The sequence below is a fragment of the Perca flavescens genome, chromosome 16, assembly GCF_004354835.1.
Source record: "Perca flavescens isolate YP-PL-M2 chromosome 16, PFLA_1.0, whole genome shotgun sequence".
Classification (NCBI taxonomy): Eukaryota; Metazoa; Chordata; class Actinopteri; order Perciformes; family Percidae; genus Perca; species Perca flavescens.
Window position 1 is genome coordinate 2,909,547 of NC_041346.1, and position 120,741 is coordinate 3,030,287.

The 120,741-nt window shown below is 40.7% G+C and overlaps 1 protein-coding gene, 1 long non-coding RNA gene and 2 pseudogenes across 2 annotated transcripts; 3 read left to right on the plus strand and 1 right to left on the minus strand.

The window, feature by feature from the left end:
• Positions 1-3,291: 3,291 nt before the first annotated feature.
• LOC114571091 (tyrosine-protein kinase SYK) lies at positions 3,292-47,584 on the minus strand. The gene is made up of 15 exons (XM_028601884.1): positions 47,505-47,584; positions 47,324-47,410; positions 39,818-40,291; positions 37,760-37,920; positions 34,090-34,228; positions 32,616-32,694; positions 32,412-32,467; positions 31,781-31,831; positions 31,093-31,153; positions 30,332-30,491; positions 26,867-27,076; positions 25,612-25,801; positions 17,731-17,871; positions 4,082-4,194; positions 3,292-3,529 (listed from the first exon to the last, which is right to left on the minus strand). Exons 3-15 carry the CDS (start codon positions 40,217-40,219, stop codon positions 3,457-3,459), a joined length of 1,836 nt encoding a protein of 611 aa, XP_028457685.1. The 5' UTR covers positions 40,220-40,291; positions 47,324-47,410; positions 47,505-47,584; the 3' UTR covers positions 3,292-3,456.
• LOC114571092 (uncharacterized) lies at positions 22,310-24,542 on the plus strand. Its single transcript, XR_003694614.1, has 5 exons — positions 22,310-22,578; positions 23,511-23,575; positions 23,683-23,861; positions 23,945-24,132; positions 24,239-24,542. It is a non-coding gene; the product is annotated as an uncharacterized LOC114571092 (long non-coding RNA).
• Positions 47,585-53,679: 6,095 nt separating the features above from the next.
• Positions 53,680-60,903, plus strand: LOC114571269 (lysozyme C-like; annotated as a pseudogene).
• Positions 60,904-99,427: 38,524 nt separating this feature from the next.
• On the plus strand, positions 99,428-108,848 carry LOC114570969 (lysozyme C-like; annotated as a pseudogene).
• The last annotated feature ends 11,893 nt before the right edge of the window (positions 108,849-120,741 follow it).

Consider the following 120,741-nt stretch of genomic DNA (forward strand, 5'->3'; position numbering starts at 1 on the left):
AGATTTCCACTGGTCTAATGTCCATTCCTTGTGTTTCTTGGCCCAAATAAATCTCTTCTGCTTGTTGCCTCTCCTTAGCAGTGGTTTCCTAGCAGCTACTTGACCATGAAGGCCTGATTCGCACAGTCTCCTCTTAACAGTTGTTCTAGAGATGTGTCTGCTGCTAGAACTCTGTGTGGCATTCATCTGCTCTCTAATCTGAGCTGCTGTTAACTTGCGATTTCTGAGGCTGGTGACTCGGATGAACTTATCCTCAGCAGCAGAGGTGACTCTTGGTCTTCCTTTGCTGGGGCGGTCCTCATGTGAGCCAGTTTCGTTGTAGCGCTTGATGGTTTTTGCGACTGCACTTGGGGACACATTCAAAGTTTTTGCAATTTTCCTGACTGACTGACCTTCATTTGTTAAAGTAATGATGGCCACTCGTTTCTCTTTACTTAGCTGATTGGTTCTTGCCATAATATGAATTGTCCAATAAGGCTGTCGGCTGTGTATCAACCTGACTTCTGTACAACACAACTGATGGTCCCAACCCCATTAATAAGGGAAAAAATTCCACTAATTAACCCTGACAAGGCACACCTGTGAAGTGAAAACCATTTCAGGTGACTACCTCATGAAGCTCATTGAGAGAACACCAAGGGTTTGCAGCGCTATCAAAAAAGCAAAGGGTGGCTACTTTGAGGAATCTAAAATATAAGACATGTTTTCAGTTATTTCACACTTTTTTGTTAAGTACATAATTCCATATGTGTTCATTCATAGTTTTGATGCCTTCAGTGAGAATCTACAATGTAAATAGTCATGAAAATAAAAAAAATGCATTGAATGAGAAGGTGTGTCCAAACTTTTGACCTGTACTGTGTATATATATATATATATATATATATATATATATATATAAAAAATATCATGTCATGTATACTTTTTCGCACATATATTTATGCCATAAATTTGAAAAGCCTGTCGTTCCAACAAAATGTATTGTAGGTTAGAAATTTCAATATGTTTTTTCACCTTCAAAGCAAGCCATTGGTTTCCATTCATTTTAATACATTAAGGAAATCAATTAGCAGACTCTTGCTTAAATTGTTAATTCGATCAGAGTAAATTCATTTTGTATATTTTAATTTAGAATTTCCTTTGATTGCGTTATGCTTTATCACATTAATTATGTTGTGTCATGTTTTCTGTACTGATTAAACCAACATGATACGTGTTACAGCTTATGCTAAGCTAAATTAGCCAGATGCTGCCAGAGCTTCATATTAAGCATACAGACATGCGAGTGGTGTCAATCTTTTGATCCAACTCTCACCCATCACTATGCAACAATAATGTGAAGAAAATTTAGTTGATGAGGTCATGAACCAGTTCAAATTCACAACAAAAGAAGGGAACCCACACATAGTTTAGGATTAAATTGAAACCAATTTAAATATTACTATAAAATAGGATAAAACGTGTATTTCAGTTGTGTAGTGAGTGCAGGGGTCTCATTTATAAACATGGCGTACGCACAAAACGGGGCTGAAAATGTGCGTACGCCACTTCCCACGCAAAGGTTGTGATTTATAAAAAAAATTGACGGGAGAATGTGCAGTCCTCCACGTAAACTCTGACCCATGAATACGCACATCTTGGAGACAAAATAGGAATTGGTGACGCAGATGGTGAACTGAAGTCAGACTGCAGAAAGTAAATGGGAATAAGATTACTTAGAATATTTTCTAGTATTGTGGCCTCACGCACATTCTTTCACTCCATATAATCCACGTTACCACAAAGATGAAATCCAGCAGTGTTATGTGCACTTGTACTGAGTGATAACTGTTCCATAAACACCTCCAACTCAACTCTTAAATAAAAATTTGTTCTTAATATTTAATCGGCGCTGTCTCACTGTCACATTGTCCGCTACGGAGTGCAGGAGGAGGAGATGGCCCGACTGCATGGCATACAGGATAGCATCAAATACCCTAGAATTAGATAACTGCAGAACACAGTGTAAAAAACTGTGCATATATCATCAAATATCAAAGTCTGAAAATACAGCCGTTAAGCTCTCTCGCAATCGTTACCCTTAATGTCCTCGTTATCAGTCCAAACTTTAATACTGTTTGTGACAAAACCTGCATGAAGAAAAGTGTGTTTGCCTATTACACTTTATTTCGTCTTCAAATTGTATCTCGGGTTGGGGGATACCACTAGTTGATGCTGTGTTGGCAAGTTGTTAACAATCACAAATTGTTGTAAACATAAATACTGCGGTGACCCCTGTGCATAATGCTGCATGATGGCACTGCTGGCCCTGCAGGAGGACTACGCTAATGGAAGAATCAGGAGAGAAAGAGACTTCAGGGACCATGACGATGACATCATGGATATGTGAAAAGGACACTCATTCACCCAAATTGTAATTTCACGATACTGAATTTGGTACTATTGTCTAATCGTAATGTCCAAACAAGAGGTAGATTTACTGGTTCTAACGTGAAATCCAAACAAGCCTTGACTGTGTATGAAAACGGCCACCTTTTGTTTCCTGACTAGACCTCTAATTAAATGTACATGTATATTTATACTTTATGGTATACAGTATAAGGTAGTTCATTTAATTATTTGAAGTTATTTTGTATTTCGTTGTGCTTGTATGTTTGTCAAATTGCTCTGGAACAAATTTGGGTCTCACTTTACAGAAAGCTGAGTTTGTTCTGAACATCTTGATATGAGGGATATCATGGGGAGCAGGTTAGATACAAAACCCCTTAAGACGAGAATTCTAGAAGATTTCTAAAAATGCCCTTAGACCTCTGAGGGTCAACTGTGACTGTTTTACATGGTGTAGTCATACGTCTTTGTTTTGGCATCAATGTCATTTTGAATGCAATTCTCATTTCATGAATGGGTTTAAACATTTTTCATTCTTATTTGTATGAAATCATGTTATAATTTTTTTCAAAGTATGCCTGCATACTGCTGTCTACTTGTCTTGATATTAAAATCTTTTCTTATTTTCATTTAATCGTATTTTTGTGTGATAGTTCACCTTGTACTCAGGCCTCACTTGCTAAGGAGATCTTGATCTCGATGGGATTTCCTGATTAAATAAAGTATACAGTATATATATATATATATATATATATATATATATATATATATATATATATATGTTTATGAAACAAGATGCAACGTGTGTTCATAAAATAAGATAGACTTGGATATGTTTATTACAACTTCCACATTGTGTACATTCAGGAATGAACAAGTAATAAAATAAATGTCATTTGCATAATTATGGTATATGTTTAAAAGTTAGAATTATTCCTCCAGTTGAAGTCAATGTTCTACAACAGCATTTATATTTCATAACACAAAACAAATCATTTGTACGCGATTAAATGGAGTTTTTCTCATCAACCAACAGTTTGGGTTCTCTCATAACATCCATGTGAAGAATCACTGGGAAATGTCGTAATAATACTTTCGTAGTCTGGGCTCAACAACGGAGAATCCAGGCCTGTCATCTAACCTGTAAGACATGAAAACAGCAGAATGAGACACTGAATGAAACGTGCGCTGTGATGACTTAGAGCATGTGTCAAACTCAAGGCCCGCGGGCAAAACCCGGTCCCTCGCACATTTTGAAATATTGGCCCGCATATCAATACATTTTTGTCCACCTAGTTGTGCGCCAAACCAAAAAGACAGGAAACTGTTTTCAAAATGCAATTACGCGACACTCAAAGCAGACTTTGGCAGATTGGTCGACTTTGACGCTCAGAAATTCCCCCAGAACCAGAGAGTTTACATATTCAGGCAGCAAAACACAAATTGCTGTCAAAAAACTTTGTTTTGAATCTTTGTTTTGCTTGATTTGCTGCTTTATGTCAGCCAAACTGTAAGAAAGCCATATGAGACCAATAATGCAATAATACATTCAAAGATGTTTGACTTTCGATTAAATGAAAGCATGTCTATAAACTCTACATGTCTGGCCCCTGATGTGATTCTCTTTTTCCACTGTGGCCCTTAGTGACGTTGAGTTTGACAGCCCTGACTAAAAGACTAACTTGTCACTTACTTGTATGTCCAGCAGGTTTTCATGAGGTCATACATCTCTGGTGGACAGTTGAGTGGGGCATCCATTCGACTTCCACTTTCAATCATCTGCATGACATCCTTTCCTTTCATTCCCTGTGAACAGCAGAGCATTCAGATTAAAGGTGACACCATCAGGCACACATGTAACACCAATTACCACAGGAATGGGCGGGTGCATAATTCTGCAAAAATGTTCGCAGATTTAAAACAAATTAAAAAAAATAAAATAAAACTCAGAATGTTAACACATCTCCACCCAATGCAGAAAAATTAAAGTCTGCAGATTTTTATTCTAGATCGCCGGTGAAAACAGTAAAAAAAAGACCCCGTTTGGGTCTGCTTGTTACAGTATCATTAAAGTTTTTCAAAGTTTTTCAAAGTAGTGATTTCTTTCTTTGCATTACTCCTTAAGCAAAGTAATCATTAAACTGCTTATTATCTAACCTTAAAGTTACACCCAAAGACGACTGTGACACAGGTCAATAATAACTTTTACAGAGCACATTACAGTAGTAGTAGTAGTAGTAGTAGTAGTAGTAGTAGTAGTAGTACTACGGAGTAGTGTGGTGGCAAATTTTATTTTAACCATTTGTTTAATGATATTAACCATTGGTTTAATGATTGTTTTATAACGCCACAAGATTTAGCTTCTTCATGTGTAGATTCAAAAGGCTCCAAGTGAAATAGTTGGCAACCGTGAACTATAGCCTAGAGAGTTATTTAGTTCTACTAGTTTGAACCTTCTCACATTGTTGACTTTTTGCTTAGATAGAAGTGGAGAAGGCCGATGACTGTTTACTGTTGTTTAGGCTAATGAAAAGAACAGGAGCAGAGGGGAAGGTGAGACAATGGTGTGACTGTTAATGATGTCCTCTCTTCAACTATGGCCATACTAATATTCGTTTTCATTTGATCATTGATATTTCTAAACGCTGCTGCTTCATAGGAAAACTTCTACCACAATTTGGCGTTGTCTAGCAGGACGGTTGAGTTAACAGAGAAAAAGAGCTCCGTTGGGTCGCTGATCACCTGCCTCATACCTCTAAACCTTAAAAAGGTTTTTCAGAGAGAAGAGGGTTAGGACCGCGGAGCGCTCTTGACAGGGAGAGATTTCAAGCAGCACGGTAAGATAAAATTGATTAATTACAATTGGATTGTGAATTCAAGGTTTGTTCAAAACATTCTAAACAAGCCACCGCTGCTAAACGAATTAAGTAATGAATAATTGGCAAAATCATTCTCTTAACTAAAGAGAATAAATAAAAACTAATTCTGACTTTTGGGAAGTGAGTAACTGGGTATTTTTTGGGTCATTAGATAGGACAAAGATATAACTGAGGTTATGAATGACATCTTTTGGCAGACACAGACAACGTCCGACATATTTATGATTGAATTCTCATATGGTGATAAGACAATTGATTGACGGACAAGACCAGTAAGAGAACTGGCAGAACAGTAGGCAAGGCCTAAAGAATTAATCTACGAAACTGATAGCACGTTTCTTGATTAAAAAGGCGGACTGCAGAGTAAAACAAAACCAAAAATAGTTAACTATTTAAGAGATTTTTGACTGCAGCATATCACCGGGTTTTTCATACAAGTTTCCCGAACAAAAACAAATAGTCTATACTCTTTAGAAGAGCCTCTTGATTATTTAGAGACAGACTGCAACAAGGCAAAACATACTAAATAGGTCGAGTTATTTGACTATTAAGTTGATTTTGTCCGCAGGGCTGTTCACGGGTTTTCACGCAAGTTTCCCGAACAAATAACCTCGCGGTGTGGTGACGATCACATCGACCAAGACATAGTATACTATAAAGTCCAAGAATCAATTATGGGAAACGAAATTTCCCGTTCCAGTGATGCCACTGGACCCATAGTGGGTGAAATGACTCATAAATATGGACCGGAATGTTTGCGATGTGTTAAGAAATCTCTAAAAGACGTGTTCGTTCTGATTTCTGGAGGAGGAAGGAGAGGCTGTGGGAATTGAAAGTTAAGCAAAAGGTTTAATGAAACTGCATGAAAACGACAAGACAAAACACAATCAAACATAAAACATAAAACACTGCAGCTGACAGCGGACTGATCTCATGCTTCTCCTTGCGGAGTTACAGAAGAACAGTCATGTGACATGACAAACAATACGCTGTAAACAGCGGACTTCAACGTGCTGCCCCTGTCGGGGTCACAGATTGAAGTGCCGAAATCACCTCAGTTTCCGAATTATATTTCTGTGGAATTGTGGGTCTCTGATTAAAGACACACCTCTGATTTTAGGTTTACCCCAGGTCACAGACAAAGGTCGTTTCACATGGTAGTGCCGATTCTGTTCAAGTTTACAGAGTTTGCATTTCCTTTGTTCTAATCATGTCTGGCCCTGCAGGGAGTGGCTCCCCAAAACCAGAAACAATAGTTACCTTTCCTGTGGGGACAATGATTCTTCTTCATATGCTAAATGTCAGACATGACCTGATTAATTCTTTAGAAGCTAGGTTTTGGGTGAAGCAGTCAAATGCTGATTAGTGTAGTTACTTGATTAACTTTAGCTGCAGGCCCCATTAAACATTGTTTTCAAAACATAAGCCGGGTTTTAACTTTTTAACTTCAACAGATGTCTGTCATAACTGGTCATAAAGCTTGGCTTTCCGAGAAACGGATCTTTGTGTACAAAGACACTGAGAATGTTAAAGCAAGATTTTAGAAGAAGTAGAAAGAAAATTAATGGGAAAATCAATAATTAAGACACAGGATTTAAAGCTACTGAGTAGCCTACAGGAAAAACAAAGAATGTTTTAAGAAAACAGTGATCTAGGGAAAGAATGCAAACACACATGCACCAATAACCTCATCAGTTCTAACCAAAGCCTATTTCTGAGCTTTCTCTAAAAATCAGGAAGACAAGCTGGAGAAACGGAGGGACGAAGAGGACACGGACTCAACAATCGGACAGGACCAACAGCATCAGTCACACCTGCATCTGGTGGAAAGACCAACGAGTACGTGAGAAAACCATGTTTGAAGCGTTTGTCTGCATGTTACAACAGGCTGGTGGGCAACATATGGAGCGCGGACCCGAAGAAAAAAAAGGCTGCTCCCACAAAGGATGTGGTCGAGCCAGAGAGAGGCCGAGGCGGGTACCGTGGGCAAAAAAAAACGACTCCAGTGTTTGTACTGCAAGGACTTTGGACATTGGGTATGTAAATGCCCGAAGAAAAAGCAAAAAACACCTCCGACAAAGAACAACACTTGTCCCTCTGTTTGACTGAGTCCAAAAGCTGAGGAAGGTAGTGCTAACACACACACTCGCTTCATGCAATGAAGAAAGGCTTTGCACTGATACACTGTTTTTGTTTTTGCTATTAGGGACAATTGATAGGTTAGAAAGTTCTGAAAAATAATCTATTCAGTTAAACCATTAACCCTTACTTATCTTCTGATACCTAGAAGAAGATGCCTACCACTGAGTGTAAAGTTAAAGGGGTTCCACTCACATAATTTGATTATTAGAGCTATAGATTTGACACTGAATATTATTTGGTCATTCTATTTGGTCAATTGGGGTTACAGATCAAACAGTAAGAGAACAATTCTCTGTTCCTCTCTCCTGTACATGGGAAAAACAATTCTTGGTGTATGAAGGTTCCACTTATTTGGTTTAGGTAGTGATTTAATGTGCACTTTTAACATTGGTTTAACCTCAACACCTGACGGATTGAGAATTTCTCCTAATGTTCAACTGACGTAACCACGTTAATTACAGTGTGGCTAAAATGACGTCACTGAGGCGGCGTCTGTAATCAGCCCTGCCTCTGACTGCATGAAACCTGACAACCAATACATCACTCAAGGCTGCATCTGCTTTTTATCCCTCAGGAAAAGGTTTTTGGTGCAGTGCTGTTTTCATGTAAAATGAACAGAATAGCAGCTTGTTCAGTTTAGTGTTAACAATTAGATTTTTACTTGAGCCGGTCACCTAGAATGTCTGTACACGTTCCTGATGTCACTGTAAGACTTTTGCTGCCAAAGCTATTGAAGCGTTCGTGAATATGAAACTGTCTCTGCAGTCTCCCCCGATGCTGGGACTGCCAGATCCCTAAAAACAGTTCATACAGACATACACGTACATACACATGCTTGCAATGAAGACATGCTTTTTGCATGCTACAAACACTCTCCACACGATAGACAGATCAAATTAGATGCAAAAACAGCACGACAAACAGAAATAACTTTTGGAAAATATGTCCAAGTATTCAATGTGTTTGTCTGGTGTGTATACAAATTGCCTACCATGGTGTTAATTATACAAGGGAAGAAAATTGGATTTTTAGTTGATTTGGGAGCAACAATTTGGGTTTAGTGAAGTTTTGTTCTTCAAATCAGAAGCTCTCTGGTAAACTAGTTTTTTTTTTTTTCCCTTAGAGAAATGGTTAGAAGACTGGTTATCTCAAAGAAGTTCACCATTCTTATGATTTGAGTATATTCAGATCCTTAGGATCCTGAACTAGATATGAAAGGAAAATGTTCATTGTTTCTTTCTCCCTTCCATCTGAGTGTCCTGTAAATTTGTTATGCAGATTGCATTTGAAAATGTCTATTTGAAATTGAAGACATTCTTTCACCCACGGGTCTTAGGAATGTTTATTCTTTTGCCCACTGGCTTTAAAGTTGTGCGGTTTGATAAAAATCACTCTTTGGCTGACATATTTTTGTTGCGGCCTAAAAGTACGTATGTGTTTACAAATTTTAATGTAACACGTACCATGTCAGTCTGTTAATCTCCTGATTACGGTAACAAATTGGGACACCTGTAGTTAAGTTTAAGGAATCACAAATATTACATGCATTCCTTTTGTCACCTTTTGACCCTGATGAAGACTACGTTGAAAAGTTTTTTTTTAACAAATCAAAGGACGAGTATGAGTTTTCTTTTGTCTACTGGCATATACGCATGTCCAGTGGCTGTCACCTTGACTGATAAACTACAGAAGTTTTTCAGAAATTCTAACTCAAAAGCTCACATTCATGTTTCTTTGTCTCCAACAGAAGAGGAAACAGACCTAGGACACCTTGTGAGTATTTGTAAAAATTGACTGACTGGACTGACATTACTGATAATGTTTTTATTTGTCTTCTCCGTGAACCATCACCTTATCGTGGTGGAGAGGTTTGTGTGTCTCTGTGAACCTGAGGGCTGTGTTGTCTGGAGCTTTGTGCTCCTGTTAGGGTCTCCCAAGGCAAAGTGGTCTCAGGTGAGGGGCCAGACAAAGAATGGTTCAAAAACCCTATGAGTGATCGAGGTAGAGATGGAGTGACCCTGCCCGGAGGAAGCCCGGGGCCCCCGTCTGGAGCCAGGCCCAGACGGTGGGCTCGTCGGCGAGCGCCTGGTGGCCGGGTTTGCCACGGAGCCCGGCCGGGCACAGCCCGAACAAGCTACGTGGCTCCCATCTCTCCAGCCCATGGGCCCACCACCTGTGGGAGGAACCGCTGGGGTCGGGTGCGCTGCCACATGGGTGGCAGTGAAGGTCAGGGACCTCGACGGACCAGACCCGGGCGGCAGACGCTGGCTCTGGGGACGTGGAACGTCACCTCTCTGTGGGGAAAGGAGCCGGAACTAGTGCGGGAGGTGGAGCGCTACCGGTTAGATCTGGTGGGCCTTACCACTACGCACAGTCTCGGTTCTGGAACCGTACTCCTGGATAGGGGTTGGACTCTTTTCTTCTCCGGAGTTGCCCAGGGTGTGAGGCGCAAAGTTTCCATTGCTGAAACTGCGGTGAGGAGCTGTGGTCTTAGGGTCTTAGGTGCCTCAAGGGGCGGTAACCCACAAACACCGTGGTGGACACCGGTGGTCAGGGAAGCCGTCCGACTGAAGAAGGAGTCTTTCCAGGATATGTTATCTCGGAGGACTCCGGAGGCAGTTGCAGGGTACCGAAGGGCCCGAAGGGCTGCAGCCTCTGCCGTGAAAGAGGCAAAGCAGCGGGTGTGGGAGAAGTTTGGAGAAGACATGGAGAAGGACTTTCGGTCGGCACCAAAGTGCTTCTGGAAAACTGTTCGCCACCTCAGGAGGGGGAAGCGGGGAACCAGCCAAGCTGTGTACAGTAAGGATGGGACACTGTTGACCTCAACTGAGGAGGTAATAGGGCGGTGGAAGGAGCACTTTGAGGAACTCCTGAATCCGACTAATACGCCCTCTATGTTAGAGGCAGAGCTGGAGGATAACGGGGGATTGTCGTCGATTTCCCAAGCGGAAGTCACTGATGTAGTCAAACAACTCCACAGTGGCAAAGCCCCGGGGATTGATGAGATCCGTCCAGAAATGCTCAAGGCTCTGGGTGTGGAGGGGCTGTCCTGGTTGACACGACTCTTCAACATTGCGTGGAAGTCTGGAACAGTGCCAAAGGAGTGGCAGACTGGGGTGGTGGTTCCCCTTTTTAAAAAGGGGGACCAGAGGGTGTGTGCCAATTACAGGGGTATCACACTTCTCAGCCTCCCTGGTAAAGTCTACTCCAAGGTACTGGAAAGGAGGGTTCGGCCGATAGTCGAACCTCGGGTTGAGGAGGAGCAATGCGGATTCCGTCATGGTCGTGGAACAACGGACCAGCTCTTCACTCTCGCAAGGATCCTGGAGGGAGCCTGGGAGTATGCCCAACCGGTCTACATGTGTTTTGTGGATTTGGAGAAGGCGTATGACCGGGTCCCCCGGGAGATACTGTGGGAGGTGCTGCGGGAGTATGGGGTGAGGGGGTCTCTACTCAGGGCCATCCAATCTCTGTACGACCAAAGCGAGAGCTGTGTACGGGTTCTCGGCAGTAAGTCGGACTCGTTTCAGGTGAGGGTTGGCCTCCGCCAGGGCTGCGCTTTGTCACCAATCCTGTTTGTAATATTATGGACAGGATATCGAGGCGTAGTCAGGGTGGGGAGGGGTTGCAGTTCGGTGGGCTGGGGATCTCATCGCTGCTCTTTGCAGATGATGTGGTCCTGATGGCATCATCGGCCTGTGACCTTCAGCACTCACTGGGTCGGTTCGCAGCCGAATGTGAAGCGGTTGGGATGAGGATCAGCACCTCTAAATCGGAGGCCATGGTTCTCAGCAGGAAACCAATGGAATGCCTTCTCCAGGTAGGGAATGAATCCTTACCCCAAGTGAAGGAGTTCAAGTACCTTGGGGTTTTGTTCGCGAGTGAGGGGACAATGGAGCGGGAGATTGGTCGGAGAATCGGCGCAGCGGGTGCGGTATTACATTCAATCTATCGCACCGTTGTGATGAAAAGAGAGCTGAGCCAGAAGGCAAAGCTCTCGATCTACCGGTCAGTTTTCGTTCCTACCCTCACCTATGGTCATGAAGGCTGGGTCATGACCGAAAGAACGAGATCCAGGGTACAAGCGGCTGAAATGGGTTTCCTCAGGAGGGTGGCTGGCGTCTCCCTTAGAGATAGGGTGAGAAGCTCAGTCATCCGTGAGGAGCTCGGAGTAGAGCCGCTGCTCCTTCGCGTCGAAAGGAGCCAGTTGAGGTGGTTCGGGCATCTGGTAAGGATGCCCCCTGGGTGCCTCCCTAGGGAGGTGTTCCAGGCACGTCCAGCTGTGAGGAGGCCTCGGGGAAGACCCAGGACTAGGTGGAAGGATTATATCTCCAACCTGGCCTGGGAACGCCTCGGGATCCCCCAGTCGGAGCTGGTTAATGTTGCTCGGGAAAGGGAAGTTTGGGGTCCCCTGCTGGAGCTGCTCCCCCCGCGACCCGACACCAGATAAGCGGACAAAGATGGATGGATGGATGGATGGTTTTTATTTGTCTCCATCGACAGGAGACTATAGAAAACCTATACGACAGCGTAGGCCTTGTATTCACAGTGTTTTACATATTCAGTGAACATGTGACTACAATAGATGCATATTCACACGGTAAAAACAACATTTTATCTACTGATGTTTCACCACCTTTTGTCTCAGGTACAGCGTTATCTCTGGGCAAAACACACAAATGTGACGTGGATTGATAGACAAATTGTCAACCTGTAGTCATCAAGCTGCGTTCGGACTACAGGCCCCAGAAACATCAGTACACGCTAAAACAGGAAGTAATCGACAGAAGTTTTTAACTCTTTATTGACGGATGGGGTTTATAGTTCCGTGTTTAGATTCTCCAAAACATACACTTATTCTCTCAAGTAAGATAAATAAGAAAAATCATTTTTATTACAAATGTTAAAGTTTGTTTCATTCAGGACCTTCAAGCAGTAAATGCAGTGGGTCTATGCTCGAGCACCTAATGTCTCCCACAGCTAAACATAACATTCTGCAGGGAATGTTAAAGGTTTTGATTCTCTGTTGTTTCGTTTAACGTTTTTCTTTTCTCAGAGTTCCAGTAGAAAAGACAGTAAATATCGTTTTATAGTTCTGGGTGATGGTAAGCTGTACACCTTGACACACCTTTCAGGAATACATTGAGTTGTTAATTAATGATGCCATAAATTACAGAAAGAATAACAGTGTTTATATGTACCCTGGAGAGATCCTTCTTTCTTTGACAGAGGACAGCCAGAGGAGGACACACACACACACACACACACACACACACACACACACACACACACACACACACACAGATAAGGCACAAGCTAAAACCAAACATGAATAGTACAGTAGTACAAGTGAAATTTTGGTTTAAAGAAAAAAATATGTGATATGTTTCCCGTAACAGGTAACGATTTGGATAAATAGATGTTCAAAGTACACGTGATTAGATGTGCTTTAGAAGGCTAAAAACTTTAATTTGTAATGATTCTTGGAACTAGCAGATAGTAATTAGTGTTACTTTGGTTTGTAAACTGGAGATAAAAAATGACATAAACAATGTATTTTGGGTAATTCGTCTTAGTTTAATGGTGATATTGAATAAATGAAGGTTTAAATGAGATTTAATCCTAAAAGCAGTACGTTTCATGTCGTACTCTAATGAGTTTTTGAGTTGCTATATCACAAATTGTTTTAACTAAATTAGTTGATGTTGACGTTGAAAACTTTACTGAGGTGAACATTCCCCTAAAGAAATTATTCATTGAACTTTGGTTACTGATAAACAGGATTTGCTGTAAAACCTAGAACAATGTTAAGGATTAGAATATTAAACAGATTATTTATATTGCTTTTGAGTCATGAGCTTTGTCATGTCTCAAAAAGGAGGGATATAGTATAGCAATGATAAATAAGGGGTTTAATAAAGTAGCAAGGGAAATAAATAGTGTTAAATAATTTTTTTAAAGACGTTTGAAACACTTGTTGTGACATCACTGTAGCTCCAGTTTAAAAGACCTTGAATAACCAAAGTGCTAGAATAGTTAACAATTGTACATTTAAAGAAAAAATCTGCTTAGGTGAGAACAAAATTGCCAAAATTGATAAACTATAAAAAAGGATCATCTACCCCCTGATTGTACAGTAGTGTAAGGGGATGCAATAGTAATTGTTTTATTGGTTCCGATTTGCTCAAAAGAATTTTGCTCTAAAGATTTTTTTTCTTTATTTATACATAGGTAGGGAGAGGCCCATAATAAAAACACCTATTTCTTCCACGGCAGTATAAGGGAAATGATAGGTTAGGGTAGGTTATTGCGTGAGAATTTTCTTCTGCTCTTTTGGCCATGAGAATCCAGGTGTCAAGCCTGGGGATTCCGTGGTGATAACAACTTCAGGAGGAAAGATTGGCAGATAGACGGTGAAAGAGACCATCGCGATCCTTCCAGTGACACAGGGCAGTGAAGGTTCCAGGGAGAGTCACCTGGATACACGCATCACTACAAAAGGTTCCGGAGGAGAAGAGGAGGACAGGTTTTTTCTACAACCTGCAACAAGTGACGAGCAGATCTTCTGCTGAGTCACCTACGAGGGAAATCGATTCAGAGATCAGCCTGACAGACGGCGTTTCTGTGCTATCTCTGAAATCAATTGCGGAAAACTGGAGTTTTTCTCACTGTTTGCAACACATTGAGAGAGGAGGAAAACGAGAAGTTTTTCCAAGGAGGAAAAACCAGAAGCTACATATTGGTATTGTAGCCTGCTGTTTAAAATCATTTCAGAAGACAGCAGTGATGCTGATCTCTTCTCTGACAACCACAGCACATTCTCTGACAGTGACAGCAGAATATACTTCACAATTGTAGAGAACACACCACCTCTCTCTCTCTGAACACACACACACTCACTGCACATTCTTTTGAGGAATTGTTGACATTCCTCTGAGATAAACACACACACTTTCAGAGCAGAGTGCTCTGAACACACATGGAGCAGATGGACAGAAAGGACTGGAACAGGTACCCTTCAAGAAGAACATGGGGGGGTTTTCCACATTTGTAGTGTGATTATTATGATTTTCTATTGCATTTATGGTTTTTGCATTTTATTATTGATGAAAGAAAGTAAATTATTCCTAAACAGCAATATTGTGAATATTGAACAAAGTTAAGTATAAAGACCTAGGCCATTTTGTTGTGTGCTTTAGAACTTCTTCCTTGTGGATCTTTTATTACATTGAAGTAATTTCACCTTCCACATTTTGATGACACATAGACACCACGTTTGACTAAGACTCTTGAAAGATTATCTAATAGATACATTTTCTACTAAGGAATGACGTGGGTTTAGTTAGGAAATGTATGCGTGATGTAGGTTATAATGATTTTTGTTCACTATTTCTTCGCTCACAGATATAAGCTATTTCCAGTGAAACTACACACATAGAATAACTGAATTTTATTTGTGCTGTGACAGCACTTAATGATGTTAGAGACAAGGAGGGGTCAGTCTTATTCTGATTCTTCTCAACTTTCACTCTGTGAGAGCTTTGATAATTGCACTGAGCGTGTTTCAATTGATTTATATTAAAATAACCAAAAGGGGGGGAAGCATTTGATGGCATTGGATAATTTAATTATCAGCTTTATGGAAAATTTGACTTCGCCGTATGGGTAGATATGAAATTAGTAAATGTTCACACTTCACACCAGGTTATTTTAATGTTTAAATACATAACACATTCTTTACACAAATTATAAGGCAGTAGTCTGATGAGACATTAACCAGTGACATTTATGTCCAGGGCTTTTAGCAGATTATGTTTGGTCTTCAGATTTGTTTTGTTTGCTATATTATTACCCTAATCAAGAAAAAGAGTTCTTCATTCTTATGGTAAATATGATTGAGCCTTCTGACGTATTCCGTCTTTCTGAATATGATAATAATGTTTGGACACCGTCTTTGATACTGTGGGAGATTGATTCATTTTGTTTTATTCTTTGACGTGGATGCTTGCTACTATTTAAAAGAGGTTTTTTTGTACCTTTCCATTTAACAGGTAAGAAATAGAAATGAATATCTATAGGGTTGAATCTTTAAAAGTAAAATTTATTTTTGTGATTATTTTGTAATCAAAAGGGTGAACTGTGGTGGCAAATTTTATTTTAACCATTTGTTTAATGATATTAACCATTGGTTTAATGATTGTTTCATAACGCCACAAGATTTAGCTTCTTCATGTGTAGATTCAAAAGGCTCCAAGTGAAATAGTGAAACCGTGAACTATAGCCTAGAGAGTTATTTAGTTCTACTAGTTTGAACCTTCTCACATTGTTGACTTTTTGCTTAGATAGAAGTGGAGAAGGCCGATGACTGTTTACTGTTGTTTAGGCTAATGAAAAGAACAGGAGCAGAGGGGAAGGTGAGACAATGGTGGGCGTAGTTGTGCTTTTATGTATCAAAAACAGCAGCTGTAAAAAAGAATAAAATAAAAGACCACATGCGCTTTTACTTGGACATGTGCAGGTCTAACTACTGCTGCTGTTAGTCCCCAGTAAGAGTGTGTGTGAGCTCTATAATCCAGCTACATTTACTCCAGTACTGTCCTGATGTTGAGGTACTTGTACTTCACTTGAGTCTTTTCTCTTCATGTCACTTTCTACTTCTACTCCGCTACATTTCAGAGAGAAATATTGTACTTTTTACTCCACTACATTCATCTGTTCCAGCTTTAGTTACTAGTTACTTTAGTTACTCCACTACATTCATCTGTTCCAGCTTTAGTTACTAGTTACTTTAGTTACTCCACTACATTCATCTGGTACAGCTTTAGTTACTAGTTACTTTAGTTACTCTGCTACATTCATCTGGTACAGCTTTAGTTACTAGTTACTTTAGTTACTCCACTACATTCATCTGTTACAGCTTTAGTTACTAGTTACTTTACACATTCAGATTTCTGCACACAGAACACATGTAGTTTATAAATCTGATGTTTGATTCTAAAGTAAACTAGCCGACAATATAACGGCTACAAGTCAGCTGAGATGATGAGACCATTAAACACACAGCTGGTTGGATCCTTTACTCTTTCTAACATGGGAGAATACATTAACTACATTTACCTGATGTTACCTACACACTTTTACATTTTCAATGCAGGACTTTTACTGTAACAGAGTATTTTTATGGTGTGGTATTAGTACTTTTTAGGGCTGGGCGATAAAACGATAACGATATGTATCGCGATAGACACGTAATCAATATCAATAGAAAATGCGGTCGATAAAATGTTCGATAACTTGTTTTTCTTCATCAGAAGAAACCAGAGATTGTGAAGCAAGTTTGGTTGCATGAACAAAGGCACTCGCTCTCTGGTAACCTAGCAACGTAGGGAGTGACACTCTAACAGCCAATCATGTAACAGTATCAAGTTTGGTTGCGCCACATCACTGTCTCGTGTTCTTCAATAACAGAACCGGCGTGGAGTGATAAGTGGAAAGTGAGTGCCGCAGCGAGTGAGGAAATTGTTGATAAAACAAAGTCAGTATGGCAGGTTTTGGGGATTTTATAAGTCTGACCGTAGACAGACCAATGTCGTCAGACCGTCGTCCCCACCAACACTGGTACTACCACAAACTAGTTTTACCACCTTAGCCGCGCTCACACTTTGGAGCACAGCCGTATTCGCCATCAACGTCCAACAACATCTGCAGCTGCTACACCGCACAAACAGCAGACCGCCATGGAGCGGTACTCTGCATCAGCACCTTACTAAACACTACAAAGAAATAACGGAGGCAGACATGTCTGTTCAGAAGCCAGGTTACCAACCTAGCACTAAACCTGCAGAAAATAGTTTCTCAGGTTTCTTATATTTAACATTTTGCACTATTTTATTACACTTTATGAAGCATTTCTTACTTATTCTTTAAGTTTGCACCTTAATGTTAAGAGATAATTGTTAAGTGTTCATTTTGATTTTAGACCTATGTTTACATTTTAATTATTTGAGTGTTTTCCATGGTTGTGTTGACATTCCTGCTTTATAACTGAGGGGATTATAATCAGAGGAAGGTTAAGTTTAAAATAAAAATGTTTAAATTTAATATATATTTTTCTCCTGGTCCTTATTTTAAATAGGTCATAAAAAATATCAATAATTATCGATATCGACCAATATGAAACACTTATATCGCGATACAGTTTTCAGCTATATCGCCCAGCCCTAGTACTTTTATTTAAGTACAGGATCTGAATACTACTCCCCCCACTGTGTGAGTGATTTAATGTGTGAACAAGGCGTCGTCTGGTGTTAGATGTTTCTACCTTGTAGGGTTTCTGGCCGTAGGAGAAGGCCTCCCACATGAGCACCCCGAAGCTCCACACATCACTTTTGGAAGAGAATTTGAAGTAGTTTATACACTCAGGAGCGTACCATTTCAATGGCCACTTCCCATGACCCTTGGCCTGGAGGAGGAGACACACAAAACATTAGTGGCTAGGACTTCAACTTATATTGACCAGCCTCAGAATGCAGTGTGCCGTATTGTGGGATTCTGGCAGTTATTCTAAGGCTCATTCTCATGTTCTTTTGTCTGATGAGCAAGCACGGATCTCCTGTTTAGACTGACTGTGACCAACTATGGGCAGCGATGTTTTCTATATGCTCATAGCAAGTTGAGACACACGAGGAAGCAGATAGGTGCATGTTAGTCTATATCGACAACGTTTCATTTACGGCAGGGGTCTTCAACGTTTTTTAAACCAAGGACCCCTAACTGAGAAAGAGGCGGAGCAAGGAGCCCCTACTACATTTATTGTATAAAATGAAGGTGCATATTAGGGCTGGGCGATATGGACCAAAAGTCAAATCCCGATATATTTAGGCTGAATATCGATATACGATATATATCCCGATATTCTTTCCGCAAAGTGAGAGCAAATGTTCAGTCAAAGTCAAAGGCAGATATGACATGTCACAAGTAGTTTTATTGAAACCGGCTATTTCAGTGAACAGTTGCAAAATCAAATGAATAAATAATAAACAGGTTTCTTCACCTGGTTCATTATTAAATGCTCAGCTGTTCAAATAACAATAAAATGTAAACAAACACTGTATAACGACAGGAGTCGTTTTTTTTAAATCAAAGCTCCATAAGGTGCACATTTAAATAAAAAAAAATATCTTAAATAAAAATAGCCTATAAAATAAAATAGGCCCATCTTTTTCTGAAATAAATTTGAGAAAAATACAATATCAAAATGTTTACTATAATAAATTACAGATTTCCTTCTCTTTTCTTACAAATCCACAGATGGAAATAACGAACATTACAAAAGAATATGACAAACCCTAGTGAGGGCAGCATTTATATATAAAGACAGAACAAAATAAAGTGCTCAGTTTAAGATTTTTTTTTTTTTAAACATCAGCTTGAGAATAATCTTTTCCTTTTTGTTAACTCAATTTCTTATCTGAACAGTCTCAACCAGTTGGACCAGAAACAGACTATCAACTCAATAAACATTTCCCCCCTCTTTTTTTACTTTGATAAACAGTAATGCTGTCTTGAGGTAGACATTAGAAGACAGACAAGCGTGTCCTCCTTTGTTTAAAGATTTTGTGCGAGAAACACCAGCCTGTCGACGGCATCCGGCTTCAGAGATGCTCTGTGGCAGGTCACGATATTGCCACTGCAGCTGAAAACCCTTTCGGAGGGTGAACTGGTAGCTGGTACCAAGAGATACTTTTTTGCCAGGTGGCTCAGAGCTGGAAAGACAACTTCATGATCCTTCCACCACTTGAGGGGATCAGTGTCACTCTCCACACTTGCTGACTGCAAGTAACTTGACAGTTCATTTTCAATAGCCCCTCTCTTGGTTGGTGCAGTGGTGGTGGCTGTGCGCTGCTTGAAGAAGCTTGCCAGTGTCTTAGCTTTTGGTGCTACTGCTGCTTCTCCATCTGCAGGCTCAGGCACAGTGGGCACATGTAGGTAAGGCGGTTGACAGCTGCTCTGATCAGCCAGTAGCGTCTCCACTTCCAAGACAACTCTGTGCTTCAATGCATTGACTTTTTCACTTGGGATGTAGGTGGCCCTGAACCGTGGATCCACAAATGAAGCCATCTCTAATAGATCAGTAGCGGCTGGGTCAGAATACTTGCTGTTGAGGTACTCAACAATGCTGGTCTTGATCGATTTGCAAAGCTCGCTATCACCCTCTTCACATGCCAGGAGACTTTCGTTAAAAAGGTGCAGCACAGGTTTCACATATGATAGAGTGACGTACTCCTCACCTGACAAAGCATCGGTAAAGTCCTGGAGAGGTTTCAGGACCTTTTGGACTGCTTCTAGGACCTCTAAGTCCTGCCAGGTAGGGACAAGGTGCCTGGTCTTTTTGTCATTAGACAGGACTTTGGCCAGTGCTCCTTCCTGCTCCAGGACTCTCTCTATCATCTGCTGCCTTGATCCCCAGCGTGTGGCAGACTCGGTTATGAGTTGGTGACTTGGCAGACCCAGCTGAATCTGGACTTCAGCAAGATGTCTCCTTTTCTTCCAGCTGTACGAAAAACAGCTTACAATTCTCTTGCACAGAGAAATGGCCCGGGTGACGCGCTTGTCATTCATGCCATGTCCTGTCCGGATCATAAAAAAAAATATTAAAACAATGTGCTAATGTGAGAAATTTGACTCTGGTTTCAATTTAACACACTCATACAACTAAGTGCTTTCCAAAATCAAGCTTTAGAAATATTCTACATTGATATTATTTTCTCATTTATTTTTTTAATCAACATAATTTACTCATGTTTCGTTCTTGTTGTTGTTCTTAGTATTTATGCTATTTTTTAATGCTACTTCATATTTCTACTCCACAATGTTTAGGCCTACGTGTCAACATTAGTTTCTAGTTACTATGCAGTTTGCTCTTTCAATCCAGAGAAAACACTATAGTCTAGTTAATAGCTAAATATGTTACCTTGATCATATCAACAGGCTAACCAACATTTTAAAGTCATAATTACCTCACCTTTACCAGCTGTAACATTAAAGTGGTAAACACATCAATACATCACTAATTCTGATCCAATAACCTAATAAATATGGTTCTGAAATATACCATTCTGTATTGTAAGTGATTTTACTTTAAGTACTTTAAGTTTTGTGTTTTATTAATCTATTTAACCTCTATTTAACAATACATTTTTCAACGGAGACCTGGTCAAGACAGCAGCATAAAACACAAAATTGCAGACTGACACAAAGGCAAATAAGGAAAAACTAACATTTTCATGTTTTTGTTTCAAGTAAAATATCTGAATACGCCTTACAACGCTGCACTCACCGATAGCCAAGTGTAGTCTGTGACCGAAGCACTGCATCCTCAGCCACTTGTTCAGCTCAACCGCTTTGACGATGTTGCTCCCGTTGTCGGTTGTTATAGCAACCAGATGCTTTTCTTGGAGTTTCCAGCTTGCAATTGCGTCCTGCAGGGCCTCGGCTATATGCTCACCGGTGTGATCCTGGGGGAAATAACTTGTTTGGAGACACGCTGTTTTCATCTCCCAGTCTTGAATGAAGTGAACTGTCACGCTCATGTAAGGCTCACACGTCCTGCTCGACCACATATCGCTGGTCAACGCAAAATGGGTCACGTTAGCGAGCCGGTCAGCAAGGTCCTGCCTGACTTCAGTGTACATTTGTGGCAGTGCTTCTCGTGCAAAGTAGTTGCGACTGGGAAGCTCATATCTCGGGTCCATAGTTTTCAATAGCTTTTTGAACCCGACTTGTTCCACAGTTGCAACAGGGACCATATCTTTAGCAATGTGATAGGACACCGCTTTAGTTATAGTACACCACTTGTCACTTTTCTTTTCATAAGGCACACTGTGGGAAAATGAAGTTTGCAGTGAGCTTTGTTTCGGGGCTGGAGCTTTTTCGGGTTGTCGATGGCTTGCGACTGGGGCTTCTGCAGCGCGAAGTTTTACACACTCTTCGTATTGCAGTTTGTGCCGCTGTTTGAGGTGGTGAAAAAGATTTGTAGTGCTTCCACCCATGGCTGTAACTTGTTTATGGCACTGCTTACATATAACGTGATTTTGTTGCTCATCTGATACTTTGAATCCGAACCACCTCCAAATTACTGAGCCACTGCTTTTTCTTTTACTAACCAATTCCTCCTCCGCACGCTCCGCAGACGTTGTTGCTTCCTCCATGTTTGTTGAAGAGTGAGTGTCTGTCCCTGCCCCTCCCCCCTCTGTGCAAGAAAGAGGAGGGGCGGAGGAGCAGTGTAGAGAGCACCGGGTCAGCAGCTTGCTTGGAGCAAGGATCACAGCGCAAATTTGAACTATATCGATATATGCGATATGGTCTAATTCCATATCACATTTAAAATTATATCGATATATTTTTTTATATCGATATATCGCCCAGCCCTAGTGCATATTAAAGCTATAGTAGTGCATAGTTTCTGTCACACCCATGAGGAATTCAAAGTATTAACAACAAAACGGCGTGTCCACATGATACAAGCCTTCTGTGATCCCGCACCACCCCATATATTTGCTGAAATATATATGTTGGATTCGTGTTAAGATATTCTCATTTTTGGAGGCCCCACCCCTGCATTGACTCTGATGACCCTAGGGGTCCCGGACCCTCTGTTGAAGATCTCTGATTTCCGGGATTGTTCTTGTGCTGCTGGTAATTCCGCCTGATGTCCCTCTTTTCAGCCGCATGTCCGTCCCCTTCCTCTGTCTCTGTGTTGGGGTTCTAACCTCCGGTGGATTTGTGAGGACTATGGTTAACTGCTCCTCAGATCTCTGCAGGGTAAATCCAGACAGCTAGCTAGACTATCTGTCCAATCAGAGTTTTCTGTTGCACGACTAAAACTACACCCTAAAAAATGCTGGGTTATTTCATCTACCCAACCGCTGGGTTATGAAATGTTTTACCCATTATGGGTTATTTATATGGAAGTTGGGTTATTTTGTGCAACTCATGTGTTGAGTCAAAATCCATCAACCCAACATACATCGGTTGACCCAGCACTTGGGTTGTTTGTGCTTCGAACGTCATTGGGTTGCATCAGATCATCACCAGAGTCCACACACCGAGCGCTTGTCACAGCAGAGAACCAGTCTGGTCATCCAACGAGGCAAATACATAATAAAAGGTTTGTGTACACTAGCTACATGTCTAATTCACATTGTCTGTGTTGCGTTACCTATTAAAGTACTATCTTTATATTGTGAGGCTAGTTGGTTAGTTTGGCTAACAACGTAGCTAGCTAACGTTAGCCATTTAGCCGTTATCATGGAAGCATGTATAGCCTACAGCTTATCCGTTTGGTCTGAATTATATTAATGAATTAATGAAACAAGTTCATAATGCCCATGGGCATATGGTCATGTTTATTGAGTTCACCAGGCTAATTTGCCAGCTAGTTTCAAGCTAGCCAGGTAATTCGGCAGTTAACAAACTATCTAGCTAGCTAGCTAGCTAGATAGTTTACTAGCCAACTGGCTGTCAGTTAGTTGCTTTGCTAGCTATATTATTTTAACTGGCTGTAAATGAACGTGCTTGTTTTTCCCTTGAAGCTTTTAATGTGAAATGTGAAGGCATAACAGTGTATGACTGATTAAAGTATGTAAAAACAGTGAGATAACCTGATATGTCTGACTAAATGCATGTATGTGCATTTATTTAAGTAATGTGGTGACCCACAATAGATAAGAACAAATGCTTATTTAAAATGGCGGCCTGGCAAACGACAAGGGCCACTTGAGTTAAGGGTTAAGAAATATATAATAAAAAAGTTTGGGAACCACTGCTGTACTGTTGTACTGACACTTGTGCCCTGAAGGCTATGCTTTGAGCAGCCACAAATATTCTTGTAAAAAGGTAAAAACAATTTACATGCATGCAATTTGTCATATGAATTGTATAGGTAGAGAGGGAGGATTGTGATGCTAAATAAAATGGCTGTTATCTTCACATTGGATTACATTCTGCTGTTAGTCTGCATTGCTTTTACATGGTGATATCTGAATAGTTAATACAATAGCAATTGTATCTTTGCTTTAGCTCTTTTTGTGTTTGTTTCAGATCAATGGATAGCTTTGTCATTAACACTATGACAGAGTGCCAGACCTTGTCGAAAGATTTAAAAGGTAAGAAATATGTTTTCCCATCCACAGCATATCAAGTCTGCATTGCTACTAAAGCCCTTTTCAGACATGAATTCTTATGAAATATAATTTCCTCTTTTTTTCAATAGCTTCCACGTAATATGTCAAAGTGACTCCAATAGATGAATAGAGCTGGCCACTGGATTCCTGGAGGAAAGGCTGCGGAACGTCAGGAAGCGGCTGAGATCAACCAGCAGGTCGCAGAGCACGGCACAGACACCACCACAAACGCCAGATGATGGCGCTCTAGCAAGGGCTCTCATACCAGGTAATTATTAAACTGAAAAATTATTTGATGAAGCAAAACATCCATATTTCAGTGAATGACAACTTTCTTGTTCTTTTTTACAGACTGTACCATATCAGACGAACGTGGGTCACAGCTTAAAGAATGGTTGAGAAATAATTCTCAGCCCCTCAGCCAGATAGAGAACTACATGCAGAACACAGCAGTCTACAGGGCCAAGTGGATTAGGGACAACAATTGGACCATCGATCAGATCCTCGAAGAGTTCCCTCACCTAATGACCAAAGGCATGGTAGGTATAGGGAAATATGATCTTACATATAAGGATGCATTGTTTATAATGTTTTATTAGTGTGCCACATTGAATTGGTTTTAAAAATGTGTTTTCCATTTTATAGATTGCACAGGCTTGTCCTGCATGGGGATGCTGCATCAAAGTTGTTTGAAACTTGGTCACGTGAAATGCCAGGAGGGGAGTCTAAAATGGTAAAGTTTATTCAAAGTAGAATACTTGCTTGCAAGTAGAGCTAATGGCTCTTAATAGCAGCTTTTTAATAGGAATTTGAATTTGTTCAGTATATACCTGTTGAATGTTCAGCCAGTTCATTCGTAATTGTTGTTTTGCTCTGAATGTTTTCCTACCTGAGTGATATGAACTGCACCAGTTCCACTATATTGTTGATATAATACATTTTTTTCAAAGATTCCATTATGTTGTTTTGTTTTTGTATTGTTTAAGTGTTTATTAAATAATATATGCATACATCTAGCATGTATTCTGTTCTAGGTTTGTAGTTTAACAGTTTTATTGCAATTTATTTTCTTAAATTGTACTGTAATGTGTTAGAATTAATCTGGCATATAGGTTAATTTTGCCCAGCATTCGGGTACACTATATAACAAATATGTAGTTGAATCAACCCAGAATTGTAATTAATTTGACCCAGCATTTGGGTACACTATATAACAAATATGTAGTTGAATCAACCCAGAATTGTAATTAATTTGACCCAGCATTTGGGTACACTATATAACAAATATGTAGTTGAATCAACCCAAAATTGTAATTAATTTGACCCAGCATTTGGGTACACTATATAACAAATATGTAGTTGAATCAACCCAGAATTATAATTAATTTGACCCAGCATTTGGGTACACTATATAACAAATGTATGTAGTTGAATCAACCCAGAATTATAATTAATTTGACCCAGCATTTGGGTAGAATATTTAACTCATCTGTTGGGTTAAAAATCACCAACCCATCTTGCTGGGTCAAATTAACTACTGTTGGTCCGGTGCAATAGTGATCCAGCGGTTGGGTTATAAAACAACCCAAGTTGGGTTATTTTTAACCCATCATTTTTAAGTGTGTACTTTTGAACGTACACAGGTTCCACCAAAACAAGTTCCTTCCAGAGACTATTTAGCAGAGGCACCGTGGCTCCGTCTGGCTAGTCCATACAACATCAACATAGACTAGAACTAGCCAGACCGTAGATCTACGGAGGAAGGTCTGGCAATGCAAGACTAGGCGCTTGTTAATATTGCAGTAATTTTAATGCTTGCATGTATGGGCTTACTTTAACGCACATATAAAAGGGACCAATGCAGAGGACCATCAAGACTTTTGGTGCAAATACATCTTCTGCTTCATTTCATCACATGAAATAAAGGTTTGATGTGATAACAGTGACAGATCATGTAAGAAAAAGACATATGTATTTATTTGTGCTTCCTGCTTGGCCCACAGCCTCCCAGCGGTTACCTTGTAGTAGTTCTGCTCCTCAGCGACAGCTTTGGAGAGGCCAAAGTCGCTGATCTTGGCGTAGTGCTGCGTGACCAGCAGCACGTTCCTGGCAGCCAGGTCTCTGTGGACAAAGTTATGCTCCTCCAGGTACTTCATCCCCATAGACACCTGGTGGATCAGCTCCGTGATGTTCTTCACCGTTGTTTGGCTAAAGGTGATCAATTGTTTATCTTTTGTTAATTGTTTAATTATAAAAGTATCTGTTATTCTAATTATTTTAACTGTAAACCTCAAAATATAAAGATGACAGGCTGATCACTAACAATCTTTTTATCTTTAAAACTGGTTTATCAATATAAAAGTGTGAATGGCTTTAAGTTTTTTGTTATCTAATTTTATGGCCTTTATTTCCACAGGACAGCTGAAGACATGAAAGGGTAGAAAGAGGGGAAATGACACGCAGCAAAGGGCTGCAGGTCTGAGCCGAGCCCGCGTCCGCTGCGTTGAGGAGTAAACCTCTATATATGGGCACGCACTCTACCATGTGAGCTGCCCAGGCGATCGTGAATGGCTTTTAATTATAGTAGAAACGTTTGCTTCACAGCCATCTGAACTGAACTAAAACTTTAGTTCTAAATGCTACATTTTTCATTTTGGCATTGACAAGTCCTCAATCATTTCTAATTCCCAATTCACTTGAAGTGCATGGACTGTGGGAGGAGTCCAACTGAACCGCTGCACTTCCAGCTGCATTGCTCAATCAGAAACATTGGAGGCCATTTGCAATTCCTTTCAATTTCAAACCACCTGCGCTATCATGACAAATTAACAACGTGTATGGTCTTTTTAATATTTTGGAATAACATGTATTTAATATAATAACAATATCTATGTGGGTTGGGCCCAGGCTCAGCAAAAAAAAAACAAACAAATAAAATGAAATTAAGCTTTTCATGATAATTGAAGCATAACTAAAAATGGAAATGCTATGTAAATATATTTGCACGTTTAGGTTCCTTAGGTCCCATAGAGTCCCTATACTTAACTACAGATAATACATTTAAATTTGCAACTTTAATACAAAGTGCACTGTCCTGCCTTATCTTTGATGTTCAATTCAGAGTAAAATGGAATTTTAAAAAGCGAGGGGACAGCCACAGAGGAATCACGTCCTTAGCCTCTAGGAACGAACATACACTGCCATAGGCCGGTATCCTTAACAATCCCATTTCAAACCAAACAGGTGTGTATCACTATGCATCCGAGTACATACTTGTGTTTCCACAGGAACTTGTGGAGCGGTCCCAGCTCGGCCAGCTCCATGACCAGCATGAGGCTCTCTGCCTCACATATACCGATCATCCGGACGATATAAGGGTTGTCCAGCTGTTGCATGACATTGGCTTCTCGCAGCATTTCATCGGTTACTGATTGGAGGTTATCATCATTCTTCAGGATTTTGACTGCAACTGGTTTCTCTGTCCTAGTACATGGGAAGGGTTAGCATTAGGATGGATGCGCCACACGCACCACAGATGCATCTTACAGAAATGTTGGCTCTAGCCCAGTAAGCCACATGTTTTAGACAACACGGAAAAGGGTCATCCGCATATAATCAGTAATACAACAAAGGGTGGAATAAGGGGTAGAAAAGTACACAAACTGAGTCAAAAGCTCAATACTATAACCAGGGACTTTTTTCAAAATGGAAAACCTAAAAAGGCGAGTAGAGTCGAGCAGGTAAAACGGCATTAGTGTCAACTGCCAAAGGCAGTAAACAATGTCATCTTGGCTGCCAATGTTGTTAAATTTGCCCCAATTCCGGGTCACATTACTGCTGAAACATGTCCAATTGGGTAGTGGTTTGGTTCAGAAGCTTTTATGTTGTCTAAAGTCCTTCTCCTGACCTTTTAGCTCTGAGTGGTGATGACTTCATGAGCTTCTTTAATGATAAAATTACAACAATTAGAGATAAAATTTCATCACCTTTTGCCCCTCAACTTCTAATGGTACACAGGACTAATAGAAAGAACGATTAGACCTGACATATACTTAGACCGTTTTTATCCTGTAGACCTTCAACAACTAATGGTAAAGGTATCTTCAGCAAAGCCATCTACCTGTCTCTTAGACCCCATCCCAACGAGATTACTCAAAGAAGCATTACCCGTGGTTAACACCTCTTTACTAGATATGATCAATATGACTCTATTAACAGGTTATGTACAGCAGTCATTTAAAGTAGCTGTGATAAGACCTCTTCTGAAAAAAACCACCCTCGATCCTGAGGTCTTAGCAAACTATAGACCTATATCTAACCTTCCCTTTCTCTCCAAGATCCTTGAGAAAGTAGTTGCTAATCAGTTATGTGATTTTCTCCATAGCAACAGCTTATTTGAAGACTTTCAATCAGGATTTAGAAAGCATCATAGCACAGAGACGGCACTGGTGAAAATTACTAACAACGTTCTAACTGCTGCAGACAAAGGACTTGTCTCCATACTTGTTTGATTAGATCTTAGTGCTGCTTTTAACACTATTGACCATACAATCCTGTTACAGAGATTGGAACACTTAGTTGGAATTAAAGGAATTGCACTAAGCTGGTTTAAGTCTTATTTTTCTGATTGATCTCAATTTGTTAATGTTAATGATAAATCCTCTAAGTACGCGAGGGTTATGTATGGCGTTCCACAGGGCTCGGTGCTTGGACCAGTTTTGTTCTCCTTGTATATGCTTCCTCTTGGTAATATCATTAGGAAACACTCAATTAACTATCACTGCTATGTGGACGACACCCAATTATACTTGTCAATCAAACCAGACGAAACAAGTCAGTTAGCTAAACTTCAAGCATGTATTAAAGATATAAAATCCTGGATGACCTATAATTTTCTGATGTTAAACTGTAACAAAACTGAAGTTATTGTGCTGGGCCCTAAACACCTCCGAACTTCATTATCTGCAGATACAGCTACTCTGGATGGTGTTGTCCTGGCCTCCAGCACTACTGTCAGAAATCTAGGAGTTATTTTTGATCAGGATATATCCTTTAACGCCCATCTAAAACAATCATCGAGAACAGCCTTTTTTCATCTTTGTAACCAAAATTAGGAATATCCTGTCTCAAAACGATGCGGAAAAACTGGTCCATGCATTCGTTACTTCCAGGCTGGACTATTGTAACTCTCTACTGTCAGGTTGCTCAAATAAGTCCCTTAAGACTCTCCAGCTGATCCAGAATGCTGCAGCACGTGTTCTGACGAGAACTAAGAAAAGAGATCATATTTCTCCTGTTTTAGCTTCTCTGCATTGGCTTCCTGTAAAATACAGGATTGACTTTAAAGTCCTTCTCCTGACCTACAAAGCCCTAAATGGTCAAGCACCATCCTATCTAGAACAGTTCATAGTTCCTTATTGTCCCACTAGAGCACTCCGCTCCCAGAATGCAGAGTTACTTGTGGTTCCTAGAGTCTCCCAAAGTAGACTGGGAGCCAGAGCCTTCAGCTACCAGGCTCCTTTCCTGTGGAACCAGCTAACCTCATGGTGGAGTGAGGAGTTGCAGCGTCCGCCTAACCGGGCCCACCTGCTTCTCTTCGTAGTCATCAGATTTATTGATCATATAATCAATAATATAGTGTGAGTAGAGGGAGGCAGGTCAGTACAGCCTCTCATCAATGTTTTCATTTGTTTCCTTTTGTATGCATCCTGTCCCAGAACTGCTTGTTACTAACCTAGCTCTGGGGAGTTTACTCCCCGGAGTCCTTATGTTTCTTCTTCGCAGAGCTATGCTCTGCGATTCCCTTCAACGCCCGGCCGCGTCCTGCTGCGTCTGCTGCACCCACCCATGCTCTGCAGCGCCACGTTTCATCCCGCAACGTCCTGCTGTGACATGAACTACAACGACTACCTTCAAAGTCACTGTTCCACTATTTTCAATGCGACTATTATCGCCATCACACCCCCAACCGGCCCCGTCAGACACCGCCTACCAAGAGTCTGGGTCTGCCGAGGTTTCTTCCCAAGAGGGAGTTTTTCCTCGCCACTGTCGCAATAGCCATTTATAATGCTTGCTCTTGAGGGAATTACTGTAATTGTTGGGGCTTTGTAAATTGTAAATTATAGAGTGTGGTCTAGACCTACTCTATCTGTAAAGTATCTCAAGATAACTCTGTTATGATTTGATACTATAAATAAAATTGAATTGAATTGAATTTATCTGTGATTTTTTTTGACAGTAGGAAATTCTGCTTCGTTCCACTACAAACTTACGTTAGCATACTGCTAACTATTAAGTAGCTACATGCTAACGCGGCATAGCTGTAATCTCGTCCAATGCTGGTAATTTCTCCCCAAATTCCGGTCACTTTACTGCTGAGACATGTCCAGTTGTGTAATATTTGGTTTAGAAGCCTTTATTGGTGATTTTTCACGGTACAAAGTCCTGCTATTTACTCTGTTGCAGTAGCTCCAGCTTTAACTAGTGAAACACGGAGCGGAGGCTCCGGAGATTCCAGAAAGCACGCTGACCAATCACAGCAGACTAGGCATTATCGGGAGGAGATATTAAAGAGACAGGCGCTCCTACAGAGCATCTCATTCAGAGGGTGAATACAGGTGCAGCAGCCATGGGCAGTATGAGAAAAAAACATTAAAGCATGTTATGTCATGCAAGTATAATCCTGAAAATGTTATACAATTGTTGCCCTTTAATGTGATGCTATGTGATTTAACATACTTTCTCATCTTGTAGATGCCCTTCATGACTGTACCAAAGTTCCCAGAGCCCAGTTCTCCATCCTCCAAGAAGAGCTGGCTGCGATCCACTGTGGAACTCCTTAGTTCATCTGGGTCTGCGTATGGACTCTCATACACCTCCGTGTCCATCGGCATGGCCTCTGATGGAGAAATGACCATGACACATTTGAGTGATTGACACATCAGTCTGTCTTGCACAGTATGCAAACTTGTATGTGAAGTGAAGTTAGATATCATTAAACAACCTGTTCTCTCAACTCGTCAAATACTGACACTTGGGTGGCTCTTAGGGTTAGAAACCGACACACAAGGCACCCTTTAGTCTATATGGGACGCACTGGGCATAGCAGCAGCTCGACCTAGATACTATTAGATGATGTAGTATGACGAGCGGCAACGGTAGGGGGTAGTAAAAAAGACCAAAAATCTGTCTAAGGACGCAGGTTGGGGTGGTGGATGGGTCAAATAACACAGGACTCCCACCCAGGAGATCGGGGTTCATGTGCCGTTATGTCCTGCGTGTCACTAAAACATACATGTTTTGACCCCACCCACTGCTTTTACCATGCATGTAGTCTGGATCGACAACAGCTTATTTACCGGATTGCCGGATCTTCCGCCTTCTACCGAAGGAACAGCAGAAGCTCATTAGAGTGCAGGGAAGCTACAGTAGGACTAACGTACCAGCAAGTTAGGAATCTTTTGAATACAAGTGTGCTTAAACGTCCTTACCTTTTCCGCCTGCTTGATTATTGCTTTCATAAGGATTTGAATTACCTGTGGTGTTGTGTCGAGATACCCTCTGTTTAAGAGGAAAAACAGCGTGAAAACACATAAAACACATACATGATGCACTGCTAAAAAGTCATCTGCATTGAGTGAATTAAGCAGGGTGCCACCGTTAGTTTATAACCTGTGTTCTAGTGCTAGACTTGCCCTCTGAATGTTTAGGTTCATTTTCAATAAAACATTAGAATTTGATGTGTAGTTCTCCTCATATTCAGAACTCATTCACCCTTGACTTAAAAGGAACACGCCAACGTTTTGAGACTTTGTCCTATTCAGCGTGTCCCCCAGAGTATATATATAGAGTATATTATATATATATATATATATATATATATATATATATATATATATATATAAATATTTTTTTCCTGGCTCAGAATGGGCCTTTGTGGGAATATCAAAATGTGGGGTCTGGGTGGTGTGGGTTCTGGGTGTCCTCCCCCAGGGTCATTCTGATACACTTTTATGCACCAATGTATGGTGGGAACACCTGTATTTAGCCTAGGAGAAGGAAAACTGTGCTGTGTTAGTGACAAGCAATCCATTCCAAACTGAAGCAAAATCACACAGGGGGAAGGGTTCAGGGGGGGAGGGGTTCACAAGACATTGATCAACAGGTTTATGAGGAGTGTTAGTGCACCTTCTTTAGGCCGGGTATGAGTTTGAAGATAATCCAAACTGCTGCATTCTGCTAAAAAAACAAAACGTCAGAGAGGTTATCAGAGGACGACGTGCTAATGTAACGGTCATGCATGTGATCAGTACAGTAGAGGCAGATTCAGGGCAAAAGTTAGCTCCAAACAGGACATGTCCACATCATGTCTCATATTACTGACTCATTCAACTGTAAACTACAAGAGAGACACTGTTCATACAGTATACAACATCTCCATGTTCATTTTACTGTACAGACAAGTACTGGACTGTACAAAAAGAGTGTTGGTTCACCCTAAATCATAAAAAGACGTATTTGCTAACCCCCCCTCTTATTATTTATAAATATGTCAGAAAACATAGAGTAACAACCAGATGGAGCATTAAATCCCATTTCAGACACAAAGTTGTGATTGAAAATATATCTAAAGATGAATATTAATACATGATCAATGTTGGCAGGTATGGGACAAACTTACATCCTGTTTTTGGTGCATAGTGTCGGCACAGGACCATGAGAATATGCAAATGCATAATTGACACCACACACACACACACACACACACACACACACACACACACACACACACACACACACACACACACACACAATTTACCAAGGCAGAAATTAATCCATGATGGTCCTGTGGGAGTACTGGCCGTCTAATCAGCACTATAAACACAGCATATGACAAATGTGGATCAGACTTGAATATATTCCTAAACGTTTAGTTGTTAGATACTAATCCATGCGCAGCACATGTGTGTTTGAGTGTGAGTCTTGCTGTAGACATGTTTGGATTAGCTGTGAGTGTTTTTACCGTCCCCGTCAGGTCGAGGACACGGCTCTGTTAGCACCCGCAGCAGGCCGTCCGGTTTGTAGGAGTAGTGCTCCACCAGCTGTGGCCCAGAAAGAAAGTCACATATCACACACTCGGGACTATATATATGCATCAGTAACACACAAGACTAAAAGTGTAAAGTCTGTAACATCCTTCGGAAGCCAAAATGATATGACAGCATTGCAGCGGTGGAATGTAACTAAGTACATTTACTCCAGTACTGTACTTGAGTCCAAATGTTGAAGTACTTGTACTTCACTTGAGTCTTTTCTCTTCATGTCACTTTCTACTTCTACTCCGCTACATTTCAGAGAGAAATATTGTACTTTTTACTCCACTACATTCATCTGTTCCAGCTTTAGTTACTAGTTACTTTAGTTACTCCACTACATTCATCTGTTACAGCTTTAGTTACTAGTTACTTTAGTTACTCCACTACATTCATCTGTTCCAGCTTTAGTTACTAGTTACTTTAGTTACTCCACTACATTCATCTGGTACAGCTTTAGTTACTAGTTACTTTAGTTACTCCGCTACATTCATCTGTTCCAGCTTTAGTTACTAGTTACTTTAGTTACTCCGCTACATTCATCTGTTACAGCTTTAGTTATTAGTTACTTTAGTTACTCCATTACATTCATCTGGTACAGCTTTAGTTACTAGTTACTTTAGTTACTCCACTACATTCATCTGTTACAGCTTTAGTTACTAGTTACTTTAGTTACTCCACTACATTCATCTGTTACAGCTTTAGTTACTAGTTACTTTACACATTCAGATTTCTGCACACATGTAGTTTATAAATCTGATGTTTGATTCTAAAGTAAACTAGCCGACAATATAACGGCTACAAGTCCAGCTGAGATGATGAGACCATTAAACACACAGCTGGTTGGATCCTTTACTCTTTCTAACATGGGAGAATACATTAACTACATTTACCTGATGATACTAACACACTTTTTAACACAGTATTTTTACCAGTGTGGTATTACAACTTTTACTTAAGTAAAGGATCTGAACACTTCTTTCATTGCTGCAGCATTGTTATTCTTAGAGATGTGCTAGTAGCGCGGCTAAACCTGAAAACATTTGTCCTAAAAAGGTCCTCTTATGCTCAGCTAAGCTTAGCTTAGCTTTCTAAGAGTGAACTGTAAACATGGATATCAATCTCATGTCTCTGTATTAAGTAGAGATGTTCCAATACCATTTTTACCTGGCCTTCGTAGTATGCATGTGCTCAGCACATTTCAAGACAGTGTCCATAATGGATACATATGTAACTGTAACAACCATGAAATAACATCATATTATTCCTGAAAGAATCAAATGAGTAGCAGTCACTGAGCAACACTTCAGACAGCTGCTGGGAAAGCCTAAACTTAATCCTGAGAGTCATAGTTAAAGATCAACATGAAAATACAGATAAATAAATATAAAAATGATTGCTCACCTGCCACAGGGTGTCAAACTGCTTGCCATCTGGGATGGAGAGCTTGCCATTCCTATCCCTGTCAATGCGATAATGCATGACTTGTCCTTCATGCAGCAAACACAGAGCATAGGATCCATTCAAATCTCTCTGTCGGATCCTGCACTCACAAGAAGAAGAACATGAGTTAAAGTACTGGGGGTGTGAATGTAGTATCATTTAAACTCTTTCTTCATAGATGTGAATGATGGTTTGTAAAAAGCCCAGTTCTAGCTAGCTGTCTGGATTTACCCTGCAGAGATCTGAGGAGCAGTTAACCATAGTCCTCACAAATCCACCGGAGGTTAGAACCCCAACACAGAGACAGAGGAAGGGGACGGACATCCAGCCGAAAAGAGCGTGATCCAGCAGAATTTCTAGCAGCACCGGAGCTATCCCGGAAGTGGAACTTCGTGGATATAGACTAGAATCCCACAGTCTCTATATTCTCTCTGCTGATTCCTCACGTCTGTTTTCACTTCTGTCTTCATAAAGTTTTTCAGGTCGGCAGCTTATAAAAACTTCAGTTCGGGGTTCTTTACCCTATTGGTAGTGAATATCACCACACAGCAGCCTTTAGTCATGGTTCTGTTGTTTGCTAGCAGACGGAATTGATGTGTAGGAAACCTTCACGCAATAAAAGTCAATTGAGAGCAGAGAGCTGTGGTAATTGTTGACTTTGTTAGATATTACAAATTGTAACTATATAAGTGATTATTGGTCAGACTATATATTTGTATTATTATAACAATTGTTAGTTTTTGGCACTTGACCCCATACATAGCAACACAAACAACAGTTAGAAAATATGTTTTATGATAATAAAGAGGCATGGTTTACTTCATAGGCTGTGTATTTGTGTTATTATATTATCTGGGTCACATGACAGTGATATAGAACCAAAATAGGTATCCTGGGATTTGTTCAAAACTTTAATTTGTTTAAAAAAAGTAATACATAAATACATATTTGTAAATTAGACTAAATTTATATTGTTGATCCAAATTATTTCTGAGACAATTCACTGTAGAGCAACATGTGGAGCTGTTGTGCTTCATCACTCGTTGCTTTTCTTTGTTTGTGAAGGTAGTCAGGAAGCCTGATGGCTAGTATCGTTACTTGGACTATTGTATTGTATTGTGTTACTGCCATACTACTTAGACATCACATTGCACAAACTACTGTTTATTGATTGATCATATTTTTGGCAGACTCTTTACTTTATTTTGGATGTTTATGTTTTGCGTATTTAATGTGTAACTTCATGTTGTCTCGCACGTTTATGCTTGGTCTTGGCCAGGTTGTCGTTGCAAATGGGAATTTGTTTTCAATCGGCCTACCTGGTTAAATAAAGGTTAAATTGAAATTTTTTTTGCAGATGATGTGGTCCTGATGGCATCATCGGCCTGCGACCTTCAGCACTCACTGGATCGGTTCGCAACCGAGTGTGAAGCGGTTGGGATGAGGATCAGCACCTCTAAATCTGAGGCCATGGTTCTCAGCGGGAAACCGATGGAATGCCTTCTCCAGGTAGGGAATGAGTCCTTACCCCAAGTGAAGGAGTTCAAGTACCTTGGGGTTTTGTTCGCGAGTGAGGGGACAATGGAGCGGGAGATTGGTCGGAGAATCGGCGCAGCGGGTGCGGTATTGCATTCAATCTATCGCACCGTTGTGACGAAAAGAGAGCTGAGCCAGAAGGCAAAGCTCTCGATCTACCGGTCAGTTTTCATTCCTACCCTCACCTATGGTCATGAAGGCTGGGTCAAGACCGAAAGAACGAGATCCAGGGTACAAGCGGCCGAAATGGGTTTCCTCAGGAGGGTGACTGGCGTCTCCCTTAGAGATAGGGTGAGAAGCTCAGTCATCCGTGAGGAGCTCGGAGTAGAGCCGCTGCTCCTTTGCGTCGAAAGGAGCCAGTTGAGGTGGTTCGGGCATCTGGTAAGGATGCCCCCTGGGCGCCTCCCTAGGGAGGTGTTCCAGGCACGTCCAGCTGGGAGGAGGCCTCGGGGAAGACCCAGGACTAGGTGGAGGGATTATATCTCCAACCTGGCCTGGGAACGCCTCGGGATCCCCCAGTCGGAGCTGGTTAATGTTGCTCGGGAAAGGGAAGTTTGGGGTCCCCTGCTGGAGCTGCTCCCCCCGCGACCCGACACCGGATAAGCGGACAAAGATGGATGGATGGATGGATGGATACTGGATTGTGTCAACAGTTAACTTCACGTAATATTGTATGAGGTGTTTTCTTTTGCGGGGTGCAAATATTCCACCAGAACAAGTTCCTTCCTGAGACTATTTAGCAGAGCCACCGTCTCTGTGTCTGGAGCTTAGCGCTGCCCAAGACGATTGTGATTGGTTTAAAGAGATGAAAACAACCCAGAGCGTTTTTTTTCCTGCTATCCCAGAATGTATGTTTGGAGGAGCTTGACCTTACTGTGGAGACAGAGCTGGCAATGCGAGACAGAGTAACAACCTACTCTATTTTCTACTTGTAGTTATTTTTAATAATACAAAGCTACAAAGCTAATTAAGACTATCAGCTCCACACAACTCTCTCTGGATTTCTCAGTAGGACTATGTTTAGAAGATTGGGGGCGTCCGGTGACTTTCCCGCGCAGAAACTCAAGTGAAGATAATGACCTCTTCTGAAGAGTCCCTCATGTTTTCTTAATCCTCTGTGTCCTCATTGGCTACTAGCAACTTTGTGGAGGAGTGGGGGGGGCAAGGCTTGCATCATGTGGACGCGCCAACAGTGTTGCTGTCATTACTTAGAATTCCTTCCTTTCTACTTAGAAATGTTGGGGGAACTACTCAGCCTGGGAGGAAACCCTGCCTGAGAAGATTGCTTTAAAGTTTCCTCTTTCTCTGTTCCTCTGACAATGCTTTCCTAGCTTTCTGCTTCTTTTTTGCCGGCTCAGCCATGACGATAGTGTGAAAAACTTGTTAGCCGGTCTGATAACCATTCTAGGGCTGCCACCTCTTAGTCGATTAGTCAACTAATCGGTCGTTTTGGTCTTAGTCGACTAAGATTTCTTTAGTCGAATAGTGATTTTTTATGCTTATTCATGCTTAATTATTTATTTCAGGAAACTTCTGAGCACATTTATGGTAAACACAAGATTTAAAGTGGTGCTTTTGCAGGATTAATTGTGGAGAAACTCAGTTCTACAGATGGTTAATTAACTACATTTATATTGTGCTTTTCTTGTCTTAACCACCTCTCAAAGCGCACAGCTCTGTCAATTAAATCAACTAATCGATTAGTCGACAAAATCCTATAAGTGTTAGTCGACTAAGAATTTCTTTAGTCCAGGACAGCCCTAAACCATTCCAATGACTCCGAAGATGTTCAGTTAAGGTCAATTAAGCCCAAAAAAAAAACTTGATTTGCAATCAAGTAGGTTTTTTTTTTTGAGCCAGAGGTTTTGATTTTTTGTGACATGGATCTGAATTTGATTATTTAATGTGGAGAATGGCTAGTGTTTATGAGCATATGCTTTGAGCGTGTTATGGATATTGTGAGCTCTGGAGAAATTTCTCACAGAAGTGTAATAATCAGTCAAATTTGGATGGATTTGATAAAATTCATATCCCACAATTTAGTATAAACAGCTATAAGCCAAAAGCTATACAAAGACACTTAGAAAATACTTACAGGAATTTTCCATTTGTACGGGAGCCGTTTTGGAGCCTGGGCTCACAGCCTTCCCGTGTTATGGATCCATGGAACCAGGGCATTTTTTCGTGTGCAGTGGTGGAAATGAGCTTCTCCAGCTGAGGTCTCTGGCTGATGATGGCCTGCTCCAGAGCTGCCCCCTGCACGCACACACACGCGCACACACACACACACACACACACATGAGCTGTCAGCAAACGCTTATAATACACACACTCCCATCGCATCAAAAAACAACGCTTAGTCAGCTGGCGTTTGTTTTTGATGCAAAGGGTTTCCTTTACGTCATATTTAGACATGATTGGTAGGGACTCTTGGCGTCACTTTTTTAAGCTCTGGGTCAGGACGTACGTTTAATTGACATGCGGCACAAGAACGGGGCATGAAACCCGGTCTCACGGAGGAAAGTCCTGTGGTGTTTGACCCATCCACCACCCCAACCTGCTAGACCTTCTTGATTTTGGACCGAAAGTCCGAACCATCCAAAAAACGCTTTCACACTAGAAACGAACCGGACCATGGTTCAGCTTGATCCGGACAGAGACTACCTCTTTTGCTCGGAACAAATCGTCCGGATCGTGGTCTGGGGGAGGTTTCACATCTGTAATTTTGGTTCTGATCAAACTGAAAAGTCCAAAGGTCCGGACCAAACGAGGTAGGTATGAAAGCCCACTTAGACACGCTTGGTCGGGACTCTTGGTGTAACTTTTTGGCGCTCTGTGTCGGGACGTACGTGGAACTGACATGCAGCACAGGAACAGGACAGTTAGGTTTAGGAAAAGATGGTGGGGGGGGTTACAAACCAAACCCCGGTCTCCTGGGTGAAAGTCCACGGATTTTCCCTCAGTGTGCAGCCAATCACAGCACCCGGGGACCAACTCCAGATCCAACTGGAGAACCTAGTACATGTTTTTGATGGTGGGGAAAATGGAGGACCCAGAGGAAACCCACACAAACATGGGGAGAACACACAAACTCCACACAGAAAGGCCCGGAACGAGCTGGATTCAAACCCAGAACCTTCTTGCTGTGAGGCCACAGTGCTACCCATTGGGCCACCATGCTGCTCTTAACACTTTGTCATCTTACCCAGATTTTCCACTGGGCGTGTCTGTGCTGCGTTACGCACCACACCACACCTGGAGCGTCTCAGAAGTGGAGCGACTCGCAGATTTTATTGTCTCTACAAGAACTTTACAGAACAGTCACATGTTGATTATGCTACTATCTACGTTTCACTCCAAGCACTCCTGCAATTAAACTCCATGTCTTCGTCACCTCCAAATGAATCTTTCGTCGTCCATGTTGTTGTAGAGGAGACATATACGATATGGGGGGTGGTTGGTGTTTTGTCTGGATGCTCTCGCTGTTTAACTTGTCCAAACGCCCTGCGGCTCGTGGCTTCACGCACACTTCTGGGACGCGGCGCCTCCGGAGCGCAGGCGCGCCCGGTGGAAAATAGCGTTGTAACAGTGCGGCGGTCGAGCTGCTGCTCTGCCCGGTGCGTTCCATCCATACATCCCCCACCAATATTTAGCATATTTATCTTTCTCCGTGAAATGAAGCTGCCTTCAAGTGTGATTGGAGGTGTTGAGATCTATAACTGACCTGACGGAAAGCAGTAACAGTTTCTACTTGTGATACATTGGGGGATTGAAGAATTCAACAGGGCCGTGAAAAATAAAGATATTTACTTTTATATAGATTTAAACTTAGGAGCTTATGGCTTTAACAAGGTCTCCTTCTTAATAGATCTGTTGTTCAGATGCACAGCGTTCCTTAAAAAATCCCCAAAAATGTGTGATGTTATGAATATGCAGAAAGTTTTGAACAATACATACAATAATTAAAAATAATAATTAACGACATTTGCACTATACATTTTTGCAGAAACGGCACAAATTGTTCCATGAAAATTCACCAAAATGCAGGAAATGAAATGTTTGAAGCTCACAATTTCTGGTGCAGGACCCCCAGATCCCCCACTTTTAGAAGACCCCTGTCTCCTTCTACTCACAGGAGAGAGTTGAAACATACCTGCAGGTTCCATGTCTGCTTCACATACTCCCGGATCAGTTTTTCCTTCAGGTCCTCAAACGGCCCCACTTTTGGCTGCATGTTCCTGGGCCTGTTGCAGGGCTTCTTCAGCAGACACACGAGACCATCCATCTCCCTGGCGTGGTAGTCGATCACATCGACAGGGCTCCTGTGGCTCTTACCGCCAACGATAGCGTATGTTTCATTGGATTGTCTTTCAATGGTATAGTGGTAGCAGCGGCTGGAATACAACACAGACAGTGCAAAGCCTCCCAGATAGTTTCTGCTTTGCCGAAGCAAGTACAAGCCGTTGATCGTGCCCGCCTGCCGCAGGTTGTCCTCCGCCTCTTCCCTGGTGATGTTGCCATAGAAGAATGGCAATGCATTCACTGCGTCAGCCATGTTGGCTTCTGTGGGGGTGGCTCCCTTAAGGAAGTCCCAGAACAAAGTTCAGCCACCAGGATGCAATCAACCCTAAAACAAACAAAAGGAGAACCATGTAACAATCAAGATTAATTTAGTCTGAAAAAATACTGTGAACTACAGATTTTTACATCAGTAACATGCAGCCAAAGAATGAAAAATGAAGACATAAGTATTGGGTTCCAACAGGATGACTGATAAACAGGGCCACACAGAATCTGCGGACGTTTTGGTTTAAAAAGGAATATCTTCTGCTTCGTTTCCCCCTCTCATTCCCCCTGCTCTGGTGTTTCCCCCTCTCATTCCCCCTGCTCTGGTGTTTCCCCCTCTCATTCCCCCTGCTCTGGCATTTCCCCCTCTCATTCCCCCTGCTCTGGTGTTTCCGAGCCCCTAAAGCGGAGACATTAGGAAACCCTTCTGACCCGTTTTGGTTTAGAATCTGCGGGGTTGTGTTGCAGTCTCAATGGCCTCAAACGGAGACCTTTGGCAACACCGACACCGATGTCAACGTTTCTCCTCCTGATTGGTTCTTATCGGTCACGACGTCTCGTTCTCTGAGACTAAAGCTACTAATGTTACCATGGTAACTACCAGCAGTGGGCGGCATCTCCACACTGCCTCCTGTTTATGTCCAGTATACCAGAATGTTGATGAGATATGAGGTTTGGGCGTGTTAAAGATTAACACACAGAGATTTGTTCTTCTACTGGAGATAAAAACACTTGTGTGCACCGAGATCGCTTTTGGCTCCAAATCCACTCAAAAACCAAAGCGTAGTAATGTAAATGTAGCCTAAGAAAAATGTAAATAAGACTCAGAATGATAACACATCACCCCAGGCAGGAAAACAGTTTGCTAAATTTCGCAGATTTTCATTCTGGATCACCGCTGAAAACTGTAAAAATCTGCAGATTTTGTTTGGGTCTGCTGATAAATCATCCGACCCTTCGCTCCATTGATGCAGTTGCAGGGAATGCATCACGGTGTACAGTACATTCACACAGTGAGAAGAGTGCAGTACTTCTGTATCAGCGATATTTCAGGGTTTTCCCTACCATTATAAGGCTAAGCTGCAGCACCCAAGCTGTTTTGGGCACTATCTAAGCCAAATGAATGTAAAATCAATATGAGCATCAAAACTAATTTTAAAGACTTTCCTCAGATCTAATGATCTAATGATTGTAGTTGGACTTCTATAGCAAGTTTTTTATTAGTCAAATTTTCTAGCTTTTCAATGTTTTAGACACATATGGCTAATAATGGTTCAAAATGATGTGACATTGTTTCTTTATTAAAAAAAAACATAACACCCCTAACCCGGGGGGGACCAAATAACTGCATCTAAATCTTTCACAAACCTAGAGAAAACACAATTTAACTTGTATTCTTGCCAGTGTACAAGTTAAATACAGTGTAGTGTAAAAATAAAGCTTAGGTTCCGACAGGAAAATAATGTCATTCACACCACCCAGATCAGCTGATCATCAGTTAATCACCCTAAAATAAACCACACACATAAACACATATTACATTGCAGAGCAGTCTAACAGCACAATACTGTTTGCTGCTGCTGTTAGTTGCGATTGCTACCGCTAAGTGCTGTGCAATTTTTACAGAACTGAGTTGGTCAGAAATTCTTCCCTAAGAGCAGGTAAATTTATTTATTTATTTATTTTATTAGTTTATTTGTCAGGGACAATGTACAAAATACATTAATCTTACGAAAAGATGTTTTGTACCAGAGTAAGCTAATGCTAGTTTCCATCTGCAGTCCGCGGGCAGGTGCACACAATATTAAAACATATTACAAATAACTGTCAATAATAATAAGAAATACATGCAAGATTACACTAATCAAATGTTTAAATAAAAAACTAATCAAAAAACCATCACAGTCTAGAATATATATACAACATAGTCAAAAACATTTTGAAAAAGATTTATTTGCATCAAATCAAAATATGTGCTTGTATTATGCTTATATTGTTTGTGTTCTGTGGTGTTTGGCTCTGATAATGACCAGGTGTTAGTAGCTAGTAGGCTTCATCCTCACATGAACATCTGTACAACATTTTATGGAAATCCATCCAATAGTTGTTGAGATGTTTCAGCCTGGAGCAAAGTGGCGGGCCAAAAGACTGACATTTCCATTTATATAGTCCACGTGGAAATGTGGCCAGTAGTTGGCCAGATAATGGTTTGTATCCAACTGTTGGATTGTGACGGGTTGCATCAACTGACTGACCAACATCTGACCAGGTATACTATACAAGCAGGGCAAAACTGATAAGAGCAGAAAGGCCTTCAGCCATGAAGTTTGTCTATACATCTACACTGACATTAGTGGTGAGATAGTCTATATCGATGACGTTTCATTTCCGGGATTGTTCAGGTGCCGTCGGAAATTCCGCCAGATGTCCATCCCCTTCCTCTTTCTTTGTGTTGGCGTTCTAAATTAAGATTTGTGATGACTATGGTTAAATGCTCCTCAGATCTCTGCAGGGTAAATCCAGACAGCTAGCTAGACTATCTGTCCAATCTGAGTTTTCTGTTGCAAGACCAAAACTACTTTTGAACGTACACATGTTCCACCAGAACAAGTTCCTTCCTGAGACTATTTAGCAGAGGCACCGTTGCTCTGTCTGGCGCATAGCGCCGCCAAAGATGATTGTGATTGGTTTAAAGAAATGCCAATAAACCAGAGCACGTTTTTCTCCCATCCAGGAATGCTGTATGGACTAGCCAGACCCTCGTCTGCAGCGCTGTGGAGGAAGAGCTGGACATGCGAGATTAGCGGTGAGATGCCTGTCACAGTCACCACAGTAACCACAATACAACAACAGCAAGACAACTGTGCAAACTCCTCTGCACTGCACAAATAGCAAAAAAATTGCCGGTGCAACACGGATGTCTTCTACTTGATGATTTTATTTCTTAAGGTGCATAACAGTGACTAACGTTTCGATGTATAGTTACATCTTCATCAGAGTCCTTGGAGAGAATGGGCAATGGAGCCCTTAATAAGGATCATCAACAGGTGTGATTGTGCTCAAGAGGGGCGGTGACAATCTAAAGTTACACCCATCTCAACCAAGGTGTTACACTCAGTAATCAGTCGTTAAAGGGCAAATGCCTATAGCCAAGCCAAAAAAGAATATATACAAACAAAAATATACAAATGTAAAAAATGTATACAAATGTAAAAAAATTTAAAAGTTTTTTACAAAAATTTTCACAGGGCAATGGGGACTAAAAGTATATTTATCTAAATACTATACTGTACACACTTTGACATTAGAGAAAGCAAGTCAGATTAAATTCTTCATTTAAGCCTAGAGGTTCTAAAGAGCCAAGTGTATGTATCCAAAAGGCTTCCCTGCATAGGAGTTTATTGATAATATCACCACCCCTGGGTGGGGGTGTGATTTTCTCAATTCCCCAGAACCTCAGTGATGCAGGGGAGCCATGATTAGCCTGCTTGTAATGCCTCGCCATGGCATAAGTTATGTTCTGGGTCCGAATAGCTGTCTTGTGTTCAGATATCCTTAATTTGAGCTGACGTTTAGTTTGACCTATATAGGCCAGTCCACAAGGGCATTTTAGAAGGTACACTACATGTGTACTGTTACAATTAATAAATGAAGAGATAGAATATTTCTTGCCAGTAGGGGGTTGTGAAAATTCCTTCGTATTGGTCGAATTCAAGCATTGCGCACAATTACCACATTTATAAAAAACCAAGGGGTGGGTTGGAAAGCCAAGTAGTCTGAGGTGGGTTAGACATGTCTGAGTGGACCAGTCGGTCACGAATATTACCGGCACGCCTAAATATGAACCTGGGCAGATTGGCGCATATGCCTTTCAGTGTTGGGTCACTCTTAAGGACATGCCAGTGCTTGCAAATAACATTTTTTATCACTGCAGTCATGCATGTCTGCAGTCTCACAGCTGCCAGACAGTGTTTCAGGCCTGACCACTCAATCAATCAAAAATTTGTATAGCACTTTTTTATACAAAAGGTCATGCTACACAAAGTGCTTCACGTTATAAAACCACTGTGGCAAGCTAGTTTAAGTTTTTGAAGCAAACCCTAGGACCCTAGACCCGTTTGGATCCACGATTTATACGGTCAATCAGGTCTTGGTTGGGTCCTGTTCTATTATCACAGGTCCCGGGTCTTTTAAACATTATGTGTAATGAACAAGAAGACTCAGCTGTAATCAATGCACACTGCAACAGTGATGGCTTCAAAGCTTTCAAACAAGGTGCTGGGCTGCTCATCGGGAGCGACTTGGGGTCCAACATTAACTGTCACACAGGGCTCTGCAGTTATACTATTCGACAGTTACAAACATGTTGGGAAAGTTGACAGCAAACAGTCCTAACAGTCCTTTGTTCTAATGATGCATTTCTTTGTAAGAAAGTCCACCCACCTGGTTTCTTGGCAAGATCCGCCCTACGAAGCTGCCCAATTGGTTGAGATTAGGCATTGATCTTGAGTTGTTAAGGTTAGGATAGCCGATTGGACCTGAGAAAATCGGGTTCTGTTACCTTGCGCAGTCGTAGCGCGCAAATGCTATTGAAGGCGAGTGTTCCCCTAGAACTGCAGTGGGTTCCATAATAACGCGGTATGGAAACCTCAGCCTGTCCAGTAAAAACAATAGTCTTGTCAAAGTGGCAAAGTGGAATTAGTATATAAGTCAGGTCCAGTTTTTTGACTTTTTAAGATTATTTTTTGGACTTTTATGTCCATTAGTTGGTAGGATAGAGTGAAGATGATAAAAGGGGAGAGAGAGGGGGGACGACATGCAGCAAAGGGTTGGATTTGAACCCGGGCCACTGCTTAGGACTCAGTAGGGCACCCACTCACATACTGGGTGAGCTAGAGGTCGCCCCAGTTACTTTTACATTTAAAGTGAGTTCTAAAGAAGGCTGAGGTTGTTGGTTCAGGGAGTTTGACTCCCTGCCATGCCTTCAGGGCTCCAGATAAATCCTGGGTTTGTGCTGCCGTAGGCCTTTACCCTTGTATGTCCAAAACTGTTGTTTTTGATTGATTTACCTTGGACAAAGTCAGATGAAATCGCCTTGTCACAGTTTAAATGTTTGTAAAATCCACAGACAGACGCAAAGGGCAACTAATAGCATTGATTTATGACAATAAATTTAAATGACGAAATATGGAGATACAAGGTTTCTGTCCGACAGTGACATGCATTAATGCATTATACATTATATTTCTATCATGTTGCTATATTAATACAGACCACACTGAGTATCATTACTGAATCACATTAAATATTATTCTCCTGGGGCGCCTGGGTAGCTCACCTGGTTGAGCGTGGGCTCCATGTGCAGAGGCTCAGTCCTTGTTTCGGAAGCCGCGGGTTCGGTTCTGACCTGCAGCCCTTTGTTGCATGTCATCCCCCTCTCTCTCAAACTTTCCTGACTTTATCTGTCCTATCAATAAAGGCAATACATATATATATATATATATATATATATATATATATATATATATATATATATATATATATATATATATATAGTAGTACAGCTAATATGTATTTACAATACATGCTGCTCCTGTGATACATAAGATACTTTGTTATACATCACATTAAAATACTGGCGGTGGATAGTTTTATCTACTTTATATACAGTTGGGTATTAATTCAGTGTTTCCCAACCTCGAGGTTGGGGCCCCCCCTCTAAAGGGTCACAACAGAAATCTAGGCAGTTTTGAGGTAATTCATGTGGTTACAAAGAAGCAAAGACAAACTTGTGCTGCACATACCAACATGCAACTTTTTGGTTTTGGGACCCTTTGGTCTTGCTGGAGCTGCTCCCCCCGCGACCCGACACCGGATAAGCAGACGAAGATGGATGGATGGATGGATGGACCCTTTGGTCTCACACAGTTATTAAAACGAACCCATCATAACATAACAACATAAGAGAGGAACTGCTAAGTGACATCTCAAATGTAACGAGCGTAGAGTGGATTTTTTTATATTTTTTTATATAACCTCTCTGGTTAGAAGCTTCTTGTGGGTTTTTAATGTTGTGTGTATTTTTAATCTGCAAAGTAATGACAGCTGTCCAATTTTTTTTGAGGAGTAACAAGTACAATATTTCTCTCGGGCTCTACAGTGAAGCCATATTAGGTATAGCCAAAATACTAAAGTAACGTTCCTAAAATTAGACTTACATACAGTACTCCATTACTTTCTACCACTGATAAAGACCCAGGTCTAAACTGTATTTTTACTTGTGAAAATAAAAGTGCCTTCTGGTCCACACCCAACATATTACATGTCTGTTTCCATTGCATATGTAAAAAAAACTCTATCAGTGGGGTAAGTTCATAAAAGAGCAACGTTAGGGCATTTGATTTGTCTCCAAAACACATGAAATGATGCTGTTATATGCTTTATTCATTTCAAGACAATAATTAATTTCCTGAAATAAGGGCAACTGGGGACAAGAGGAATGATCTAACCCCCTTTGGAAGATTTCTTTTTTGTTTAATCAAAAATAAATGAGCAAAGTGAGAGATGAAATGACTTGGTAAGACATAAAAAACCCAACAAGAAAAGGAACTGTAATCTTTGGAAAAAAAAAACATTGAACATTTTGAAACAAGGAAGCAAAAATTCTACCTAAACCAACAAAAAAGATGAGAAGATACATATTGATTTTAGAGCTGTAACAATTCCAAATTTTGCTGTACAATTAATTGTCTCAGAAATAATTGCGATTAACAATGTAATTGTCTCTTTCAGTCAAATTTAAAAATATTTATTTATTATTATTATTATATATTTGTTGCAATGAACGTGTATAGGCTCAAGTGCCAACAACTAACAATTGTAATAATAATAAAAATATATAGCCCGACCAATAATCACTTACATAATTAAAATTTTTCATATCTAAACAAAATCAACATGACCAGTCATGCACCTTAAGACCTTAGCTCATGTTAGCATTATTGGGGTTAAACAAAGAAACCATGATTATGGAATTAAAAAAATGACAATTAGACAATGATGTGATAATTGTTACAGGTCTAACTGAGCTTACTGTATACGATGTGGTGAAGTAGTCCCGAGTGCGGATCCTCCTCTGGCTCGGTTCTCTCAGTCCTTCAGCGTACCGACTGCCAGCAGTCTGAACAACATGTCCAACACATCATGTTAACTTCAGCCAGCTCCTTAAAGAACAAGAAATGTGCCGTCAAAACCACATGAAAAGCATCACTCACTCGCACCGTGCTCCCCAGCCGGACTACGGCCTGTCCTGGGTCCTGATCACAAATGTAGTGAGGCGGCGGAGCACTGAAGCTTCCTCATTTCAACGACTTCCTTGACAATTTAAATCTTTTACTTCCTTTTTTTTTTTTCCTTTTTTTTATCCGAACACTTACCAACACTGCCTGCTGCATGCAGGAAATGATGTGACAACTGCAATGCGTGACAACTGCAATGCGCAATACATATACACATATAATGAAATACCTTAAAAATCACTTAGATGTGTTTTATTATTTGATTTTTTTTAAATGTATTATTATTAAGAGAGAAACTTTATTGCTGATCTTGGAAACACTACTGTTGTTGGACAAACATACATATATTGAAAAGAAATAAAGAAAAGAGAAAGAAAAAGCTTGTAATTGGACCTTGATATTATTTTTGTGCCTTAAAGCCCCTGCCTGTGATATACAACATATAGGGGGGGTTGTTCCATAGAACTTGTATTATTAACTACAGTTGATTATAATTAACTGTTTTTCATCGTTCATTCGTTTGTTAGGTTTTGTAGTGTAGTATAAATGTAAGTATTATTCAATGTGTTGAGTAATGTTTCATGTGTTTTTAAATGTGTTGAGTCATGTTTCATGTATGTTTTTAAATGTGTTGTCATGGTTCATGTATGTTTTTAAATGTGTTGAGTCATGTTTCATGTGTTTTTAAATGTGTTGAGTCATGTTTCATGTATGTTTTTAAATGTGGACCCCAGGAGGAGTAGCTGTGCTTATGGGCAAAGCTAATCCTGGTGACAATTGACAATTGGCCTATTAATCTAATGGGGATCCTATAATAAACTCAATCAACTATACTACACACCCACACACACACACACACACACACACACACACACACACACACACACACACACACACACATCACATACCAGCAGTCAGAAGGTAACAAAAAAACTAGCAAAGCACAATACATGAACATTTAAGAATAGGCAACAAAAACATTAAAAGAATGTTATGTAAAAGATGTATATATGTATGTATAAATAAATAAATGAATAAATAAATAAATAGATCAGCTATTCATGAGTTTATGAGTCTGATGGATGTAGGCACCAAACTCTACATGGCTCTCTTAGTCCTGAATGTGGACATGGAAGTATGGTGTCTTTTCTCTAGCCATTACCCAAGAGACGGCTGCAATAACGCAGCGTTAATATACTCTATTACCAGTCAAAGTCATGCATTTCAAATCTTGTAAAAAACATCTTATCATGCAGAATGGCCCCATTCAGTATGTTCATATTCATAGCGTTATTTTGCATACATTATTTGATTATTGATTCTTATTCTTACTGATGCATTCATAAGCAGCATCTTTACGGTCAGAGTGGGGCTAATTTTAACTACTTTATATATTGTTTGGTGATTTACTGTAAGCTGCACACATCCTATGGAATGTGTGTGTGTGTGTGTGTGTGTGTGTGTGTGTGTGTGTTAGCACTGAGCGGTGTAAGTGGCGACAGTATGTCAGTTGTGTGTCACAAGCAGAACCATTGAACAAATTTGCATCATAAGTGAGAACCAACACATCCTGTCTTGCATACTTTTTCTTCTTTTTCTTGCGTGCCTTTTTTTACTCGCCTGTAACTCAAAAACCATTAATGCTATATTTACCTCTCCTATGTAACTTTGTGCAGTCTCCTGCAAAAAAGAAAATTCTAAAGTTGCATTTATTTGCCCATTTAATGACTTTTTAAAGCCACACATCTACCAACAATATTGATAAGTCAGATTCTAAAAAGAATTCTGTAGATTCAAAATATTTAAACTTAAAAAATATATATAAATTATTTGCACATTCTGCACTCAAGCAATTCTCTTATGCCACAGTTACTTTGTGTATATTTGTTTTCTGTATTTCATTTGAATGTTTAATATCTTTGTTTGTTTATGTTTGCACCATTCACCAAGCCAAAATCCATGTAGGTGTACTTATTGTGGCAATAAACCTTTTTCTGATTCTGATTCTACACCAGGGGTCTTCAACGTTTTTTTAAGCCAAGGACCCCTTAACTGAAAGAGAGATGGATCAGGGACCCCCTACTACATTTATTGTATAAAATTAAGTTGCATATTAATCTGGTCCTACAATAACTTTTAGGGCAGCCTGAAGCATTTCTAGATACCTTTTTTGCATAGAATACTAAGCTATTCAAATAGCCTAATAATTGTTGGCATAATTTTATAAATCATGTTTTAATGTTAACCCTTAAATGTGAAACAAATGTGAAAGAGTCAGTCCTTTGGGATGAACTGGATCTGTTGATGGCTACCTTAGTGACTACATTACCTATAGGCCAGTAAGCCTACTATTAGTGGATTTATATTTGCTAATAATATGTTGGAATCATGTTAGACTTTTTAATTTTTGAAAAAACTTTCAAAAATTAACCATAATTTGGAGGCAACCCTGGAGTGACTCTGAGGACCCCCTCAGAGTCACTGGAGGCCCCCCTTTTGAAGATCCCTGTTCTAAACAATCAAATAGAACTATATGAAAGTAGCACTAATGGATGTAATAAAGAGGACAACTACATTATATTTACAAAGAATATATATACATACACACAATATATATGTGTGTAATGTCACTGTAATATGAATGTCTTAAAGGTCCAATGTGTGGGAATTTCTCCCATCTAGCGTTGAGATCATATATCGCAATCATCTCTCTCGCGTCACGCAGTTCAAAGTAGGTATTACAGCTACGGTAGCCTTCATGCTTTTATGATGACACCGGTCTCTTGCTCTTTTCAATCTCCTTTTTCTTTTTCTGGGTTAAGAAAAAGAAGACTCCTGTTCCTGAAATTGTGATTTTGAATACGTGTGGTCCTCCATGTTTCCTTCTTCAAACTTGCCACCGGGGCCGGGAAGCTACGATACCCATTAGCAGCATTAGCAGCAGCTGTGAGTTTATCATGTGACAGAGAAAACGTGAAAGGCGGAGCAGTATGTCCTGTATGTCCCTCACCAGCTAACGTATTTCAAGATGGAGCATGAATATGGAGCGTCTACCCCAGTTCATGCGAATGCAAATGTCAAATTTCAAGCCAAAAGGAATACTTGGAATTGATGGTGGTGGTAAATATTCATGAAAAAGGACAAGTTGGTGAACGGGCAACATAGATTTTGAGAATGAACAACTACAATATGGCATCATGACTTTGCGTAAACATACACGCCACTTTCCTAAAGCCAAATGGCATGTTATCTGTTCGCAATTTGAGCTATCCACGTGTATGACATGACATGACATGTATGTCTAGCTGTATACAACAGATGTAAACATACACACCACGTCGCGTGTTATCACGAGAACGTGACCTACTATACTACTAAAAAAACGGCTGAAAATTGCCACATGCGGGAAGAAATCCCAGCTCTCCATAAAAAACATTTTCTCCATAAAATGCTTCTCTGATTATTTTTTTTTACCTGACAGTAAAACACATGAATATGTGAAAAACTACTATTAATCTCTCATCATCTCTAAAATTGTATTTTAAGCAAATAATAGTTTTTGCTGCAGCGCCAGTGATGTGCATTACAGTGTCATTGTCAACAGCAGAGCTAACGCAGCGTGGAGGAGATTTTGCAACACGGTGACATTTCAGGCTCAACAGGCTGCGTACACACTGAGTTCATCTTGGAGGTGAGGGGCCTCAGGTTCGTTTGGAGTCGATGCACTGAGGAATGGAAAGTGTCGCCATTTGATGTCTACGTTACACTTTGTGGTCTTTGCATTGCTCACGTCTCTTCCCACACGAGGAAGTGACCTGCCTTCACTTCCTCAGCTATTCTTACCTTAGATGAAATGTGGCCATGTCTCAATTTATAAAAAAAAAAAATCATATTAAAGAGCCCCTATTATACTCCTTTTCAAGCATCATAATTGTACTCTTGGGGTCTCCTAGAATAAGTTTACATGTGTTTGTATGTTTCTCATGTTGCCCATTGCTGCAGCCTCTCTGCCTCAATCACTGTAGCGGTGCTGGAAACTGATCCCTGACCCGCTAGTCCCTATATAGTGTTGATTAAATAGGGAACTATATAGGGAACGACCAAATGAGATTTCTCACTGAAAGTATCGTTGCGTCAGTAGATGTGCCGGTTATTTGTGTGACGGAAGTATCATGTAAACAAACCAAACCGAAATACTTCTGATAAGTCCCTGAAACAAAGCGAGCTCTCAGGAGGAGAGTAAAAGGTTGTATATATATATATATATATATATATATATATATATATATATATATATATATATATATATATATATATGTGTGTATGTATGTATGTGTGTGTTGCATGTTACATTTCCACTGTTTAGAAATCAAAGCCCGCTGTCAGTACCCGATCCGTTCCACCGGCACGATCCGTTCTGCGCATGTGCAAGATGACACGTATGCCATGACGTAGGCGCAGATGATAATGCTGCGTTCATGCCACCACCATCTCGGAATAACCATCTCGGAATAACGGCACCGCTTCCACCTGCACGATCCGTTCTGCGCATGCGCAGCATGTTCCCACGCTAGCCTCCAGCTAAAGTTAGTTAGCTAATAGCTAATTCGGCGGACCACTAGGTGATTATAGCGGTCTGCTGTTAGCCTCCACCGGGAAGCTAATGTTAGTTTAGCTAACGGTTAATTTGGCTAACCGCTAGCTGATTGTAGCGGTCTGCCGTTAGCCTCCACAGTTAAGCTAACGTTAGTTTAGCTAACAGCTAATTCAGCTAACCGCTAGCTGAGACAGCATGTAAACTTTAAAAGACCCTCAAAATAAAACTTGAAAATAAACGTTGACATATATAACAGCTGTTACGTCAGTTCTAATTTACTTGTGTTCATTTAAAATACAATCACTCAATATTTGTCTTTATTGTTATTACTGTAAAGTCTTAATTTAGCTGTAGCCTGCTTTTCAACGTAACCGGGGGGCGGTGCCTGTTATTCCGAGGTGGCATGAACGCAGCATTATCATCTGCGCCTACGTCATGGCATACGTGTCATCTTGCACATGCTCAGAACGGATCGTGCCGGTGGAACGGATCGGGTACTGACACCCGCTCCATTTTTCCTTTGCGATGACTTTGATGATCACATGCAGAGCTCACTAAATCCACCTGGACTAGTTTTACTTTTAGCAAAAACATTGAAGGGATGGTTTTTTTAAGATGCAATTTTGATCACACTTCCCATCAGAATTTCATAACCAAAAATCATACTACTGGAAGAGGACTCATAACCTTAACTTTACATATGGCTCCACCTGGTGGAACAACAACAGCACTTTCCCAAACAATAGGAAAACTTCCTTAAATCAATCCACCTGGAGTGAGGAACACGTTATTGGTGTTTTGATGGATAATCCCCCCCTCTGCATTTCTGTTCCTTTTTGGCAGAACCATGTTGGCACTTCCACCCCTTCTTTTCCTGCTAGGAGTCAAAATGCCTGCTGTGAAAAATAATATGAAATATAGACCCACTCATTGCCCATTCATCATGAAATGTTTGAAATGGATTCAATAAATGTAAGCATGTGTTGAGGTCTTCAAACGATGTCTGTGTGTGTTCAAGTACATGTCTTTCAAGTTGCAGTTCTCCTTTTGCTTCTGTTGGGTTCCTGTTTTTCCTGCACGGCCGTGTGCCTTAAAGACATTTCCTTGTTTTTCCAGATAGACATTTTTACGCTGCATACTTCAATTGTTGTTCCACATTTAATGTTTCTGAAAATACAGAAAACTTACAAGAAAACTTGTCAACTCAATTTCAAAGCCATTGTGTTAATCTAACTTGTTACTGTAACTTGGTTTGAAAAAGAAAAATTATGTGTGTGTTACCAGTTAATTACTTTAAGTCAATTGGCAATTCCCAATTTAGTCCTTTCGACTTTAAAGGGTAACTTCCATTTTTTTTCAACCTTTTTGTGTCTAAGTGAGTGATGGGAACAACAATCTTTGACATTGGTCCAGTATTAAGAGAGATCGCTGCAGTCAGCAGCAGAGAAACAAGCTATGTAAGTTAATATTTCAATTATCCAGCTTGTACTTTCACAGAGTGCTGGTTTTGCCGCTGACAGACTCAGATTAATATTCTAAGTGTTTGACAACATTATGGAAAGGATTTCTGAGGTGGTCGACCTTTCTGGTAATCAGTAAGATCCTTTTTTTAAACATTTAAACATCGCAAAATTGGGTTCGCTAAACCCACCAGACTCCATGTAAATAATCAGTAATTTTAGAATCGTAAAATACACTTCATTCAAAGTCGACAGAAACTAAATAAATCTATGAAAAGCCGTTTTGGGTCGTCTTTCCCCTTTTCCAACCATCACAACTCTAGTTTATAGATTTACATGTGAGAATATGTTGGCTCTATACCATGGTTGAAAAAAAAACAGTAGTTACCCTTAACACTTTGATTCTCAAACAAAGAGTAATGGATGTCGGTGTTTAACCCTCCTCTTGTCCTGTTTTTAAAGTTTCTATATCAGACATTTGGGTTTCTTTCAACCTAACTGCCCAACAATAACATGGATGGTTCCATACAGCGCTCCTCCTCACAAGTTAAACCAAGGATCAGTTCACTACTTTCATTGCATTTTGGGTGGGAGTTCTCCCCCACCCCCCCCCCCCCCCCCCCAAAACGGTTTAAATGGAAGACAACACGCCCCCCCCCCAAAGCCATTTCCAACACAACTCATTTCCTTTGTAAACATAAAAAATGAACAAAGCACAGAACATACAAGTTATAAAGGTGACAATAAGACTGTCATGCCTGTCAGGGCTTATTAAACATTTCATGAAAAAGAGACTGAAACAAAGGAGGGAATCAGTGTAACAAACTTAAAATGGACAAATGACAAAAAATATCAGCTTTACTGTTCATAGTTTATTGCACTCACACTTTGCATTTACAGACATGGACAATAACTTATTACACTGATGTATGTCGTCAGGCATGTACAAACTGATCAATAAATACAGGAACTGTCAACAGCATGGTTGATATTAATTACCGTGCATTGCACTGAATGGTCAATTCCAAAATGCTTAATGTGTTTCTCTGATTAAAGGCACCATTAACACCTCAAGCTCTTATATGTCGACACATCAATTTATATTCTGCGTGATTTATGTGAAAAAAAACCTAAATGGCAAAAAGTAGAAAAAACAAAAAGGGAGTAAAATAAATAAAAGTGTAAAATGATAAAGTCAAATGAATTGAATAGAACAAACCAGGAAAATGTCGTCCAATGCACATGTGAGTACACACACACACACACACACACACACACACACACACAATCTAAATACAAGGAATACATTTACATTAAGAAATCTTTTTTTTAAATTGAGTTTCTCAATTTAATTTAATTGAAAGTAAATTCCAGAACATAACAACCAATCAGCAGCAGGCTTGGGCAGTGTGTGTGTGTGTGTGTGTGTGTGTGTGTGTGTGTGTGTGTGTGCGTGTTTAACTGACAGCATGTTGCGTTGTTTGCTTGTTTAGTATGGGACTGTGTACTGTACACCGATTTAAAGTTGTCGCACACATTTTCTCTTCTCTGTTACATTTCTAACCATAATAACGCCAGTGATCTCCACTGATATTGCCCGAAATACATCTCTCAAACCAAATACATTTTAGACTTAACAATCACAAATTGTTGTAAACATATAATGCGGTGACCCCTGTGCGTAATGCTGCATGATGGCACTGCTGGCCCTGCAGGAGGACTACGCTAATGGAAGAATCAGGAGAGAAAGAGACTTCAGGGACCATGACGATGACTGGCTAATTTGCCGATTTAGATTCCCTTAAGCTGAGCTCTTGGATCTATGTACTGAATTGGGTCCAGTAGAGAGGGAAATGTGCCGGAACCGTGCTATCCCGGTCTAAATACAGGTCCTCGCCACTCTGGGGGATACCGGCTGTTTCAAGAGGGAATTTTTTAAAATAAATATTATATATAATCTTCAACTTTATCACTATGGCTTGTTTGGATATAATATATAGTTCTGTTAAATCTTATCATATACGTCTGATATATCGAAGCTGTCCCCGAGTGCCGTAATGCCTGCCATTTTGGACGTATTATTAATACAGATACACTGTGCAAAAACAGACCAAAATTATAATTCAATTTGCAGCAATTCCTGAACGTCTGAGAAGTTTTTAGCTTTTTCTCCGCCAGTCATCATGATTCGGTGTAACAACTGCCAGTGTCATTAATACTGATCAGCATTCACGAGGTGCTTTGCATTGACTATTTATAGTTAAAAATGGGCGTGTACAGGGTGGGATAAGAGGCTGATCCACGTACACACGGTTTTATAAATCTGACTTTTTTTCGGCATACACCATTTTGGGCTTTTGGGCGTACGTACACTTATAGTAAAGATCCTCCGCACAGTTTTATAAATGAGCCCCCAAAAGGTCTGTACTATGAATCAAGATCAACATGCCCTGGATTTATTTCCGTTTCCGGCTTCACCTACCGCGGTCCCGCATAAGCTGTGTCACAACGTTGGTTAACAACTAGTTCAGTCAACTCAGGGTTTCCCAATCCAGCGGTGTGCACGTTCACATCAAAGAGGCGGGGTTTGCACAGTATGACCAATCACAAACATCTACCAGAGCCGCATGTTTTATATAAGAAGAGCAAATTATAATTCTACATAAATATGAAGAACACAGACTCGGTTTTACAGGGAAAACGCAATACAGTCGCTGCTTCCTTAAAAAGGAAGGAAAGCTGGCAAAAAAAAAATAGCTGACGCTGTAGATGTGTAAATCACAACTCTTATCAATATCACTTCCCCATTGGTCAGGACCAAGATCTGACCATATTTACACTTGTGCTTTCCATAAACTGTCGTTGCTTTAGCCTTTTATTTCAGTTGCAACCCTGGCAGTGGGAAGCGATCGTGAGAGCAAAAAAAAATATAAAAACATAACTCAAACTGATGTGCGCATTGGCGACACACGGCTCAAGAAGCCGATATGTAATTCCCTCCTGTTAAAATATATATATTTCATAAAAATACCCATCGGGGAATGTTAACGCGGTTGTCGGTTGACTTTTATGAGCGCACCTCTCTCACGGCGATTGAACCCGATAACAACTTATCCACCTACATACAGAAAATCCTGGGTTGAACCTGAAGTTAGCTCGTTAACGCCAAATCTTGCTTCGTAGTACAGGCCTCAGGTCAGGCCCGTATTAAGACAATGTGGTGCCCCTGGGCACTATACCTCAAAGGGCCCCGCCCCCCGTCCACTACCCCCTTTACTCCTGCTGTCCTCCTGGCAAAAATATTAATTTCTCAAATGTAATTTAACAATTTGTCCAACTAAATACATGTAGGCATATGAGCAGTGAGCACTATATTCAAATGTCTCAATTCAAAATGTCAAATTCAAAAAGCATAGCACAAAATCTATATACATCAGTACATCAGCACAGCAGACAAAAACAAAGCATTTTCATTATGCAAAGAGAAACCAACACTTGCTTTCCCCCTGCCAAAAATATCAGACATAATCAAGGGGATTTCTCAAATATTAATTAACTTATCCAACTACATACATGTAGGTAAATGAGCAGTGAGCACTATATTCAAATGTCTCAATTCAAAATGTCTATCAGTTCAAAAAGCCAAAATCAATACTGTATATTGCAGCATTGTGGGTCGGTCAAATATGTATTTTTCCGACTTTATTTCATGGGCCCTGAAAGCAACTCCTCTGATTCAAAAACTTTCAAAAGCATCATGGGAACGACAAAAAAATGACCTAAAATGAATAAGACATGGAAAAAAAGACTATCGATATTAGATCGAAGAATATGGATTCATTGAACAAAGTCCTCTGAAAGAAATACAAGTTCTAGGAAAAGAAGCGCAGACTGTGGACCGGTCTTTAACACTTCTCTGCATACTGAATAAACTCACGAAGCACACTGGCAGTGCTGGCCGTGCTATGTGCTTGAAAAATATGCAATATACAGTCTATGAAAACATGTTGAAGGGTTGGGCGCAACCAAGTCTCACCCAGAGGTGGGGGGGTTTGTGTGATTTTTTTTTTTTTTTTTGCCAATTACATTGAATCAAGAAAGCCAACCACTTATCATTTTTTATAACAGTTAATATTTTACATTCATCATTATGATAACATTTTTGGGGGGGTTAAACTGGCCACTTTTGATTATTGTTAAACCCCACCCCCCATCCCCCAAATTATACATTTGCACGTACCTGTGGACCAACTCAACTTTGACAGATTGGGGAGGGGGAGTCATAGTGGTCATGTAATATTGATTTATTTATAGTTTATTATTATTATTATTATTATTGTGAAATTAGTGTTCATAAATGAGTAATGTATGGTCTTTCAACAATTTCAAGTGAATAATATAGCTATTTACGGAAAATATTGTTAAAGCTTGTGTCTTGTGGTGCCCCCCACTGGTTGTGAATGGTTGGTGCCCCTGGGCACTGGCCCAAGTGCCGCCGGGCCTGCCTCAGGTGAGTGTGTGGAAACCAAAACAGAACCCAGAACCCAAAAGTCAAAAGCCAAACCCAAGCCAACCATAAATAAACCCTGCTGGCTGCGTGGACACAGAGATCTCAACTGCTCAGCTCCAGCCATCTTAAATAGGAAACAGGAGACAATCAGGCAGAGTGAATTCAGGTGTGGCTGATCCTCATTCCACAGCTTGCCACTCGGACTGCCTCCTAATCACCTACAGGGAAGGGGTCATCACAATGTCATGGTGACTGATTACACATCTCTAGCTAGTTTTTAATTTGAAAAATAATCTGCTAATTGAGCGTAAAGGTTTATTTTTGATCTTGGAAAAAGATGAAAGTAGGTAGATAATAATCTTAAAGATTCAACCACATCTCAATCTTTAGTAGCGGACGAGTTGTGATGGAGTTGGCTTGTTTTGATGCCCAACATTGAGTATGTTTACATGCACACCGACATTCCACTATTATTCTGAATATGACAATATTCCGAAATTTGATACAACTCACGTAAACATCATATTCCAGTTGGCTATTCCGAATAAGGCCTTTTTCCGATAGCTGATTAAGACATGTGGGATATTCTGGTATTAAAAAAGGTTTTAGAGGCATTCTTTGGACATACATACACAGTGCATTCGGAATATGCGTCTCAATCTGGGTTTTTACTGCAGTTTGTGACAGTTTACGGCCTCTTGCCTGTATATGGCTTATAGTCAGCTCTGTGCATTGCTATGGTTGCTGTACACAAACCAACCAGCCAACAGTTTACAAGGCTGCAGACCCGATAAGAAGGGAAAACCCAGCTACTTTTAAACATTGTCAAAGACTTGGATATCAACAAGTTTTTGGATCATCGCTAAGCCGACCTTTTGAAGAAGCTCGTTGAAGGAATGAAAGAGGGACGCTCGAATTTTGCACAGCTACGTGTAAACGGGAATATTAGTGGAATATTCACTTTCATTAGCCATGTAAACCGCTTAGTCGGAATATCGTCTTTTTCAGAATAAGGGCAAAAAACGGAATATTATGTGCATGTAAACGTAGTCATTGACCTTCAGACAGGGGATGTCCAATGTTGATCTTTTAAGGGGTCTTTGTGTGTGGGTCTGTTCTGTTACCTCTGCAGGGGTTTGTCTGAGCAAGTGGGAGTCGAGTTACAGCACCACAGCCATCAACCACAACACAGACGGATCCACTGACTATGGCATCTTCCAGATCAACAGCCGCTGGTGGTGTAACGATGGCCTCACGCCCACAAAGAACGCATGCAACATTAATTGCAGAAGTCAGTGATGAACCACCAAAACCTCAACTACCCTATTTTGCCATGTTTATGACACTAGTCCTGTTGTTTCCTGATCAAGCAGCGACTTTCATGCCTGAAAAGTAAAGCCATGGCTTTAACCTGCATTCTATCTAATTTTCAGCAGGAAGCGAAGTTTATTTCTATAGAAGTCTATGGGGAAATGAGCCTACTTCTCACTTGGATCTATTACCTTAGTAATTTTCCCAACGAGTTTATGGTCTCAAATGCTAGTTTCAAGTCTTCCTTAAAACAGCATGATGTCCCTTTCGGAAATTATAGTCCCATTAGTCTCGCTTTGCCAGACCGTCTGTCTGGCTAGTCAACATATTATTTCAGGATGGAAGAAAAATGTTCTCTGGTTTATTGGCAGTTCTTTAAGCCAATCACAATCATCTTGGGCGGCGCTAAGCGCCTGACAGGAACGGAGCAGAGACACGCTCAGTGGAAAATGCCTTAGTCGTGCAAAACTCAGATTGGACAGATAGTCTAGCTAACACTGTCTGGATTTACCCTGCAGAGATCTGAGGAGCAGTTAACCATAGTCCTCATAAATCCACCAGAGTTTAAAATTCCAACACAAAGAAAGCGGAAGTTAACGGACATCCGGGCGAAAAGAGCACGATTCAGCGGAATTTCCGGCAGCACCGTAGCAATCCCGGAAGTAGAACGTCGTGGATAAAGACTATAGTCCCATTGACGATAAAGTAGGGGATGCTTTAGGAGCATGACTACACACTGACCTGTCAATTATGATAGAGGCTTAGCAAAAGAGGACTTGTGTGGACAGGTGAATGAGAGGCTTTTGAGAAAAGCACTATGCAATTACAGTCCATTTTCTAAGTGAAGCTAATATTACTGAACTTTTGAGAGACCTGATTGTTCACTCATTATGAAGCACGTACTGTACTGTCACATTAATGTCCACTTTTAAAATTACTGTTCATATCCAGATTGTATTTTAATTTTTCACAGAGCTTCTGACCGACAATGTCGGAGTGGCGATAAATTGTGCCAAGCGTCGTTAGGGATCCCGCTGGCATCAGCGCCTGGTAAGATCTGATGATGATGTGACTGTTATGTGTTCACGAACCTGTGGAGAGATGGGTAATGTCCCTCTGTCTGGTTTCAGGGTGGGCTGGCGCAACCACTGCCAGAACCGCGACCTGAGCTCCTATTTGGCAGGATGTGGTCTTTAAAGAACAGGTGGAACCAGGACACTGTCATCGGCATAATACAATTCTACAATATTTAGCTGCAGTGGATTGAATCGTTTTGGTTGGTAGCTTGATATGTTTGATCTACCAGGAGTAAAACACAGTTAGTGAAGCTACAGATTAGTTCTTATTAAACCAGGCAATTCTATTGTTTACTTTCACTGTATTTAGTTTATAGTTGACATAATGTAACAGATCAAATCAGTGAAGAGAAATGTGGTGATTTCAGCCAGTATCTGTTGTTGTCTGTTGCTCATTTTAAAACCAAATTAAAATGTTGATTTCCACTAATGACAGTTGTTTATTCATTCATTCATTAAAATTAATGTTAAAACAATCGAGAGGCACTTGAGGTTATTTCTTATTCTGCTATATTTAAAACAAAGTTTTAAACTGATCTGCTGCTTTTAAACAGCTGGGCATGAAGCAGTTAAATAGAAGACAAACTCAAATAGTGGGCGTCATGCAGAAAACATTTGTACAAACAGATTTGTTTTAAGTGACATGAATGACATGAATGACTAATTTTCTCTTAGGTACAAATGACTAAATTCTTGATTGGATCAGGCCTGGTCATACCAGTCTTGTCCAACAATGCTAACTTTGCATTAAAAGTGTCATATTTACTGAATGACAGTCATGAACATTCAAAAAGACTCAATGTTCATGATAGGTGTGATGTCATAGTTATGGTGTTGTTATGTCAGTCTCATGCACACCCCTTCGAATAAAGTGTTTCCAGACAGGGCTGTTGAGTTGGGCCATCTAGCTTAATTATATTGGAGAGAAGGCAATAACTACTTGTGTTGTAATAACTACAACACTGGCCAACTCACACCAAAACAATCCAGATTGATGAATAGCAGTACAGGTAAAAGGAAAAATATGTATTTTTGTTTTGGGGGTGAACTGTCCCTTTAACCATTAATGATAAATAAATAAACCTGTGTTGTTTTTTAAGGCTATGACTTAAGATTATTGTCATTTTTACTATTGATGGTTTCTCACATTTAGATTCTCAGTCTATTGAAAAGGACCATGAACTGTGAAGATGACCAACCTGTCTCTACTTCATACCACTGTACAAAAGTGAAACCAAAATATTGCGGATACGGGCGCCCCCCACCTTGTAATTTTGGATCCAGAGTCCGTCAATCATGACATTTCACTCAGTTTTTAAAGCATCAAATAAATTAAAACCATCAAATAAATGAAAACCAAACTTATCAAAAAAAATTACACTTGGAAAAACAGCAGCTGTGATCCTAAATGACAGAAACCATCTTTGGGAAAAAATGGACGTTTCTCAATCTGCGTTCTTGTATGGACTTGTGTTCTTGTGTCCCTGTGAAACGTCATCTTCTGTACTGTCCCAATACACAAGTTCGCATTTCACAACAATTATACGGAAATGCTCTTGACACACGCACGCACGCACGCACGCACGCACGCATATTGCCACAGAGTTATTTGCACTCTTGTGATTGAGAAACAGCGGCGCAAACTTTTATTTTTTTTATTTTGACAGGGTAGTGCGAGTGAACTTGGAACGTCTGGCTCTGGCGGAGCTTTTCTGGCACGGCTGTGGAGGTTGGGGGGCATTGAACCCTACTGGGCAAGGTTCAAAGCTTCCATTGCTAAAGCTGAGGTGGGGAGCTGTGGTCTCTGGGTCTTAGGTGCCTCAAGGGGGGCGGTAACCCTCGAACACTGTGGTGGACACCGGTGGTCAGGGATGCCGTGCCACTAAAAAAGGAGTTATGAGTGCATTTAGAGTAAAAATCCATTTCAATATTACGAGACAAAAACGGTGAGTATTCATGTAAAACTAGAAGTAGCGAAAACATAAAAATATGCATGAAACCAAAGAGGATCTTATGAGCAGGAGCTAAACATGAAACTGTACACTCCCTGCTCAACGGCAAACAGCAGACAGACACTTAAAGACTAGCTGGTGAACATGGTGGAGCATTTAACAGATATTTCCCTCAGGAGTTGGTGGAGACCAAAACAGAGCTAAGAGAGAGAGGATAATGGACTTACATTCATCAAGTGTTGCTCTTTGTCTGTTGGATGTATTGAATAGGTAACGTATTGCTAACAAGCCATAGCAATTTAATCAATTAATGTGTAATACAAAAATAAATAAATACATTACAGTAGCTAGATAGAGGTAGAGGTGGTGGATGGGTCAAACAACACAGGAGACTGGGGTTTGTGTCCCGTTCTTGTTCGGCGTGTCACTTAATTGTACATTTTTTGACCCCACTTATGATCTTACCTAACCCTAACTAAGTGGTTTTGCTCTGCACATTAATTAAAAATGACAGCAAGGGGTCCCAACCCAGAGCGTTAAAACGCGACACCAAGGGGTCCTGATCAAGCGTCAGTATTTGACAAGTTGGAAGAAAGAATGTATTGTGAGGGTAGAAACCAGGGGCTGATGCATAGACTCTAAGTGAAGCCAAAGCATCTTGATCTCTCCCTGGTGGCTGACTGCAGTATAGGTCATAAATCCACCCCCTCTATGTTAGTGAATGGGACATGGACCAACCAAAAGTACACCTCAAATTATTTTTCCTGAAGAGGATTTTTGTCATTTTAGGTAGTTCTTATCACCATGTTCAAGTGTTTCATTCTCTGATAAGTTTGGTTTTTATTAGTTATTTTATGCTATAAAAAACGAGGTGATTGACAGCTGTGATTGACCCGCTATTGGTTGGACAAGTGTATGTGCGGGACTCCACTGCCCCATAACATGACTGGCTCCAAAATTACAACATGGCAGCGCCTGTATCCAGGATATCTTGGCTTCACTTTTGTAGAGTGGGAGGGAAAGTGAGAAACATACAGAATGCACTGGGGTTTAGGTTCCCCAGTAAAGTAGATCCTGGCAGCCTTGACTCTACCCCTGTAGTCCATGGTCATTAAGTCACAACCACTTTTGGGCGATCAAATCAAATCCATGAAGAATCTAATCAATCCAATCCAAACATAATTACAGTATGCCATGCTCATTCATTCAGATATGTGTCATTACAGATGTCACTCTTGACAGCCATTTCACTGGGACTTTGATTAAACCTAATTCTAACCTTAACCCCAATGCCACCTACACATGATCAGCTGCCAAACCGCGAGGTAGGGCACAGAGCAGAGAGGCAAAGCACAGCGTAGGAAAGTTCTGGAAGTGGCTGCGCCTTGAAAGGTCAGCGACAACTAGGTCAAAGTTGAAATCATTAGAACTTTGAGCAGCAATTCCAAGCGGTATGTTGGGCGGCACCTCTCTCCCCATAGAAAAACAATGGGTTTTGGATTTTACCGCGGATCATGTGTAGGCTTAATCCTTGTGTTGTCTTCCCATCAACCATGCACTTGTTGACCCGGTCTGTTTTGCTTTTTTATAAAGCATAAAGTATAAATGATGAACCAATTCTATTTCGCACCTTCTAGCCAACTTTATTCCAACTCATTACTACTAGTTTTACACCTATTTTTGGAATTTATGGTCAATAAATCTCATTTACTGTAGCCTACATTAAATTATACCTAATGTTGGAGTAAAATAAGCAGACATTATGATTTATTTTCACTATAGTGAAGATCAGATGAATATATGTTGATGGATTATCACACAGACCTTGAAAAAAAAGACAACACAAGTCTTAGCAGCTTTTTGAAGTAGTAAGGACCGGTCAACACTTTCAAGGGCTCTCAAGGTCCTACATGTAATTGTATGGAGCTAAATCGGGGCCAAATGTTTTGTTCATTCAAAAAAAATATATATAGTTGAAAAAATAAAGCTTGAAATTGAAAATTTAAGTTTTGGTCAAAACTTGGAAAAAATAAAACCATGTATTTGAACTAAAAATAAGTGTACCAATTTTTCTTTCAGTTTGAATAAAATATAGATTCAATTCTGGAATTATTTTGAATAAATTATAAATTTTCATTTTTCACTTTTATATTTGTTTTCAGTTCCACATTTCATGTTTTCAGATTCAAAAGTTATTTTTTTTACGGCTTCAAATCTTTTTTTTTAAACTTCAAATCTTTTTTTTTTTCGTTTCAGATCTGTTTTTCACTTTCAGATATTTTTTTTTTCGGTTTGAGACTTTTGGCCCTGATTTGGCGTGGGGGGTGGCGTGGCTTCAACTCAGAGGGGCGTGGCATTATGAGTGACAGCCTATCAAAGAAGGCAGAAGACTCCTCTTTCATGTTGACTTCAGGGAATGGTGTTACTGTGAGAACTATGACTGAATGCTTTCTATCCACTATATACATGTGATTTTTACTTAAACTGATGCCAGTGACAAAGTTCCATTTAAAAAATGTTTTGGACAACAAATGGTACCAATTACATTATAAGAGCAATAAACTGTGCCAGATTGTGCAGTTCAGCAGGAACAATGACTTCTCCCACTTCCATGTATGACTTATAGCACCACAGTATTCACTGGCACCAGCCCACAGGTAGGACATGTGAAAGATATTAGCATTTTTGAATAGATACTTTGCGACGTTATCCCCTCAGTGGCATTTTTTTTGTGATTAACACATAAAAGGAAAATAGGTGGACAGCTGGACAAAGCTGGCAATCAAGCATCGCTAGCACTAAAGTTAGCATTAACTAACGTTAGCTTCACACTAGCTGGTGTTTTTACACTAATTTCAGTGTCCAGCTCAAGTTTTTTTTTACTTTAACGTGTATTGGTCTTTGTTAACCTCGGTTTGTCAGAATGACCATAACTTGACACTGGCTGCAGTGAAGAAGGTCTCCTTTTATAGAGTAGACAAATATGACTTTACATTAATGCTCTGACCTGATAAATTACGTTTTACACTATAACGTTACATGTAACAGCATGACAGTTATGCCTTACAAAATATGCCAAGTGGGCAAACTTTGAAGGCTTCTACCACAGCCTAACTTAAGTATCAGAATACACTAACTTGTCTTTTTGTATTTGTATGTCTTACTGTCTGTTTTCTGGACCGTGTGTGTCCGTAATAAAAGCTTTGATTGATTGATTGATTAACAAAGCGGACCAGGACAAGTTATGTTGTTTAAACTAACCATGAAAAGGTAACACTAGCAATGTTAGTTATCTATAATGTTTTACATTATATGTAGACCATTTACATTTTTATATTATATGTTTTATAAGGCTGTACGGCTGCAGGCAGCCACTGTCGAGTTATGGTCATTCTGACAAACAGAGGTTAACAAAGACCACTACACGTTAAAGTCAAAAAACTTGAGCTGGACACTAAAATTGGTGTAAAAACACCAGCTAGTGTGAAGCTAACGTTAGTTAATGCTAACTTTTGTGCTAGCGATGCTTCATTTCCAGCTGTCCACCTATTTTCCCTTTATGTGTTAATGACAAAAAAAATGCCACTGCGGGGATAATGTCCCAAAGTATCTATTCAAAAAGGCTAATATCTTTCACATGGCTAATATCTTTCACATGTCCTACCTGTGGGCTGCGCCAGCAGGTTGCCTTGGCGGAGCGGACGCTATGCTGACTGCCGAGTGAATACTGTGGTGCTACATTCAATGTCATACATGGAAGTGGGAGAAGTCATTGTTCCTGCCGAACTGCACAATCAGTTTATTGCTCTTATAGTGTAATTGGTACCATGTGTTGTCCAATACAATTTTTTAAATGGAACTTTGTCACTTGCATCAGTTTATTAAGTAAACATCACATGTATATAGTGGATAGAAAGCATTCAGTCATAGTTCTCACAGTAACACCATTTCCTGAAGTCAACATGACAGAGGAGTCTTCTGCCTTCGTTGTTAGGCTGTCACTCATAATACCACGCCCCTCTGAGTTGAAGCCACGCCCCCCACGCAAAATCAGGGCCAAAAGTCTGAAACCGAAAAAATTATCTGAAAGTGAAAAACAGATCTGAAAACGAAAAAAAAAGATTTGAAACCGAAAAAAAAAGATTTGAAGGCGTAAAAAAAATAAGTTTTGAATCTGAAAACATGAAATGTGGAACTGAAAACAAATATTAAAGTGAAAAATGAAAATTTATAATTTATTCAAAATAATTCCAGAATTTAATCTATATTTTATTCAAACTGAAAGAAAAATTGGTACACTTATTTTAAGTTTGAATACATGGTTTTATTTTTTCCAAGTTTTGACCAAAACTTAAATTTTCAATTTCAAGCTTTATTTTTTCAACTATATATATTTTTTTCAAATGAACAAAACATTTGGCCCTGATTTAGCTCCATATAATTGGAAAAAGAAAAAAAAAACTAACTCAAGGTAGCTTATTTCAGAGCTTTCAACTTCTTATCTTCTCATCTTATGGTCCTTCTCAGCAGATATAGTTTATTACAGTTCAGTTGTCATAAGAATTACATGCATATTCTGTATGGAGAAGGCCCTTTCCGAACAATGCTCCTATATATTACACATTATAAACTGACAATTATCAGAATCAGATTAGATACTGGCCAGGGGTGGACTGGGACCAAAAATCGGCCCTGGCATTTTGGCCCAGACCGCCCCACTATATAAGATCACAAATCCCATTCGTCCTTGTGCTCCCCTGAATATGTATACCAACTACTACTCCTTAAAACTACTAACGCCATGTAATGAGTAAGTAAGAATCAGTGAGAGTTGACACATTAAATATTTCAAAAAAGTGCCATTTATTAATACAATAAAACGGTATACTGCTCATGAATCATAAAACTAGCTATATATATATATACATATATATATATATATATATATTTTATCATTTGACGACTGAAGAGGCCCTGCGCTTTGACTTGAAGAGGTCTAGCATGAGTCTTTGTCTGCCATTGCAGATAGAAAAGCTACAATTCTCGTTAAAAAAGTTTGCATGATGTGCAACGTTTATCCAGGCAGTTTTTATCAAGGGGTTAAGTGTTTTAAGTGGAGTTGTGCTTACCGCAGGTTCTACCCTCACTCCCTCATCTCTGTCCCTCTCCTCCTGAGTCTCCTCACTGCGCCAGCCACTACCACCGGCCCCCGACACCAGGGGCGGATTAAGGTGGTCAGGGGCCCCTAGGCTGCTCTTTGTGTGAGGCCCCCCCTTAATCATTGTGCTTTACTGGAAAAATTTATTTAGTGCCATACATGGTCCACATGCAAATAATAATAATAATAATTTTAACTGACACACACACACACACACACACACACACACACACACACACACACACACACACACACACCAACTACCACCACACCACATAGGTAAAATGAGTAAACTACATCATAAAACTAACATCAACAGAGATGTAAGTGGAAAGAATACCAGATATTATCCTCTGCCACCACAGCACCAAAACAATTACAATGAAAATGTAACTAAACAGCAAAGCAGCAGAATTCCCTGGATTCACAGTTCAACAGCAAGCTGGTAATCACTTTTAGCTTTATAAACCAACAGGTAGGCTACAGCATCTGCAGCAGTGCAGAACACCTGGTTTTACTGGGGCAAAATCACAACATCACTACCAGTGGTGGAAGAAGTATTCAGATCTTTTACTTCAGTAAAAGTACTAATACCATACTGTCCTGCATTGAAAATGTTACTTAAGTAAAAATATGTATCATCAGGAAAATGTACTTGAAATATTAAAAGTGAAAGTACTGAATGTTGAAAAATCCTCATATTTTTTAAACAAACCAAACAGTACTGTCAATCAACTAGTGTTTAATGGTCTATTCATCTCAGCTGACTTGTAGGCCGTTATATTGTTGGCTAGTTTAGTTTAGAATCAAACATCACATTTTATAAATTACATGTGTTTTGTGTGCAGAAATCTTAATGTGTAAAGTAACTAGTAACTAAAGCTGTAACAGATGAATGTAGTGGAGTAACTAAAGTAAGTAGTAACTAAAGCTGTAACTGATGAATGTATTGGAGTAACTAACGTAACTAGTAACTAAAGCTGTAACAGATCAATGTAGTGGAGTAAAAAGTACAATATTTCTCTCTGAAATGTAGCGGAGTAGAAGTAGAAAATGGCATGAAAAGAAAAGACTCAAGTACCTCAACATTTGGACTCAAGTACAGTACTAGAGTACATGTACTTAGTTACATTCCACCACTAAACGTTACTGTGATGGTGGGATACTCTTGCACAATAGAACTGAGTAACATGTGTATCATACACCATGAAACATCAAAAGAAGATGATGAAATCTTTGGTCTTAAAGACTATGAATCCTGGAAAACATTGCTTGACGCAGCCAAATTGAGAAACTATGCCCCTATTACAGATGTTGCTAAAGACCTTGGAGAAGAAAAAGTCCCAAGAATTCACTATCACAGAAAATGCCAGAGCCTCTTCACAATGAAAAGAGAATTAGATACTCTGAAAAGGAAAGCCACGGAAAACATTACAGATGAAGCTGGAGAGAATAGCTTACCAAAAAGACCAAGTAGGAGATCTTCAGATGGAGCAAGAGTATGTCATCCAATTTGCATTTTTTGTAATAAAGAGAAGTATGAAAAGGGCTCCAAGTCATGGGAAAAACTCACACAAGCTGTAATATTAAATGCTGACCAAAGAATAAGAGAATGTGCCACCCAAAAAAGAGATGAAAAGATTCTAGCAGTAACAAGCAGAGATGTAGTTGCTGCAGAGGCACACTATTATCGTTCATGCTATAAGGAGTACACAAGAATCAAGAAAAAGGAGCCCAAGAACCAAGATAACGATGCAGGAACAGATGGTGATGAAGAGTATAAAAGGATTGAAAGGGAAGCCTATAAAGACCTTTTCGTGTATATCAGAATTGATATCATACCCAACAAAACAATTGTACAGGTCAGTTCTTTGGTCACAAAGCTCACATCATTCATGCTATCTGGTGGAGTTACAAGCCTGCAGGATTCAACAAAGAAGAACCTTTGAAAATGAGCTGGGAAATTCTGTCAATATATTTCCAGATGACAAAGCCAAATTGCTGATGGTTCCTCAAACTGTTTCTAGAAGGGATGTTGTCTTGGAAAATCAAAATCTGCTGAGGGAACTCAACGTTTGGAGGGCCATGTCAACCAATGTCAACAAGATCATAGATCAGACATCATCACATATCAGATCAATCATTAAAAAGGAGATGACTGTGACCCCCTGGCCATTCCATCCATCTGATGTGAAAGATAGTGGTTATATCACCTTACCAGATCAACTAGAACGGCTTCTCGTTGGACTGCTCACTGGAAATCCTGACACCAAAACTCAAACACAGGAGATCACTGCTTTGGTTCAATCATTTAGTCAGGACATAATATATGCTGTCACAGGTGGTCAACATAAAACACCAAAGCACATTCTACTCACGTATGCTGTAAAAACACTGACAGGTAATACTAAGCTCATACAAACACTCAACAAGCTGGGGCATGGGGTGTCTTATTCCCAGCTTGAAGAGAACAACACTGCTCTGTGTCTCCAAAAACTAGCAACAGCCTCTAACCAAAGAGTTGTACTTCCAGCCTCCATCAAGCCTCATGTCTTCACCAATCTTGCATGGGATAATATTGATAGACTTGAGGAATCCCTCACGGGAAAGGGTACATCACACAGAGTTAATGGCATAGTAGTACAGGCCAATGTCTATGGACCACATCTGTCAAGAACTTATCTTCCAGACATTGAGAAACTGAAGCAGAGATCAGTCACCATTGAAGACCAAGGCCTGGAAGTATATGTAGCAGGTGAACAGATTTTAAAATTAGCATGAAGCTAAAATCATGTATCTATTTTCTATGTATCCAATTTAATTGTGATGTACATTCCACATAAAGCATTCATTCAGGTGCACGTGTGGGCCCACAACCTCTTCCAATCAGTGAACACTGTATCCAGGAAACCAAGGAGGCTGCTCTTCTTGCAAGAAAGAAGACAATGCTGTGGGCACTTGCAATGCAAACAGAATCAGACAATCTCCAGCTGGACTGGTTTTAATATCAGCACCAGGGACCAGGAACCAATCTCACAAGATATTGTTGGATATCTGCCAACCATCAACTCACCAGCCACAGAGTTGAACACAGTTTTTGAAGTCCTGAAACAATCAGAGCTATTCAGGAAGGAGTTGCACCTAGAGACAATAGTTGTAGTCATGGATCAAACGCTCTATGCAAAAGCCGTTGAGATAACCTGGAAGCATACAGAATGGTTCTCCAACATTCTTTTCAGGATGGGGACATGGGGATGCTGGTCTAAAGGACATATACATAGAGGCTGGAGTTGTCGCAGAGGGGTCCATCAATGGAGTCCTTGACGGTAAACACTATAACCGTGCAGTCAGGGTCCACAAGTACATCTCAGAAGCACTGATGAGACTTGCATGGGAAGAGTTCACACCCTGGGTTGACAAAAATGCTCCAGAGAGGAGTGGGATGATCAAACCATTCTTGGAGGATGTGAAAGATATGACCAGTGAACCACCTGAACCAAGAAAAGATGACCAATCTGCTGCAAAGTCCACTCTCTGCTGAGCTGATAACCTCCGTCACAACAATGGAGAGCTTTCTGCATTCCGGATGTCATAAATTGACATGGTAGAGGATGTAGTACTTGGCCTTCTGCGTGCGTCTCGTGACTGGGAGTTGCACCTCCACGCTATAAGAACCATGATCCCATGGTGCTTTGCCTACAATAATATGAATTATGCCAGTTACATTTCTTATGCATTTCTGTATGTTTGTATATTCTGCATCCATTCAATTTGTAAAGATTGAATCGATATAAAACATTAAAATCCATTTCTCTCTCAGGTACCTGTCCCCTTACTTTGCTCAGATGACCAACGTCCCGGAGAAGGATCCTTCTGTGTATGAGGCCTTCAAGACAGGCCAGTTCTCAGTGCAGCTGTCAAATAACAACACATTTGGGAGGATTCCTGTAGACCAGGCTATTGAAGTCACAGTGAATAAAGACACACAGGCTCCTGGAGGCACATCACGGTTTAGCCTGAAAGCTGGAGCGGTCAGGCGTTACTAACTAACAGCTGAGCACCGCAGTGCATTCCTAGGACAGTTATGGGAGATGCTACAAGGCAACACATCACAGCTTTCTCATTCAGAGCTACAGTCACCAAGAATCCAGAAAGATGAGGAAGCAGTTTCAACAGTGGTTAGCCTCATACAAGGATGGATACACCCAGAAAACTCTGCCACAGTGGTTGATGGGATGAACTTAGTCCAACGAGTGAAAGGTGATGAAGTTACTTTCAGAGATGTTGCCACAACAATCCTGGGTATGGCTCTGATGGAAGGCAGTCAGAGTAGAAGAATAGATGTTGTGTTCGACACATGCAAGCAAAACTCAATCAAGAATAGTGAAAGATCTCTACGGGGTGACGAGACTGGTCGTGAGTTGCAGGATATCACAAGCACACATATGGTGAGGCAGTGGAGGAGCTTTCAATAACAAAACTAGTCTCATTAGCTTCATAGTGAATGAATACAGCCAGAATACAGAGAAAAGCTACAGGAGAAGATTCTATATGCAACTGTGATTGACAAATGTTACAGAATCACGTATCAAGACAGTGAGGAGGTGTCAACTCTTCAATGTCAACAAGAAGAAGCAGATAGACGACTACTTCTTCATGACGCCCATGCCGCAAGAGAGGGATACCAATCTGTAGTTATCTGTTCAGAAGACACAGACGTCTTTATCATGTCTTTAGCATTCTGTGACAAGATTGAGGCCCCATTATTCCTGAAGTGTGGCACAAGAACCCGTACAAGGCTGGCAGCTATCAGGAAGGCTGCAGCCATTGTTGGCATGGACACTTGTAGGGCTCTCATTGGGTTGCACGCCTACACAGGATGTGACACTGTAAGCGCTTTTGCAGGCAAAGGGAGGACAAGGGCACTTACACTTCTGATGAACAACAAAGAAACACAAGACACATTCTTGAAGTTGGGGCAGGAATGGGACCTCTCACCAGAACTGAGCAACAAACTGGAGGTATTTACATGTGTCCTCTATGCCCCAAAAGCATCAACCACCACGATCAACAAGCTCAGGTACTACCTTTTCTGTGCAAAGAAAGGTGAAATCGAGAGTCATCAACTCCCACCGTGCAAGGATAGCTTTAGGCAACACACACTGCGAGCTAACTATCAGGCTGGTATTTGGAGAAGATGTTTAGAAAAGGACCCACAAGTGCCAAGCCCTGTTGGCAGAGGATGGAAGATGGAGACAGAGGAGGAAGGTGAACAGTTGGTGCTTCACTGGATGGAAGGCCAGCCAGCACCTGAATCTGTCCTGGATCTACTCACCTGCAACTGCACAAAAAAATGTTCACTCGACCAGGATGTATGTGTCTTGCAAATGGCCTCAGGTGCACAGATATGTGTAAACTGACTGAGTGTGAAAACCAGGCAATCTGTGCAGAAAGTTCAGATGAAGACGAGGACAACATGGAAAATGATGATGATTAGATAATAACATAATGGATATCAACATACAAACCAGTCTTTGATTAAATATATTCACTTTACAACCAGTTTCTTTATTGACTTTTACAAGTAATAGGGCTCCATCCTATTTGTCCATTCTATTCGCTCCATTCTATTTTGAAGACTTGTGCTGACTGCACAAGTCTAATTTAAGGCTCTCATAAATAAATAGTATGGGTATATTGTACATTTTCTGAATCATTAGAGTGCTTTGAGTATTGAAGTTGTTGAGTTTTGTGTCCCTGGTGTTCCTTCATGCCCCAGGGATAAAAGAAAGCATACAGTTTAGGCGGAAATTGTGAGAAAATGTGTGTTATTTCTGGTTTAAAGAAGTCATGTGACCACAGATTCAGTACTGGACTTAAATTATAGCCTATAAGGTCCTCTTTCCATGATACCAAGCACCATATTATAGAATATTGACAATATCCGTACCATGAGCCTAAACCAGATATACACCAGATTTCAAAAATGGAATTTATCTTAGGGGGTTAGTAACTTCATGAGCTGAAAAAAGTGATTTCGCTTTTCGAAGGTGTTATACTTTAATATACTATACTATACTCCTCCTAGAGATTTCATCCGGCGGACTTCAAACTTGGTCTGTACCATCTCAACACCTTAAAGATGAAAAGTTATTAAAAGAAAGAGTTTTCGGGGGGCGTGGTTATGGCGCTGAACTAAGCAGACGCATTTTTGTGAGCTCCTGGCGATATTTTAGTAAAATCCTGTAAACTTTCCTTTAACGGCATGAACAGTGGTAAATATTGCTTGTGGCGACTTATTACTGTATACCCGTGACAATATGCCGGCGAAGAAAGCACAAAACAGACCTAAAGCTAACTCTTCTCCGAGTGGGGAAGACGAGAGCTCCGATGCTAACAGCCTAGCTAACTCGACAGGTGATGCTAGCCCTGTGCTGCACGTGGACGTAGATACTGGAACGGCCCACAACATGGATGTTATTCAGATACTCGACGGGATCAGGAATGACTTTTCCACAAAGATTGATGTGGTTTTGAAAGCGATTCAGGACGTTAAAAGGGACGTGCGGGACTTCTCGACACGCATGGATGAAGCAGAAGGGCGCATTAGCAGTGTAGAAGACACCGTTAACTCTGAGAAAGGCAAGTCTGAGGAACTAGTTAAACAAGTGACTCTCCTCACGTCCAAACTAGACGAGCTCGAAAACCGTTCCCGTCGATCCAACCTGCGACTAATTAATGTGCCGGAGAAGATGGAAGGAAATGATGCGGTGGCTTTCCTGGAGAAGTGGCTTCCCGAAGCGCTGGGACTAGCAACATTCCCGAGACAACCCCTCATCGAAAGAGCGCACAGGTTGCCCGGTCGGACACATCCTAATCTATCAACTAGACCTACACCGAGAGTCCTCATAGTGAAGTTTTTAAACTTCCAGGATAAAGTCCGTGTGATGCGAGCAGCCAGGGCCAAAGATAAAGTTATCTGCGGTGGTCAAGAGATCATGTTTTTCCCAGATCTTTCGACTGATCTCCACCGTAGAAGGAGGGGTTTTGACCGGGTAAAACAACAGCTGAGGTCGATGAACATACGTTACGGATTAATTTACCCAGCCAAACTACGAGTGTCGTCCGATGGACAAACACGGGAGTTTGAAACCCCAGCTGATGCTGAAAAATTCATCCAAGGTTTACAGATCACAGAGGACTCACAGGGTAACAGAGAAACTGCCACGCGCCCTTTTTAAGTGGGTTGAATTTGTTTATCGGAGAAGAGGTTATTCACCATAGTGTTGGCTTTCCTAGATGAGAGTTAAGCTACAAGACCGTTTATGAGGAACATTGCATACTTGTTTGTGTAGATTGTATACTTTTTTCAGGGGACACAATCGTCCTGTTAGTTTTGTAGTGGTTTGTTATAATGACCGCTCGGTTTGGTCTAGCTGCTCCCTTGTTTACATTGGATCAGTTTGTGCACTTAGCTGCACCCCAATATCAGGGGGAGGGTGGTGTAAGACGAGGGGCTGTCCTGTTCAGGTTGACAGTTAAGGGGTTTTCGTTTTTTTTTTTTTTTTTTTTTTTGCATTTTGCTGGTGCGCTCCCGATACAACACAGAGATGCTCAAAAGGTTTCCCAACAACTACAGGATGCTGCACAATCTGGTGGAGTATTGGTTTAAATGACTTTGAATAAGAATCTTAAACTTACTTCTTGGAATGTGAGAGGAATGGTTAAATTGGCTAAACTAAAACAGGTTCTTACCAGGCTTAAACAACTTAAGTCATCAATAGTGTTTATCCAAGAGACTCATTTACTTAGAGAGGACCTGGTGAAAGTATGTAGAAGATGGCCAGGCAAAGTGCTAGCATCCTGTTTTCCTTCTCATTCTAGAGGAGTTATGACGTTAATTCATAATTCAGTACCTTTCCAAGTAAACAACACGATTTATGATAAAGCTGGTAGATTTTTGGTGGTTCAAGGAACTCTCTTGAAAGAAAATATCAACTTGGTTAATGTATATGGCCCAAATGATGATAACCCATCATTTTTTCAGAATTTATTCTTGTTGATGGCCACCCTTCCTGGTAAGATAATATTGGCAGGGGACTTAAATTGTGCTTTAGACCCGAAGCTTGATCGCTCATCAGGGGTGGACACAACCCATTCTCAAACAAGAAAGAAAATACAACAATATATGAAAGACCTGAACCTCTGTGATCCGTGGAGGACTCTAAACCCTAACAAAAAGGAATTCTCATGCTACTCAGCAGTGTTTAAGACCCACTCCCGAATAGATTATTTTTTAATTTCCTCATCTCTGCTACCCAGTATAACTAATTGTATATATGATAGTATTGTTTTGTCAGATCATGCCCCAGCCTCACTATTTTACAACGTGGAACAATTAAATAGACGCTCTGCTAATTGGCGCTTGCACCCTAAATGGATACAAGACTCTGACTTTATAAAATTTGTAGGTGAACACATTGATCTCTACTTCTCAATAAATACGAATCAAACAACGGCAACCATTAGGTGGGAAGCTTTCAAAGTATATATTAGAGGACAAATGATAAGCTTCACCAGCTCTAAATTTAACAAATTCAAACAGACTATGAACGAATTAGACACTAAAATTAGAGAAGTAGAGAGAGAAGTTATCATGGATGATTCAACACAAAAAAAACAGGAATTATTGACCCTTAAGGCTAAATACGAGGAGCTTTCTGTGCTTAAGGCTGAAGATGGTCTAATAAGATTGAAACAAACTTTTTATGATCAGGGGGAAAAGCCGGGTAAACTGCTAGCTTGGCAGATAAAGAAACTTGAATCCGACAGAGCCATTAATGCGATTAGGAACGAACAAGGAGAATTATCTACAGATCCCACAGAAATTAATAGCACCTTTGTCTCATATTATAAAACTCTTTACAAATCTGACAGCCCACTAGACCTGGTAAACCAAAACAGCTTCCTGGAGGGATTGGTCTTTCCCTGTATTTCTGAGGGTACAAAATCTGATTTGGATAGGGAATTAAATTTGAATGACATCTCTAACGCCATTGCAAACATGAGAGGAGGTAAAGCTTCAGGTCCAGATGGGCTTCCGATAGATATTTACAAACTATTTAAAGCAAAATTAATAGCCCCGTTATTGGATGTTTATGTGGAATCCTTTAAATCAGGTTGCCTCCCGGCTTCATTACGTAGTGCTCTGATCACTCTTATTCTAAAACCAGGCAGAGAGTCTACCGACAGCAGTTCTTACAGACCCATATCACTATTAAATTCTGATTCGAAAATTATAGCTAAGGTTCTAGCTATGAGACTAGAGAGTGTTCTACCAGCCATGATACATGGAGACCAGAATGGTTTTGTCCAAAATCGTCAGGGATTCCACAATGTGAGGAGAGTTCTTAATATAATCCATGAATGTGAGGAGTCCCCTGATACTGCAATATTATCACTCGACGCAGAGAAGGCATTCGACCGAGTTGAATGGCCCTATCTGCTCGAGGTGCTTAAGCGCTTTGGATTTGGGGAGTACTTTCGTAGATGGGTCGAAATTTTACTGGTTGATTCTTCTGCAATGGTGTCTACTAATAACCTCATCTCACAGCCTTTTAAGTTATTTCGAGGCACAAGGCAAGGGTCTCCAATTTCTCCTCTACTATTTGTAATAGCCATGGAACCCTTAGCAATAGCGATTAGATCACAACCCTCAATCCATGGTATTAGGACCGGTGATATTGTACACAACACAGCAATGTACGCTGATGATACTATTGTGTTTTTATCGCGTCTTGCTGAATCAATACCATCTCTCTTGGAGTTGTTCAATCAATTTTGTAGTATCTCTGGGTTCAAAGTGAACAAAGAAAAGTCGTCTATTATGTTCTTAAATATAAACGAGAGGAAGAAACCAGTAGTATCCCACCCATTTAAGAATGCCACGGAGGAATTTAAATACTTGGGCATCAGAATAACTCCAAAAATTAGTATGCTTAGCGCAGCCAATTATGAGCCCATGGTAGTAGAGGTGTTGGAAGAGATCACTAGGTGGACAACACTGCCGCTCTCTTTAATGGGCAGAATAAACATAATAAAGATGACTATATTACCTAAATTTTTTTCAGTCGATTCCGCTGGCCCCTCCGCCTTCTTTTTTTTCCTAGGACCAGAAAGCTTCTTTCTAATTTCATCTGGAATAATAGGAAGCCAAGACTCAGACTCTCCCTCTTATATTTACCTTATGACAGAGGAGGGCTACAATTGCCAAATCTAGAATGGTATTACTGGGCTGCTCAGTTGAGGACCACAATGTTTTGGTTTTCCAAAGATGTTTTCTTGCCGTGGTTAGAAATTGAAAAACTGTCCTCAAAAGGTTTGTCATTAGATACGTACTTATACTCAGCATCTTTTAAAACATTAAAGAAAAATGCTACTAATCCTTTTGTTAAAAACACTATTGTTGTTTGGCACGGAGTACAAAAGATGCTGGATGACTCTCCAAGGTTGTCCTGTTTCTCCCCAATCTGGGGTAATGAACACTTTGTCCCGGCTAGGAACGACATGGGTTTTAAAACATGGTGGAACAAGGGCATAGTGAAATTGCAGGATGTATATGAGGATTATACTCTAATGTCATTCAATGAGTTAAAGGTAAAATTTGATATACCACAGAAACACTTCTTTAAGTATTTACAACTTAGAAGTTTTATTCTGACCCACTTAAATAATTCAGTGACACAACCCCCACTCTCGGTCTTAGAAACACATGTTACAAAAAACGGTTTTGGTAAGAGACTGGTCTCCCAGTTTTATAACTTGTTAGTTGAAAACCATAAGGAGAACTCTGATAGTAAAAGACAGGAGTGGGTACGTGACTTACAAGAAGATATTTCACTTGCTGAATGGAGTAAAATATGTCTAAAGACTCAAACTCAAACCATCAACACTAGATTGAGAATGATACAATTTAATTGGACAATGCGAACATACATCTCCCTGTACAATTAAATAAATTTGATCCCAATATACTTGATTTATGTTATAAGTGTAATACTCACCAGGGTACGTTATATCACTGTTTATGGATGTGTGACGAGATTCAAAAATTTTGGAGATCAGTGTTAAAATATATATCTCAGATCACAACTTCCCCTGTACCTTTTTGCCCCAAGTTATGTATTTTAGGCATTTATTCAGACGATTGTACTTTATCATGTCAGGAAAGAAAAATGGTTGACCTTTGTTTACTACAGGCCAAACGCTGTATCGCCTTATGTTGGAAGAACGTTGGGTGCCCGTCTTTTAACCACTGGTTAAGTAACCTAACCTCGAGTTTGGCCCTTGAGAAATTGACCTATATTGTTAGAGGGAGGACTTCTGAATTTTATAATATTTGGAAGATGTTTCTGGATCTGTTAAGGAGTGGAGATGTGGGGGGGGCGGTGGGAGAATAGGATGATGGAAATTGTCTAAGTGATGTTTGGGAGTGTGCGCTGTAATCTACATCAGGATGTATTTATTTTATTTTAATTCTCTTTAATTTTAATTTATTATTATGATTATTATTATATATATTTTTTTTATTTTTTATTTATTATTATTATTTTTATTTATTTTTTATTTTTTATTTTTTTGCTATCTTTATTTATTTGTTCACATGTTTTGGTCCTTTTAGTATTATTGGTGTTTTGATTGTTGTTTTCTCTTCTGCCATGTGTTCGTGATGTTGTGAGTGTTGGATGGTGATGTACTAAAACAAAAAAGCAATAAAAATATGTTTAAAAAAAAGAAAAAAAAAAGAAAGAGTTTTCGTCAGACAGTGTGGGCCTGGCGGCCATTTTGAGTGTTTAGCGATGAACAAAGAAGTTGTTGTAACTTGAGTGTACGTTGTCGTAACTGCCCCAAAATTTCTCACGATTGACAAGGGTCCAGGCCTGAGAACATCTACAGACTTTTGGTCATAGCACCCCCCGCTGGCAACAGGAAATGCACCTTATATGACAAACATCATCCGATTTACATGAAACTTATAATGTGTGGTCTACATGTGATACTGAGCCGCCCCCTATACTTTAACCACGCCCCTTTCCCAGGCCACGCCCCCTTTCATAACATTTGAACCGTTTAAGGTAGAGTATTGTGTGAGGTATCATTGAACTCAGCAGAGAGTTCTTTTTAAGTGGTGATGGTTTAACCCGCCCCCTAAGCTTTAGCCACGCCCCTTTTGTAACTAATGACCCGCTTGATGTAGACCCTTGTGTGAGGTATCAGAGACTTCCTTCTTCATGGTGATGGTTTGGCCTGCACCCCTATGTTTAAGCCATGCCCCCTTTCATAAATGCTGACCCATCTAAGGTAGAGTCTTGTGTGAGATATCATTGAACTCAGCAGAGAGTTCCCTTTTCATTAGTGACGATTTGCGGTGTCTTAGTGCCATGCAAATGAACGGTCGCAAGGAGCAGTGTCCGCCAGTAACCCTGACGTTCGCCGAAGTGCAAGGGCCCGTCCATCGCTGCTTGCGGTTTTAATTTAGAGTTTTCTTTTGTTTGCTCACTTTGCATTTTGTAAATATCAACTCTCTTGGTCAGGTATGACATAAACCAGTTGTGAACACTTTCTGAGAGTCCAATGGTGTATTGCAGGCAGTGGAGGCGGATCTTGTGGTCTACTGTATCAAAAGCAGCTGTTAGGTCCAGGAGGATGAGTAAAGATGGGGAACCAGTATCTGCTGCCATCAGGAGGTTGTTCTTGACCCTGTTTCTGTGCTATGGCCAGGGTGGAAACCAGACTGAAACTTTTCAAACAGGTTATTGTGTTTGAGGTGATCATGAAGTTGAATCTTTGATAGGAATGGAAGATTGGAAGTGGGCCTGTAGTTGGAGATACCTTCTGGATCCAGAGTGGGTTTTTTCAGTAGAGGTCTGATGACGGCAGTTTTTAACGCAGATGGAATATGGCTGACCAGGAGGGAGTGGTTTATGATCTTGGTGATGAATGGAGAGACGGCAGAGATGTTGGCCTTCAGCAGGGCTGAAGGGAAAGGGCACAGGTGGACGACTTAATTTTTTTTTAATGACGTCCTCCACTTCTTCCTGTGTAGCATCGGAGAAATAGCATAGGGGCTGGACAATCTCAAACGGTGGTTTGGCAGTTGGGAGGGGCAGGACAGCCGTGGCGGAGAGGTGTGAGCGGATTTTATTAACTTTTTGTTTGAAAAAAGTGATGCGCATGTTGCACCTCTCCTCGGTGGTCTCAGAGTGGGAGAGTGAGGGGGGTTTCAGAAGGTGGTTTATTGTTGAAAAAAGTTGTTTGGAGTTACTGGAGCTGTTGATAATGGTGGAATAAAACCTGGACCATGTCCAGACCACTCTTGTGCTCCCTGTATGCCTGTTTGTGAACAGTCAGTCAGTCCAGAGGCCTTGAGCCGCTGCTCAAGGACACGCCCAGCCGCCTTCATCTTCATCTTCGCAGCTTGCAGGTGTACCAGGATGATGAGTGTGTGAAAGAGACTGACCTGGATGTTAAGGGGGCGTGGAGGTCCAGGAGACTGCTCAGGGGCTGGTTGTAGAAATCCACGGAGTCAGCAACAGAAAGGAAGTCAGTAGAGCCGGAGGAGAGAAGTTGTAGGTCCAGGGCCAGGGCATCCACATTGATGTTTTTCAGTTTTCTGATATGGATCTGCCGCTTTGGTTTGATGTGGGGGGAAGGAAAGGGCAGCTCCATTGACACGACCATGTGATCTGAAACACCAAGATCATAAACCTGTCGGTTGCTGATGGGGGCGGAGTTAGAGATTACCAAATCAAGTGTGTGTCCCCTGTATTGTGTGTGGGGCATCAACATGTTGTAAGTTGATGGAGTCTAGCAGCTGAAGGAAATTGGCATATCTCCCAGGATTATGGTATTGGCAGAGGTAGTAAAGAGTGTGGTGAGGAGATCAGACATTTCCAGGATGAAAGCAGAGTTGGGTTTAGGGGGCCGGAAGATAAGGAGAACAGTCATGGGAAAGGGGGGCTTACATTTAAATGCAAGACACTCGCAGGAAGATGTTCAAATTTGACCAGTGACTGAGGGGTGAATCTCTGTACATGTCACATGTACGCAGGCTGGAATCAATTCCACGAAATGTATCCAGCCGATAGTGCAGGGATCCCGAGCTGGAGAGCAGTGGTCTTGTGATATTAGAGCAGTGGTCTTGTGATATTTCCAGTGTTGATGTTAGCTGGAGCGACAGTACTCTTATGATGCATCAGACATGCGAAGGATGACCAGAGAGATGAATTGTTTGTAGCAGAGCAGCTTGACTGGTTATGGAAGATGAATTTTTGACCGGAGTCTCTATAAATGTAATGAGGGCGGCGTAGAAGTCCAAGTTCTTTAGATCCCAGTGTGGTTGCGGGATTTAGTCATCAGAGTTGCGAGCTGGAATAGCTGAACGCCATACTGACCAAGGAGGGATGCTAGCCAGACAATGTTAGCAGACAACGTTAGCACCAAGTACTGGAACGGTGGTGGAAGGGAGAAAAGTTGTCCGTCAAGGCGATATGATGGTTGGATCCAGAGAGCCCTTTTCCGGGTGGAACAAGGTTGACATCTGGAAGTCGTCAGTAGCAGGTAGGTCCCTAGCTACCTAGCTTCCCCACCGGTATAAAAAGTGGCTGAAACGTAGGATACAAAGTCCAGAAAAAATAGTGCACAAGGCTCATAAAAAGTAGCACAAGCGCAGAATATCGCACAAGTGTGAAATAGCAAAGGAAAACTAGAAGAGCAATCCAACTATATATGCACAATTAAAGATCACGGGCAGAGAAGCAGCAAATAAATAACGCCAGCGTGCTCTCCACCTTACTTCCTCCTTTGCTTCCATCATCATCATCATCATACATTGTGATTGTCTGCCCCACCCTGATTTGTTTCACCTGTTCCTGATTCCTCGTGTCACCTGGCACTTGTTACCTCTTGTATTTAGGCCTAGTCCACACGGACACGGGTATTTTTATAACCGGAGTTTTTTCTCCTCCGTTTTAAAAAAAAAAAAACGTCCACACATGCTCGGTTTAAAATAAATCTCCGTCCACATGAAAATGCAAAAACACGCTGTCAAGCGCTGTCAAGAGAATGCCACACCAGCAGGCGGCGATATAACCCAAATCGTAAAGTCACCTTGGCCAATCAGAAGCCTAGAAAAAAGTTACATCCTACTCATCCGCCATTGCAAAGAATCGTCAACAAACATCAACAAAGCAGTTAGCGGCGCACAATATGACGTCAAACACAGCGGATAACGGCGCACACTCTGACGTTGCAAGGCAAAAAACCTGGTTATACTGTCCACACGTCAACACTGTAACCGGCGGTTCTGAAAATGCTCACCCTGGCCGGAGTTTTCAAAAATGTTCGCTTACAGTGAAACTGCGTTTTCGTGTGGACGGAAGGCCGAACCGCGTAAAAAAAAGTCACGGTTATAAAAATACCCGTGTTCGTGTGGACATGGCCTTAGTCTCTGTGTTTTCTTTGTCTGTTGTCAAGTCATTGTTCTGTTTTGGAGTGTCTATGTTTGAGTCTACCCGTTTTGTCTCAGTGTTCCTGTATCCTGTGACTCCTGTTTTTGAGGGAATCCAGAGGGAGTCAGCCTTCACCGTTGGTGTCGTTGCCGGCCTCCAGAAGACCTTCGCCTTCGTGGTCCTACTCTGCCTCCTGGGAGGCACCGTTTTCGCCGTCCTGCATCAGTACATCAGCCCAGCAGACAAGCCAAAAAAAAAAAACTAACAAAAAACAAAGCATTTTTTATTTATGCAAAGAGAAACCAACACTTTCTGTCCCCCTGCCAAAAATATCAGACATAATTCTCAAATGTAATTTACTAATTTATCCAACTACATACATGTAGGCATATGAGCAGTGAGCACTATATTCAAATGTCTCAATTAAAAATGTCTATCGATTCAAAAAGCCAAAATCAAAAAGTATGTTGACAAGAAAGAAAGACAATTAAAGACAAGGACTCCTTGTCTTTCTTTAACTTTCTTTTTGCGCAACCACTCAATTGATGTCTGTCCATTTTGGATTAATTTCTTTTGCACAAACTTGTGGACCAACTCATCTCTGACAGATTGGGGAGAGGGAGTAATAGTGGTCATGTAATCTTGATTTATTTATAATTTATTATTATTATTGTTGTGAAATTAGTGTTCATAAACGAGTAATGTATGGTCTTTCAACAATTTCAAGTGAATAATACAACAATTTACGAAAAATATTTTTGAAGCTTGTGTCATGTGGTGAATGGTTGGTGTCCCTGGGCACTGGCCCACTTGCAGGTTTGTCTGTTTTCAGGTCATTGTTCTGTTTTGGAGTGTTTGTGTGTGAGTGCACCTGTTTTGTCTCAGTGTTCCTGTATCCGGTGACTCCTGTTTTTGACTGCTACCTCGTTTTGGATTACCTTGCCTGCTGCATTTAGGACACCTTTTGTTTGTTTGGATTTTTGTTTATTAAATCTTCAAGCTCACTCTCTTTTCATCAACCAAACCTCTCTCAACCATATCAGGTAATAACTTTATGGTAAAAAGCTCTTTAAGAATTTGGCATCAAATAAGGAAATAATAAAATTTACCTGAAACCTCTATTGTTATGCCTGTTTTCTATAATCATGTCTTCCCCCCCTCGCTCACTGATGCTGATTTTAAGATCTGAAAAAATAGAGGCATCGTAACTGTAGTGGACATCTATATCAATAAAACTTTTGCCATCTTCATCCAACTAAAGGAGAAGTTTACTCTCCCACCTACACACTTTTTTCACTACCTCCAGATTAGAAATAACATCCGGACAAATGTACCACATTTTGAATTAATGCCAGCCCCCATTGAACTTTATCCTCTAATGAATAAGACCCCTGACTCCAAAAAATGTGTCTCTCGATTTATTGACCAGTTTACAGCATTTAACCCAACAGTTTTCAATTTTTGTTTTATATCAGAAAATATGGGACGTAGAAAAAAAGCACTGGAAATGTGTAGAAGAAAAATGTAACAATTTAAAATGTTGGAAAAAGCCAAAACAAATGTCAAAGTTTATTTCAAGGTTGACGGGAAGACAACACAAGGGTTAAAGACATCCACAAATATTCTATAAATTCTAGACACCAGCTAATTCAATTCAAAGTGCTCCATAGACTTCACTACTCCTGTACTAAAACTACATTCTATCTTTCTGTCTCCCCAACCTGTCCAAAATGTAAGTCTGCAAGGCACCCTGGGTCACCTCTTTAGGTCCTGCCCTAAGCTTAACAGATATTTGTCAGATATCTCTGCCTGCCTCTCCAATGTTTGACTGATATTGTACTAGAGCTGTGTATTGTGGTTTTTGGCAGGACCAGTCATCTAAAAATGTTGCACCACCCACATCGTAAGACTGTTCAGTATGGCATGATTATTGCAATATTATTATTTGACATTGTGGAAAAGTGAGGATGTTCCCTCTTAAGACTTGGCTAGCAGAGATATCCAACTTGCTACATATGGAGAAAGTACGATACAATGTCTCTCTCAACTCTGTAACCTTTGAAGAAATGTGGCAACCATTTTTGTCTCATCGATCGAGAATACTTGATTTTCACTTGGTGACTGTGTCAACTGGTTTTTCTGTTTCTCAGAAGAACAACCTTTCTTTTACTTATTTATTTTATTTGATCCTGTGTTTGTACATGTAAAGTATGCATACTTCGTTACAATATTTTCCTTTTCATTTAACTACTTAATTGTTAGTCTATTGTTTTTTGCTTGTCTATGGGTGGATTACTTAATAATAATAATTTATACTGTTTATTGATCCCCAGTGGGCAAATTACAATTTACACTCTGTTAGAAATCACTACACACAAGCCTGAAATACACACAGACATGCTCAGGACCTATTCATGCACAAATGGAGAGATGTCAGAGTGAGTGGGCTGCCAGTGCTGGACCAGCGCCTGGAGCGGTTGGGGCGGTACAGTGCCTTGCTCAAGAGCAGCTGGCAGTGCCCAGGAGGAGAACTGGCATCTCTCCAGCTACCAATCCACACTCTGTACTTTGGTTTGTACTGGGACTTGAACCAGCGACCCTCCGGTTCCCAACCCAACTTATGTTCTGCTGTGCTTTTTTCTTGTTTGTTAAGTAGAAAAGCTATAAATAAAATATATTAAAAAAAATCTTCAAGCTCACTACATTGCCTGGCTGTCTCTGCATTTGGGTCCTACTATTCTCTGATTCCTACAACAGTAATCACTTACTCAGTCCACTTATTCATTGAAAGTAATTCAGGTGCCGGATGCTTAAATGGTAGAGCAGTCGTCTACCAATCGGAAGGGCAGTGGTTCAATCCCCTTGCAGTCCCATGTCAAAGTGTCCTTGGGCAAGACACTGAACCCCAAATCATTCCGGAGGCTGCAACATCGGTGTGTGAATGTTTATCTGATGAGTAGGTGGCACCTTGTCTGGCAGCCTCAGCCACCAGTCTATGAATGTGTGGCGTTCCGACATCCATTCTGTCATACCCCCACTCCGACATTGACGTCTAATTGTCGGAGTGGCGGCACTTCCATTGTTTTCAAACGTCCCACCACTCCGACAATTTTTGATTCCATTAGGGTTAGGGAATAGCAGCATGTCGTAATAGCGGCATGTCGGAATAGAAGCATTTTGGAGTGGCGGCATGTCGGACTGGCAGCATGTAACTGAATGTGTGTGAATGGTGCCTGTACTGTAAAAGCACTTTGAGTAGTCATTAAGACTACTCAAAGCGCTATATAAATGCAGTCCATTACAGCTGTAATTACAGTACTAATCACTCTTTAGAAGCTCTGTTGAAGGTGTCTTAAACAACTTCACATCCTCCACACCCACACATTGCATCATCCGTATCCAACAGGTTTAGAAAAATAAGACATTATCATTTAACAAGCAGTCCCCCTAAGGTTTGCACCTATTTACTTACCATCAAGTTCAACGTAAGACTTAAAGGTCCAATATGTAATATTTGTACTGTAATAAATCCAAAAATGACACCAATGCCTCATCAGATATTAAGGAAACATGTTAAACTGAAATACTATCTTTTCTGACAACAATGCTAATGTCAGTATTTTTTCTTTTTGAAATTTACATTCCGTGACGGAATTTATGTTTATGTTTTGATCTGTGTGTTGTTATCAACGGCCCAGTTTGACATGCAGGCCGGGTTGCCAGATATATACCTGTAAACACGTAAACCCAGCACGCTACAGCTGTAACGGTAGTACAGCCATGAAAGCAGCAAACAAACGAACAGGATCAACAGAGATAGATTCTATATGACATAAAAAAAAGAAAACAGCATGTTTCTAACAGTTGCGTGACCAGAGACGTAACAACCCCCTGGTAAATATTGGAGATGTATTTGAAAGATGGAGACAGCTTAGATCCCAAAAGGACGCAGAGTTGGCTTATTTTCTCCTGAACAGGTTAGCATTAGCTTCAGGCTAACTTATCATGGCTACTAGGGACGGGCATTTTTTTGTCATTTCAACATTTGTGTACTCACATTGAATTATATAGCTAAAGTACCTGAGTTGGTTACTCGCAAAAACAATTGAGACATAGCCAGTAAAGTGATCCCGACTGGTCCTGGCTAACGGCGCCATGCTAACCCTGCTAACTGTTAACGTTACCGGGAGGACCAGGCAAGCAGCCCATGGCTGTTTACAACGTGTAGTTCAGCGGCTCGAGCCGACAACGGTGAGTTATTTTAAACCACGAGAGGGGGGCTGTAAATCGGAAAGAGAGGACTGTGAGTTTGCAGTGTGTTTAGCGATTGTTGCCGTAATTCTAAGCCAATGAAGTGTGTTCCGTCGGCAAGGTAGTGGTATTTTTAGCGGTTCATACTGTAATTTTAAGCCGAAAAAGTGTGTCTGTCAGTTGGTTACAGAGCTCTGCGTGAGCATGGGCTTTTATCAATATAGCCAGCATCTACCGTTAGCTACTCCGCTGTGCTGTGGAGTAATGTCTGGCTATGTGAGAAAAGCGTCTAGCAACATTGTTGTGAATGCTGCGGTCTCAGCCTGGCAACCCCCGTGAACTTCGAGTCTGGGCAGGAGGGGGCGGGGGAGACGACTCTCCAGTATTTTGAATTGGTAGTGCAGTAACTATTTTAACCGCTAGCTGCCAGTATTACACACATTACATAATGCACCTTTAACATAGCTATCTTTACTGTTTGTTTGTTACACACCATCATTGAGTCCTGAATGCAGACATCCCTGTGGCTAAGTTTAGCAAGTCAGAACACACAACATTTAAATAAGAGAAGTTACTGGGCTTTGCATTTCTTAATTTTTATTCAAATTTTATCGCTATCACACACACAGAAAATGGACCCAAAAATGCACAACTCAGGTACGTAAAATACAATGATTTATTAGCAAGCTGATAAAGCAAGGCAACAGTGTTCAGTAAACGGCAGGCAAAAAGGGTAATCCGGGTAAACAGGCAATGGACAAAATCCAAGGGAATACAGGAACTCCGAATAATATAACATAATAATAATAGGACACAGGGAAAAATGCTTGAAGGCTGAACACAGGGAAGATCTCGCACTGGGGTAAGGGGAAGACAGAACTTAAATACGCAAGACAGGGCAGACAATGAGACACAGGTGCAACCAAGGGGGTAAGCTTCACTTCAGAACTCAAACCTCCTATGGCGCCATTTTGCTACAAAACGACCACCTCCCATTAGCATTCCATTGACTGCCATTCATTTTGACGCCACTTTGACAGCGAATAACTTTACATCTGAAGCGTTTAAAGACTCTATTTGTCCGTTGTTTATTTCTAAAGAAACACGACAATGTATAAAAGGCTCCATTACCTTGTACCTCACGTTATGGCTCCGTAGCAGACGTTTTTGTAAAAATAGTCTAACGATCGTGTCATAACCATGAGACTTACTGTCACACAGTAGAGGAATTACCGTATAGTACAGGAGAAGCTGCCAGGCAGTTTCAACTTATGTTAGCTGTTTAGGTTTAATTACTCATGTTAACTACCATTTTAGTGATAAATAATTAGCCTGTGTCTATGTTATCTCCTTACATATACCTACACTCTCTGTCTCTGCAAGATTTGGAATGATTGAGATTTCTCTTGGCACAGCTACCAGAAGACTTACAACTTTCAGACAGGTTGCTCACGTCACATCTACGTCTTCAAGCTCAGTTGGAGGCTGCTCAGTAACGCTCAGCCAGTACTGGAAAAGTGCTTCAAATATCCTTCACTGGTCTCCGTCCAGAGACGCGGAATCTGTTGGTCCAGTTTATATACTGTCTTTGGGTGCAACACATTAGGGCGGAGACAGGTAATCACACAGGCGGGAAAATGTAAGACCGGAAGTAAAACAAGACAACACATGGGGGAACAGAGAATCTACAAAGTAAAACAGGAAATGAAAACTAACAGAAAACATGAAACAAACTAAAAACGGAAACTTGACACAGGGACGGGACGTGACAATCGCTTCCCCACACCTTCAGCCCCTGCAACAAGCTAATGTGTAACAGACCAGTCTGTCCACTAAGGGGGAAACCAAACGTCCATGTAAGACAGCAAACCCCAAACTGTTGAAGTAACAGACTGGGAGTTATACCTACTAAGTAATTCCTTACACTACTCATTACTGAAATAAAAGCCCTATTCGCACGGGATAAGTATTACCTGGTGACCTCCAGTCATTTGTAATAATTGCGGAGGTTGTCTGTGATCTTAATCCCGTGCGACTCGGTCATGTCTGTAATTTGTAAAGTAATAATTCCCCCGCAAATGACCTACCATATTTCGCCAAAAACGGAGGTCCTGCGAATTGGCATCTCTGATTTGTCCAGGATTTGGCAGGGCTTTTTTGTTTTTTCAAGGTACTTATTTCCTTCTTTTGCGCCTTTTTATCCATCTTTTGCGAAGAATGGAGGGTGCGTTGGAGTGTTTTGACAGTGTTTTGGGTGCTGGGTCATGTTGCTATACATCATATACAATTTGCAGAAAGAGAAAGATGAAAACCATATATAAAAACCGTATATTTTTTATGTTTGTATCATACATCTAGAGATAACGACAAGACATCTCCAAGCAATAGCTTATCAAAAATAATGCACAATCAAGCGAGGGGGCTCACTTCATAATTAGAGGTTAATGTTACAAATAAATCAAGCTTAAAGCTTGAGCTAATAGATTTTAACCTGGTGAAATATGTTGTTTTATCCATCTAACCGGACCCTGCTTGACACCACACGGAGAAAATAGTGAGAGAAAAATGAGAGGTCGCAGTTCGGACGATGACCCGGTTGAGATTGTGTGCGTGTGTGTCCTCGAGATCTGACCACACACAAACACACGTAGCAGAGCTACCCACACCCATGTTTCTACTGTTGCTTAACGTCAGTAAATTTGAGTAAAATCACAGGCTTCACTTATCCCGTTTGAATGCGCCACATGAAAATCAGACATTGGTGGGTAATTTATAATTCACACGAGGTCCCTAGATAATACTTATCCCGTGCGAATAGGGCTAAAGTGTTCACATTACTGGGATCACATAAATTATTTGTTACTGCCCAGCACGGATTGTGCAGGTGCACGAGGACACACATGCAAGTACACTGGCAACGCTATACAGATTCCTGACGATTTCATTATTTCACTGATTAAAAGTTGGTGATGGTAACACAAGAAACAGTAATGTGGCAACAAAGGCAGTAAAGACAAAAGCCCTTTTTGCATGGGATAAGTATCATCTGGGGACCTCTTGTGATTTGTAAATAACCCAACCATAACCACATCGGTGTTTCGTGTGCCACATTCGCACAGGTTAAGCGAAACCTGCTTTTTTCCTGAATTTACAGACTTATCTGTAGGCTACCCCAACAGATGGCTATCCGGAGGCGCGCGGAGAAAGGCCAGGTCGGGGCCGCCGCACCGCAATTGAGTCAGAGGGGTTGCCTTTCTTTTTGGGCCATGCCCAGTAGAGGTTAGCAGAGGCACATCCCCTATCCCCGCCGCGGCGGCACCCACACAGCATCACCGTCATCGCATCGACTCAGGGACGGAAGTCTCCAGTCGGACATTGATCCAGACTAGGTTGGTCATTAAAGACTGGATCCGCAGCCCCCTGCAATCCCATATCTGTCTTTGTGAGAAGGATGAAAAAAGGACTCGCGCAGGACTAATATTATCACACGAACTCTGTGTTCGGCGATATATGATCTGTCATCTGCGGGGGAATTTTTACAAATTACAGACATGGCCGATTTGCACAGGATTACTGACAGTAGTTATTCGGAAGTCACCTGGTAATACTAATCCCATGCGAATACGGCTAAAGTCTGATGGCTGGTAAAGCATTGATGTGAACAAACCTTTCCAAACTACATTTACACCTCTTGTCCACACTACTCACAGAAAGAATAACACTCAGTAACAGTTTTTTTTGGGGCATTTTTAGGCCTTTATTTTTCCCAGGACAGATTAAGACATGAAAGGGGAGACAGAGGGGTATGACATGCAGCAAAGGGCCGCAGGTCGGAGTCGAACCCGTGGCCACTGCGTCGAGGGGCAAACCTCTACACACACAAAGTAACTGTTATACAGCTTGCTTTCTGCCACACGGTATCATTTTGTCACTGATTACATGTCACTTACAACACAGTAATACAGCAGAGATCTTATTTATTAATAAATTTCAATCGATTGAACCAGCTTAACGTAATGTGCTACGTTGACAAGTAACGTTAGTGTTAGCTCATGCTAATGCTCGGTGGGGAACGTTAACATTATAAGGTTACAACATTGTTTAAAACGTTCATGAAGTTATTTTAAGTATAATTGTTTTGATCAAGGTAAAGTTACCGTTAAACAGCACTGGGCTAACCCACGAATACATTTGCCAGCTAACGTTAGCTAGCTGTATAGATAGAAGACAAATCTAATGCTAATTTAGCCAGCTATCCCACCCTGTTTGTTCTGCCTCACTCCCCGCCGCTAAGGGACTAGTTCAGTCGGGATGAGGGCGGACAACAGCCCCGGGGACACGACACATCCACAGTTAGCCAGCAGCTAGCCACTATTATAAACAGCATCGTCGATAACGATGCTAAAGGCAGTAACAGAAAGTTTTATGTTCCGTCGGGGAAACGGACCATATTGCCCCAGAGTCTGGCTGGCTGCGGTGTTGTGCTGAAATTTCCCCCCCTTTAGCGATCTTCTTTACAGTTACGTTTGACTCACAAATGGTTACTGTCCTGTGGACAAAAGGTGAAGGCGGGGAGGGTCCGAAAACAACACCCGGCAGCCATCCTATTGACGTAGTTAGGCGTATCCTCGGCCGAGCCACAGCCCCAAAGATACTCGGCAACCAGCCCCAGCCGTGAAGTCTCTCAACGTATCCTCGGCTGGTATTCTCGGCGGCCAGCCCCAGCTGCAAAGTAGCTAAGTCTCTCAGAGGTGTTGAGTAACATTACAACAAACCCTTTCCCCCCCCCGGTGCTGAAAACATCTAAAAAGTGACACTGAGGTGAAATATATTGTGATATTGTTAGCTGCTGGCTTATGTTAGCTTGCTGCTCGCTAACTGGTCAACTAGCTAGCTAACATTAGCTACCAATTCAAATCGAATCAAGAAAATTTAATTATGTGGGGGAAACTGCAGCTATTTTATCAGAATGACATGAATAGACGTTACTAAACGTAACAAGGATAAAACTGTAATGGATAAACTTATCCGTGAACAGATCTGTTTTAATCGCGTTTGTATTAAAGTGCCCATATTATGAAAAAAACACTTTTTCTGGGATTTGGGGTGTTCTTTTGTGTCTCTGGTGCTTCCACACACATACAAACTTTGAAAAAAATCCATCCATGCTGTTTTGAGTGAGATACGGTTTCTGAATGTGTCCTGCCTTCAGTCTCTTAGTGAGCTGTTCAAAATCGGCTCGGACTGTGACATCACAGTCCGAAATGAGCTGGCTAACCACAACCGTTAGCTCGTGGCATTAGCGTTAGCATGCCACAATAGCATTAGCAAAGCACTGCTACAACACACATAAATTCACCATAATCTACAAAAGAACTACTTACATGTGCGCCCTCATTTAGAAGTCTCCCAGATAATCCTGCCTTGTATCTGGCCAAAGTTGGAGAAACAGGTTTTCTTTTACTGTCTCTAGAGTTAGCTAGCTGACATGATATACATCTGAGCTACTGAGCATGTGCAAGTGCAATCAAAGATAGTACAGAAGAAGAAAATGAAAAGAGGTCTCACTCTGTAGCTAAAACAGAAACCAGGTGAAAAGAGGATCTGCAGCAGTGAGAGAGAGCTGTGCAGTACAACAAAAATATGTTTTTTGAAAATTAAACCATGTAAACCTATTCTGGTACAACCTTAAAATACAGTTATGAACCTGAAAATGAGCATAATATGGGCGCTTTAAACTACAACTCCCATAATGCCACTACACAACTCATCAAAAGTCCGTGTTTACATCCATTGTTTTTATTGAGAGACCCCTAGAGACCCCTAGTGGCAGAAAAAATTATTTGCTGCCACTAAGGACAGAAAGTCGTCTTTGGCAAGGCAGGCTCCAATGACATAAAATACATATACGATACATACTGTATAACAATACAGCAATACAACAATACAAAAGAGGACTGAATGGAGTGGGATATGTTGCCTCTGTGACTATTCATTGTGGTGATGGCAGTGGGGATGAAGAATGTTTTGTATATGTTTTTAAGTGCCAACAGGACTTTGTAACATCGACCAGGGGCCCGTTTCAGAAAGCAGGTTTAGTGAAAACTCTGAGTTTGTTAACGCTGAGATGAGGGAAACTCTGGGTTTTCCGTTTCAGAAAGAGATGTTAATCAAACCTGAGAGAGAGGGGTAGCTCCAGCCCGTTTCAGAAAGAGAGGTAATTTAACCTCAGAGTCAGTTACTATGGTAACTGAGTCTGTGAACCTAACCTGGTCGGGAGCAGGTTTTCTTCAAGAAACTCTCACTCATTTCCTCATTCATTCAGTCTGTATCAGGCGCATTTTAATGCAGTTTTGTCATCTGCATGAATAAAATAGGATTGTTTCATTAACTCAGTTAGGTAACGTTATAGACTAAAGTTTTTTTCTAAAATATGGCATGTCCTTTTGTCAACTATCCCATTGATGAAGAAGCTGTATTACTTCGCAGGGAGTTAAACATTCATCGGGAGAGGATATTGAGGCCCCGACTAGATGTATTTTCATTTCCAGATAACTACCTATTTGAGTGGTATCGTTTTTCTTAATAATTGCGGAGCAATTAGTAAAGCCACTGTATGCAGAGCTGTCAGAAAAGTGTGCCTCGCTCTGAAACGTTTTTTAAACGTTTTTGTAGTGTTCAGTAGTGAACACAAAGCAGTGAGAGCCATTAAAGAAGAGTTCCACAGGATTGCAGGTGAATAATGTAAAACCCTTACAATGAATAATTATTCATATATAATATATATAATTCGGATAATGACATGGTGCTGTAAGATCAGAATGGTATAAGTAATTTGAATTTCTTTTAGGATTTCCCAATGTGATTGGCTGCATTGATGGCACACACATTCCAATCACTGCTCCTTCAGAAAATGAAGCTGACTATGTGAATAGGAAGTCCATTAAAAGCATTAATGTGCAGGTAAATTGACCACTGTCACAAAATGTAAAAAACAGTAACATCTGTCATTCTCTGCACTGTCAAGATCATATGTGGTCATATCTAATAACCAACGTGGAGGCCAAATGGCCTGGGTCTGTGCACGACTCACGGATATATGGTGAGTCTGCCCTGAGCAACAGACTGGAATGTGGTAAGCAACCTAAAGCTTTGTACAGTATTATTCACCTGTCTCCCTCCTTAAATACACTCAAATGTATACACTATGAATTACAGGAGAGTTTGAAGGCCTTTTGCTGGGTGACAGGGGTTACCCATGCCAGCCCACTCTGATCACCCCTTACCCTGACCCGGAGCCAGGCCCCCAATGCAACTTCAATGTGGCCCACTGCAGGACTAGTGCCCGGGTGGAGATGACCATAGGCCTGCTGAAAGCTCGTTTCCAGTGCCTACACACTCAGGGTAACTCCTGAGAGGGCCTGTTAGAATGGCCGCATAGCGGTTGGATAATGACAGCAGGAGACTTGAGGCAGAGGTACGGTGCAGATCAACAGGTGTTTATTTCCCCAGCAATTAACACATAACTTGGAAGCCATGAGCGCATCCAACAAAACTGATTACCACAGGCAACATGTGGTCCAGACAGCAGCCGTGCTAGATGTTAAACTGGCAGCCTTTTATAGCCTGCCACTGATCTTATCGACCCTCCCATAGTGCCAGGTAAGTCTGAAATATACTCAATTCAAACACTTATACACAAAACAACAACCACATCAAACACATTTTGACTAATCTACTCTTATCTCAATTTACTTGCATTTGTTACCTAATACAATCACACAGTTAGTTTAGCAAGTACAGTCAATTAAAGTACTCCAACACCCCTCCGCCACCTGAAACATGGTATCTCCCGAACCTTTAAACTGGGGCTCGATCGCTGGGGACTCTTTTTAGCCTGAGGACTCTGGAGAGGAGACACAACAGAGGTGAGTTACTTGAACACCAACTTTCTATTGTACAAACAGCAACAGTTAACCTGCATTCAATTAATCAGGCAACTACTATACTGCACATGTTTAGGTAACCCAACTAGCAAACTGAGCACATGTGTTTCTCTTGACAGGGCTGGCCTCCAATCACCACCAGCTGCAACCTTCACAAAACATGACTGTTAATATTTTCCAATAAACATTCAAAACTTGTGCCTCCTTTTATTTACCTGTAACCTAATGAGCTACAGTGTACTAATGCTAAAATATTAGTGATGAAGAGCACCTTCATTACAGGGCCTGTGACATTATTGTGGCATGTGTTGTTCTCCATAATATTGCCACAATTATAGGAGAGCACCGCCCTGCCCTACATGTAGAGGACCCTGATGAGGACCCCATCCACCCTGCAGATTTCCAGGATGGAAGAGCGGTCAGGGACATCATATGCAGGAATCCCTTCACCGACTAAAACACAAGCCCCACCCAAATAAAGACAAATAATTGAAATTTTATTTTGTCTTCTTGACAGGTGACCATGCATGGTCACCTGTGACCATGCACCCACCTCTAACTTGTGTTTGGCGGTCCAATAGTTCCATTTCAAGGTCTGTTTTTTTTCATTTGCTGTATCAGATGCCTATTGTACAGGTCCTTCACAGGTAACTGGGAATACATAAAATCATGACATTAAAAAAAGAAATCGTACAGTTGAACATTATTTCCACAGAAAGAACCTCTGGCAGTTGCTGCTCATCTCACTGTGTTCATCTGTGGAAGTTGATGGACCCTCCTCCTGTTGCCCAGCCATGTTCTGTTAAAAAATAGAATATCCAGTCATACATGTCACACGTGATACTGGGTTAATACCACACAGCAGTGTTAAGAATTGTGAATGTAGAGATGACTATCAGTAACATAGTGGTAATATCCTACTTCTGTAGGCCTCTCTGGATCCCTTTATGTGGCAGCAGTGTCCTCTTCATCTGTTTCCTCCTGTGAAGATGAGCATTGTTTCGTTATACTTTAAACTACTTGCATCATGTCTGGAGTATTTAGTTGTCTACTTACAGCTTCAAGGAGTTCTGCTGTGACATGAGGGTCCACGAGTGTGAGAACACCATCAGAATCTGTTGGAATAAATGACAAACCCATGAAGGAGGGAATAATATCTCTAAAATATAAATATTCATAAAAGAAGATAAATATAAGCCTATTATATCTTATGAAGGCACTTGTGTCCTGTGATGTGGCTGGCTCAGAGGAAGAGCTCCCTCCAGGGACTCCTTCAGCCAAGGGCCTTCCTGTATTTTCTGCCTCTGTCAGAGGTGGTGGTGCTGGTCCTCCACCAGTTCTCCTGGCCTCTGCCTTCTTTCTGTTGGCTTAGTAGAAGTCAAATGTTAATTTGACAGGGTGGCTGTTGGTGGTTCGATCCCTGGCCCTGCAGTCCCATGTCCAAGTGTCCTTGGGCAAGACACTGAACCCCAGGTTGCCCCCGATGCTGCGCATCGGAGTGTAAATGTGTGTGAATGTTTATGTGATGAGCAGGTGGCACCTTGTAAGGCAGCTTCAGCCACAGTGTCTGAATATGTGTGAATGGTTCCTGTACTATGTTAAAGCGCTTTGAGTAGTCGTTAAGACTAGAAAAGCGCTATATAAAAAGAGTCCATTTAATTTAAATGGGCCCTTTTAATTAATAAAGGAGGATGGACGAGAGGACATCTATGTAGGATAAACTACAGCACATTCAAATTGCCAATGACTATTTGCTATCATATTTAAAATGTGATTAAAATGAGGTACAGCCATGATCCTACTACACTTACCTGTTTGAACTATGTTCTTATATTTCATTTTCAGCTGCTTCCAAGAGCGTTTTTCACCCGCGGGATTGCACCTAAATGAAATAGATTATAGGTTCAATACCATTCCACCAGTTTTTACCAGTAATGTTATATTTGTGATTAAATATGAGCATGTGTGTATTTCAGGCCTGTGTGTAGGCCTAGTATGTGTTCTAACAAACAGTGTAAAAAATGTAATTTCCCCACAGGGCAATAATGAAAAGCATAAATTAAATGATTGTGTAAATTAAATATGAAATGACAACACTATATTTGAATTTACGCGTTGACCCGAGCAACAACACGTTTAAGAAGCTTTTTCCGACATTTGTCACTTTTTTCAGTGTTCTTTTATAAAAAAAATTTTTTCAAATGCTATAAAATTGTATAAAACACCCAAATTCAATAAAAGAAGTGAACTGATCATTTATTTTACTTGTGAAAAGTGTTGTAGGGAACCATCCACGTTACTTTAAAAAAACAATTTGAATTTGAATTTTATTAAATCAATTTTTTATTATTTTTATATTTTTGAACATACAGAACAGACAAACACAATTGAACAAGAACAAAAACCCTCTCCCACCCTCTGCGGTCTCGAGGAAAACAAAAACAAAAAACAGAAATCACACCTTGCCTAGTCACTCTCCTCTAATTCTTGTGATGCTGAGGTCATTAGGAATGATATTTGTGCTGCTGCGTTTTTTCATAGGTCTATAGTTGATGATTTGGCTTTGTTAATCCTTGCTGTAGAGAGCTCAAGCATAACTATGTCCAGAAAACTAACCACTGTTTTATACAAAGCGTGTGGGGGGGGTAGCCAGCGTTGAGCTATCATTTTCTTGGTCGCAGTCGAGCCAGCTAGCCAAACTTTCTTCTTCTCCCAAGCAGGTGCAATTTAGAGTCGTCGTTAAGTAACTAAACAATCGGGTCAGTAGGAATTCAACATCCTATCACATCAGATATTATTGATGTTGTTTTATTCTAGAACTCATGCACCTGTTCACACTCCCAGACCATGTGCAGGAAAGTTCCAGTTTGTTCAGGTTGACAGAACGTGCAATAGGGAGTGGGAATGACTTTAGAGACGTATCTCTTCTGAGGAGTCCTATGACATATGTTGAGGAGGATCTGCTGGTGATTTGGGTTCTTGGAAACAATGGAAAATGTTGTTGCAAACTGTCTCCCAATTAATTGCGCTCCCCTCAGGGCTCAGCTCTCACTCCCATTTCCTTGCCATTGGGAGTTCTCCTATGGATACTTGCATCAGTCTAGCATAGATCTTGGACGCTAATCCTCTCACAGAAAAAATCAACAAAGCCTTTAATAACTGGGTGCGGCTCAAGACTGTTTCCCCATGACACTCACATTTTAGGGCTGCTCTTAAGCACAGATACAAGAAGAAGGATGTCCTGGGGACCTCAAAACTAGCTCTCAGGTCTTCAAAACTCAACATACCTTTCTCATTGAATAGCTGGTTTACATTATAAATGCCTTTGTCACTCCACTGTTTACAAGCAAAGGGTTTGTTACCAGACAAGTGTGTATTGTGCCAAATTGGGGTGTCCAGATGCTACTTGTTGGTGTAGCATAGTTGCATACACTTTTTTGGACACACACCTGCAAAGGCAAGGTCTTGCAGTCTTAGACTTCCAGTGAGGTTTTGCTCTATTTCTCTCCATGGTACTGTAGATGAGGGCTCCTACACATTCTGAGGGCCCATAGCTGAAAGACTCTGTGATACACTTCAGAAACCCACATTTCTGATATAGAAACTTTTAGAAAATGGGTCAAATTTGACCCGAGGACAACAGGAGGGTTAAAATATCCTCGCTGACACAAAAAGCTCAAAGCATCCTCAGCAGGACAAAGCGCTGCTGGGTTTTTTTGTTTACACAAAGAGTCAGTGTGCTGTGAGAAGGACAGGCCCAAGGTATTTAAAAACATCAACCTGATATGGTGCTAAAACGCTGTTGAGGACAGACATTTTTGTTTTATAATGGTGGCTGTTTCATATTCCTTTGCAGTTGAATTTGTGCCAGAGCTTCACCATGTCCGTGACTTCGTTTTTTCTTATCACACTGATAACACTCCCCTTGAAAACAAAGCTGCTCAAAGTTTAAATGGAAGGTGGAATTTCAGCCTCTTTCAACAGGTTTGTTGAAATTGGACGAAATTCAAAGAAAACCAGGAGTAAGTGTTTGAATAAAGCAGCCACAGGGGTGTCAGCTGAGCTGAGAGACTATAAAAGGACATTTAGCAGCAGCTGTGGAACCATTCGTTCCAGCAGAGAGTCCATCATGAGGTGTCTTGTGTTTCTGCTCTTCGTGGCTTTGGCCAACGCCAAGGTCTACGAACGCTGTGAATGGGCCTGAGTGCTGAAGGCTAATGGGATGGACGGCTACCGCGGCATAAGCCTGGCTGACTGTGAGTATGATCCTGCCCGTCTGCAGATACTGTCTGGAGCAGAAAATATTACTCATTTACATGCATCTTTATTTTCTAGTTTATTACCATCCTTCTCACTAAATGTCGTGTATACTTCTCTATGTATGCCATAAATTTGAAAAGCTTGCCGTACCGAACAATGTATTGTAAGGTTAGAAATTATATATATATATATTTATTTATTTATTTATTTATTTATTTATTTATTTATTTATTTATTTATTTATTTATTATTCATGTATTTTTTTCACCTTTAAAGTAAGCCATTGCTTTCCATTAATTTTGATACAGTAAGGAAATCCATTAGCAGACTCTTACTTAAATTGTTTAATCAATCAGAGTAAACATCCAATTAGAAGTTACTTGTGCTGCATTATGTTATCTCATAAGATGTTATGTTTTTTGTACAGATTAAACATATGTGTTAAAGCTTGTGCTAAAGATGGGGGCTGCCTGCTGAGACTCGGCGCAAAAAAAACGCTCAAATAAACCTTGGTACGTGTGACAAGACTGTTATGTAAAGAAGGATAATTTCCGTTTAAACCTATATCTTGTCAATGCGAGAAACAAGACGTCGTTTGCAGCCAAACAACACATTATGACGAAAGTAAACAAGCAGCTGGGTGAAACCAACGCGGCCTTGACTCAGGTTATTGATGATTTAATGGCCAAATACTTCAAAGAGGCCGACGTGAAAGCCGAATCACGCTTTAACAGGCTTGAGAAACGCATTGATAGTATGCATTCAACTTTATCCAAGCACACGGAGGAAATACGGATAATACGCTCAGATACAACCCAGTTAAAAGAGCGTGTGAGTGAGGCTGAACAAACTGTCTCGCAGTGTGTGGAAACAATACACAAATATCAAGGAAAACTCACAGAAATGGAGGATCGCGCACAAAGAGACAATCTGCTTATATTTAATCTAAAAGAAGGAGTTGAAGGTGCAAATGCTCTGGATTACTTGCGAGAGCACCTTCCCAGGTGGTTTCCTGCTCTCGCTGACACCTGCCCGGAGCTGATGCGATGTCACCGGCTTGGACGCCTGCCTGAGCGAGGCACTGGGAGTGAGCTGCGGAGACCACGGCCGCTGATTGTTAGATGTCTCCGGTATACTGACAGGGATCGTATTCTCAAAGAATCCAGGAAAAATCGTGTGGCTAATATTCAACTTCAGTTTTCAGCGGTCTACAGCGAGGCCACTTCAAAGCGTCGTAAATTATGCTACAAGGTGATGCATGAAGCCCATATAAAGGGGTTTCAGGCTTTCCTTCTGTACCCCGCGACAATAAAACTTACCAAAGGGAAAGCCAATCATTTATTTCAAGACGCAAGTAAGGCTGAGCTTTTCATTTCAACTATAGAGGATTAAAGTAACTCCAGCGCAGTTACTTGGTAAGGCTGCTATGAGGCAATTTTGTTGGACTTTTTTTCTCGAGCTTATGAATTTTTGAGAATTTCTTTTTTGTTGTTGTTGCTGTTGTTGTTTTGGTTTGTCATAATGATTGTCACTTTGATAAAGTTTTTGGGAGAGTGGATCTATTATGAGCGCTGACTTATTTTATGTATGGGGGGGCGGTGGAATCTGGGAGGGGGGTGGGATGAGTGGGGGAAGAGGGGGAAGGGAATGTTCAATCACCAATATTTTGTTTTCTACCTATCTTTTAAATACATCTTTGGATATATGGAGATTTTTAGTTGTTATTTAAAACTAGATAAGTATAACACTGACAAGATTTGATACTAGAGAGCAAAGCATGCATGATTTTGAAAAAGACCTGGACCCTGATAGCCATGGGTTGAATGAAACAGGTGACACCTCTAAATATTATACTGACTATGAATTTAATTTAAATGTTAATTTAAGGGACAGTCTGTCGCTTGTTCATTTCAACATCATAAGTCTTCAACAAAATGAAGGATTATATCACTACATTTACAAGTCGATTCAATATAATAGCACTTTCTGAAACATGGATTAGTAATGAAAAGGGAGGAGACTTTGAACTAGAAGGATACAAGTTATATCAAGTAAATAGATCAGAAAAAAGAGGAGGAGGTGTGGCATTGTGTGTTGACAGTCATTTGAAATGCAAACTTGTTGAAAAAATGTCTATTGCAATCGAGGGAATCTTTGAATGTGTAGCTGTTGAAATTGATATGGGAAAAACAGGAATGTGATTGTTGCTTGCATTTATAGAGCTCAAGGATCCAAAATAGATGTTTTTGTAAGTTTACTTCAGATTTCTTAGATGCATACAAGATCTCTTTTTTCTTTAATTAGACAGCCTAGCAGAATTACTAGCTCGTGTGCCACATTAATTGATAATATTGTCACAAATGATGTTCAAAAAATTGTTCAAAGTGGATTATTGATAAATGACTTCAGCAATCATTTGCCTGATTTTACCATATGTGATATGCAACCTGAGATATACAAGAGCTCACATCAGCCTTCATATTTTAAGTAAGAACTTAAAGTAAGAACCGAGAAAACAAATTACTTTAGGAGTGAGCTTTCACAACAGAACTGGTCAGGTGTTCATGTGACCGATGTGAATACAGCATATGAAACTTTTTTAAATATGTATATATCTAGTTACGATAAATGTTGCCCACTAAAGCTGTCAAAAAAATCCCCTAAAAATGATAAACCTTGGATGACATTAGGATTAATTAAAGCATATAAAAAGAAAAACAGATTGTATAAAGACTTTGTAAAAAATGGGACACCTAATTGTGAAGCCAAATATCCATCCATCCAGCCATCTTCGTCCGCTTATCCGGTGTCGGGTCGCGGGGGGAGCAGCTCCAGCAGGGGACCCCAAACTTCCCTTTCCCGAGCAACATTAACCAGCTCCGACTGGGGGATCCCGAGGCGTTCCCAGGCCAGGTTGGAGATATAATCCCTCCACCTAGTCCTGGGTCTTCCCCGAGGCCTCCTCCCAGCTGGACGTGCCTGGAACACCTCCCTAGGGAGGCGCCCAGGGGGCATCCTTACCAGATGCCCGAACCACCTCAACTGGCTCCTTTCGACGCAAAGGAGCAGCGGCTCTACTCCGAGCTCCTCACGGATGACTGAGCTTCTCACCCTATCTCTAAGGGAGACGCCAGCCACCCTCCTGAGGAAACCCATTTCGGCCGCTTGTACCCTGGATCTCGTTCTTTCGGTCATGACCCAGCCTTCATGACCATAGGTGAGGGTAGGAACGAAAACCGCACCCGCTGCGCCGATTCTCCGACCAATCTCCCGCTCCATTGTCCCCTCACTCGCGAACAAAACCCCAAGGTACTTGAACTCCTTCACTTGGGGTAAGGACTCATTCTCTACCTGGAGAAGGCATTCCATCGGTTTCCTGCTGAGAACCATGGCCTCCGATTTAGAGGTGCTGATCCTCATCCCAACCGCTTCACACTCGGTTACGAACCGATCCAGTGAGTGCTGAAGGTCGCAGGCCGATGATGCCATCAGGACCACATCATCTGCAAAGAGCAGCGATGAGATCCCCAGCCCACCAAACTGCAACCCCTCCCCACCCCGACTACGCCTCGATATCCTGTCCATAAATATTACAAACAGGATTGGTGACAAAGCGCAGCCCTGGCGGAGGCCAACCCTCACCTGAAACGAGTCTGACTTATTACCGAGAACCCGGACACAGCTCTCACTTTGGTCATACAGAGATTGGATGGCCCTGAGTAGAGACCCCCTCACCCCATACTCCCGCAGCACCTCCCACAGTATCTCCCGGGGGACCCGGTCATACGCCTTCTCCAAATCCACAAAACACATGTAGACCGGTTGGGCATACTCCCAGGCTCCCTCCAGGATCCTTGCGAGTGAAGAGCTGGTCCGTTGTTCCACGACCAGGACGGAATCCGCATTGTTCCTCCTCAACCCGAGGTTCGACTATCGGCCGAACCCTCCTTTCCAGCACCTTGGAGTAGACTTTACCAGGGAGGCTGAGAAGTGTGATACCCCTATAATTGGCACACACCCTCTGGTCCCCCTTTTTTAAAAGGGGAACCACCACCCCAGTCTGCCACTCCTTTGGCACCGTCCCAGACTTCCACACAATGTTGAAGAGGCGTGTCAACCAGGACAGCCCCTCCACACCCAGAGCCTTGAGCATTTCTGGACGGATCTCATCAATCCCGGGGCTTTGCCACTGTGTAGTTGTTTGACTACATCAGTGACTTCCGCCTGGGAAATCGGCGACAATCCCCGTTATCCTCCAGCTCAGCCTCTAACATAGAGGGCGTATTAGTCGGATTCAGGAGTTCCTCAAAGTGCTCCTTCCACCGCCCTATTACCTCCTCAGTTGAGGTCAACAGTGTCCCATCCTTACTGTACACAGCTTGGATGGTTCCCCTTCCCCCTCCTGAGGTGGCGAACAGTTTTCCAGAAGCACTTTGGTGCCGACCGAAAGTCCTTCTCCATGTCTTCTCCAAACTTCTCCCACACCCGCTGCTTTGCCTCTTTCGCGGCAGAGGCTGCAGCCCTTCGGGCCCTTCGGTACCCTGCAACTGCCTCCGGAGTCCTCCGGGATAACATATCCCGGAAAGACTCCTTCTTCAGTCGGACGGCTTCCCTGACCAGCGGTGTCCACCACGGTGTTCGTGGGTTACCGCCCCTTGAGGCACCTAAGACCCTAAGACCACAGCTCCTCGCCGCAGCTTCAGCAATGGAAACTTTGAACATTGTCCACTCGGGTTCAATGCCCCCAGCCTCCACAGGGATGCACGAAAAGCTCCGCCGGAGGTGTGAGTTGAAAGTCTCCTCCAGACGTTCCCAATTTACCCGCACTACACGTTTGGGCTTACCAGGTCTGTCCAGAGTCTTCCCCCACCCCCTGACCCAACTCACCACCAGATGGTGATCGGTTGACAGCTCTGCCCCTCTCTTCACCCGAGTGTCCAAAACATACGGCCTCAGATCAGATGAAACGATTATGAAATCGATCATTGACCTTCGGCCTAGGGTGCTCTGGTACCAGGTACACTTATGAGCATCCCTATGTTCGAACATGGTGTTCGTTATAGACAATCCATGACTAGCACAGAAGTCCAACAACAAACAACCACTCTGGTTTAGATCAGGGAGGCCGTTCCTCCCAATCACGCCTCTCCAGGTGTCTCCATCATTGCCCACGTGTGCGTTGAAGTCCCCCAGCAGAACAATGGAGTCCCCCTCTGGAGCCCCATGCAGGACTCCAGTCAAGGTCTCCAAGAAGGCCGAATACTCCGAACTCCTGTTTGGTGCATATGCACAAACAACAGTCAGAGCTCCAGACAACACAGCCCTCAGGTTCACAGAGACACACAAACCTCTCCACCACGATAAGGTGATGGTTCACGGAGAAGCCAAATATAAAGCATACAAAAATAAATTGACGACAATTTTAAGAGAAACCAAAAGGGATTATTACAATAAACAATTGAAAGATAAAAAAGGATGAATGAAAACAACATGGAAAATATTAAATAATATAATAAAACCAAACTCACAACATATTAAGTTTCCTGAATATGTTGTGTTCAATGAAACTGTTATGAACAATAGCATAGATGTGGCCAATGAATTTAACTCATTTTTTATTAATATTGGGGAGAACATTGCCAAATCAATTGATATATCTAATCAAAGGCAAAATGCTACCTGTAGAATGGAAAGTAGAATAATGCAGTCCATGTTCCTGGGTGAGGTTAAGGAAAATGAAATTGCGTCTATTGTTAGCAAATGTGAAAATAAAACATCTACTGATAGTGATGGACTGGACATGACCATTGTAAAAAGGACTATTGGCTGCATTATTAATCCTCTGACTTTTATTTTTAATTTGTCTATACATGCGGGTGTTTTTCCGGAGAAAATGAAGGTCGCCAAAGTCGTTCCACTTTTCAAAAAGGGAGATGTACATCACTTTAATAACTATAGACCAGTGTCATTGCTCTCTCAGTTTTCTAAAATCCTTGAAAAGTGGTTTTCTCAAAAACTAAATATTTTTTTAGAAAAACATAAATTAATTACTGAAAAACAATATGGCTTTAGAGCAAAAAGATCAACAGCTTTGGCATTAATTGAACTCATAGAAAAAATTACATCTGCAACTGAGAATAAGCAACACACAGTGGGGGTCTTCAATCAACTTAAGCAAAGCATTCAACACCATAAATTATAGTCTGCTATTGTCAAAATCATACAATTATGGCATTAGGGGTCTAGCTCATAAATGGCTCAAAAGTTATCTCAGCAATCGACAGCAGTTTGTTCAAATTAATGGTCAAAAATCTGAGTTGAAAGATATAATATGTGGAGTACCACAAGGGTCAGTTTTAGGCCCATTACTTTTTATTTTGTTCATTAATGACCTCTGCGAAGTGTCTAAGGTAGTACAGTTTTTGATGTTTGCCGATGACACCAAAAATTTTTATTCTGGAAATAATCTGTCAAAAATTATAGAAGAGATAAATTCAGAAATGGGAAAAATTAAGAAATGGTTTGACAAAACTAAATTATGTTTAAATTGGGAAAAAACAAAATACATGATTTTTGGTAATTTTAAAAAGAATGAAAATGTAATGATAGCAATTGAAGGAATTGATATTGAAAGAATTAATGAGATAACATTTTTAGGTGTTATTTTGGACGATAAATTGAATTGGAAAGAACACAGTTTATATTAAGAGTAAAGTTTGTAAAAGTTTTGGGGTCTTGTATAAAGTTAAAGATGTTTTAGATTATTCAACGTTGCTTATGTTGTACAATTCCCTAATACTCCCATATTTTGGATACTGCATAGAAGTTTGGGGTAATACATACCCTACTAACACAAAACCTCTGTTTTTGTTACAGAAAAAAACATTAAGGATTATCAATAAGACAGGCTACAGAGAACACACTAATAGTTTATTTATAAAATCTGGACTTCTAAAATTCAAAGACTTGGTTGATTTGAAGATTTTGATTTTTATGTGGAAAGCTAAGCAAAGAGTTTTGCCTATGGTTTTACAAAATTTATTTACTCCTGTATCAGAGGAAGATGGCCATAGAAGGCAATATCATTTTAAAACTCTTTTCGCACGTACTACACAAAAACAGAGGTGTTTGTCCATTTATGGAGTTACCACATTGGACTATGAACTGAAGTGCTGCGATAGTGTTTGTAAATTTAAGAATTTGTATAAGAAAAAAATACAGGAATGTTATAAGAAAAAAGATGACTAATATGCTTATAATGATGATAATTAAATGTAAAGATAGGTAGTACTGATAATTTTTGGTGTTTGGGGTGAGGATTGGGGTTGATCCACTCATGAAGCAGTGTTTTTTTTTTGTTTTGTTTTTTTTGATGTGCACAATTAAGTGACAGGTACCATAAGATTTTTTTCTTCTTCCGGTTCCTATTTTTTTTCATTCATGCATGTAATGAATGAATGAATGAACGAATGAATAAAGGTAAAGTAAAAGTAAGTTAAGTTAGCCAGCTGCTGCCAGTAGCTTCATTTTTAGTGTACAGAAATAAGAGTTGTGTCAATCTTTTCATCGAACACTCGCCCATCGCCATGCAACAATAATGTTGACAAAAATGTAGTTGATAGTCATGGTCAAGTTTTAGTTTAGTTTTTTGGGGCATTTTTTATGCTTTTTTTCATAGGAAAGCTTAGACATTAAAGGGGGTAGAGAGGGGGAATGACATGCAACAAAGGGCCACAGGTTGGAATTTATCCAGCAGCTGCTGCAGCAAGGACTGAGCCTCTGTACATGGGGCGCAAGATCTACCAAGTGAGCTACCCAGGCAGCCCCAAGCTTTAGTCTTAGTTTTTAGGTTTGTTTTGCAAAAAAATCTGCTAATTCAGTGTAAAAGTTTTACTTGATAGAGATACAAGATACAGTAGGTAGATTTTATTTTATTAAACCTTTTTTATAAAAGGTAATCTCATTGAGACACAGGGTCTCATTCTCAAGAGAGACCTGTTTTGGACAATACACAACATCAGTTAAGATAATAATCATAAGGTTTCAACCACATCTCGTCAACCGCAACATCGGAGACGGATCCACTGACTACGGCATCTTCCAGATCAACAGCCGCTGGTGGTGTAACGATGGCGTCACGCCCACATCAACCGCCTGCAACATTAGATGCAGTGGTCAGTGATGAACAACCACACCCAAAACCTTAAACCATCCTATAACATGCTAATTTTTGGATGCTTTTATATAGGCCTCAGTGGTCCCCTAATACTGTATCTGAGGTCTCTTTTATATAGACCTTAGTGGTCCCCTAATACTGTATCTGAGGTCTCTTTTATATAGACCTTAGTGGTCCCCTAATACTGTATCTGAAGTCTCTTTTATATAGGCCTTAGTGGTCCCCTAATACTGTATCTGAAGTCTCTTTCCCGAAATTCAGACTTGGTGCAGAATTACAGCCACTAGAGCCAGTCCCATAATGAACTTTCTTTAGAATGTGCCATTTCTGTGTCTATAGCTTTAAACGCTATTGATGAGGAGAGAGGGGGGGCAAGGTGGAGGGGGCAAGGTGACCAACTGCCATGATATCTCTCTCTCTTTCTCATGGGCAGGCCAAATTCTCTGGGCGGGCAAAGCAGAGAAAGGGGAGGTAACCTTGGTCCTTATGACCTCATAAGGAGGAGATTCCAGATCGGTCCATCTGAGCTTTCATTTTCTCAAAGGCAGAGCAGGATACCAGGGCTCGGTTTACACCTATCGCCGTCGTGGTGGTTGTTGTCTATCTCGAGGAAAGGACTTGTGTCGATAGGTGAATGAGAGGCAAACTGTAAAGTGCACTAAAAAAAAAAAAAAAAAATATATATATATATATATATATATATATATATATATATATATATATAAAAAAGAACTTCATAAATGAACTTCACTTACCAAGTGAAGCTAATATTACTGAGCTTTTGAGAAGCTCCATTGTTCACTCACTGTGTGTACTTCCACATTAATGTCTACTTTTTAAATGACTGTTCAAATCCAGATTTTATTTTATTTTTTCACAGAGCTTCTGACCGACAATGTCAGAGTGGCGATCAATTGTGCCAAGCGTGTCGTTAGGGATCCCCAGGGCATCGAAGCCTGGTAAGATCTGATGATGATGATGTGACTGTTATGTGTTCACAAACCTTCACATGTGAGAGATGGGTGATGTCCCTCTGTCTGGTTTCAGGGTGGCCTGGTGCAATCAATGTAAGAACCGCAACCTGAGCTCCTACATGGCAGGATGTGGCCTTTAATCAACTAATGGAACCAGAATATTCTCCCATCTTCAGCTGCATAGGATGGAATCATTTCTATTTGTATGTTTGATCTGACAGGAGAACTGAAGCTACAGAAGATTCTTTTAAAACAAGACAATTTCAAAACTTTACTTAAATGTATTAAGTGCCTATTATACATGATGTAACTACTATCTAATCAGTAAACACAAGTGTTTTGAGTTGAATTGTTATCAAAAGCAACTAATGAAACAATAAAAAGCAAAAATAAACTTAATGCATCACTTATATTCTGTTCACCAGTTCATCAACATCTTGCCAATTTGCAAAGGGCCCAAAAAGGGTTTCTTTGTTGTTGTTTTCACAGAAAAAATGCTGTTGTATGAGGACCAACACGGCCATGGTAAAACAATTTTAGTGTTCAGCTTTAAGGTAATTACTTTTCCTTTGTTTTTAAATCAAGCTCAATGGCGAGAAAACAGAAAAAACACACCAATCTAAAAAAGGGAAGCAAATATATGTTAAGGCAAGGCAAGGCAAGGCAGCTTTATTTGTATAGCACATTTCAGCAACAGGGCAATTCAAAGTGCTTTACATAAAACATTAAAGAGCAGTTAGAAGACAATTAAAAACAATTTAAAAACATTAATAAACAAATTAAAAACATTAAAAGACAAGAATAAAATTGATAGTGCAGTATAAGAATATAAGTTACAGTGCAGTATAAGAAATTAAAATTAATAAAATAGATTATTTAAAGAAAAGCAACATCAAAAAGATAGGTCTTTAGCTTAGATTTAAAAGAACTGAGAGTTGCAGCGGACCTACAGGTTTCTGGGAGTTTGTTCCAAAGATGTGGAGCATAAAAACTGAACGCTGCTTCCCCCTGTTTAGTTCTGACTCTAGGGACAACAAGTAGACCTGTCCCAGACAACCTGAGAAGTCTAGGTGGGTCATAATGTAGTAGCAGATCAGAAATGTATTTTGGCACTAAACCGTTTAGTGATTTATAAACCAGTAAAAGTATTTTGAAATCAATTCTTTGAGGCACAGGGAGCCAGTGTAAAGACTTCAGAACTGGAGTGATGTGATCAAATTTCTTGGTTTTAGTGAGGACTCGAGCAGCAGTGTTCTGAATCAGCTGCAGCTGTCTGATTGATTTTTTAGGGAGACCCTTAAAGACACCGTTACAGTAGTCAAGTCTACTGAAGATAAAAGCATGGACAAGTTTTTCCAGATCCTGCTATAACATCCTGAGAAGTCCTTTAACCCTTGATATATATTTTTAAGGTGATAATAGGCTGATTTTTTAATTATGTTAATGTGGCTTTTAAAATCCAGGTCTGAGTCCATGACTACACCAAGATTTCTGGCTTTGTCTGTTGTTTTTAACATTGTCGTTTGAAGCTGAGCGCTGACTTTCAATCGTTCCTCTTTTGCTCCAAAAACGACCACCTCCATTTTTTCTTCATTTAATTTAAGAAAGTTCTGGCACATCCAATCATTAATCTGTTGAATGCACATATTTAATTGTTGTATTGGGCTATAGTTCCCTGGCGATAAGGTTATGTAAATTTGTGTGTCATCCGCATAATTATGGTAATTTATTTTGTTGTTTTCCATAATCTGAGCCAGTGGAAGCATGTAGATGTTGAACAGAAGAGGCCCCAGAACTGAGCCTTGGGGAACTCCGCACGTCATATTTGTATGCTCAGATGTATAATTACCTATAGACACAAAGTAGTCCCTATTCTTTAAATAGGATTCAAACCACTTTAGTACTGAGCCAGAAAGACCAACCCAGTTTTCCAATCGGTCAAGCAATATGTCATGGTCTACCGTATCAAATGCAGCACAGAGATCAAGTAATACTAAGACTGAAATTTTGCCAAGGGCATTAAGATAGGCGAGATAGAAAGCCGGGTGGGTCTTTACGCAGATGATACACTATTATATCTCTCGGACCCAGAGGCGTCTGTTCCCCTTTTGCTTGATTTCATTAACTCATTTGGTGAACTGTCTGGCTATACAATCAACTGGGGAAAGAGCGAGTTCATGCCCCTATCGGACAGTTCAGACCCAAGATTTCTTGACATGCTGCCATTTACACTAGTGAAAGATCACTTCACGTATCTAGGGCTTAAGATACCCCGTGACCCTAAGCAATTATTTAAACTTAACTATGCTGATATGGTCTTGAAGCTAAAGCGCAACATAGAGAAATGGAGGACTCTGCCACTGTCCATGGTGGGGCGTATCAATGCAGTCAAGATGGTGGCTCTCCCTAGGTTTTTGTACTTATTTCAGAATCTGCCGATCTTTCTCACCTCAGCATTTTTTAAGAAATTGGACTCAATTGTCTTTCCTTTTATTTGGGGGTACAAAGCGCATCGCATATCTAAAGCACACCTGCATAAGCCTACAGAGGAGGGGGGGTTTGGTCTCCCCGTTTTCAGGAATTACTATTGGGCGGCTAATGCTAGGGTCTTGATGTACTGGCGGCAGGGTCAGCCCGGTGAGGCCCCTAACGGCTCTCCCCTGTGGGTAAACATTGAAGCCGCAGCGGTACAAGGCTCTTCCCTTTGCACCTTACTTTTTTCTAAGACAGAGTCTCCTTGTAAACTTATTGGTAACAACTTTGTTCTGAGAAACTCCCTCAGGATCTTGAATCAGATAAGGAGCACTCTCAAGCTGCTGAACACTTCTGCACACACTCCTATATGCCACAACCATTCATTCTTACCATCCTGGGCAGATGGGGTGTTTGTAGACTGGAGGGAGAGGGGACTTGTTGCCCTCGGAGACCTATATGTAGACAAACATTTTGCTTCATTTGGTCAACTGACAACAAAATTTAATTTACCAAATTCTCATCACTTTCGATATCTTCAAATCAGGCACTATGTTAAAGGCGTATTTCAAAACTTTGACACCATGCCAACAAGTTGCCCATTCTATGATCTCATGCTGCTTCCTCCTGACTCCAGGCACCTAATATCTCGCTTTGTATCCCTGTTCTCCACCTCCGCATCCACTCACCATCTCAGATAAGCCTGGTCTAACGAGCTGGAGCTTGAGGTGTCTGACGATACCTGGAATGAAGCTTTGACCAGAATTCACACATGCTCTGTCAATGTTAGATATAAATTGATTCAATACAAAGTTGTTCATCGGTGGCATTACTCTAAGCAAAAGCTGCATAGGATTTATCCATCACTTTCTCCACTGTGTGACCGATGTGGAGGTGCAGAGGGCTCGTTATCACATCTTTTTTGGTTATGTCCTCAACTGCATAAGTTCTGGAGTGATGTATTTCAGTGGCTTAGTCTGGTTTATAACTTGGACATTGCCCCTGATCCAGAGCTGGCGCTCTTTGGGTGCTCGGAGAATGCTCTCAGGTTCTCGCCTGAGATACAACAAGCACTAATGCTTGGCATGGTTGCTGCAAAGAAAATGATTCTCCTGGACTGGAAGTCCCCCACCTCCCCTTGCTTTCGAAAATGGCTCAACGAAATGACTGAGATTATCCAGATGGAAAGGATACGCTTCCACAACTCTAAAACACCAAACCGCTTTCTAAGCATTTGGGGACCATTCATTAACTATCTTAAAGACATATAACCCTTTTCTGTAGAGATGTGCCTTTGACTGTATTGCAACTTGTATTTTTCTAACATTTGACCTTGTAGGTAACGGCAATATTGCATTCATTTAAGACACACTTTTAAATTTATCTGGCAGCTCTGTTTTTTTCATTTTGTTGTTTTGTTTTGTGTTTTCCTTTCTGTCGCTGTGCTTCACTTACATATAACTTGAAAAATTTGAAAATAAAATATGAAAAAAAAAAAAAAAAAACTGAAATTTTGTCACTTTCTGTGTTTAAGTGGATGTCATTAAAGACTTTAACAAGAGCCGTCTCGGTGCTGTGGTGTGGTCGAAAACCTGACTGGAAGGCATCAAAACTGTTTAGCGATAAGAAAAGGTTGAATTGTTGAAAAACCACTTTTTTACTTAAAAATGGAAGGTTTGATATTGGCCTATAGTTGCTCATTAGTGTCGTGTCTAGTTTGTTCTTTTTTAGGAGTGGCTTGATGACTGCCGTTTTCAGGGCCTGTGGGAAGATACCTGAGAGCAGAGACGTGTTTACAATCTGTAGAATATCAGAAGCCAAACAGTTCGAAACATTTTTGAAAACACCCGTTGGTAGAATATCAAGGCAACAGGAAGAGGTTTTCAGATGTTGTATAATGTCCGCCAGGTTTTTAAGGTTGATCGTAGGAAATTGTATCATGTTGGAATTTGTTTTGCGTGCACACTGTGACAACACATCTCCTGTACTTGATATGGAAGCACTGACTGTTTGTCTAATTTTCTGAATTTTGTCTGTGAAGAAGGAGGCAAAGTCATTGCAAGCCTTGCTAGACAACAGTTCAGATGCTACTGGTACTGGAGGGTTTGTTAATCTATCAACAGTAGCAAAGAAAGCACGTGAATTATTATTGTTTCTGGCGATAATGTCAGAGAAAAAGGCCTTGCATTTCTTAGTTCCAGATTATAAATGCGAAGTCTCTCTTTATAAGTGTTATAATGGATCTGGAGATTAGATTTTTGCCAACTGCGTTCAGCTTTTCAACACTCTCTTTTTTTCTGTTCTCACAACTATAATATTTCTCCATGGAGATCTTTTCTTACCAGAAACAGCTTTGACCTTAGTGGGAGCAATAGCATCAATAACATTCGTAATTTTACAGTTGAAATTATCTACAAGCTCAGTCACTGATGCCCCAGTGAGGGCGGGTGTAGAGGAGAAAAGCTGAATGAATGATTCACTGGTGTTTTCAGTGATATACCATTTTCTGATTAACTTTGTTTGAACACTTTTGGGCACAGAGAGAGTGCCGTTAAAGAAAACAAAGGAATGATCAGAGAGAGCAACATCAGTCACCACAACCTTGGAAATGTTTAGACCCTTGGAGATAATCAAGTCCAGAGTGTGCCCCTTATTGTGCGTGGGCTGTGTAACATGCTGAGTCAGTCCATAGCTCTCAAAAACACAACACAGTTCTTTGGTCCCTCGGTCCTGGGGGTTGTCAACATGAATGTTAAAATCACCAGAAATAATTACACGGTCAAAGTTAATACAGATTATAGACAGCAGTTCATTAAAATCGTCAAAGAAGGTTGCACAGTATTTAGGTGGCCTGTAGATATTTAGAAGTATAGCTTGAGGGGAGGATCTTAGCTGAAGAGCTACATATTCAAAAGAAGCAACATTTCCATAAGATAATTGCGTACATTGGAATGAGTCATTAAACAAAATGGCGACTCCACCTCCTTTCTTATTCACTCTATTCTCACTCATAAAACTGAAGTTAGGGGGGGCTGACTCAATGAGAACAGCAGCACTGTTATTATGGTCCAACCAGGTTTCAGTTAAAAACATAAAATCAAGATTGTGCTTAATAATAAAATCATTGATTAAAAATGATTTTCCCGCCAAAGACCTAACGTTTAGTAGTGCTAGTGTTAGTGCGTTTTCATTTTTTGGGACAGACTGTGGCTGACGAGGAATGAATGCTAAATTTGCAAAGTTTGCAGTTACGTGCTTATTCACCATTCTTTTTCGATTACCTATCACAACATAAATTGTGGAAGAATCTAATACGCAGGGCCCAGGCTTGTCTTGGAAAGAGTCATGAGTGCTACTAGGCATGCAGCCTGGACCCGGCCCATATCAGTTAATGCTTACTGCATTTTGCACACAAGCATCCTTATCAGTTTGGGGAGAAGGAGTTAACTGCTGTCCTTGAGGAGGGATAGGTGCCTGGCGTTTTACGATGGGAGAAGGAAGGGGGGCATACTTGGTTCCAGCATTTACCAGCTGCTTCATCTGGTCAGTGAACTCCAACATGGGGATGGGGGAAAGAGGGGAGAGCGACGTATCCTTAAAGAGGTCCTCAAAGCTGTCATGGTTGTCAAAGGGGTTTGAGGAGTGTTGGACGGGTGAGATGGCGGGTTGAGATTTCTCATCTCCGCTCTTTGGTCTCCCATGGTCAAATCTTTGCTCGGGTGGGGGCTGTAGTGGATCACTGTTAACAATGAATATATACACCAAACAGTGAGCAGAAAAATGATGTACATTAATAATAATACTGAAAGTAATCAGTCTGAGCTATCTCACATCTGTTAAAGGGTAACTTAATTTTTTTTTCAACCTGGACCCCAGACCGGGCTGCAATGTAACCCTATGGGGAAAATGTACATCATCATTTATTGATCATATCAGCTGTTTTTTGCCATTGAAAGGCTCAGATTATTATTCTAATTCATTCAATTCATTATGGAAAGAATCTTTACAGAGATAGATATTTTTAAAAACATCTTTAAGACCTTTCTTTTTAACCAGAAACAGCTCTGAGGTCTCTAGCGCTAAACCCACCAGACTCCATTTAAAAAAAACAATACTTTTAGCATGTATAGAGCCAACATAATTTCACATGTACATCTTTAAACAATGTGTTTATTTTAACCAAAACTAGAGTTGTGATGGTTGGAAAGGTGGAAAGACGACCCAAAACGGCTTTTCATAGTTTTATTTTGTTTCTGTCGACTTTGAATGAAGTGTATTTTACGATACTAAAATTAGTGTTTATTTACATGGAGTCTGGTAGGTTTGTGGATGTTTTTGTTTTAAAAATTCATTTTCCCATAGGGCCACATTAGAAACAGGGACTGTTGTGAAAAAAATTTAAATTTTTCATTTTTGTCACTTAAAAATTTAGTATCAGTAAATTATATGCTTTTTTAAAAGCTGTGAATGGTTAGAGTTGTTATGATTATACAATGAAAAAGTGAGGCAGACATAGTACAAAATGGCAACATTTATTATATCACTATGCAATCAACATTCAACAAAAATGAGCTTGTTTTACCATTTTTAAAGACCAGCATTAAATTCAACTTCATACAAAGGGCTATTACTATGTATGCTATTACTACTACTTTGTAGTCTAACCACCTCATTTGTTGTTTTTCATTTCTTTTTTTCTCATTCAGTGAGAGAAATGTAGTCTGTGTTGGGCTTGAACAAGTGCACTGAAGTCAGGTTGAAAGTCTGACGTGGATATGCAAAGAACAGCTGATAGGTGATTGTCAGTGAGAGAGGATCTGTTCTAGGTGAATCATGGATGTATAATAAGAACTTGATACAGCATTCGAGGTTGAGCACCTTTCATGCCTATGAGAGTTGTTCAGTAGAGCATGAAGCTAAAAAAGTTCAACTTCTGTGTATAAAATTACCCGGATAACTGGCGCTGCTTCTGCACTGTGTGGCCCATAAAGCAGGCGCACTGTAGACCTCCGCAGGCCGAGCCGGCTACTTTCTTCTTAGCCCTCCATTAACTTGAATTGAATTACAATTATTTAATTGTGTGGCTGAATAGATCAAAGTCTGAAAGTGAAACAAGTCATTTTGTGTGGGTTGTGATACTCTTAAAAATGTATCCAGTGATTTACATACGTCTCTTTTACTATGGAAGTCTTTGGGAAAAAATCTTTTTGGGCCCCATGGCATCACATGATGAACACACACGTTGTTGTTCCACTGTTTGGTTGCTATGTCAATTGTCTTCGACCCGGCACACTTCCTGGGGGTCTGATGTAAATGCATCTACCACTTTTATTTCTAATCCAAAACTGATTAATTTTCCAAATGGCAGGTTTTCTTGGCGCCCATTTCATTTTTATACCAGATTTGAAGAACGAGCAGCACTCTCCCCCACAGTTTGAGGGGCCAGTTGGTATTCTAAAACCCACTGGATTCCAAACTGAATGAGTAAGTCTTCACTATTTGAAGTGTAACTTATCCAGGCTAACTGATTCCTTCTCTCCTCTATGCTGCCTGTTTATACCGGGTTAGTAAAAAACACAGGCTGGAGTTCAGTGAGCACTTGGCACTGTCCAGTCAGCCCAGTTCAACATCCACACTGGTTTACACAAAAATCCCTGTGCTGGCACATGGTAACCCAAATTTAATCTAGCTGACAGCGTTAGCCTTAAAGAGGGCACTAATAAAAATAGTATTTAATAGACCTTATGTTCAGTTCAACGCTTCACAGATTGCATGTCAATATTCCATTTTTACTAATTAGACCAATGTAACCTCAATGTCTCTGTTGCATGTTATTTACCATGTCAAGGTTCAAGGTTTGTTGTTGTTGCACAGGGTTGCACAACGAAAACCTGAGGCCTGTACTACGAAGCAGGATTTGGCGTTAACAAGCTAACTTAAGGCTCAACCCAGGGTTTTCTGTACTACGAAGGTGGATCAGTTGTTATCGGGTTCAGTCTGTTGAAAATATCACAGATTCATATCCCCCAGGTATTGATCCTGATAGCACTATACAAGTGGATGAATCTGAAAACGTTTTCTGCAGGATAACATGTAGTACTATTATTATTCCAGTAACATGTAGTACTAGTACTACATGACCATACAAAGTGGTGAAGCCCCTAAGAAATAAGAAGTTGACTGCAAACATAGTCAATTTAGCATCCAGTTCACGCCAGCCACAGCCTGTCCCAAAAGAAAATGAGACGGTATCTGTTCCTCGACTAAGATCAGTTAGAGAGTAAGTAAGAGAGGGGCAATACTTAACAACCTAATTGGAATTAAAACTACCACTGCAATGATAGAAAAGGATAGGAACATTAGATGTGGATTACTAAATATCAGATCTCTGTCTTCTAAAACAGTACTAATAAATGAATTGATATCTGATAATCAAATTGATCTATTCTGTCTTACTGAAACCTGGCTGGCCATGAAGAATATATTAGTCTAAATGAAGCGACTCCTCCCAGTCATATTAATACTCAAATTCCTAGAGGCTCAGGCCGAGGAGGGCGAGTTGCAGCCATATTTGATTCAAGCCTTTTAATTAATCCTAAACCCAAACTAAATTATATCTCTTTTGAAAGCCTTGTTCTTAATCTTCAACATCCAACACGGAAATCAGTACAGCCAATTATATTTGTTGTCTACCGAGCTCCAGGTCCGTATTCTGAATTTTTATCTGAATTCTCAGAGTTTTTATCATGTGTAGTCCTTAAATCAGACAAAGTACTTATTGTAGGTGATTTTAATATCCATGTGGACGTTGACAGCAATAGCCTTACTACTGCTTTCAACTCACTTCTAGATTCTATTGGCTTCAGTCAGAGTGTGCATGAGGCCACGCACTGTTTTAACCACACCCTCGACCTCGTGCTGGTATATGGTATCAAAATTGAAGATGTATTAGTATTCCCGCAAAATCATTTATTATCAGACCACTTCTTAATTACTTTCGAATTCTTAATACCCAATTATACGAAATTAGATAAAAGCTACTATACTAGATGCCTATCTGACAGTGCTGTAGCTAAATTTAAGGAAGACATTCCAACAGCACTAAACTCATTACCTTGTTTTAATACAACAGAGGACCTGTATGTAAACTTTAGTCCCTCTCAAATCGACAATTGTGTAGATGGTGTTACGGCCTGCCTACGGACTACTTTAGACTCTGTTGCTCCACTCAAAAAGAAGAAGATGAAGCAAAGGAAACTAGAACCTTGGTATAACTCCCAAACTCGTAAATTAAAGCAAAACTCGCGAAAACTTGAAAGTAAATGGCGCTCTACCAAAATGGTAGAGTCTCGTTTGGACTGACAAGACAGTTTGAAAACTTATAGGACGGCCCTCAGACATGCCAGATCAGACTATTACTCATCATTAATAGAAGAAAACAAGAACAAGCCAAGGTTTCTTTTCAGCACTGTAGCCAGGCTGACAGATCTCTACTGAGCCATCTATTCCTCTAGCTCTGAGTAGTGATGACTTCATGAGCTTCTTTAAATGATAAAATTATAACAATTAGAGATAATATTCATCACCTTTTGCCCTCAAATGGTTCACCTTTCAACGCAGGACTGCTAGAAAGAACGACTAGACCTGACATATACTTAGACTGTTTTTATCCTATAGACCTTCAACAACTAATGGTAAAGGTATCTTCAGCTAAGCCATCTACCTGTCTCTTAGACCCCATCCCAACGAGGCTACTCAAAGAAGCATTACCCGTGGTTAACACCTCTCTACTAGATATGATCAATATGTCTCTATTAACAGGTCATGTACCGCAGTCATTTAAAGTAGCTGTGATAAAACCTCTTCTGAAAAAACCCACCCTCGATCCTGAGGTCTTAGCAAACTTAAGACCTATATCTAACCTTCCCTTTCTCTCCAAGATCCTTGAGAAAGTAGTTGCTAATCAGTTATGTGATTTTCTCCATAGCAACAGCTTATTTGAAGACTTTCATCAGGATTTAGAAAGAATCATAGCACAGAGACGGCACTGGTGAAAATTACTAACGACATTCTAACTGCTGCAGACAAAGGACTCGTCTCCATACTTGTTTTATTAGATCTTAGTGCTGCTTTTGACACTATTGACCATACAATCCTGTTACAGAGATTAGAACACTTAGTCGGAATTAAAGGAATTGCACTAAGCTGGTTTAAGTCTTATTTCTCTGATCGATCTCAATTTGTTAATGTTAATGATAAATCCTCTAAGTACGCTAAAGTTAAACATGGCGTTCCACAAGGCTCACTGCTTGGACCAATTTTATTCTCCTTATATATGCTTCCTCTTGGTAATATCATTAGGAAACACTCAATTAACTATCACTGCTATGCGAACGACACCCAATTATACTTATCAATCAAACCAGACGAAACAAGTCAGTTAGCTAAACTTCAAGCATGTATGAAAGATATAAAATCCTGGATGACCTATAATTTTCTGATGTTAAACTGTAACAAAACTGAAGTTATTGTGCTGGGCCCTAAACACCTCCGAACTTCATTATCTAAAGATATAGTTACTCTGGATGGTGTTGTCCTGGCTTCCAGCACTACTGTCAGAAATCTAGGAGTTATTTTTGATCAGGATATATCCTTTAACGCCCATCTAAAACAATCATCGAGAACAGCCTTTTTTCATCTTCGTAACATTGCCAAAATTAGGAATATCCTGTCTCAAAACGATGCTGAAAAACTAGTCCAAGCATTCGTTACTTCCAGGCTGGACTATTGTAATTCCTTACTGTCAGATTGCTCAAATAAGTCCCTTAAGACTTTCCAGCTGATCCAGAATGCTGCGGCACGTGTTCTGACGAGAACTAAGAAAAGAGATCATATTACTCCTGTATTAGCTACTCTGCATTGGCTTCCTGTGAAATTCAGGATTGACTTTAAAGTCCTTCTCCTGACCTACAAAGCCCTAAATGGTCAAGCACTATCCTATCTAAAACAGCTCTCAGTACCTTATTGTCCCACTAGAGCACTGCGCTCCCAGAATGCAGAGCTACTTGTGGTTCCTAGAGTCTCCAAAAGTAGACTGGGAGCCAGAGCCTTCAGCTACCAGGCTCCTTTCCTGTGGAACCAGCTCCCAGTCTGGGTTAGGGGGGCAGACACCATCACCTCATTTAAGAATAAACTGAAAACTCTCCTCTTTGATAAAGCTTATAGTTAAGAAGTGAGGAGTTGCAGCGTCCGCCTAACCCGGCCCACCTGCTTCTCTTCATAGTCATCAGATTTATTGATCATATAATCAATAATATAGTGTGAGTTGAGGGAGGCAGGTCAGTACAGCCTCTCATCAATGTTTTCATTTGTTTCCTTTTGTATGCATCCTGTCCCAGAACTGCTTGTTACTAACCTAGCTCTGGGGAGTTTACTCCCCGGAGTCCTTATGTTTCTTCTTTGCAGAGCTATGCTCTGCGATTCCCTTCAACGCCCGGCCGCGTCCTGCTGCGTCTGCTGCACCCACCCGTGCTCTGCAGCGCCACGTTTCATCCCACAACG

Bases quoted from the DNA above. Each gene is read 5' to 3' on its own strand.
- LOC114571091 (XM_028601884.1), bottom strand. From the start codon at position 40,219: ATGGCTGACGCAGTGAATGCATTGCCATTCTTCTATGGCAACATCACC. The intron at 31,832-32,411 runs GTAAATTGTGTG...TTGTTTTTTTAG, and splicing joins ATGGATTAATTTCTGCCTTG to CAGAATGCAGCAGTTTGGAT. The intron at 3,530-4,081 runs GTAAGTGACAAG...CATGTCTTACAG, and splicing joins AAAACCTGCTGGACATACAA to GTTAGATGACAGGCCTGGAT.